Source organism: Mytilus edulis, chromosome 14 (genome assembly GCF_963676685.1).
Source record: "Mytilus edulis chromosome 14, xbMytEdul2.2, whole genome shotgun sequence".
NCBI classification, from domain to species: Eukaryota; Metazoa; Mollusca; class Bivalvia; order Mytilida; family Mytilidae; genus Mytilus; species Mytilus edulis.
In genome coordinates this window covers 19,898,878-20,043,056 of record NC_092357.1, presented here as the reverse complement: position 1 = coordinate 20,043,056, position 144,179 = coordinate 19,898,878, and the positions used below count along the sequence as shown (strand labels likewise).

At 31.8% G+C, this 144,179-nt stretch overlaps 2 protein-coding genes across 2 annotated transcripts; one reads left to right on the top strand and one right to left on the bottom strand.

Moving 5' to 3' along the window:
• Positions 1-47,902: 47,902 nt before the first annotated feature.
• On the top strand, positions 47,903-115,822 carry LOC139502938 (uncharacterized). Its single transcript, XM_071292612.1, has 4 exons — positions 47,903-47,961; positions 76,449-76,542; positions 113,633-113,935; positions 114,228-115,822. Exons 1-4 carry the CDS (start codon positions 47,956-47,958, stop codon positions 114,407-114,409), a joined length of 585 nt encoding a protein of 194 aa, XP_071148713.1. The 5' UTR covers positions 47,903-47,955; the 3' UTR covers positions 114,410-115,822.
• Positions 115,823-127,895: 12,073 nt separating this feature from the next.
• LOC139502937 (E3 ubiquitin-protein ligase NRDP1-like) lies at positions 127,896-143,544 on the bottom strand. Its single transcript, XM_071292610.1, has 8 exons — positions 143,429-143,544; positions 139,828-139,921; positions 135,912-136,211; positions 134,886-135,017; positions 134,214-134,293; positions 132,203-132,444; positions 131,341-131,455; positions 127,896-130,189 (listed from the first exon to the last, which is right to left on the bottom strand). Exons 2-7 carry the CDS (start codon positions 139,915-139,917, stop codon positions 131,352-131,354), a joined length of 948 nt encoding a protein of 315 aa, XP_071148711.1. The 5' UTR covers positions 139,918-139,921; positions 143,429-143,544; the 3' UTR covers positions 127,896-130,189; positions 131,341-131,351.
• Between the last annotated feature and the right edge of the window lie 635 nt (positions 143,545-144,179).

Sequence of the window (144,179 nt, the reverse complement as noted above, 5' to 3'; positions counted from 1 at the left end):
TGGCCGAACTATTAGCAGTGTAAAACAGCGAGACAATGTTAGCATTTAGAAAAAAGATCCGTATAAAATAAAAGATTTACAATATTGAATTCAAAGTGTTTTATTAAATCTTAATATATGTATAAAATGTGAAAAATATTCATTTTATTAATTTCAAATGCAACCCACCTCCGAGGGTCTGGATGGGGGGGGGGGGGGGGGGGGTCTGTTATTCTGTAAACATTTAATTTTCACCCCTTTTTTTTTATCTAATCTTCAAAAAATAAACCCCTTTGTTCTCTAGTCTTCAAAAAATTAACCCCTTTTTTCTCTAATCTTCATTTTTTTTGCCCATTATTCTCTAATCTTCATTTTTTAAGGGCATTATTCTTTAATCATTTGAACCCCATCCAACCCCTCACCTCCCGGCCAGCCGAATTATTTTTACTTAATTATATACCCCAAAAAGCACCATGATATTTGAGGTATAGCAGTTATGTCCAATTTCTACCGGTCAGGATAAAAGCAAAACTTAAAACAAAATAAAGTCAATATGATTAAATCTATTTTGGAAAGATGATTGATTGGTTGCATGCATTTTCAAGAAGGATAGTATATATATACAACTCCTTGGTTTAACGTCACAGTCATTTTTTATTTGGTCGGGTTGTTGTCTCTTTGACACATTCCCCATTTCCATTCTCAATTTTAAGTATACATATCTTGAAATTTGAAAGAAAGAAAATAAATAAATCAAAGGTAAAACATTATTTTTGATACCAATAATGACCAATCGGTATATATATGTTCCAGACCATATGAGTATTTGGACCGTACGCGTACGGTCCGGACCATATACGTATACTCGTACGGTCCGACCATACGCGTACGGTCGGACCGTATGAGTATACGCGTACGGTCCAGCTGATGTTTTGGGATCATATTGGTTAAATTTAAACAAATATTTATCAAAATCATTATTTTTAGTTATACAAATTGATTTTATTACATGTATATGGATGAAATGATTAAGCGAACAATTGAAATTAAATATGTGTTTATTTTTATATCCGTGATTCCTATTTTGGTACTCAAGGTGACACTGACTTCAACAAAGAACGGCATATATTTTTTACAGTAACATAATTTGTTCATGCACGTTGCTTTGCATTTTTTTTTTGTAAAGTTCCTTAATATTCTAAAACGAATGTCCTCCCACTCTAGTTTACTTCCGATAACTTCAATTTTAATTAGCATACTTGGCTTCAATATATGAATTACTGACATGCTAAATACAGGAGATTAAATAAACGTGATTTTTTAAAATAGTTATAACATTATTTTGTTTTATTTCAATTACTATTGAACTTTTTACATTAATTTGAGATGTAAGCTATGTTGATCTGTTATATACATTTATATCTGATAAACGTGACCAACTTCTTAATATTAGTCAGACCGTACGCGTACGGTCCGACCGTATGCGTATTTTGAAAATATACGCATACGGTCCAGACCGTACGCGTACGGTCCAAATACTCATACGGTCTGGAACATATATATAGCTGCTTGGCATATACATGCTGCTAGCATCCTCTGGAAAATGCATGCATGACCTATTTTCCTAACAACAAATCAATCATCTTTCCGAAATGGAAGGAGGGGAGTAAAAGCACTATCAGTTGTTGTCAAGATAAACACAATACATTCGCTATTGTATTGATACTGACAAATCAGTGATTTGTGTACCACCCCCACCGTGACTCCATTAAAACCCCGATTTTGTTGATATAATACTCAAAGCGTGTATGTCAATATACATGAAGTGGTCGTGAGTGGCGTATCTAGAAGTTTTCATTGACTGTCTCAGAGGGGCCGATGCAGTCTGCTGTGGTTATTCCCTATATAATCAGCCCATATATTTTTTCCGCATTAAACTGACGAGAGTGGTGCCACCAATAGGCTGAAATTAAAACTTGCTTTTTCAAATAAATGGTTCAATCATTCATCTTTTGATGAGGTGGAGAATTGGGTTCGAGATTTATAATGTTTCTTTTATACCAAAAAAAATATATAATATTTTTTAACCAAGGATTTATATGGAAATACTTATAGAATCCTTATTAAGATTCTTTTATATCTAAATACAGGAGTTTTACACATTCAATGACAATATTTTGTTCATCTCGCTTTTAACACAAATCATTCCTAAATGCATCTAAATAACATGAATAAAAGAAAAAACTCTCCTCTTTAAAATAAAACAGCACGATACACGTGCTCTTCGACCACGTTGTTGTTATTGAAGTAAGGGAGGAGTTTATTATCCAACATGTATATGTTACAGTGAATTTGTATAATCAGTGATTATGTAGAATCCCTGAAATTTTCAGGGATTATGTAGAATCACTGGCTAGTTTAGGGATTATATATAATCACTAAAATTTTCAGGGATTATGTATAATCACTAGAAAAAACGTCAGGGATTCTACATAATAACTGAAATGAAGAAATAGTTTTATTTATAAAGAAAATGAATAAAATTGAACCCAAATTTTTTAAAATGTTAGGCACACTACATGAAAATGTGAAACACAATATATCAAAATAATATGCTTCACATATGTTATTACCACAATATCCACATTTTAGAAAACCTTTTCCTGCATATATCGAATCAGATTTTAACGACACGCCTAAGTGAAATAAAGTGTTCAGTAAAACATCTGAATGTACCCCCCCCCCCCCCCCCCCCAACGAAAGATGGGAATTTGCAACCTTGAACCGGTTCGAGCAAGAAAGATACCATGTTTTGTAGTCAGGCGATATCCTTTTTCAGACTTTTTTAAAACAATTGTCATCATGTTTTTCGGGTTTCCCTTTCCTTTTTTACCATGTAGAATTGCTATGAGAATATTACACCAAATGCAAGCTTCATCTAAAATTTGTTTCTATGTGTCAATCCTAAGTTCTGCCTGTTTTTCCTACATTTAGATGCCTAAGTTCTCACAGTTTGAATGTCTTGGTCATTTTAACAAAACAAAAAACACAAAACAGATGTTCCATAATCTTCTTCGCCATTTGCTTTACATGTATCACAAATAACATGATTTGTGGATTTAAAAATAGAGCATAAATGAGGCCGTTAGTTTTCTCGTTTGAATTGTTTTACGTTGTCATTTCGGAGCCTTTTATAGCTGACTATGCGGTATGGGCTTTGCTCATTGTTGAAGGCCGTACGGTGACCTATAGATGTTAATTTCTGTTGCATTTTGGTCTCTTGTTGACAGTTGTCTCATTGGCAATAACACCACATCTTCTTTTTTACCTGAATATTCATTTGACGCTGGCTTTTAATAAACAAACAATACATGTAAAGCTATTGCTATAAAGGGAATGTTGATATTATTAATTCATCTTTATCTCGAAACCCTGTGTTGGTTATATCTTTAAGATCGTCCTCTGTGTTTAAAAGCAAAATTATTTCATCTGGCAAGGAATTAATGAATGAAAAAAATATAATAATTTGTCTAAATTATTTTTTTCATCAAACAAAGGATCATTAAATTATTCATAATCCCTGAAATCATATTAGGGAATTTGTAGAATAATTATTAAAATGTTCAGTGATTATGTAAAATCACTGGTCATTTTCAGGGATTATATATAATTACTAATGATTTTAGTGATTCTACATATTCCCTGAAAAACCAGGGATTCTACATAATCCCTGATTATACAAATTCACTGTAACATATATACCACCCAATCGCGTATTAGGAAAAAAATCCAAAAATTGGGCACGAGGCTCATGAATATAACATACATCTCTACAATTGACACCAGACGTTATTGTTGGCTGTAAGAACGATAACTCTGGTGCATCGAGACTAACTGTAGGCCTGTAACGTGGTATTTTCTGTTGTCTCCATTACATGTAAACTAATTATGTTTGAAGATTTAACCACGGGATACTGTGTATTTCATCATACTAGACTTACGGGAGATAACATTCTGGTTAAAATATTAATATTAGATCGGAAAACAGAGAGATAATATTAGATCGGAAAACGGAAAGATAATATTCTTATCAAAAGAATTTAATTCAATCGGAATCAAACAAATATATACAAAATAAATACTGTATTTATGTTTCTGGAGAAAATAAATAAAGGCAACAGTAGTATACCGCTGTTCAAACTCATAAATCCATGGACAAAAAACAAAATCTGATTGAAATCAGAATATTTTCAGAGTTGCAATTAAAGTATTTTATATGACAAGATACTCTGCTTTGGTATTTTTAAATATTCATTTGTAAAGAAAACATAAAAATTAAATCTAAATAAATTCTTGCATCCTACAATAAAAATGTGTATGAACAATAATCATTATATTTCTACATTGATTATTTCATACCATTTTAGTTTTTATGTTTTATGAGTAATTATCATTTATTTTTTTGTATTGTAATATATCCATAAAACGGAAAGTAAGATCAATTTATTAAATATCTAAATTTTAAACGGTCGTGAATAAAATACTTGTGTGTTTTCAATTCATAAAGCATCATTTTTAAATCTTTGCAGCTCACAACCGTGAACCGTACAAATAATTTACAATTATTACAACAAAATTTATTTAATTACAACTATCGGTAAATTCCGGATAAAATGTCAGTGAATCCGGAGTCAAAACATTTAATGTAGGCCGTTTGACATTCGATTTCAACTATTAGATTAAGATATGTGATGACGCAAATGCATCGATCTTCTTTTCCTGAGTATCAGTGAGATGCTTTCTATTTACTATTTCGTGCGCTAAAATACTACTTGCATGCAATACTATTAAATTCACTCGTGGAAGCTTATTTTCGTTTTTGTTATCTAAATTCAGGACACCGCAGAAAGAGCTTAAATATGGCAAGCCGTTCTCGTCAAAACTATGTTTAAACCATTTTTCGAAAAAATTACACACTGAGAATTACAACAAAGCACACTGAGATTTAAAAACTTCAAAACGCACAATGAGAACTGAAAATTACACACTGAGAATTGAAAATTACACACTGAGAATTAAAAATTACACACGGAGATTTCATAAAGACGCACTGAGATTACAAAAATGAAAAACGCACACTGAGAGTTGAAAATTACACACTGAGAATTGAAAATTACACACTGAGAATTGAAAATTACACACTGAGATTTCAAAAAGACACACTGAGAATAAATAAACTGAAAACACACACTGAGAATTGAAAATTACACACTGAGAATTGAAAATTACACACTGAGAATTGAACATTACACACTGAGATTTGTGCGCACTTTTTATGCGCACTTATCTAATTAGCATACTTAATCTGAATCTATTACAAGCTTAAAACACCAAGGGGACCGAACTCGTTAGTCCTTCGATTTGGTTCCAAATTATTAATAAAAAAAACTTTAGAAATACAAGAACAAGAAAAATACCCACTAACTCTCATTACAAAATATAACCAAATGGTGAAAAACTTAATTAAAATTATAAGAAAACATTGGAACAATCTGCAAAAGAGTGCAGTGAAATTTTTACTCAAGTGTCTATAATCGCATATAAACGTAACAAAAATATAAAATATTAACTAGCGAAATGAGGGAAACAGTTTGAAGACTTTTGAGGAGGGACCCACGGTTTTAAGTAAAAAAAATCATCCCGATACACTGGAAGTAATGATCTGAATTATAGGCAACAAACTTATGAATATGAGCGATGTTAAGTCTTGAAATTTATTACGAATGTTGGTTGAAGGAATCGCATTTCATTATAATGACAAGAGTTCTTAAGATCAAGATATTAATCTGTTGAATTATTCATCTCATGAATATTTTCATTAGTAATTTGCATATTAATCTCAGTGTGTATTTTTGAAATTTCAGTGTGTAATTAACAATTCTCAGTGTGTGTTTTTCAATTTATTTCATCTCAGTGTGTCTTTTTATAATCTCAGTGTGTAATTTTGGATTCTCAGTGTGTGTTTTTTATTTTTTTTAAATCTCAGTGTGCAATTTCGATTTCTCAGTGTGTTATTTTAGGTTTTAAATCTCAGTGTGTATTTTTTTCGAAAAAAGGGTTTAAACATAGTTTTGACGAGAACGGCTTGCCATAGCTTTACATGTGACTTTCAAGCACGGTCATCATTACTAACGGTATTCTGACCTCGAGTTGTTTCTTTTTTGAGTCACTGTCCTATTATAAACTTTGACCTTTTCAAAAAGCTGAGGATTGTCTACGCAAGGAATAGATTCCTTAACTTTGTAATGTATTTACCGTTAAATGTTTTCATTCGAGCGTGACTTATGCTGTTTTTTTGTAGACTTAACTCGTGTCTGGCGTTTTTTTATATCTACATACCTTTTTATATACATTGGTTATTTTGAAACATTATACAGATAAACTTAGTTTTGCCAAAGAATCTCTTAATTCAGAAGTTTATGAATACCTGTACACACTTTCAAAATAACCAATGTATATAAAAAGGTATGTAGATATAAAAAAACGCCAGACACAAGTTAAGTCTACAAAAAAAAAGCATAAGTCACGCTCGAATTTAACGGTAAATACATTACAAAGTTAAGGAATCTATTCTTTTCAATAGCTGACAGTGCTTAAGGTACACTTAAAATTAAAGGGTCATCTTATTAAAAGATTCACTTAAATGGTATTCCAAAACAAGTAAATATTCTTCTTTTTTTACCCTGCCTCTCAGCTCTTCCTTACTAGTATTTCCATTGAAAAGTTAGATCATTTTTACATTTCTGTTGGTTGGGTTGAAAAACTTCAGCTTCAGATAAAAGAATACTTCAAACAAATGCATAAAGATGTGTTTTCATATTTTAATAATTAGATCATATAGTGTTATACATTTATATCATATATTATTTATTCAGAGTCTGATATATCTCTTCTTCTTGAAGCTGGTTTCTGAAAAACACAATAAAAAATAAATAATAAAGGCAATAGTAATGCAAAATTTTAAAATGAATTTTATACATAAAGAAAATAAATGTAAGTTTATTGATTTAATTAAACGAACCAACTTTAAACATGTAGTTGTTATTGGTTTTGAACCAGCTGATGAGTTAGCCCTTTTCAACTGATTTTTATTGTTTGTTCTTATGTTCACTGTCCCCGGTGAGGGGGAGGGTTTGGCGACAACAAACTCAGTTTAAACCCGTCACATTCTGTATGTGCCTGTCCCAAGTCAGAAGTAATTTAGTGGTTGTTTTTTGTTGCTGTATATCATATTTGTTTTTCATTCATTGTGTTGTTCTTAAATCAAGCCATTAGTTTTTCGTGTTTGAATTGTTTAACATTTTGTCATTTCGGGGCTGACTATGCGGTATAGGTTTTGCTCATTGTTGAGAGTCACACAGTGACCTTTAGTTGTAAACTTCTATGTCATTTGGTCTCTGGTGGAGAGTTGTCTCATTGACAATCATACCACATCTTCTTATTTTAATATAAAAGCAGTTAACTTTATGAATAAAAATAAATTGTTTAAATTGAATATTAGGTCTTGGACAAACACTTTGCCTTCAAGTATCTTAAATAACTCCTCTCTACTTTCTGTACTGCAAGCAATAAAAAATGTCTACATTTGTAATAAAGTATGGCAAATCTCATTTTGAAGAGGTTCATTTAAACATAAAATAGAATACATGTAGAAGAAAATAGAAATCAAACTTGTAGGCAAAATGCGGAAACAGGATCTGTTTTCTTATCCATTAAAAATGAAAACTCTGTTTTAGGTTTTTTGTTGCAAACATCTTTCTTAGAGATAGTTTTAACATGCAAGCTCATAATGTCATGCAGAGACGCATTTTTCCATTATAATTCAGTAGATCTTAACCTGATTAACATTTCTACACATGTCAAATTTGCTCTAAATGCTTTAGTTTCAGAGATATAAGCCAAAAACCGCATTTTACCCCCTATGTTCTATTTTTAGCCATGTCAGCCATGTTGGTTGGCAGGCAGGGTCATCAGACACATTTTTTTAACTAGATACCCCAATGATGATCGTGGCCAAGTTTTCAGGAGAAGATTTTTGTAATAGTTAACGGACGACGGACGCCAAGTGATGAGAAAAGCTCACTTGGCTCTTTGGGCCAGATGAGTTAAAAATGTGGACAACTCTGTTATGTCTGAGCGTTGTACATATCAAGGTAAACGTTGACAACTCATATCAAGTTATTTTTTTGTTTTTTAAAACCATAAAAACACAGGATTGTTAGCTACAAAGAAGATGTTTCTGTTGATTGATGCACCACTAGTTATTCTTCCAAGATTTCTGTACGAGTGCAGTAATTATTTGATGCCACAAACAGTTTATAATAAAATATATAACAATTTACCTTGTATTTAGGTCCTCCCGGCATATGAGGAGCATGCTTTAACACCTCAATCATGCAATCTTCTATTTCCTGTCTTTTGCACTTGTGCAACTTTAAACATGCTCCTGAAATAAAAAATGATATTTTCATACAAGAACACACGCTAAAATGTCTCGCCTGCTTTACTGATCATACTTTATGACGAAAGTAAAAAAGACAACGGTTGTACGAGTATCACATAAACTTAACATTTTTAAAGATTCATGAAAATAAGGTCAAGGTCAGATTAATCCTGTCCGACAGACATGGTCACCTTACAATTATTCCATGCACCATATGTAGCTAACCTATTGCTTATAATTAAAAACAGACCAAAACACAAAAACTTAACATTTACCAATAAACTATAACTAGAGTCTCTAAAGAGCCTGTGTTGCTCACCTTGGTCTATGTGCATATTAAACAAAGGACACAAATGGATTCATGACAAAATTGTATTTTGGTGATAGTGATGTGTTTGAAGTTCTTACTTTACTGAACGATTTTACTTCTTACAATTATATCTATAATGAACTTTGCCCATTAGTAACAGAGAACTATATTTGGTAAAAATTTACATAAATTTACCAAATTAATGAAAATTGTTAAAAATAGACTATATAGGGCAATAACTCCTAAAGGGGTCAACTGACCATTTCGGTCATGTTGACTTATTTGTAAATCTAACTTTGCTGAACATTATTGATGTTTACAGTTTATCTCTATCTATAATAATATTCAAGATAATAACCAAAAACAGCAAAATTTCCTCAAAATTACCAATTCAGGGGCAGCAACCCAACAACCGATTGACCGATTCATCTGAAAATTTCAGGGCAGATAGATCTTGACCTGATAAACATTTTTACCCCATGTCAGATTTGCTCTAAATGCTTTGGATTTTGAGTTATAAGCCAAAAACTGCATTTTACCCCTATGTTCTATTTTTAGCCGTGGCGGCCATCTTGGTTGGTTGACCGGGTCACGCCACACATTTTTTAAACTAGATACCCCAATGAATAATTATGTTGGTCAAAGCCTTCGGACCACCAATTTTTGAGAACTCTGCCACAGGCGTCATGTCATTATCATCTTCACTAGTCTAGTCCAAATAATTATGATGTCTTAAAAGGCTAGTCCAAATAATTATGACGTCTGGCAAGGCTATTTTAATTTTTTTTTGGGAGGAAGGCGTCCCAGAAAAAAATTTAAAATAGCCTTGCCAGACGTCATAATTATTTGGACTATTGAAAGGCTATTTAACATTTTTTGCTGTGACGGGGTACGTCATAATTATTTGGACTACTTCACTAGGGTTGGGACCACCCCAAGTTAAAAGAACCGAAGGTCTTTTTTTCCTTAAGAAAAATTATGTATGGCACAGGAACTAGATCTGTATGAAATTGTTTGTACATTGTAGATCCCCCTCCGTCCCCCTGAAAATCTGACGTCAGAAATTTGCAAAAAAGTTTTCGTGGATACGGAAAAAGCACTTCCTTACCAAAAGTGATTAATTAAAACACACACAAACATCCGTCTTCCTGCTTACCTTGGTGTGTTATTTGATATGCTGAGGCTGTATTATATTTGTAGTGAGTCGTGTGAGATGTCGGCAGAAGATAGTTCTAAGGGAGCTACCATTTGATTTTTATGGGGGGGCTAGGATGAAAAATTTTGTCCTGCTTTTTTTTTTAGTTGTTATCTCTGTCCTGCCTTTTTATTTTTTACTCTATTCGGTCCTGCCTTTTTTTTTTACTAGTTATCCTGACTTTTTTTACACAAATTGTCATCCTGCCTTTTTTTTTACCAAGTTGCTCATCCTGCCTTTTTTTTTACTCAAAACTCCTGTCCTGCCTATTTTTTTCAAATTTCATCCTAGCCCCCCCATAAATATCAAATGGTAGCTCCCTAAGAGCGGGAAATATTGAAAGAAAGCAAAGCTAGTTCTGAAATAATTTTTTTTCAAAAACTAACACAATTTTTTATTTTTATTTTAATATATAGACGCTATTTGCTTTTATTTAAACATATCGTTATTAGTTGTTGAAAATAAGTTTTGAATCTAAAGTTCGAAACTAAAAACCGCGTAAAATCCGTCTTTACCCACGTGACTATATCACAGTTTACCATTAAATTTACAAAATTATATTTTCAAAGTACGTTTATGTTTCCCCTTCGACTTAGCTCGTTTTACAGAAGTTCAACTTAACTTTCCTTTTTATATTGCTCGTTATAGTAATGACGTTTAAATCATGGTAGATTTACGGTTTTAGAAGTAACGTCGACCTTTAACCTCATATTAACGTAAGAACAACGTATTTTAAAGAACGTTGTGATAATAACATTTTGATTATGCTTGTAAAATTAATAAATAAAAATAATCATAATAATAAATAATTTAAAGGATTATTATGTTAGTCATATTTATTCATAAGATTGGGTTGAAATTATATTTGAAAGTACATTTTCCATCGCCTCCTTAATTTATTGGCTCATTTTTAAAGAAATTTCACATGTTGAATTGTTGGTATGACGAAGAACGACTTTTTTAATGTTAAAACAACGTTCAAGTTAACGTTACAATATTACGTTATAACAAGGTCAATAATTGAACGTTTCTCATGTTATGTTATTAGAACGTTATGTAAATGTTGAAGATTGACGTATTCAAAAACGTTGTTCAAACATTGTATTGACGTTTAAATTAACGTATGTTTAGGGGTTTTAAAATAACGTCGACAATTAACGTCATATTTACGTAAGAACAACGCATTCAAAAACGTTATGGGAATAACGTTTGCATTATGCTATTAAAATAAATAAATAACTAAATATAATCAAAATAATTTAAAGGGTTAATATGTTGATAATGTTTAAAAACATAGATTTAACATTATATCTTAAAGTACATTTACCCTGCCTCCTAGGCTCAGTTTTTAAGAAATTTCACATGTTGAATTGTTGGTGTGAGGAAGAACGACCTTTTTTAATGTTAAAACAATGTTCAATAAACGTTACAATATAACGTTAGAACAAGGTCAGTAATGGAACGTTTCTCATGTTATGTTATTAGAACGTTATGTAAATGTTGAAGATTGACGTATCCAAAAACGTTGTTCAAACATTGTATTGACGTTTAAATTAACGTATGTTTAGGGGTTTTAAAAAAACGTCGACAATTAACGTCATATTTACGTAAGAACAACGCATTCAAAAACGTTATGGGAATAACGTTTGCATTATGCTATTAAAATAAATAAATAACTAAATATTATCAAAATAATTTAAAGGGTTAATATGTTGATAATGTTTAAAAACATAGATTTAACATTATATTTTAAAGTACATTTACCCTGCCTCCTAGGCTCAGTTTTTAAGAAATTTCACATGTTGAATTGTTGGTGTGAGGAAGAACGACCTTTTTTTAATGTTAAAACAATGTTCAATAAACGTTACAATATAGCGTTAGAACAAGGTCAGTAATGGAACGTTTCTCATGTTATGTTATTAGAACGTTATGTAAATGTTGAAGATTGACGTATTCAAAAACGTTGTTCAAACATTGTATTGACGTTTAAATTAACGTATGTTTAGGGTTTTTAAAATAACGTCGACAATTAACCTCATATTTACGTAAGAACAACGAATTTAATGAACGTTAAGAGAAAATCATTTGCATTATGCTTGTAAAAAAATGACAAATCAATATAATCAAAATGTTAAAAAGGTGTTGATATATTGATCATGTTTAACTAACATAGATTTAACATTATATTTTATTGTATATTTACCCTGCTTTCTAGGCTCAGTTTTTAAGAAATTTCACATGTTGAATTGTTGGTATGATGAAGAACGACTTTTTAAATGTTAAAACGACGTTCAATTAACATTACAATATTACGTTATAACAAGGTCAGTAATTGAACGTTTCTCACGTTATGTAATAAGAACGTTATGTAAATGTTACAAATTAATGTACTCGAAAAATGTTATTCAGACGTTTTACTGTGGTAATAATTTTACGTACTATTTTGGTTTTTAAAATAACGTTGATATTTTAACATTACGTGAACGTGAGTTCAACATTACAAATTAGACGTTAGGATTATAATGTTAATTTAACGTTATATAAACAAAACAAAATAACGTTACCAATTAGTTTCTATGTAACGTTTAGTTAGAACGTTTTAACAATGTTAATTTAACGTTACATCTTAACATTACGTAAATCTAACGAAAACATAACGTTATACAAACGTTACGTGTTTGCTGGGATGCATGTAGTATATGATGTTAAGATTTCTAATGATGTTAGAAATAATAATTAACCAGAGGAACAAATCTAGTACATTTCGTATATTCAAAACGTATTTTATGTTTGAACCCCAGTTGGAAAGCAAGTCCTTCGATACGGCCGTTGTCGTCAAGCTCTATCAGCAACAATAGCAGGGGGAATTAATTAGGTGGCGCTACAGTCGTCCGTAACGTCAAAAAGTCCGCAAAATCAATCGGCCAAAATGATTGACGTTTAAAGTATTTTTGCAACTTGTCATGCTTTTAATATGAGGAAGGCGCTACCTTAAATGCCAGCTTTATACCAAGACAATGTCCTATATAAATTGATTGGTTGTTGGTTGCTTAACGTCCAGTGGCAACTATTTCATGCATGTTCAGGACGAATGTCCTAGGCTACATTAACATATATTTTGTGTCTAAAATAAAATAAAGAGTTCAGATGGAAAATGTTTAGGGAAATGATTAATGTTTCAATGTTTCAATGAACTTCAAAAGGCAGGATGGGGTATGGTATTTTTTTTAACAAACAAAATATTCAATTTCCAAATTGATGAAAAAAATATCTGTTCAAGCAGAGGACAAACAAAATATTTTGAATCCAGATCTTCACCAAAAAAGTGTTTATATTTCAGATATGCAAAATAAATTTTACTTTTATATATCTAAAAACATTTAAAACTTCCCAAACTGCACAGGTAAGTCTGTACACAGTATTTTTTTAGGTGAAAATTCGGTCGTATTTGCCAATTTGTCATGATGAACCTAAATACTAGTGTTAAATTTTGACTAAACAATTTATATCAGATAGCGCTGTCAGAAGGGCTTTGGTGAAAAAAAATCTAGTTTACTTTTCAAGTTTTCATTATATGACAGCAAAATAAAATTGAGCATGGAAATGGGAAATACAAGCATGTCAAAAATTTGCTTTTCGAGTAATGCTTTATCATATCATAGTTGTTTTCAACAGACATATAATACAATCATATGTATCTGTTTTCAAGAAGACACATTTGGTTTCCAGACAATAACTTTAGTTTAAGTGGATGGATTTCTATGAAATTGTGCTAGAAGGTTCAGTACTCAAAAGGAAGATTAGAATTGATTTTGGGGTTATGGTACATTTTTTGGGGTGTTTTTTTACCAAAACTTTGGGTTTTTCTTCAAAAATTTACCAAATATTTACATTGATTGTTACTCATTTTAGTATATATAGATGCAACTAATACTGATTTTGCAGGAGATGCACACAAAATAGGGTGGTTTAATTATTTTATCTGTAATTTGTGCATTTTTTCCTACGATGTGTAATCCTTGATAGTAAATGTATCATGATAAAGAAAATATATTTGGTAAGTATATTCAGTGACAATTGACATGCGCCAGTGCAAGTCAAAAGGATCACTTTCCACTTTAATTCCAAAAATTGCACTTGATTTTTTTTCTCTCACAGAAACACATGAGTTATTTGGTAAATAAAACACTTGTCATTGTTTGAAACTTTCAGTAATCAAAATTTAGTTTAAAGCCTTTTTGAATGTTTCACTGATTGTGTGAAAATTTTATCAGAAAATGTAAAAAAACACTTGATATAAAAATTGCATTATCTGCAGAATTATTGATGACTTTCCTTACTATTCACAAGGACATATATATCTAACATATTGTCTATGCTATTCTGATCTCAGTTTTTATTCATACATATACTGGCATGGCTGGTGCTGTTCCAAGTTGTCTTCTTTTTCTGCTTCTTGAGAAGTATTTGTTTAACCTGTTCAGTCACTATAAAGTGTTACAATTCTTATTTAGACGCAACACATAAATAGTGACCAAAAAGGTACTGCTTTCACATGAGAGAAGCTAGAAAGAAAAAAATCTACACATTTTAAATATTTTTGTAGGACTATCATATAAAATTAAGGAGATATGTAGTTAGAGACTGCTGCTGAATAGAAATGTTTGGGTTCACCTGATACCTGTTTACAAATTACTTATAAGTCCATAAGGGTCCAAAATTAAAATATGCTTGATTTCAACTGACATAAAAAATTTGGTGTTTTTTATATGCTAAATATACATCTGTACCGTGGTCGTATCAGGCTGTGCATGGCGAAGCATTTTATTGCCTTTAGGTTTGTTCTTTTTTTTTTTTTGTCCTAAAAATAAATTTGTAGTTGTGAAGTTGCTAACATGAGACAAATTGCACCTATATTGTCAGTTTTTTCACCAACTTTTTTTTATGAACCATTCTGTGCTTATTTTGTAGACTATCCTTGTTTACAATATAGTTACACTAATTTAATTTTGAGTCCATGTATGTAGAGTCATAGAGAAATGGGTTTGAAGTAAACTTTGAACTGACCTCTAAACAATCCATGATCCTGTAATGAAGTCAGTACCAAAATTCCTTACATTATTACATGTTTAATTTCAAATCCTTAAAACTGGAATATAAACAGATGTTTTGTTTTATTTCTTCAAATATTTGAACAATTTGACATTATTCCATGCTTCAAATATTATTTTTGATCATTGTTGAAGGCTGTACGGTAACCTATAGTTGCTTATTTCTGTGTTATTTTGGTCTCTTGTGGACAGTTCTCATTGGCAATCATACCACATCTTCTTTTTTTCATAATTTATTTGCCCTTTTTAAAAATATGATAATTATATAACTTCACATGACATGCATGATGGTGAAAGAAAGCTTGAAAGATTTCTGCAGCTTTTTTTGTTGAATACATGTGGGTGCAATTTGGTTACTGAGTGCAATTTTGGTACTGTGATGTTATATAACCAAAGTGTGTATTGTTAAATAGGTTGAAATGTGAACCTGATAGTGATATAGTGATAAAGTACTTGGTAGATTGAAAATGTTATGATCAGGTTTAAACTGACGCAGCGGCATAAAATATACAGGCCACTGTTGCAGCTTGAATTTTAAAGGATGTAGCCCACATACTTCCAAGTAACATGCCCTGTATATATCTATCAAAGTCATGGTATTGTCATGAGTTATCATAATAACTCCATCTTCTTATAAAATCTAATTTTGGACAAAATGAGAGCATACAATATACATGTATACAGTCAGTACTAAATGTACTACTCAGACTCAAGTCTCATTTTTTTTTTATTAAACTTAGAGAGAGAAAACAAAACAGTCTCCATCTCCTGTGACTTATTAGATATCTGATATGTGACATAATCAATGAAAACATTTGTTGAGAGTTTAGTTTGTCAAAGGAAGTACAGAATTCAATTAGACTAAAGTGAATTATTTGAATATTTCTTTTTTGTTTTAAACTTTTGTTAAGTTTTGAATTAGTCTGTGGCTAGCTACCATAGGCAGATCCAGGGGTGACCCCCCCTTATGTGGGAAAAAAAATCTGTTGATTATTAAGGGCATGACTGGGACTCCCCCCCCCCTTTTTTTCAGGTCAGTCAGGGGGGCTCCCTTGAAAAGTTCTGTATTCGCCAATGGCAACATGAATTACCGTGGTCACATTCAACAGTATAACCAACGTCATTATCACTGTTCCTTGATGTGGGGAATTATGCGGCAGATGAACATAAGTAGTCATGGTCAACCAGTGCATCGGAGTTTACCCCGCATGCCGCATGGCCTTTTAAAAAAAATCGAAATGTATTGCTTGCGGAGGTTTTTTCTGTGTTCCCGTGGATGGACGGAACTTTTACGCTAAATATGTTATCGTTAATTATGATTTTGTGACTTTTAAATAAAGTACCTGTGATTATTTAAGTAATTTGTTTTGACCTCACTGATATTATGGAAAGTCGAAGCAGACGAAACATGGCGTCAAATGTTGTTGTCCTAACTTCGGTAATTTCCGTGGTCATTGTGGTACATTTAAAATTTAAATTTACTACACAAGTTACGAAAAATTTTGAATTATTGTTTTTGTAAACAAATAAAAATTCGTGTCTTATTTAAATTCGAAATTATTCCGATCTGTCCCGTTTTTTCAAGTTCGCGTTGAAACGTTAAATGTGGCCGCCATTAAAAAAAAATAATCGTACGAGATTTCACGAGAGTGACGAAACTTTTCAGATGGGTCGTGTAGAAAGAGTTATCGTTCTTTATTCCAAAACGATGCTTCTACCATAAGTGCCAGCTAAAGCTGGCATATTACAATTAAATTTTAAAATTTGTAGGTTTTGTGACCAATATAATTTCTTAACGACATACAAACATTACAAAAAATAGACTGCTTGTTATTGCTATTCCTTTATCCTGTCAGTTCAAAAAAAAATTAGCCATCTTTTTGTTCGCCAAAAAAAATGATTTTTCCTAATTTGACGTTTGCGTATCCAAATACAGAAAAGAACGGTTAATATGAGGCAGGCATTACCTGTAAATGGGGACGAAGTCTGTATGAATTATTTTTTTGTAACTTTTATTTGTCAAAAAAAAAAAGAAACGGAAATACCGTAACGTTTCCGAGTTTGGTTCTGTTGTTAGGGATTTTAGTTGTGACGTTATTTAAATTATGACGTCATATGCAATGTAAACAAAGAAACGCTATCATTAGGTAACGTTTTTTCATATCAAGGAATTATTAAAAATGAAATTGGTATTGCGCGTTTCTTCCTATTTTATACTAGACTGATAAATATATATTTTACTCAAAGTTTCATACAAACGAGACCGGAAAAAGGAAGTATATTGTACATTTCTGCGCAGGTCCGGGATTTCAAAACATGACATAAAAAAAATTGAACGATTTTGAGTTCATTAGTACAATGAAAAATTCGGGAAATTTTCCCGAATTTCTTTTTTTTATTGAATTTTCTACTGTTATTGGGGACTTCGTCCCCATATAATCTTAAATGAAACCGGGAAACCTATTTCAAATTTATACACTGTTTTGAAGCCATCATTTTTTACTTTTATACATCAATTTTAGTGACCACCAGCCATGTCAATTTTTATCTGGTTTTAGCTACGTTTCTACTTCAAAACAGTAAAGTTTAGCTTCTTTTCATTGTACCTGTTTCAAAGTGCTCTAAAATACTGATTTTATTAAAGACATGAATGAAATTTTGATTAAAAGTTGTGGATTTTCACAATTCATTACGATACTTGTATTTTAAAGTAACTAAAACCCCTTTTGATCCCCTACATAAATTGACGGTGACATTGTTTTCTTTTTTCAAATTCAAATTCAAATATTTTATTGGACAAAGCACATATGATACAATGCGTATTCCAAGATATAAACACATTAAACATGACAATTTATGCAAATACAACATAAAGAAAACATTTGAAGTACCCATTATATATATAATATCACAGTATTACATAGTATTATACTTATGGTAGACCAACTGACATTAGATTATTATTACGAGCTTCAAAAGCTTGACTTAAATAACTACATATTTGTCTGGTGTTAACTAGATTTACTGGGTTAAGTAAATAGATCGTTGATTTAATATCATCATCATTATTAAGGTTTTTGAAAATATCAAACTTCTCTCGAAGGTCTTTATATAGAGGACAATGTAAAAGAAAATGAACTTCATCTTCCACTTTATCTTTACAAAGTTTGCAGTATCTTTCACTTGCTAAAATTTTTGGTTTGCTATACCTCCCAGTTTCAATTGCAAGTGAATGTGCACTTATTCTAATTTTTGTAAGCAGTGACCTATCATATTTTTTAATATCAAATCTTAAGTAAGCTTTCAAGTCAAATGATGAGCACATTTTACTATAAAATCTTAGTTTACCTGTGTTATTAGATTTAATATTCTCAAGTTGGCCCAAAATCTTGCATTTATAAAAGTTTTTCAGTGAGTCCTCAAACATATTATGTGATATTTGAAGTGAATCAAAGTTGATTAACTTTTTTAGTTTATGTAAGGACTGTACCCAGCAAGCGCTCTTTTGTGTATACAGTTTTTTATCTTCAATGAATGCAGATTTTAATAGAACAAATTTTGGGTTGTTTCCAACTTCAATGTCAGTTAATCTAGCATAGTATTTAAACATTAGTTTATATGATATAAAACACACTGGATATAGCTCAAGTTCTGTACGTAAAGCTAAATTGGAAGCCTTACCATGAACACCAAGAACATTTTTCATAATCATATTCTGAACCTTTTCAAATGGTAGTTTATCAGCAGTGTCAAGATTTATATTAAAATCTGAGATCCAAATTTCAGATCCATAAGTCATAATTGGTGAAATTAATGAGTTGAAAAGTCTTACCCATTTTTCCACTGCAATACAATTAGAATATGGTAATTTTGATTTCAAGGCGAAATATGCCTTACGTGCTTTATCAGCAAGATTTTCAGCTGCTATATTAAGTTTACCTCTATTGTTGAAGACTATACCTAAGTATTTATATTCCGTAGCAGATTCTAATGGTTGGGGACCAAAATAAAAATAATGTTTATCTAATAAAGATCTATTTTTACTATTTGATAAAATCATAGTTTGTGTTTTCTTGGTGTTCACATTTAGGCCCCAATCAATACAAAAGGATTGTAAGGCATCCACACAGTGTTGCAAGCCATTAGGTGTTTCTGAAATTAAGATTAAATCATCTGCATAAAGAAGATGACTAAAGTTATTCTGATTTAAATTAACTGGATCAGACAAAACAGGGTTGAAATAGGAATCTATGTCATCGACAAAAATATTAAAAAGGGTGGGGCTAAGACTGTCCCCCTGTTTTACCCCTAAATTAGCATGGAATGATTCACTAATAAATCCATCTGTTTTACAACAATATAATGTATTACTATACATATGTTTTAACAAGTCATAAAATTTCCCACCTATTCCCTTTTTGAGCAATTTATGTAGTAATGCCTTTCTTACAACACTGTCGAACGCCTTTTTAAAGTCCACAAAACAAATGTAAAGATTTTTCTTACACTTATTTAGATATTTATTAATTAAAGTTTTCATTATGAATATATGGTCACTTGTTCTATATCCTTCACGAAAGCCACCCTGATTGGCACTCAACAAGTCTCTAGACTCTATGAACACGGTTAATCTGTTTTGCAGTAATGAAGTAAATAATTTACCTAAACAGCTAGAGACACATATACCTCTATAGTTATTGCAATCACTAGGATCACCTGATTTAAAAATTGAAGAAATATATGACAGATTCCATGATTTTGGAAATTTTCCACATTGAAGTATTTTATTAAAAAGTTTTACTATAACTAGTACCATGGATGAGGCACTACATTTAATAAACTCATTCAATATCAAATCAGGACCACCAGACTTACCAGATTTAAGTCTAGTGATACCCTTTTTAACTTCATTACAAGTAAATGGGTAATCCAGAGAGCAATGATTGTCCTTTGATGTCTCAAGATCATCAGGAAAATTAAGTTCTAAATCAGAGTTTAATAAGGATTTGTAATGTTCTACCCATTCCTGCTTTGATAATGGACTGGGTGCCTGTTGGTGGTTATTTTTTAGATCATTAATAGATTTCCAAAAGGACTTAGAATCTTTGTGTTCTAGGCTATTCAATTTACTAATAAATGTCCTATAAAACTCTGCTTTTAAGCTCTTTTTTTGTTTATTATAATGTTTTACACAATTAGAATATGTTTGGCGAAGGTTAGCATTATTTTTATCCTTTTGGAGTCTTTTACCAAGAGACCTTACTTCTTTCCTCAACAAAAGACAATCATTGGACATCCATGCTTTTTTTGGTTTAGCTCTTTTTCTCTTATTAGATGGACGAGAACTTTTCTTTTTTAATACTAAAGTTTGTGATGCTGCATTAACATAAATTTTATTAACTGATGAGACAAGAAAATCAATATCATCACAGTTTTCATCATCAATATTGTTCATTAGATCTAATATATCATTTACAGACTCTTTATGCAATAAAGCATCATGATAATTGTCTGACATGGAATGTTCCCATTGAAATTTACCAACATCTGAATGAGACTCAAGAGTTGTCTCTCTTTGAGTACATGATTTAAAGCATACAGATAATAAACAGTGGTCAGACAATTCCACTGGAGATCTAACAATAAAATGCTGTACACAATAGAATAAATTAGGTGTTGTCAACATATAATCAACTGTGCTTTGGCCATTAGAATTATAAAAAGTAAAAAATCCTAAGGAATCGCCTAGAAATCTCCCATTAAGAAGTCTCAACTGTAAATCTTTACAAAGGGACACAAGAAGAGTGCCATGTATATTTTTTTCTCTATCCATTTGACGTCTTACTAAGGGAATATCAGGGGAGTAATTAATAGGGACAGGACAATCAATGAAATTTTCATTTTCATCATCATTTTGAATGTAGTCCTGCAGTCCTCCTGTTCGGGCATTAAAATCACCACAGATTAGAATTTCTCCCTGATGTTTAAACTGCATGATTTCATTTTGAAGCTGTGTAAATATCAATTCTGAATCATCTTTATTCAGATATGGTTTTATATAACAAAAACACAAATAAACTGTATAAGATAGTCCAAGTATTTGCTTATCCAGCTTTAACCAAAGTGAAAATTTTGATCTTTTCATCTCTTTTACTCCCTTTCTGATATGCGGTTTGCAGTATACTGCTATACCACCTGATGCCCTTCCCTTTCTTTTGCGCTTAATAGGTTTTACAGTAAAAGGCATAGAAAAATCTGGGAGATTTCCAGGTGAGTCAGATACTAAAGTTTCAACAAAACCAACTATCTCAAAACTATTTACATAAGTAACAAAATCTACATCTTCAATTTTGTGACTATTTAAGCCATGAGTATTCCAAAAACCTATATTAAGCTTACTCATTTTTCAAAAAGATATATATATATATGTATGTGAGAATAAAACGGTTATCATATAATCAAAATTTGGATTGAAGCAATACGATAGACATGGTTGAACATCTTTGTTTACATGTCGATGTTATGTATACATACATTGTACATGTATGTGTGGAACAAAATTTTTTGTTTTTTTGTGGTTTTTTTCTTTTCAGTTTTAAGAACTGAACTAATAATTTTAACTTAAATTGAAAATGAAATAACCCTTACATTAAAATTGAAAAAGAAATCAATCTAAATCCTGCAACTAGTCCAAACTGAGGGGGCTATATTTCTGTAAGAGAAAAAAGGGGGGGCAAATTGAATTACAGTAAAATAAATTTAATATCAATTTTTGGATTTTTTTAATTTTTTTTTTTCATCAGGAAGAATTTTTTTTTGGTTAACATGGTTAACCATTAGCTACATTTTGTACATTAGTATTTCAAAAATAACATTTAAACATGAATACAAGCTGAAGTTGCTAGTTATCTTTTACTGAGTTTGTGGGCCATAACTTTTATTTTTTTTCAACAAAAAAAAAAAAAAAAAAAGGGGGGGGTTTAAATTACATAACAGTAATAAAAAGTCTTTATTTTCCAAAAAAAGACTTAAAATATGATCATTCTAAATAATAAAATAAATTTATGAAAATGAATGTTTATAATAAGGCTACAGCACATTTACATTTTGAAAATAACAGTTTAATTAGCAAGTTGTAACAACTGTTGGACTAGCTTGTTGATTTCAAATTCTTTGTTCTTATTTCCATGATTACCAGTGAATTTTCCCTTTCCTGGGTTTGGTTTTGCCACTTTTGATTGTTGAAAAGATCTGTTTTTCGGTGGACGGAAGTATTCCTCATATGGCTTAAGACCAATGTGTGGGTTAAGATGGGCCTTGATTATTCGCACTAAACTTTTTTTTCCAGAATTACTGAAGTGAATACCATCTGAGAACAGTGATGGATCTAGCGATGATATTAATTTGTTTTCAATGAATTCACACTTTTCATTTTGTGAGCAAAACCATTTCATTTCTGTATTAAAATCTGCACATTTAGAGTTGAAAGTCGCTTTGTTTACTCTTTCAAATGCAGGTAAAACATGGATGGTTGTATCCTCATTCTTTTCAAGAAATGCTGAAATAAAGTACTTTATGTCTGCAATACATGTACTAGTGGATTTCTTTTCCAAATCATTGTTTCCTACCCCTAAAACAAGATGTTTAGGGGAGCTGTGTGAGTCACAGTAGTTTTTTGCTCCATTTATGGATTTTTCTCCTTTTCCCAATATAATTAGTTCTGCGTCTTTGTTTTTATAAATTCTTTTCGGATCTATCCCATTACCATGGGAATCCATAACAAATCTAATTTCACAATGAGGTTGATTAGAGATTGGAGCTTTAAGCTCTGTTTCTTCTTCGTCATTGCTTATGTTGTTATTATGGTCCGCAAGTAAGGAGAATGAATTTGAGGTTGATACCTGTGGGATAACATCTTGTCTTTTGTGTTCCATTAAGGATTGAATTTTCTCCTCCAACATTTTCAAATTTGATTTCAAGGTCATATTCTCTGATCGCAGAAATTGATTTTCAGAAATCAGTTGAGAATAATTGTTTTGAGAAAATTGTGATTCTGGTTGTTTCTCTTTTGGTTGTACCAATGTTGCATGTTCGCACTTATCTTGAAATTTTTCAAACTTGTTTTCAAATTCCAATACTTTCTCTTCTATTTCAGAGTATGTCTTTGTTTCTTGTTTTATTTCTGTTACCTTTAAGTTGACATAGTCAACAATTTTGTTTTCTAAAACATTTAGCCTTTGTTCAAGAGCTGCTGATTGATTGTTTTCAAATTCAAATACTTTCTCTTCTATTTTAGGATATGTCTTTATTTCTTGTTTTATTTCTATTAACTTTGAGTTTATGTAATCAAAAATTTTGTTTTCTAAGACTTCTAGCCTTTGTTCGACATCTGCTGGTTGATTGTCACTTTTTGATGTCAAGTCTTGTATCAATTGTTCACATTTACTGAGTTTTTCAATTTTTGAATTCATATTGTCTAAATTGGAATCTAGACTTGTTGACATACTACAAATTTTTTCTTCCATTTTCTGAATGGAAAAACAAATGCTCTCATTGTCAGTATGTATCTTTGACTGCGATTTTGGTACAATAATTCGAGGCGAAGAGGCGACTTTGAGATTTGTTTGACTTACGTCATTCTTTGATTCAAGCATTGTAACAAATTGTAGGTAGTTATTATCACTGCTGTCAAGGTCATGTGTTAATAAGTTTTCTGACGGTACAATGCAGTTAGCATCTACTATAGATTTCATATATTTGAATTCATTTTCTGCCCAAACAGAGTGAAGGTTACCCTGCACAGTTATGACAAATGTTGTAGGATAAAGGTGGAATGTTAAAAGTTTATTGGATTCAATTTTTGTCTCTTGTTCTGTTCCTTGAAAAATCTGAATGAAAATTTCAACTATTGGACCAGTATCATTGTTTACTTTGTCTACCCAGATACAAGTGTGATCACTCAGTTCCCCTAGTTGTAAATGATATCGGTATGCAAATGTTTTAATCCAGGATAAAAATCTTTCGGTGGATCTCACTCTAAACGCTGTCATTTTTGCCCCTGGCATATATAGGTCACCACTATTGGCATCTTCATACTGTGCATGTAGGGCTTTGCCAGTAGGCTGTTTGGGTAGTCTGGGCAGTTTATATTTGGAGATATCATTATGTTTTTTCCAAAAAGGAGATGACAGAACTTTCTCTGGGTCTAGCTTCTCTAATTTTGTAAACACCGGATCCATATTTATCATGGCCACGTGGGTCTTCGAACAATGTTATTTATATAAATATCGATAATAGAACACCTTAATCTGATTTTTATGATTACAAATCAGTCATATTGTCTTTCTACAAATTCCATTTTTCTCTCACAAATCATTATTTAGCAATCTATGCTGTTGTTTTGACTGCTGTTTCAACATACGTCACATAACGTTTATAACAAAATATGTGTCAGGGTCATGTGCATAGTAAAAATTTACACATTGGAAAAGTGAAACAACAAACAAAGATCTTCTTTATTGCGTTTAAAGCTAAACGTCTTGGAAAATTCTGACAGATCTGACAAATTATTGATAGCCTACTCTATGGATGGACAAAAGCACAAAAATAGCAATAGAAAATGCATTGCAAAGAAAATTCTGTGGGAAAAAAACATATGAAAAAAGAAAATGAAGGTCAGTTAATAAAATCTTGCTTATATTATTATCTCTTTACTTAGTAAGCTATATTGTGACAATATGATGGCTTAAAATATATATAAATATATATAATATATATTTATATTTATGATTATATATTCTCAAAATGTTTATAAAATTTAATAAAATAAATACAGGAGAATATCTATTAAGAAAAACATGACCTTGTAAAAGGTTATTCAATTGACCGCTGGGTTTCATATACCATGTTTACATGCAGATCTAGACCAGGTGGTGACATGTAGCAATTAGTTAAAACACGGGAAATATGTGTATTCTTTGACCATTAATCTCCAGGTTGGTCAAAACATGTCAATTAAAGTCAACTTAATAGATATTCATCCCTGTATATTTTGATTTAGGACTATAATGGTCAAATTAATAGAAACCTTGACACTGTTTATTTTCTGTATTTATACTTGTGTATTTTACTGTATAGAGGAGACCGTCCGTTATGGACACTGGTCCAGACCGGCTTTAATAAAATGCTATTCCAAATAACCATGTGTTGTGTTACATATTTCCATTCTCAATTTTATAGTAATAAGAGCAAAAACTAGCTTATCAAGCCAAGTCAGCCAAACAAGAAGTTTATTCATAGAGATGTGTTCTTACAAAATTGAATTTATTCAAATGGCAAATTCTTGTCAAATTTAAGCATCTTTGATCATTATTGAAGTAAAATGCACAAAATTTGTCCCACCAGTTTCATTTCATTTCCTATTACTAGTATTCAGGTAAAGTATATATACAATACTTTGTTTATAAATATGTAATTATTTAAAGAAGCGGATACAGCAACCTGTTCAAGAGAAGAAGCCCTATTTTTTCCAAAAAGTTTACTTTCATAATCTATAAAATACCCTGAGAAATAAGACAAAGGGCTACTGTGCAAGCTAATCTAATAGTTTAATTTTACAATAATAATGATTCTGAAATTCAAAATTGTGTCACTTTCACTTACTGTATAATTTAAAGCATATATTTTTTTACAGAACTTCTGTCAATATTTTTGGTATAAAACTTATAAATCCCTTTTTTGTATTTTACTGTTCAACTAAGAAACATAGGCTTGAGTTTAAAGGCTCTCTTAATTTGAAGAAATTTGTTGAGACTCTTGGTCACACTTTATAGAATATAAAAAATATATGATCAATACTATTTATTTGATAATTATATCAATTTTCACAAAGATTATTGAAATTGTATAAACTATGTTTTATTGCATTAAATATAATCAAAAAATTCTGCATGTAGTATATATTTTCATCCGCCAGATCTAATTTCTTTCAGTATAGCTAGGTTTTTAATTTTACATGTAGGTGTCATTATCCACATTTCTGAATTGTTATTTTTTTTACTGCAGTAATATTTTGTCTTTTAATATAAATTTTACATTTAATTAGTCCTTCTCTGAAAAAAAGGGGGAAGTATCTCTTCTTTATATTATCATAACATAGTTATAAATCGAGTTTAGTTTATTTTCTTTCTAATTTTTGTAAAGTAAACTCCTTTTTTATTTTTTATGCATTTTGCTGGGTTTTTATTTTTGACTGGTGATATTAAGGGGAGATAACCACTTGCACAAATCGGCATAGAAACCACCGCTTCGGTTTGAAATCAATTTGACGTTTGCGTATCCAACATTCTATTGCCGAGATATTCATATCGAGTGTTTGTCTTAATGAGATGCTTTATTAAATTTAAATTCAGCCCATCATTTTTAGTTTCCTCGTAAATATTTAGATTTTTCGTTCAGGAGACTTGACAATTTTCACCCAAACTCCAAGTTTGCAGATAAAATAAAGAATAAAGGACTTTGATTTGATGTGTGAGCTTTAACGAGAATAAACTATGGATACTCAAGATTAGTTAGGTCAATAAGTTTTTATTACGACAATAGTATTCAGTGAGTTAAAATGAGGTTTGTCTCATCCGTTTTTTTACTGAATTTTCACGGTCACGTGACTCTATTGTTGCTGATAAACTTGGGGTCAAACCGTGACCTGCTTTCCAACTGAACCCTACTTAAGTTAAGGGCATCCGATACAGTTTCAAGGAAGTTAACTCTTGGCGCGACGTTAAGTGTTTGAATTCCCGCAAAACGTCACTTTTTGCGGGACGTAACGCGTGTAATTTTCCGTAATAAGAAGCGTTATGTGGAATTTCGATGGTCCAATTTCTGTTTCTCCTGCATGCTAACTTCTACGCCATTAATATAAGTGCATTTGATTCTAACAGGATAACAGTCTAATAACATAATAAGAAATAAAACACATTACTGTTCCTTTGAGATCTTCAACAAAATAACGTATAGTGAGTAATCTCAAGACGACTGACCCTTTTGGTGCATGTCTATTATCATTTTTATTATCATTCATCATCCATGACATTTCATTACAGCACAGGAAACCAATGATATTTTAAAACTAGTACACGCCGCTAATATAAACAATGATACAACTTTTATAAAAGAACAAAGTTCTTATTTCTTCCACGTTGCACGTATTTTATCTAACAAAAGGCAATAGCCAACAATATGTTTATACACCCGTAAAATTTTTGACGGGACGTATTATGGTATACAAATGCCCGCGTCCGTCTGTCCGCCGTAAACATGCTACAGCATATTATCCAAATTTCATTGAACTGAACATGGTTCTTTTTTTAGTCATGATGGTCAAACAATCTGTTTAATTTTGGTGAACCTTTTGAGTTACAGGACTTTGTAACTAAATCAGGTTTTTTCCACAGTTCGCGTTGTATCTCAAATACGATTTATGACTATTGCTTAAAAATTTACACACTTCTTAGTTATATTAATCTGAAGATCTGTATATACCTTTTGAGGATGTTTCAAAATTTGATTTTTAGAGTTATTGAGTTTATGACAAAAAGAGGGGGTTTTCACATGTCACGCCGTATCTCAGAAACTATTTATAATTATTGCATAAAATTCACATACTTTTTAGTTAAATTATTCTTAAGATCTGTATACTTTTGCGTGATGATTCTATAATTCATTTTTGAGTTCTTGAATTTTTATTGAGCTTCAATTTGGGGATCATATAAAACATGTTATGATATACAAACTTCCTATTGAGCAAGAATAATGAATGAGTCAAGATATACTTAGCATGACTTCCTGTACAACCCTCGTGTTATTTTAAAAATATGTATTATGTTTTTTCATAAGACGACGGGCGTATCATGCGCTCGTGGCGCAGCTGTTTATTTTGTTCTCTATATTTTTTATAAATATATTAGAGAAATGACGAAATGACAATAAATGCAATGCAATTTCCAATATAATCAATATTTCCAAATGGCATAACTCTTTTAAAGAATAGTTGATATGCACTGATTTTCGAACGTGTCCATACGATATCAGTTTTATAGAAAGTTGTCAAGAATTGTACACTTGAAAAATGTAATTAACCAGAAGGACCGGAAGGACAGACAGAGGAATGGACGTGCGATATTTTATGTACGCGCTATATGGTGAAAAAAATTATATATATAGTTATTGACCAATAAAATTACGCTATGAGAGAATGATTTTAATCGCAACTAATCCAATCGTTTTTGCCAAATCAAAAAAAGTTTAAGTTATAGTTTTATTGTTTGGACAAAAGCATTCTTTAGCAAATTGAAGACTTCTCCTTTATAAGATTTTGCTTTTGTTTTCTGACCACATAAAACAGAAGATGTGGTATAATTGCCAATGAGACAACTCTCAACAAGAGACAAACATGACACAGAAATTATTAACTATAGGTCACCGTACGGTCTTCAACAATGCAAAGCAAAGCCCATATCGCATAGTCAGCTATGAAAGGTCATGAAATGACAATGTAAAACAATTCAAACGAGAAAAGTAACGGCCTAATTTATGTGCTGCAATTTATGTGCAAAAAAAAAGAAGTTCCGTTTGCAGGATAATGCTGAGTTCACACGTAATTCGAATTCGATTCGCATTAACTAATTCGAATTACATGTAGTTTGATTCGCATTCGAAATGTTTTACGTTCTTACGTAAATTCTAATTTGAATTGCAATGCGCGTTAAATTTGATTTACTGTCCAAACTACGTTATTTTTTAATTGGTATCAACAAAACCGGATTTCTCAGTGATTAAAACGTGAATATTTTTAAGGATTTTAATGAATATTTGTAATGAAACAGCACCAAACAAAACAAAATAAATCTAGAGGTCAACATACGGTATGAAATAATATACGAGTGTGTACAGTAAATGTACCTGAAAGTCAAGTTCTAAATTGCGGCGAGTCTTTAATTTTAAAAGCCGTAAAAATTATCAACAGTCCGTAATAAGTTTTCTTGAGATGTTTCTTACTTAGACCACAAACAGAGAGAGGTATGTGTTATTCACATGATTTTATTTCCGGAAACAATATTACCAATTTATAGATAGTACTTTACAAGCAATATTTATACATCTGAAAAATGTCGCCGGTAATTTGCATAGATAACGTCGAAATTGTCTGCCAGCGACGTCGTGCACTTTAGTGCTAACGTTGAGGTTACAAAGGGGGGACGCAATTTTTAGGATAAATCGCGTTTATCATGGAATCAAGCACGGTGACCTATATTTTTTATTTGAGATTTGGAGAAAGCATGACAAAATGCAGTTTATGCAGAAAAATGATTAAAACGACATTTTCAGAAACAGTTTATTTCCATTTTTTTAAGGTTTAAAAAAATACCACTTTGAGCATCTGGTCTGCAATGTTAAGCAAGGCTTGAATAATTGTATAGTTATTCGTGTAGTGATTTCTTTTTTTCTTTTTTGCCACTTATCACAGCTTCAGATTGAACCCGATCTTAAAAATTTACGACAAAAAATATCTGCTCCAAAAAATTTATAACATTGTCTACTTTTTTTACAAAATTGCACAAATCCACAATTTTCAGCCTCAATTTTCTCGAAAACAAGCACGGTGACCTATGTTTTATTTTGTGTTTTATTTCATAACTCGCCAAGGCCTACAACATATTACAAAATTAGAAAAATGACATTTTATCGAGAAACTGTATCGGATCATGCCCTTAAATTTATTTCTATCAAAGATTTTTTTTTGCTTTATTTGTGTATAATTACATTAGATGTATGTTTCATTATAATATTTTATTCTGATTGGCTAACTGCACATCACGTGTTATTCCGTAAGCAGTTGCATTGCTCAATACAACTTTTCATTCACGATAACACGTGCTCCAACAATAAAGTGCACAGGTGAATTAAATAATAAAATATATAAAATTCGTGTTTTCATAATCATAGCTAAAAAATGTAATTATAAGTATTGTATGCTTCTTTTTGTAACTTTAAAGGGTTGTAAAAGCGTTGACCGTGCATACATTTTTGCTGAGACTACTATAAGTGGGTCTCATTGGGGTCTAAGCGTGACGCGGGATTGCCGATTTTTCGTAGGCGTGAAACGTGAAAGTCAAATTATTGTGTCGTGAAAACGGGAAATGAGGTCTAGCGGGACCCGGGAAATGACAAAAAAAATAGAATTGCTTACGTACATAGTGTAAGCGGGATACGGGAATCTGACAAAACAGTAAGCGGGATACGGGAATCTGACAAAACAGTAAGCGGGATCCGGGATCGGAACCCCTCCAATGAGACCCCCCTATAATAGTAGTCTCAGATTTTTGGAATGAAGCGCTTCCGCGCTTCATACAAAATGGTATCGGGTTCGTTCGCCCTGATTACATGTTCGCCCTAGGTTCGTTCGCACCGAGTTTGTTCGCCCTGGTAATCCGTTCGCCCTGGGTTCGTTCGCCCTATTTTCATTTATGCTATGTATATGTTACATTAATGAAAGAAATATATATTTATATATATATTAAAATGTATGTATATCTATTAACAGTTAAATACAGAATATTAATTAAATAAAATTCTTGGCTGCATTGTTACACTTTATTTTATAATTACTTTTAATTACTGTTGATTGAATTTGTATTGCTGATTAGGTATGATTTGAAATCTTTGATATCACTGATTGGTATATGAATTGCCTTTGATGGATTAATAATGAAAATAACATTTTTCTCAAATAAAATAGTCAGCTTGGATGGGTAAAAACACTGATGTACAAATTGTTAGGCATGAACTTATAACCTAGTAGCAGCTAGCTGTAGACAACATATTCTTTATTAACTTTGAGCTTTACGGCTCATCAGTATAATCATATACATGTACAGTGTATACATATGGCATATTACAAACAATATAAACAATATGTATAATAAACAATAGGTGACGTCAGAAGTTTCATCAATACAAAATATCTTTTATTACAATAAACTGTTTCTTAATTTAAAAGAGAAATGTAAAAACTTTCCCAAGTTACAAAGCTGTTTTGTGTTTTCACCTGACAATAATTCTATTAATTTAAAAGTTGATGGCCTAGACCAGTAATATTTTTTTATATATTTTTTTTCGCAAATCAGTATATCTACTACATTGAAGGATAAAATGAAATTCATCCTCTATTACTCCTTAATCACAAAAAATACAATTTCTTTCATTTCTATTAGTACCAACATAACGTCCAGTTTCAATACAAAGGTTATGTGAAGACAAACGAATCCTTGTTATACATTTACGAAAAAGTACAGGAATGCATTTCTGTAAATAAAATTGCAAAACTACATTTGTTACAACATACTTATATAATCTACACTTTGAAGAAGAATCTAATAAAAATTGTAACTCTTGGTTAGCTTGATCAAACAAACGCTGTCTTATCAAAGGTAAATATGAGCTGTCTACATTTAACAACCACTGATTATCCCACAAATTATTCATACCAAGACTATATATCAATCTTTTAACATATGTTGCCCAATTCATACATTTTGAACAATTTAACACAAGTTCTTTATAACAAGACCTTAATATACAATTGTCACTAATTAAAATTTTGAACCAAAATTTAAGTATTCTATAATTACGCTCATACTGCAGTGGAAATCTACCTAATTCAAAATAGACCATCACATTTGGGGTCGTTCTTTTGACACTTAATAACATTTTGCAGTAGTCCAAATGGACCTTTTCTATCATAGGAGATTTGTGTACTCCCCATATTTCACACCCATACATTAATATGCTACTAACATAAGTATCAAAAAGACTAAGCATTGTAAATACATTTAAACATAATGATGATGTAGTTCTTCTCATACTGAACATAGCTTTTCTACCTTGTTCTGCACAATGTTTCTGTGTTTTAAGAAATTTACAATTATACGGTATTAATACACCTAAATAACAAAATTGTTCCACAATATCCATTGTTTGACCGTTATAGACCCATGTCTCATTAGGCCGTACAATTCCACCCTTCCTGAAAACAACAATTTTTGTTTTTTTTTGTATTAACAGACAAGCCCCATTTTTCTGTGTAAATTGACAAAGTATTTAATATTTCCTGTAAACCTTCTACTGTTTCAGACATCAAAATCATGTCATCAGCATACATTAACAAAAATAATGTTATATCTTGAAACTCTAAGGCACAGTTGCCATTAGCAATAAATTCATTTTCAAAATCATTCACATAGAACGAAAATAAAATTGGAGAAAGAACTTCCCCTTGCATTAAACCAAGGTTGTTACAAAAGTAATCAGAGTTTAGCCCATTGAATCTAATACAGGTTCTAACATTATTATACATAGATTTTAAAACAGTTAATAGTCTTCCCCGAATACCTAATCTGGAAATTTTGTACCATAAACATAAGCGATCAATTGAGTCAAAAGCTTTCAAGTAGTCTACAAAGCCACAATATAATCTTTTATTTTTACAGAGTGTATTTTGAATAACAGAGTATAAACAAAAAACAGCATCAACTGTACTATAACCGTTTCGAAAACCAAACTGTGCATCAGATAATATATCATTGACAGTTGCCCAATTTAACAATCTTTTATTGAGTATTGTGGTGAAAAGTTTACCTAGATTGCTGACAAGGCTTATGCCACGATAGTTTGCTGCATCATTAGCATCACCAGATTTGAAAATTGGTACCAGGATGGCATCTGACCACGATGACGGGAAATATCCACTAATCAATACGGCGTTAAAAATAGTACATAAATGTGGTATAATAAAATCCTTGTATTCAATGAAAAATTCATTCAGCAAACAGTCTGGACCATGGCTTTTGTCCATTTTAAGTTCATAAATTGCCTTTATAATCTCATCCGCAGTAATATCTGCATCTAGTTCATCAAAAACACATTCATTATTAATCACTTCGGGTCTCTTATTGCTATTCGGCGCACTTGATACAAGTTCTTTGAAATATTCAAAAAAGTCAGTAATGTTTAAATCACATTTCCTCTGATTATTTTTCCTAAATAATGAATAAAATTTTCTTGGATTGTCTTTCTTTAGTTTACACAACATATAGCCTTCCTGTCGTTTGTAACTACGTTTGAGCTTGCATTCATACTTCTTGTAAGCTTTTTTGGCACTGTTCAAATCTATATGACTATTAAATGTTTTTTTACCATTAAAAGTATGTAATTTTTTACAATAATTGGCATATAGCTCTTTACACTTCTGGTCAAACCATGGTTTATCAGTATTTACTCTCTGATTTTGGGAATTTCGCTTTCATTTCGCTTTTACTTTTGGCATTTGTTTGAAAAAAGGAGGTGTCACATTTGTTAAGCACTGAGTGAAGTTATTTATGCACAAGTCCATACCATCCTGAGACGCTATGTCCATGTTAGTTATCGTTAAACTTAAATCATCAGCATTAACTAGTAGGGCATTATAGCATAAGTCTCTAAATTCTTTATTCCATTTGAAAAATTGAGATTCTTCACCATCCATTAAATTTGAATTTATATCATTGCACTGCATAGTAAAGTCAGTTTTAAATTGAACATGTATGGGAGCATGGTCACTGTATGTTGTAAAATTACTTGTAATAAATTTTAAAACTTTTTCAATATTAATTGGCTTAGCTAACAAGTAGTCGATCACACTCATACCTCTTGGACCACTATATGTAAAATCATTTGAAAGTCCATCAGGGTGGCGCCCATTTATAATTCTAAGTCCACTGATCTTACACAAATTAAGTAGTTTTGTTCCATAGTCGTTGGTTCCTGCATCCGGGTTATTACGGCAAGACAAAGCCTCATCAGCAACATATGTAAACAGATCACCAACCCTATCTAAAATACTATCATGTAATTTATCATTTTGTACATAATCATTCATATTAGCTGTTCTAGCATTTAAATCACCAATAACAAAAATATTTGGACATTCAGCTGAGTAATGTATCATTTGAGACTCAAGCTCATAAAATAAATCACAATTATGAATCCTATAAAAGGATGAGTTCTGTGGTGGAATATACAGATTTGCAATTAAATAGTCACTTTCACATCCAGTCAGTTCTTTAGCTATCCTTATCCAAATCAATGTCTCATATGAAATGTCAATTATTTTAACATAGGGTGATAATATTTTTCTTATCATTACATACATACCACACCCTTGTTTATACTTTTTTCTAGATAAAGGGATAGATTTACACACAAAATCATCAATTTCAATATTACATGTATTATTGATCCAACATTCTGATAAAAACACAATATCATAAGTACAAATAAAATTCTTAAATTTCTCATCTTTAATTTTTTCTTCAAAACCACCATTTATATTCCAAGATAAACACTTTAAATTTTTAATTAAAACTTCCGACGATTTCTATGATACTTGCATACCATTTTCATTCATGACATCAGCACCATCATGATTTTGACTTTTATGTAAAACATTTTCTGAATCACTAAATTTAATTTTTTCCTTTTTTGCGTTTGCAATAGCAACATCAAGTGGGCCACCTGAATATAAAACACCTCCAATAAACAATTTATCCTTAATAAGCACTGCTTTCACATCTGCATCACGAGCTTTTTTAAGATAGGGAATTAATGATTTCCTCTTTTCCACAACAGATTTCGGATATTGATCAGTAATAGAAATTGACGAACTTTTCAACTTGTAACTCCTTTTACGAACACTGTCACGTTTTTGCCTGTCACTAAATTTCACCAATATAGGCCGTCTACGTTCCTGACCCTCATTTTGACTCGATAATGCTACCTCATTTTTTTTACCAAGACGAAAGGCAGATTTTATGTTTAATTCATCCTCAATTTCAAGGTTGTTTTCGCACATACTTTTAATAATAAGAGCACACTCTTCCCCTTCACTTTCCTTTATTCCATGAAAAAGCAAATTATCGCGCATGGATTCACACTTGATAGATTCAAGATCATTGTTGAGCTTTTCATTTGCTTTGAAAATTTTCTGAAGGTTGACTTTTGAATCGGACAAGTTTTTAGAGTCCCGCTTAATAAATGACATATCATTGCGCAATGCTTCACACTCTGTTGCAAGTTTTTTAATATCAGATTCTATCTTTTTGTTTGTTTTTTCATGCACTTTAATATTTTCATCGAATGATTTGGATATGAAGTTTTAGCTTGTTTCTACATCAAGTACACGTTTTGGATAGTTTTTTCATATCACCTTTCATTTCACTCAATTTAAAATCAACACTGCTAACTGCACTTTTTATTTCATCAATACTGTTCATTTTAACTGACATAGCTTCAAATTTCGATAACAGTTCGGTTGCCCATTGAGGTGGGCTCGCTTGCGTTGGTGTGGGGCAGGGCATATACGGAGCCCCCATTTGGAATTGCTGCGTAGGCGAAGTTACAAAAGGTGATGACATCATGGGCATGGACATGTTGTGGAAATTTGTGTTATTGTTCATGTAAGGTTGCCCATTCATATTATTGCTTAATGGAAATGTTTGTTGTGAGTTTAAAATGGCGGACAAATCAAACGCACCCGGAATTGGCTCGTCTTTGTTTTTACTTCTAATCCGTTTTTTCTTTTTCTTTGGTTGTTCAGGCTCTTGATTTGATGCCATTTAAGTTTATTAAACCACTTTACCATAATTTTACCGCTCAAAAACAGTTGCAAACATTTGCAAATCACATTTTACTGGAGCCGATGTAAACATGCTGCCATACTAGTACATCGTAAATATTCGGCGAAATTGTAGACCGACTTCAACATATTTAATTAAGGGACCGTTCAATATTTATCAGATGGATGGGCCGGTGCAAAATGGGGCGGGGCAAGCACTTTTTTTGTGGAATATTTGGATGGGCAAGAACTTTTTTTAAAATATTTAGTGGATGGGCCAGAACATATTTTATAGGAAAATTTTGTTATCAATTTTATTGGTTAGTAGGATATTTCTTTTGCGGGCACTCAAAAAAAAACATGTCTCAACAAACTGGTAGCTTGGCTCATTTCTGTCAATTTTAATAAATTTCTTTTTTGAAAAGTAGAATAGATAAAGGGACATTGATATTTGAACTATAACCATGTTCTGTTTTTAGGACAATAATTAGTAATTCTATCTGATAATATGTTTACTAGTCCAAGAGTTATTGTCCCTTAATTTGAATTATTTCCTTTATTTTAAATCAATATTGTATTTGAGGCTGCACATATAAAATCAAATCTGTACATGTATATTCATACTGGTTTTAAAAATCAATATAATGTATGGTTCTGATACACACATAGATATATACATATATAATTAACTAGCACATTTTAAATTTTGTATAAAGTCTATTCTTTGATTTCAAGACATAAAAATTTAAAAACTTTAAAATAGAAAAAGAACCTAAATCATTTTTGATTGTCTTAGAGATTTAGAGGGGCAAGGACTTTTTTTGTAGATTTTTTTAGATGGGCAAGGACTTTTTTTCACAATTTAAAAGGATGGGCAATAACTTTTTTAATATGCCAGCTTTAGCTGGCACTTATGGTAGAAGCATCGTTTTGGAATAAAGAACGATAACTCTTTCTACACGACCCATCTGAAAAGTTTCGTCACTCTCGTGAAATCTCGTACGATTATTTTTTTTTAATGGCGGCCACATTTAACGTTTCAACGCGAACTTGAAAAAACGGGACAGATCGGAATAATTTCGAATTTAAATAAGACACGAATTTTTATTTGTTTACAAAAACAATAATTCAAAATTTTTCGTAACTTGTGTAGTAAATTTAAATTTTAAATGTACCACAATGACCACGGAAATTACCGAAGTTAGGACAACAACATTTGACGCCATGTTTCGTCTGCTTCGACTTTCCATAATATCAGTGAGGTCAAAACAAATTACTTAAATAATCACAGGTACTTTATTTAAAAGTCACAAAATCATAATTAACGATAACATATTTAGCGTAAAAGTTCCGTCCATCCACGGGAACACAGAAAAAACCTCCGCAAGCAATACATTTCGATTTTTTTTAAAAGGCCATGCGGCATGCGGGGTAAACTCCGATGCACTGGTTGACCATGACTACTTATGTTCATCTGCCGCATAATTCCCCACATCAAGGAACAGTGATAATGACGTTGGTTATACTGTTGAATGTGACCACGGTAATTCATGTTGCCATTGGCGAATACAGAACTTTTCAAGGGAGCCCCCCTGACTGACCTGAAAAAAAGGGGGGGGGGGGGGGGGGGGGGGGGGGGAGTCCCAGTCATGCCCTTAATAATCAACAGATTTTTTTTCCCACAAAAGGGGGGGTCACCCCTGGATCTGCCTATGGTAGCTAGCCACAGACTAATTCAAAACTTAACAAAAGTTTAAAACAAAAAAGAAATATTCAAATAATTCACTTTAGTCTAATTGAATTCTGTACTTCCTTTGACAAACTAAACTCTCAACAAATGTTTTCATTGATTATGTCACATATCAGATATCTAATAAGTCACAGGAGATGGAGACTGTTTTGTTTTCTCTCTCTAAGTTTAATAAAAAAAAAATGAGACTTGAGTCTGAGTAGTACATTTAGTACTGACTGTATACATGTATATTGTATGCTCTCATTTTGTCCAAAATTAGATTTTATAAGAAGATGGAGTTATTATGATAACTCATGACAATACCATGACTTTGACAGATATATACAGGGCATGTTACTTGGAAGTATGTGGGCTACATCCTTTAAAATTCAAGCTGCAACAGTGGCCTGTATATTTTATGCCGCTGCGTCAGTTTAAACCTGATCATAACATTTTCAATCTACCAAGTACTTTATCACTATATCACTATCAGGTTCACATTTCAACCTATTTAACAATACACACTTTGGTTATATAACATCACAGTACCAAAATTGCACTCAGTAACCAAATTGCACCCACATGTATTCAACAAAAAAAGCTGCAGAAATCTTTCAAGCTTTCTTTCACCATCATGCATGTCATGTGAAGTTATATAATTATCATATTTTTAAAAAGGGCAAATAAATTATGAAAAAAAGAAGATGTGGTATGATTGCCAATGAGAACTGTCCACAAGAGACCAAAATAACACAGAAATAAGCAACTATAGGTTACCGTACAGCCTTCAACAATGATCAAAAATAATATTTGAAGCATGGAATAATGTCAAATTGTTCAAATATTTGAAGAAATAAAACAAAACATCTGTTTATATTCCAGTTTTAAGGATTTGAAATTAAACATGTAATAATGTAAGGAATTTTGGTACTGACTTCATTACAGGATCATGGATTGTTTAGAGGTCAGTTCAAAGTTTACTTCAAACCCATTTCTCTATGACTCTACATACATGGACTCAAAATTAAATTAGTGTAACTATATTGTAAACAAGGATAGTCTACAAAATAAGCACAGAATGGTTCATAAAAAAAAGTTGGTGAAAAAACTGACAATATAGGTGCAATTTGTCTCATGTTAGCAACTTCACAACTACAAATTTATTTTTAGGACAAAAAAAAAAAAAAAAGAACAAACCTAAAGGCAATAAAATGCTTCGCCATGCACAGCCTGATACGACCACGGTACAGATGTATATTTAGCATATAAAAAACACCAAATTTTTTATGTCAGTTGAAATCAAGCATATTTTAATTTTGGACCCTTATGGACTTATAAGTAATTTGAAAACAGGTATCAGGTGAACCCAAACATTTCTATTCAGCAGCAGTCTCTAACTACATATCTCCTTAATTTTATATGATAGTCCTACAAAAATATTTAAAATGTGTAGATTTTTTTCTTTCTAGCTTCTCTCATGTGAAAGCAGTACCTTTTTGGTCACTATTTATGTGTTGCGTCTAAATAAGAATTGTAACACTTTATAGTGACTGAACAGGTTAAACAAATACTTCTCAAGAAGCAGAAAAAGAAGACAACTTGGAACAGCACCAGCCATGCCAGTATATGTATGAATAAAAACTGAGATCAGAATAGCATAGACAATATGTTAGATATATATGTCCTTGTGAATAGTAAGGAAAGTCATCAATAATTCTGCAGATAATGCAATTTTTATATCAAGTGTTTTTTTACATTTTCTGATAAAATTTTCACACAATCAGTGAAACATTCAAAAAGGCTTTAAACTAAATTTTGATTACTGAAAGTTTCAAACAATGACAAGTGTTTTATTTACCAAATAACTCATGTGTTTCTGTGAGAGAAAAAAAATCAAGTGCAATTTTTGGAATTAAAGTGGAAAATGATCCTTTTGACTTGCACTGGCGCATGTCAATTGTCACTGAATATACTTACCAAATATATTTTCTTTATCATGATACATTTACTATCAAGGATTACACATCGTAGGAAAAAATGCACAAATTACAGATAAAATAATTAAACCACCCTATTTTGTGTGCATCTCCTGCAAAATCAGTATTAGTTGCATCTATATATACTAAAATGAGTAACAATCAATGTAAATATTTGGTAAATTTTTGAAGAAAAACCCAAAGTTTTGGTAAAAAAACACCCCAAAAAATGTACCATAACCCCAAAATCAATTCTAATCTTCCTTTTGAGTACTGAACCTTCTAGCACAATTTCATAGAAATCCATCCACTTAAACTAAAGTTATTGTCTGGAAACCAAATGTGTCTTCTTGAAAACAGATACATATGATTGTATTATATGTCTGTTGAAAACAACTATGATATGATAAAGCATTACTCGAAAAGCAAATTTTTGACATGCTTGTATTTCCCATTTCCATGCTCAATTTTATTTTGCTGTCATATAATGAAAACTTGAAAAGTAAACTAGATTTTTTTTCACCAAAGCCCTTCTGACAGCGCTATCTGATATAAATTGTTTAGTCAAAATTTAACACTAGTATTTAGGTTCATCATGACAAATTGGCAAATACGACCGAATTTTCACCTAAAAAAATACTGTGTACAGACTTACCTGTGCAGTTTGGGAAGTTTTAAATGTTTTTAGATATATAAAAGTAAAATTTATTTTGCATATCTGAAATATAAACACTTTTTTGGTGAAGATCTGGATTCAAAATATTTTGTTTGTCCTCTGCTTGAACAGATATTTTTTTCATCAATTTGGAAATTGAATATTTTGTTTGTTAAAAAAAATACCATACCCCATCCTGCCTTTTGAAGTTCATTGAAACATTGAAACATTAATCATTTCCCTAAACATTTTCCATCTGAACTCTTTATTTTATTTTAGACACAAAATATATGTTAATGTAGCCTAGGACATTCGTCCTGAACATGCATGAAATAGTTGCCACTGGACGTTAAGCAACCAACAACCAATCAATTTATATAGGACATTGTCTTGGTATAAAGCTGGCATTTAAGGTAGCGCCTTCCTCATATTATGCCAGCTATGCTGGCACTTATGGTAGAAGCATCGTTTTGGGACAAAGAACGATAACTCTTTCTAGACGACCCATCTGAAAAGTTTCGTCACTCTCGTTAAATCTCGTACGATTTTTTTTTTTAATGGCGGCCAAATTTAACGTTTCAACGCGATCTTGTAAAAACGGGGCAGATCGGAAAAATTACAATGTTTAATACGACATGAATTTCTATTTGTTTGCAAAAACAAGAATTCAGAAATTTTTGTAACTTGTGAAGCTTATTTAAATTTAATTGTACCACGGAAATTACCGAAGTGAGGACAACAACATCTGACGCCATGTTTCGTCTGCTTCAACATTCCATTATCAGTGAAGTCAAAACAAATTACCTAAAAATCACAGGTACTTCATTTAAAAGTCACACAATCTCAGTTAACGATAACATATTTAGTGTAAAAGTTCCGTCCAGGCATGGGAACACAGAAAAGAACTCCGCAAGCAATACATTTCGGATTTTTTTTTATAATGGCCATGCGGCATGCGGGGTAAACTACGGTGCACTGGTTGACCACGACTACTTATGTTCATCTGCCACATTATTCCCCAAATCAAGGAACAGTGATAATTATACTGTTGACTGGTTGTCACGGTTATTCATGGAGTCAATGGCGAATCCAGCATTTTTCATAAAAAAGGGGGGGGGGGCGCTGACGGGGTGCTCCAGTCATGCTTCAGGCTTCAGTAATTACCTATATAATCAACATTTTTTCCCCACGGACCGCCCCCTCTGGATCCTATGGTAGCCCACAGACTAATTCAAAACTTAACAAAAGTTTAGAACACAAACAAATATTCAAATAATTCACAATCTTCTAATTTTGTACTTCTTTGGCAAAATCTCAACAAATCTTTTCTATGATTATGTCACACCATATACAGTATGTACAGTCCCAGGAGATGGAAACTGTTTTGTTTTCTCCCTCTTAGTTTATTCATAAAAGGAGACTTGAGTCTGAGTAGTACATTTAGAACTGCATGACTACTGTATATATTGTATGCTCCCATATTGTCCAAAATTGGATTTTATTGGAAGATGGATTTATTTTAACCCATGAGAATGAGAACTTTGATAGGTATATACAGGGCATGTTACTTGGAAGTATGTGGGCTACATCCTTTAAAATTCAAGCTGCAACAGTGGCCTGCATATTTTATGCATCAGTTTAAACCTGATCAAAACATTTTCACTCTACCAAAATGCAAGTACTTTATCGCTATATCACTATCAGGTTCACATTTCAACCTATTTAGCAATACACACTTATGGTTATATAACCTCACAGTACCAAAATTATACTCAGTAACCAAATTGCACCTATTCAGCAAAAAAAACCTTCAAAAATTTTACTAAGTTTGCTTTCACCATGTGAAGTTATCTTATTATCATCTTTTTAAAATGAGTAAATTAAATTTGTTACCAGCATCCTTTTCTTAAAAAAAATTAGTTTAAAGTATTAAATAATGTCAAATTGTTTGAAATATTTGAAGAAATAAAACAAAATTTATGTTTATATCCCAGTTTTAAGGATTTGAAAGTAACCATACATGTAATGATGTATGGAATTTGGGTACTCACCTCATTACAGTATCATGGATTGTTTAGATGTAATTTCAAACCCATTTTTCAATGACTCTACATGGACTCAAAATTAAAATGGTGTATCTATATTGTAAACAAGGATAGTCTACAAAATTAGCATAGAATAAACTTTTGTCTGGTACATAAAAAAAGTTGGTAAAAAACTGACACTTTAGGTGCAATTTGGGTATTTTCATGTTAGCAACTTCACAACAGAACTACAAATTTGTTTTCATGACCAAAACAAAAAAAAGTACAAACCTAAAGGCAATAAAATGCTTCGCCATGCACAGCCTGATACAACCTCAGATGTATGTTTAGCATATAAAATATATTTATGTCAGTTAGAATCAAACATGTTTTAATTTTGGATCCTTTAAACTTCAATATATGGACTAATTTAAAAACAGGTATCAGGTGAACCCACATATTTCTATTCAGCAGCAGTCTCTAACTACATATCTCCTTAATTTCATATGATAGTAAGTCCTAAAAAAATATTGAAAATGTGTACATTTAATTTTTTTTCTAGCTTCTCTCATGTGAAAGCAGTACCTTTTTGGTCACTATTTATGTGTTGCGTCTAAATAAGAATTGTAACACTTTATAGTGACTGAACAGGTTAAACAAATACTTCTCAAGAAACAGAAAAAGAAGAGAACTTAAAACAGCACCAGCCATGCCAGTATATGTATGAATAAAAACTCAGATCAGAATAGCATGGACAATACATGTATGTTAGTTCTAATGTACTTGTGAATATATTGTGAGGAAAGATATCAATAATTCTGCAGATAATGCAATTTTATCAAGTGTTTTGTACATTTTCTGTTAAAAATGTTCATAATCAGTGAAACTTTCAAACAGGCTAAACTAAATTTTTATTATTGAAAGTTTCAAACAATGACAAGTGTTTTATTTACCAAATAACTCATGTGTTTCTGTGAGAACAAACAATCATGTGTAATTTTTGGAATTGAAGGGAAAGAAGATCCTTTTGCAGTGCACTTGAGCAGGTCAATTGTGAATATATACTTACTAAATATATTTTCTTCATCATGATACTCACATAGACATTATCAAGAAGTACATATCATTAGAAAAGTGCACAAATTACAGATAAAATATTAAATAAAAAATACCCTATTTTGAGTGCATCTCCTGCCAAATCACTATTTGTTGCATCTATATATAATACTAGACGAGTATAATCAATGTAAATAAGGTAATTTTTGGAAGAAAACCCCAAAATTTGGAAAAGAACCCTCCCCAATAATGTTGTACCAAAATCAATTCTAATCTTCCTTTTGTGTATTAAAGTTTCATAGAGATCCATTCACTTATACTCAAGTTATTGTCTAGAAACCAAATGTGTCTTCTTGAAAACAACTATGACACAAAAATATGACATGATTACTTTTGTATGCTTGTATTATAAAAAAAGAAGATGTGGTATGTTTGCCAATGAGACAACTATCCACAGAAGACAAAAATGACACGGCCTTCAACAATGAGCAAAGCCCAAACCACATTGTCAGCTATAAAAGGTCCCGATAAGACAATGTAAAACAATTCAAACAAGAAAACTAACAGCCTTATTTATGTAAAAAAATGAAAGAAAAACAAATATGTAACACATAAACAAACGACAACCACTGAATTACAGGCTCCTGACTTGGGACAGGCACATACAAAAATAATTGTATTTCCCATTTCCATTCTCAATTTTATTTTGCTGCCATTTAAAAACTTGAAAAGTAAGCTACATCCTGTACATGTAACAAAAAAAAAATATATATGCAAAAAATAACATAAAACCGACTCTTAATTAGTACAAAAAATTGATGTAGAACTCACAAACTGACGATGATCAGAATTACAAATGTTTGTTTATTAGAGTCTGATTTTTTTTTACGAAAGCCCTTCAGCGCTATCAATTAAACTTATTTAGTCAAAATTTAATTGGCAAATACAGCCTTATTATCACCTTAAAAACTACTGTGTACGGAGTTACATGTGCGGTTTGGGAATTAAGTTTTATGTTTTTAGATATATAAAAGTTCAATTTATTTTGCATTTCTGAAAGATAAAATCATTTTTGGTCAATATCAAAATATTTTTTTTGTCGTATGCTTGAATAGATTTTTTATTCATCAATTTGGGAATCAGAATATTTTTTTCAGGAAAAATACCATTACCCCTCATGCCTTTTCAAGTTCAATGTTCGTTCCCTACACATTTTCCATCTGAACTTATAATTTTATTTTAGACATAAACAATATATTAATGTAGGGGGTCTCATTGGGGGTTCCGATCCCGGATCCCGCTTACTGTTTTGTCAGATTCCCGTATCCCGCTTACACTATGTACGTAAGCAATTCTCATTATTTTTGTCATTTCCCGGGTCCCGCTAGACCTCATTTCCCGTTTTCACGACACAATTATTTGACTTTCACGTGTCACGCTTACAAAAATCGTCAATCCCGCGTCACGCTTAGACCCCAATGAGACCCACAATGTAGCCTAGGACATTCGTTCTGAACATGCATGAAATATTTGCCACTGGACGTTAAACAACCAACAACCTAATCTATATTTAGGACATTGTCTTAGTACAAAGCTGGCATTTAAGGTAGCGCCTTCCTCATATTAAAACAATATTAAGAATGCACCGGCCCATCCATCTGATAAATATTGAACGGTCCCTAAATACACACAACACAACACTATACTAAAAAATAAAAATCGTAAATATTCGGCGAAATTGTAGACTGACTTCAACATATTCAATTAAATACACACGACACAACACTATAATAAAAAATAAAGATCAGGGCGAACATACCCAGGGTGAACAGGTATCAGGGCGAACGGTCTCAGGGCGAAACGGAACTAGGGCGAACAGTAACTAGGGCGAACCGAAATCAGGGCGGACAGACCCGGATTCATACAAAATGTACTTCGGTCAACGCTTTTTCACCCCAATAAATTTACAAAAAGAAGCATTCAATTCTTAAAATGTAACATAAATTCTTGAGGTGGCGGAAATTTTTATATTTTAATATATAAAGTGATGCGCGTTGTATTGTGATATATTGTGTATTGACATTTTCCTCTATGTGAATGGAGGTGTGCCTTGATTGGCAGAATTACGTTAACAGATTACAGGTTCGGGTCTCACTAATTAGCGACAACAAGCGTCAAGAAGCGTCAACAAGCGACAAGAAGCGACAACAAGAATTATTTTAGCGACAACAAGCGACAAGAAGACTATTTAGCGACAAGAAAACATTTTTTTTTTATTAGATATAAAGAAATTTGTATTTAATGTTGTTTTTTTTTAAATATACATAAAATTGAAACAAAAACAAAAAAAGGTCAACTTTCCTTTGAAGGATTTATTGAAACGAAAACATGAAATATAATTTCCCTTCTAACAGTATAATTCATTGTTCTTGATAGGAACAACATTAGATGTGGCTTCACTCCAAGGTAGTAACAGTACACACAATGTGGAACATCAAATGAGATTAACGAGGCGTGTGTCTCCTGTTTTATTGCTACAATAACATCCAATTAACACCTTCAACTTTGTACACGCGTCAGACTATACAATTACACGCGTCAGAATATACAATCATTGTAAATAGTGAACACCTGTTGAAAACTCAAGATTGTCATTAATTTCCTTTCATCTTCAATCAATATGCATAAACATGATAAATATCGTTTAATGAGGCAATAAGCAAATAAAAAAATTAAAACGTTCACATTTCAATTTTCTTTTCCTCTTGTTTGATTTCAGTTCTTTGTATTTCACAATTTGTGTCAATATTTTCAGGACAATGATGCACAAATAATTCATTTTGCGAGCTTAATATATATTGCACGAAAAGAGTTTAAAAAAAACAAATTATAAGATAAATAATATGTTCTAAAACACAAGGAAAAATAATCTCATAACACAATAATTAAACGTAATACTGGCTGTTATACATAATAGATGATAAAATATTATGTAAATAATGTTTCATTTTTTTCTATCAATTTTAACTTTCTTGTCGCTAAAATTATTTTCTTTTGCATATTCTTTCAATATTTATTGCAATAATTAATTTTAATTAAAAAAAATATGTTTTTTTGTCGCTAAATAGTTTCTTGTCGCTTGTTGTCGCTAAAATATTTTTTGTTGTCGCTTCTTGTCGCTTGTTGACGCTTGTTGTCGCTAAAATTCTTGTTGTCGCTAATTAGTGAGACCGACAGGTTCAGATAGGTGGAGCCTCGATCGCACGAGAGGCATAAAACTAATCTCCGGCGCAGACATGACATCCGTGCGGGTGTGACTTTTTACCCCAATATACCCCAACATACCCCAATATACCCCAATACACCTCAAAAAACAGTTTAAACACATTTGGATTGAATTATAATGTTCTCTCATGAATTATAACGTTATTGTAATGATAATAAATCTTACTTCAATAAAATCTATTCGTTTAAACCATTTATAATCTACGTATAATGTGACTTTTCTTTTATATGTATGTAGTTTTTGTTTGTCTTGTTTGCATGCTAATGAATGGTGAAGCTATGGATATTTTTTCTAAAATGAAGATTAAATTAATTTAAATACTCCCACATTGCTCATAGCCTTGACGTGGCGTGGGGGCTCTATTGATTATTTTATCGATAGTACAATATGAGCGAATTAAAAAAAAATGAAAAAAATGCCGTTTGTTCATAGTATTGTGACTATTTTTTCTGGATTCCTTTTAACCAGTTATATTTTAATTCCTTATGATATTAAAGATAAATTCATTGACATATGACATCATACTGTCATACTTTGTAATAGAAAATCATTGACTAAGGTTCGGAAACTGAAATTGCCTTCGACTAAATTCGGGAATTTTGGATAATATTAACATATCATTTTTCTGTTGTCCCGTCAATTTCAGGGCGTGAAAGATACATACATTTTATTAGCATAAAAAGAAAACTTTCAATGTTAAGCATATAAGGATTATTACTTATAAAAGTATTTGAGATTTTTTTTTCAAAATTTAAGGAGAAAAAAAATCGAGTTTCAATGAAAAAAAAATGTATCATATCTTACTATTGAGAAAGTTAAACATAAAATGCGTTTTCAATCTCCACATTTTAAGGGAGAAAACAAAAATAAATTGCAAAAATTAACCGGTATATTTTTAGGTTCGTTCTTTCTGGGTTTTAGTGAAACCTTCGTCAATACATGAATAAAGAACGTTTGAAAAGCCTCTAATGCACGCAAAATGTAAACGGTTGTGTTAATTTTTAATATATCTAAATGTTATATCATTCCTTATCATTGAAATTGTATTGAAACGTTTTATTGGAGTATATTTGGGTATATTGGGGTACAAAGTCATTTTGAGATCGTAAGCGGCTGACAAGAACGGAACAAGTTTCAAAGAAAAAAGTGATTTAAAATTAAATATATTTAAAAAATAAAGTTTAATTGGTGTTTAAATAACATGAAAATGCCTTAAATGATAGTATTATTCAATAATATCATGTTAAACATGTTTTTTGAGGTGTATTGGGGTATATTGGGGTATGTTGGGGTATATTGGGGTAAAAAGTCACGCCGCATCCGGGCGCCGCATCCGTGCTGCAAAAAAGAAAACAAGAAGCGACAAATAAGTAGAAATTTAAAGTTTGAACGCGTTGAAAAGGCCAGACAATAATGTGTAAATGAAGGTTTGCATCAATCATGATTTTTAAGTTTAGCTTTTCACATAGTATTATTAGTGACATTAGTAATTTCAAAATAATTTTCTTTTTATATCTGATTCTCTCTCTGGGCTTGTTACTAGCAGCAGAACCATAGATCGTAGATCCTTTTGAGATATTTTTTTTACTATCTGCGGACAATGGTCCACAAATTAAGAGAAAACATAAGGACCACAAGAGTTGCTGTTCTGCAGTTCGGCTCTAAAAGGACTCCGGACCTTCGATTTTGGCGCCCGAATCATTTCACACTCCTATTTATTCCCAGACATGGATACAAAGAAGGATTGAAGATGCAGCCATTTTAATAAGAGGGGGTCAAAAGCCCCTGTCAGAACACCATTAAACGTTTACTTACATTACTGTTAAAAAAAATTAAACATTCAAAAAAAGGGGGAGGGTGGAGTTCCATCTCTCACCATTATTTTTCTATAGCTTGGCTTAGGGGGAAGGGCCCATGCAGTAACAATAAATGGCTTTCTGGAAAAAATATTAGTCCAATTTTACAGAGGGCACACCACCATCTAAGTCTAAGACAAAAAAGTGTGTGGGGGTGGACATGTCGCCTAAGAAATGAAGAATATTTTGAAAATTAGGTACAATAGAATAAGAATATTTTATTTACAATAAGAAGGGATAACTGCATGAATTCCAAAACAAGAATCAAGAGATTTGTAAACAAAAAACCACGATACGACACCACTAAATATCTGCAGTATTTAATATAGGATTCTTTAGTTGGGATTATTTTGGGGAAAAAGCATATTCCCCTTTTGAATTGGGGCCCACTTTTGATTCCAAAATGTGTTGAAATTCACTGTTTCTGAACACACCCATCAATACTTTAATGCTACAAATGGAGCTACAATGTATCTAGGTAAAGGGTGGTATCGAAAAACTACTCTTTGAGTACAGAAAAAGCTGTACAGTTAAAAAATTGTATTGCCTGGCATCCACTAGATATATAAAACAAGTTGCTTTCTTTAAAAAAAGAAATGCAATCGTAAACCCAAATGCTTGTTTGGCATTATATATATATTAGATAATTGTTTAATAAAGATGTATTGTCTTATATTACTTTTGTTGTGCATAAGAATTAGAAACTGACATTGCCTGTTTAGTGGTTTAAATAATGTAATACCGGCTTCACACATCAACGTATAGATCCGACGTACGTCGGCCGAGGTAAAAAAAATCATGCACGCTACCAAAACGCTAGTAATTTTGATGCATTCAACCTGTCAATCATATCTGTATCGTGTGCACAACGAGCTTAAAGCGTGTATTGGGTGTGCGTAAAGCGTACCTTAGCGTTTCTCCTGGTCTTCCTACATTCCCAACTGCAGGTCTGTCTATATGTGAATGTTTGTCAATAAGTCTGTCACATTCACCCGTCTGTTTACATGTTTACCAGTCCGTCTATGTCCACTGGTTCGTCTACATGTTCACTAGCTTTGAAATAGCTTTCAGTAAGTGCGATTATTTCAGTGATTTGTGTCTATTGTTTTTATGTAAGTGATTATTGTGCACCGTACCCATAATTTTAGGGACGCGAATTGCAACTGATATTTTACAGTTTTTTCTTGCGATGTGTTGTCCTTAAGGTTTGGTTCATTTGGGAGGGTTGGGTTTATGGCCACCACATTGTTTATGTGCCAATGTCCATTCTAAAGCCAGAAACATGTAGTACAGTGGTTGTTGTTCATAATTCATGTCGGTCAAGTTGTTTTCGTAAATTATTTTGTTATCAATAAGGCTGTTTAGTTTTGTTTGATTTTTGATTTTAAATCTTAATGGTCGGGGCATTTAATAGCCGACTAAATAGTAGTTTTTTTCTCATTTTTGGAGGCCGCTCGGTGGCCTTTAAAGACTTACTATCACGTCATTGTAACTCTGGTTGGTATTTGTATCATTAGTGCTGGACCATGGTCGATCCTATATGCACCTTTGAGGCAGGCTGGATATTTTTGTAGATCTTGTACAGCTCAAACTAATGTGAGTAGTTCCTGTACTTCTATGTCTAGTCCCATGTTGCATGGTTAGAGAGGGTGTAATATCTTCTGTAGGTTTGATGAAGTTTCACCCGTATCGGACTTCTTTTCCTAAATGAAAGCTTTAAGGCGACGAGTATTTTTGTATGCAATGTGCCCTTAACGTGTCTAAAACTTATCTGTAGCGTTTTCAACGCTCGTGTAGCGTGTATATTATGTGCGTGCAGTTTACAGGTACATGTATATACGTTTGACAAACGCTTGAGCTGAATGATTTTTTTTATGTTCCATTAAAATTTTCCTGAAGTAAAAGCGTTCACCAAGCGTATACCTTTGCATTTCGACGTACTTCAAACTTATGGAACGCGTGTTAAAACGCTTGCGTAAAGTTCCTCTGGTGAGCAACTAAGTTACGCATACGATGATACGGACTTTGTTAATTTTCTTTTTTGACTGATTGTTTTACATTGTCATTTCGGGGCCTTTTATAGCCGACTATGCGGTACGTGCTTTGCCTGTTGTTGAAGGCCGTACGGTGAACCATAGTTTGTATTTCTGTGTTATTTTGGTTTCTTGCAGATAGTTGTCTCATTGACACCAAACCCGATATCTTCTTTTTTTATATTCGATATCTTATCGCCGACCTGGTTAAGTCTGCTAAAAATGCATGCATGATTCATTTTTAGGTTATCAGTCGTAATTAAAGTGGCACATTTAATTCGTTGTTTCATTGCTTGAAGTATCATTTCTTACATCTGCATGGTCAAATGTGTATTTTTTTAAAATAAATTTTAGATTTAGATTTCAGTCACGGTTATTTTTCCCCCTTCATATTGAATATCTATACTTATCAGTCGCATTTTAATGACGAAAAGGATTCAGAGGTTATTGAAAAAAAGTAAATAATGTTGCAATATTTAAACAAAGAAAATAACTTTAAATTTGCAATATTAATGAAAATGAATACGGACATAACTTTCATAATTAATTTTAACGTTATTTTCAATTAACGATTTTTTTTTAAATCCTCGTTTTTACACCTATTTGAGGCACGTATTTATGATTATATTTCCATGTCCTTGGTCTATCCTAGACGTAAAATTTCAAAAAGTGCTAATACTTTTTTTAAAGATATTATTTTTAATTGTTCTCGTTCAAAATATTTTATTTTTTCATATTCAATATCTATTTAATTTTATTTTTAATAACCATTTTTTTTTTTATTAAAGTTGCAATATTTAACCAAAAAAAATAACTGTAATTTAATCATATGCAAGAAAGACTTCCCTTTAATTTCAGTATAAAAAAATATATAGCTTGCTTTTTACAACATGTACATCTTCACTAAACGTAAAATCTAAAATAAAATGCTGCTAAAACTCTTTCTAAAGATTTTATTTTTAATTATTCTCGTTCAGAATATAAAGCGCATTGTTTACATGAAATCTTATCTCATATCTAAACACAGCTGGTTACATCGTTTGACTAATTAAAATACTACGCATGTAGGTTAATATTAGCAGCTTGTAATCGTGTGCAAGAAAATATTATATCATAATAAATTTCAGATCATACGTAAAATATCTCTATAGCAACTTAAGATGCTAATGCATATTCAACAGATTTGTAAGCTATTGCGCATGCATTTGAAAGGTGGTCATAGCTATTGCGCATGTATTTGAAAGGTGGTCATAGAAAGACCAGAAGTGTTCCGACTAACATCCGGTGTTCCGAAAGACTACATCCCTCGTCCAATATATACTGCGTAAACCCTCAGGGGTTTACGCAATTAAAAGTTGAAAGCAATGAGTGTCTATTAAAGAGAGAATTTTTTTTAATTATTTTGATGGGTATTTGTGACTGTTCAGACAGATGATGCAAGTAAACTTAGTTGGGTTAAATCTATGCGAAGTCTTTAGGAACCAAGACTATTGACGTATTAATTGGCGTAGACAATACAATCAATAGATATTTACACAGAAATTGGCCCCAAAGTTTTTTGAACTGGCTAATAGTAATATTATATGGGCACTTTGCCTACTTCAGACTGTCAGTAAAACACTTGCATAAGATGGGTGTCTGTTTGGTTAGGCAGGATGAACCTGTTTGCATCCACGTCGGGTCAAAATGTAGACTTTAAATCTGATACCTCTTTAAAGATCCATGCTCTTTGCACATAAAAAACCCTTTCAACAACTCTTCAAGGGGTCAGCAGGGCTCACGCTACCAGGCGACTAGGGCGAAGAAGTCGCTTTCCTGACCGTCACTTCGCTTTCCCAGACCCCCAAAAGTGAAAAGAAGTCGCCCTATTGTTTACGATAGTCGCTTTCGTCATCAGACATTTTCAATTTTTTACAAGGTGATGAAACATCAATTTTTTATTAATAAATAAAGAAATTCAGACATAAACGATTCATTTTCTTAATAGGAGAGGTTGAATCATTGTCTTTACAGTGTGTAGCAGGTTATTTAATAAAAAGATAACTTTCTATCATTTCATGCACTTCTGGTGCTTGTTACTCGAGAGCGTACATTAACCTATCTTTAGGAGGTAAAATTAGTTTGTTACCTTATTTAAATGTGATAATAGTTGCCTCCAGTTAATATTTTATCCCTTTATTGCATTAAAACGTCATGTTCCTTTCCAAATATATGTAGTTTTATCGTTTATTTTTGTAAATTTTCTTGTTTCTCCACCATTGACGGTTTTATAACTATCAGTTTCACCAAGAGAAGTCACTTCTCCCTATGATTCTGAACTTCTGAAGTAGTGTGAGCCCTGGGTCCTAGATGGCAAAATTTCTGTCCCTATCCATTTTACCCTCATTTTCCAAACGAAATATTTAACACTGGACGTTAAGCAACCATCAATCTATCACAGAAATTGGTCAGTTAAAAGGTGAAACTGAGTGGACAGTAATAAGCGTAATTCAGTCAGTTTGTTTATTTTAACACCAACACTGAGCAGATCTAAAAAAAAGAAGTTAAACTTTTCGTATTTTAAGAACTTTAAAAAGGTGAAATTATTCTTTCATCTTTTCCCTTAACAGCTAAAAAAAAAACTTGTCCAAGACTGAGGGACAGTCCCTCATTTGGAAGGGGGGGAGAGCTTGTTCAAAAACTCATGTATGCCTAAAAGACCTTAGATATTGCTATTTGGGAATCTGCTAATTTTATGTGGAATCTCTGTAGTATCCATTAATGGCTAACAAGATAATAGCAGTAAGGTGTACAGTGTATCCATAACTGTTGCAGTGTCAGACCTACGTATTGTCAAACAAAAAATCATACAGTCAGACAGAAATTTTCAGATTTAGTTAAACACATCTATTTAGTAGGAAATGTCTAATTTTTTGGGGTCAGACAAACACTTAAACAGTTTGGCACAATCTGCGTGTACATGTAAGCGGTGGTATTACATGTACATGGTCTGTAATGAGTGATTAATAACCATCTCTGTTCTTCCCTGGATTTTTTTATAGCGCTGTGGTAAGCATGCAATATAAGATTGATTAACCATTTTTACATTTTACATGATGTTCAATGATGTTGGTTATATAATATCAAAAGATGAAGACCTGCACCAAAGGGCCAAGTGAGCTTTTCTCATCACTTGGCGTCCGGCGTTCATCGTCTGTCGTCGTTTACTTTTACAAAAATCTTCTCCTCAGAAGCTACTCTACCAAATTTAAATAAACTTTATTAGCCACAATCATTATTATGGTATCTAGTTTAAAAAATGTGTGGGGTGACCAAGCCAACAAACCAAGATGGCCGCCATGGCAAAAAATAGAACATATGGGTGAAATGTAGATTTTGGCTTATAACTCTGAAACCAAAGAATTTAGAGCAAATCTTACATGGGTAAAATTGTTTATAAAGTCAAGATCTATCTGTATGTAAATTTTCAGATGAATCGGACAACCGGCTGTTGAGTTGCTGCCCCTGAATTGGTAATTTTAAGGATATTTTGTCGTTTTTGGTTTATATACTTGAATACTATTATAGATAGAAATAAACTGTAAACAGCAATAATGTTCATCAAAGTTAGATCTACAAATAAGTCATCATGAACAAAATGGTCAGTTGACCCCTTGAGGAGTTATTGCCCTTTATAGTCCATTTTCTGACAATTTTCATCAATTTTGTAAATTTTTGTAAATTTTTACAAAATATTTTCCACTGTCACTTCTTTACCAATTTCATTATATATAGAGATAATTGTAAGCATCAAGATTGTTCAGTAAGGCCACAATTAAACATATTTTGGTTTGCCCAAACCCTACCCAAAGGTTGAGACAGTGGGTAGGTAGGTAGGCATTTTCTTTTTTTTTTTTCGGGTGTTTATTAGTCCTCATGCCTATCTGATTAAAAAAAAACTTTTTCAAATCAGGACAATAAAAGAATTTGAGTATGCAGCTTTTTTCTGGGTAGGTAGGGTTGGCGCAAACAAACCTATTCTTTTTTATGGTCTAAAGTAGGATCTACAAACACATCACCATCACGACAACACAATTTTGTCATGAAATGAATCCATCTGTGTCCTTTGTTTAATATGCACATAGACCAAGGTGAGGGACACAGGCTCTTTAGAGCCTGCCTCTAGTTAGCTCACCTGGCCCAAAGGGCCAAGTGAGCTTTTCTCATCACTTGGCGTCCGGCGTCCATCGTCGTCCTGCGTTAACTTTTACAAAAATCTTCTCCTCTGAAACTACTGGGCCACAATCATCATTGGGGTATCTAGTTTAAAAAATGTGTCCGGTGACCCGGCCAACCAACCAAGATGGCCGCCATGGCTAAAAATAGAACATAGGGGTAAAATGCAGTTTTTGGCTTATAACTCAAAAACCAAAGCATTTAGAGCAAATCTGACATGGGGTAATATTGTTCAACAGGTCAAGATCTATCTGCCCTGAAATTTTCAGATGAATCGGACATTTCGTTGTTGGGTTGCTGCCCCTGAAATGGTAATTTTAAGGAAATTTTGCTGTTTTTGGTTATTATCTTGAATATTATTATAGATAGAGATAAACTGTAAACAGCAATAATGTTCAGCAAAGTAAGATCTACAAATAAGTCAACATGACCAAAATGGTCAGTTGACCACTTTAGGAGTTATTGCCCTTTATAGTCAATTTTTAACCATTTTTCGTAAATCTTAGTAATCTTTTAGAAAAATCTTCTCCTCTGAAACTACTGGGCCAAATTTAACCAAACTTGGCCATAATCATCATTGGGGTATCTAGTTTAAAAAATGTGTCCGGTGCGCTGCCCAACCAACCAAGATGGCCGCCATGGCTAAAAATAGAACATAGGGGTAAAATGCAGTTTTTGGCTTATAACTCAAAAACCAAAGCATTTAGATCTAGAGCAAATCTGACAACGGGTAAAATTGTTCATCAGGTCAAGATCTATCTGCCCTGAAATTTTCAGATGAATCGGACATTCCTATGTTGGGTTGCTGCCCCTGAAATGGTAATTTTAAGGAAATTTAGCTCTTTTTGGTTATTATCTTGAATATTATTATAGATAGAGATAAACTGTAAACAGCAATAATGTTCAGCAAAGTAAGATCTACAAATAAGTTAACATGACCAAAATGGTCAGTTGACCACTTTAGGAGTTATTGCCCTTTATAGTCGATTTTTAACCATTTTTCGTAAATCTTAGTAATCTTTTAGAAAAATCTTCTCCTCTGAAACTACTGGGCCAAATTTAACCAAACTTGGCCATAATCATCATTGGGGTATCTAGTTAAAAAAATGTGTCCGGTAACTCGGCCAACAAACCAAGATGGCCGCCATGGCTAAAAATAGAACATGGGGGTAAAATGCAGTTTTTGGCTTATAACTCAAAAACCAAAGCATTAAGAGCAAATCTGACAGGAAGTAAAATTGTTGATCAGGTCACGATCTATCTGCCCTGGAATTTTCAGATGAATCGGATAATCGGTTGTTAGGTTGCTGCCCCTGAATTGGTAATTTTGAGGAAATTTTGCTGTTTTTTTGTTATTATCTTGAATATTATTATAGATAGAGATAAACTGTAAACAGCAATAATGTACAGCAAAGTAAGAACTAAAAATAAGTCAGGATGACCAAAATAGTCAATTGACCCCCTAAGGAGTTATTGCCCTTCATAGTCAATTTTTAACAATTTTCTTAAAATTTGAAGATTTTCAATAACATTTTCCACAGAAAGTACTGTTATAGATAGAGATAATTGTAAGCAGCAAGAATGTTTAGTAAAGTAAGATCTACAAACACATCACCATCACCAAAACACAATTTTGTCATGAATCCATCTGTGTCCATTGTTTAATATTCACATAGACCAAGGTGAGCAACACAGGCTCTTTAGAGCCTCTAGTTATTCATATCGTCGCTGGGCTTCTAAAATGTTGTAAATTACAAATTTTGCAAGAAAAAAATATCTCACAAACAGGCTTTGAAAAATTTGGCAAAATGCATGGTTCCAAAATGTCATATGTGAACTTGAACATTTTTGTAAATAGCAGTGAAATAAATTATTTTTTTCCCAAAGCCATTCTACAACGATTTTCAAGTTTTCATACAACATTTAATTTTGGAAGCAAACTTTACAAACAACTAACATTGGCAATTTTTTAATATGTCTTATTTCACACATTTTTGATTGATCTAACTGTATGCTATTTTGTAATACCAAAGATTTCCTCCCATCCAGACCATTAATGGTGTCAAAAAGTATTTTTCGCCAAAAAAGTCATATACGACATTTAAGAAGCCCAGCGACGATATGCTTTTACAGACATCGTCACATGGAAATAAGTTACATTTTAATTATTGAGTTTTAAAAATTCAAATGTGTAGATATAAATTTATGTAATTTGATTTGAGTACAACCCCTCCCAACCTTTTTTGTAAGAGACTAGAGTACAAACGTAATTTTGTACTTTAAGTTGTTTGACTTAAAAACTTGTTATATATTCTTTTTCAACTTCATAATTGAATTTACTGACACATATATTTTAATTTACAAAAGTTTTCATTGACCAGATTGGAATTTTTTCATTAACATCAATCAAATTACAATTTTGCAATCAATATCAGTACATTTGTATATTATTTTATATCAAAGAAAGAAATGGAATAACCCTTTCCATATACTTTAATGTTATTAAAAACATGCTATAAACATATCCAAGATTTATATTATCTACCGGAAGCAGGACAAATCGCCCCATTTTCATGGATTCTGATCTACCCTTGAAATACTGGCAAATTAGTTACTCTACCATAAACATAAACAAGTTCGGCTACATGTAGTTGTGTAAACTTGTCAAATTAAGTTAATTTGATGGGTGGCTTCACTTGACAGCTTTGGTGTCAACCACACTGTTAATTAACACCACTTCCCTTAGCTTTATGTCATAAAAAATTTGTATTTCAAAAATGTTTGCCAAAAAAATTGAGTTACTTTCCTTTTTATCACCTTTCACTATAATAATCCTGAAACTTATGTTCTTTATCCTTAAAAAAATTAAATCTTAAAAAAAATTGAATGCAATGTTCATTCAATAGATCAGTATTGTATATATTCTTTTTATACGACCGCAAAAATTGAAAATTTTTTGGTCGTATATTGGTATCACGTCATCGTCCGTAGTCGTCGGCGTCAAAGACTTTTGGTTTTCGCACTATAATTTATAGTATAAGTGAATAGAAATCTATGAAATTTAAACACAAGGTTTATGACCATAAAAGGAAGGTTCAGGGATTGATTTTGGAAGTTTTGGTCCCAACAGTTTGGGAATTAGGGGCCAAAAAGGGCCCAAATAAGCATTTTCTTGGTTTTCACACTATAACTTTAGTTTAAGTGAATAGAAATCTATCAAATTTTGACATAAGGTTTATGACCACTAAAGGAAGGTTGGGATTGATTTTGGGAGTTTTGGTCCCAACAGTTTAGGAATTAGGGGCTAAAAAAGGGCCCAAATAAGCATTATTCCTGGTTTTCGCACCATAACTTTAGTATAAGTAAATAGAAATCAATGAAATTTAAACACAAGGTTTATGACCATAAAAGGAAGGTTGGGATTGATTTTGGGAGTTTTGGTCCCAACAGTTTAGGAATAAAGGGCCCAAAGGGTCCAAAATTAAACTTTGTTTGAATATACAAAAATTGAATCCTTGGTGTTCTTTGATATGCTGAATCTAAACATGTACTTATAATTTTTATTATGGGCCCAGTTTTCAAGTTGGTCCAAATTGTGGTCCAAAATTAAACTTTGTTTGATATCAACAAAAATTGAATCCTTGGGGTTCTTTGATATATGCTAAATCTTAACCAGTATTTAGATTTTTGATTATAGGCCCAGTTTTCAAGTTGGTCCAAATTGCTGTCCAAAATTAAACTTTGTTTGATTTGAACAAAAATTGTATATGGGGTTCTTTGATATATGTATATGCTTAATCTAACCATGTATTTAGATTTTTTATGTTTGGGCCTGGTTATCAGATTGTTCCACAAAATCCGACTCCACATTGAGGTCTAGAGAGTCAAAAATTGAACTTTATTTGAATTCATTAAAAATTTAATTCTTGGGGTTCTTTGATATGCTGAATCTTACCATGTATTTAGATTTTGGATATTGGACCATAATAGGTAATGTCCAATTTAAAATTTAAAGTTTTTATACGACCGCAAAATTTGAAAAAATTTTCGTCGTATATTGCTATCACGTTGGCGTCGTCGGCGTCGTCGTCCGAATACTTTTAGTTTTCGCACTATAACTTGAGTAAAAGTGAATAGAAATCTATGAAATTTTAACACAAGGTTTATGACCACAAAAGGAAGGTTGGGATTGATTTTGGGAGTTTTGGTCCCAACATTTTAGGAATTAGGGGCCAAAAAGGGCCCAAATAAGCATTTTCTTGGTTTTCGCACTATAACTTTAGTTTAAGTAAATAGAAATCTATGAAATTTTGACACAAGGTTTATGACCACAAAAGAAAGGTTTGTATTGATTTTGGGAGTTTTGGTCCCAACAGTTTAGGAATAAAGGGCCCACAGGGTCCAAAATTAAACTTTGTTTGATTTCATCAAAAATTGAATAATTGTTATACGACCGCAAAATTTGAAACAGTTTAGGAATTAGGGGCCAAAAAAGGGCCCAAATAAGCATTATTTTTGGTTTTCGCACAATAACTTTAGTTTAAGTGAATAGAAATCAATGAAATTTAAACACAATGTTTATGACCACAAAAGGAAGGTTGGTATTGATTTTGGGAGTTTAGGTCCCAACAGTTTAGGAATTTGGGGCCAAAAAGGGACCCAAATAAGCATTTTTCTTGGTTTTCGCACCATAACTTTAGTATAAGTAAATAGAAATCTATGAAATTTAAACACAAGGTTTATGACCATAAAAGGAAGGTTGGTATTGATTTTGGGAGTTTTGGTCCCAACAGTTTAGGAATAAAGGGCCCACAGGGTCCAAAATTAAACTTTGTTTGATTTCATCAAAAATTGAATAATTGTTATACGACCGCAAAATTTGAAAATTTTTTCGTCGTATATTGCTATCACGTTGGCGTCGTCGTCGTCGTCCGAATACTTTTAGTTTTCGCACTCTAACTTTAGTAAAAGTGAATAGAAATCTATGAAATTTTAACACAAGGTTTATGACCACAAAAGGAAGGTTGGGATTGATTTTGGGAGTTTTAGTCCCAACATTTTAGGAATAAGGGGCCAAAAAGGGCCAAAATAAGCATTTTCTTGGTTTTCGCACTATAACTTTAGTTTAAGTAAATAGAAATCTATGAAATTTTGACATAAGGTTTATGACCACAAAAGAAAGGTTGGGATTGATTTTGGGAGTTTTGGTGCCAACAGTTTAGGAATTAGGGGCCAAAAAAGGGCCCAAATAAGCATTATTCTTGGTTTTCGCACAATAACTTTAGTATAAGTAAATAGAAATCAATGAAATTTAAACACAATGTTTATGACCACAAAAGGAAGGTTGGTATTGATTTTGGGAGTTTAGGTCCCAATAGTTTAGGAATTAGGGGCCAAAAAGGGACCCAAATAAGCATTTTTTTAGGTTTTCGCACCATAACTTTAGTATAAGTAAATAGAAATCTATGAAATTTAAACACAAGGTTTATGACCATAAAAGGAAGGTTGGTATTGATTTTGGGAGTTTTGGTCCCAACAGTTTAGGAATAAAGGGCCCAAAGGGTCCAGATTTAAACTTTGTTTGATTTTATCAAAAATTGAATAATTGGGGTTCTTTGATATGCCGAATCTAACTGTGTATGTAGATTCTTAATTTTTGGTCCCGTTTTCAAATTGGTCTACATTAAGGTCCAAAGGGTCCAAAATTAAACTTAGTTTGATTTTAATAAAAAATGAATCCTTGGGGTTCTTTGATATGCTGAATCTAAAAATGTACTTAGATTTTTTATTATTGGCCCAGTTTTCAAGTTGGTCCAAATCGGGGTCCAAAATTAAACTTTGTTTGATTTCATCAAAAATTGAATAATTGGGGTTCTTTGATATGCCAAATCTAACTGTGTATGTAGATTCTTAATTTTTGGTCCCGTTTTAAAATTGGTTTACATTAACGTCCAAAGGGTCCAAAATTAAACTAAGTTTGATTTTAACAAAAATTGAATTATTGGGCCTCTGTGATATGCTGAATCTAAACATGTACTTAGATTTTTGATTATGGGCCCAGTTTTCAAGTTGGTCCAAATCAGGATCCAAAATTATTATATTAAGTATTGTGCAATAGCAAGAAATTTTCAATTGCACAGTATTCAGCAATAGCAAGAAATCTTCAATTGCACAGTATTGTGCAATAGCAAGAAATCTTCAATTGCACAGTATTGTGCAATAGCAAATATTTTCAATTGCACAGTATTCCACAATAGCAAGAAATATCTAATTGCACAATATTGTGCAATAGCAAGAAATTCCAATTGGATTTCAATTGGAGTTATCTTTCTTTGTCCAGAATAGTAGTTGAATCAACTTAAATCATTGTTTTATACAATATACAATGTATATTCACTTTTACTACCAACTGATAGATTAAAACAATCTTTACCATTCAGTGATAACAAGCACTTTTTTACATTTTAATATTTTATGATGTATTTAAATGAGTAGTTATTGTTGCAAACTTCATTAGAAATTTGAATTGAGATCAGTTTTGAAATAAGGGAAAGGGGGATGTGAAAAAAAAAATTGGAGGGTCAATTTTTTTTCATTTCAGATTTCATAAATAAAAAGAAAATTTCTTCAAACATTTTTTTGAGAGGATTAATATTCAACAGCATAGTGAATTGCTCAAAGGCAAACATTTTTTTTTAAGTTCATTAGACCACATTCATTCTGTGTCAGAAACCTATGCTGTGTCAACTATTTAATCACAGTCCTAATTTAGAGCTGAATCCAGCTTGAATGTTGTGTCCATACTTGCCCCAACCGTTCAGGGTTCAACCTCTGCGGTCGTATAAAGCTGCGCCCTGCGGAGCATCTGGTTGTTCTATGATATGCCGAATCTGACTGTGTATGTAGATTCTTAATTTTTGGTCCTGTTTTCAAATTGGTCTACATTAAGGTCCAAAGGGTCCAAAATTAAACTTAGTTTGATTTTAACAAAAATTGAATCCTTGGGGTTCTTTGATATGCTGAATCTAAAAATGTACTTAGATTTTTTATTATGGGCCCAGTTTTCAAGTTGGTCCAAATCGGGGTCCAAAATTAAACTTTGTTTGATTTCATCAAAAATTGAATAATTGGGGTTCTTTGATATGCCAAATCTAACTGTGTATGTAGATTCTTAATTTTTGGTCCGGTTTTAAAATTGGTCTACATTAAAGTCCAAAGGGTCCAATATTAAACTAAGTATGATTTTTAACAAAAATTGAATTCTTGGGCCTCTTTGATATGCTGAATCTAAACATGTACTAAGATTTTTTATTATGGGCCCAGTTTTCAAGTTGGTCCAAATCAGGATCCAAAATTATTATATTAAGTATTGTGCAATAGCAAGAAATTTTCAATTGCACAGTATTCAGCAATAGCAAGAAATCTTCAATTGCACAGTATTGTGCAATAGCAAGAAATCTTCAATTGCACAGTATTGTGCAATAGCAAATATTTTCAATTGCACAGTATTGCACAATAGCAAGAAATATCTAATTGCACAATATTGTGCAATAGCAAGAAATTCCAATTGGATTTCAATTGGAGTTATCTTTCTTTGTCCAGAATAGTAGTTGAATCAACTTAAATCATTGTTTTATACAATATACAATGTATATTCACTTTTACTACCAACTGATAGATTAAAACAATCTTTACCATTCAGTGATAGCAAGCACTTTTTTAGCTCACCTGGCCCGAAGGGCCAAGTGAGCTTTTCCCATCACTTTGCGTCCGTCGTCCGTCGTCGTCCTGCGTCCGTCGTCGTTAACTTTTACAAAAATCTTCTCCTCTGAAACTACTGGGCCAAATTAATCCAAACTTGGCCACAATCATCATTGGGGAATCTAGTTTAAAAAATGTGTGGCTTGACCCGGCCAACCAACCAAGATGGCCGCCATGGCTAAAAATAGAACATAGGGGTAAAATGCAGTTTTTGGCTTATAACTCAAAAACCAAAGCATTTAGAGCAAATCTGACATGTAGTAAAATTGTTTATCAGGTCAAGATCTATCTGCCCTGAAATTATCAGATGAATCGGACAACCCCTTGTTGGGTTGCTGCCCCTGAATTGGTAATTTTAAGGAAATTTTGCTGTTTTTGGTTATTACCTTGAATATTATTATAGATAGAGATAAACTGTAAACTGCAATAATGTTCAGCATAGTAAGATTTACAAATAAGTCAACATGACCGAAATGGTCAGTTGACCCCTTTAGGAGTTATTGCCCTTTATAGTCAATTTTTAACAATTTTCATAAAACTTCTAAATTTTTACTAACATTTTCCACTGAAACTTCTGGGCCAAGTTCAATATAGATAGAAATAATTATTAGCCGCAAGAATGTTCAGTAAAGTAAGATGAATATACACATCACCATCACCAAAACACAATTTTGTCATGAATCCATCTGTGTCCATTGTTTAATATTCACATAGACCAAGGTGAGCGACACAGGCTCTTTAGAGCCTCTAGTTTACATTTTAATATTTTATGATGTATTTAAATGAGTAGTTATTGTTGCAAACTTCATTAGAAATTTGAATTGAGATCAGGTTTGAAATAAGGGAAAGGGGGATGTGAAAATAAAATTGGGGGGTCAATTTTTTTCATTTCAGATTTCATAAATAAAAAGAAAATTTCTTCAAACATTTTTTTGAGAGGATTAATATTCAACAGCATAGTGAATTGCTCAAAGGCAAAAAAAAATTTTTAAGTTCATTAGACCACATTCATTCTGTGTCAGAAACCTATGCTGTGTCAACTATTTAATCACAGTCCAAATTTAGAGCTGAATCCAGCTTGAATGTTGTGTCCATACTTGCCCCAACCGTTCAGGGTTCAACCTCTGCGTTCGTATAAAGCTGTGCCCTGCGGAGCATCTGGTTAAGTTTAAGTTCCTAGACCACATTCATTATGTGTCAAGAAACCTGTGTTGTGTCAACTATTTAATCACAATCCAAATTCAGAGCTGTATCAAGCTTAAATGTTGTGTCCATACTTGCCCCTATGTTCAGGGTTCGAACTCTGCGGTTGTATAAAGCTCCCCCCTGCGGATCATCTGGTTTAGAATTCTGTATCTTTTTTATGCCCCTGCCGTAGCGTACATGTAGGTGGCATTGAGTTTTAATCTTGTACGTCCTAAGATTAGTTTCCAGTCTCTAACTTGAGTTTGCCTCAACCAAATATTATGAAACTTATACACATTTGCTTATAAAAACAAAACAGATCAAGTGTGAATTTTTGGTAGTATCACTTTAATGTTCTAGAGTTATGCCCCTTTATAAATGGAAAAATTGTTAAAAAAATTAGTTTCTGTTATCTAACATAAGTTTGCCTCAACCAAATGTTTTGAAACTTTAATAGCACAATATTTATGATATTAAAATACAGAACAAGTTTGAATTTTTATTGGGTCACTTTAACCATTCTCGAATTATGGCCCTTAATATATTGAAAAATTGCAACATATTTAGTTTCTGTTCTTTTACATCAATACATGTACATGTATAATCAAGTTGCCTCAACCAAATTTTATGAAACTTGTACACAATGCTTATAACCACAAAACACAGATGAAGTTGAATTTTGGGGGTACCACGATTTCCCGAGATACACAAGAACAACGTAATATCCCAAAAACAAACTGATATATATCCCGATAACAAGATTTTTTTATGGTGTTTTACTTTGAAAAATAAGTGTAACACAGAGCTCCAGATAAGCTGCGTATTTGCCTGATCAGGCAATACAAATAATTTAAAACCCCATGCGATCGCCCATTGCAGGGTTTCTAAAACACAATTCATCCAAAGGAAAAACCAATTATATGCAAAAACCATGAGTTCTTAACGCTTTTATTCGCTATGGTAAGCGTTGTTTACCCTAAGCTAATTACAGTCATCGCGTAAATCTATTTTTGTCGAGCCTGCAACTTTTGTTGCAGAAAGCTCGACATAGGGATAGTGATCTGGCGGCGGCGTTAGCTTACTTCTTTAAAGCTTTATATTTTAGAAGGTGGAAGACCTGGATGCTTCATACTTTGTATATAGATGCCTCATGTTACGAAGTTTCCGTCAGTCACATGTCCAATGTCCTTGACCTCATTTTCATGGTTCAGTGACCACTTGAAAAAAAAGTTCAGATTTTTTGTAATGTTGAATTCTCTCTTATTATAAGTAAGAGGATAACTATATTTAGTATGTGCGTACCTTGCAAGGTCCTCATGCCCGTCAGACAGTTTTCACTTGACCTCGACCTCATTTCATGGATCAGTGAACAAGGTTAAGTTTTGGTGGTCAAGTCCATATCTCAGATACTATAAGCAATAGGTCTAGTATATTCGGTGTATGGAAGGACTGTAACGTGTACATGTCCAACTGGCAGGTGTCATCTGACCTTGACATCATTTTCATGGTTCAGTGGTTATAGTTAAATTTTTGTGTTTTGGTCTGTTGTTCTCATACTATATGCAATAGGTTTACTATATTTGTTGTATGGAATGATTGTAAGGTGTACATGTCTAGCGGGCAGATGTCATCTGACCTTGACCTCATTTTCATGGTTCAGTGGTTATAGTTAAGTTTTTGTGTTTTGGTCTGTTTTTCTCATACTTTATGCAATAGGTTTACTATATTTGTTGTATGGAATGATTGTAAGGTGAACATGTCTAGCGGGCTGATGTCATCTGACCTTGACCTCATTTTCATGGTTGAGTGGTCAAAGTTAAGTTTTTGAGTTTTTGTCTTTTTATCTAATACTATATGTCATAGGTCAACTATATTTGGTGTATGGAAATATTTTATGATCTATATGTCAGTCGTGCAGGTTTTATTTAACCTTGACCTGGTTTTCACGGTTCATTGCTCAGTGTTAAGTTTTTGTGTTTTGGTCTATTTTCTTAAACTATAAGCAATCTAGGTCAACTATATTTGTTGTATGGAAGCATTGTTAGCTGTACATGTTTGCCTGGCATATGGTTCAACTGACCTTGACCTCATTTTCATGGTTCATGTTAAGTTAATGTGACAGTCGTAATAAAGCTTTATTTTTAGGAGTATCAACATAATATCAATGATTAGTAAAGAAGGCGAGACATTTCAGTGTGTGCACTCTTGTTATAATATTTATAATTGGAAATGTCCTTTCGTTCTTAAAATAGAACGTTGCACATCAAGTAGCTAAAATGGGTCCCTGTTGGAATTTTTCATTGCTCAAAAGGTACACGTAACATGCCTAAATATTCAATATTGTGTTGATGGAAAAAAACAATACATTAAGGAGCTTGTTGGTGAAAAACCCAATTTGATATTTGCTTGAGGGGTGAATTGGAATTGATAATGCAATTAAATAACTTATCACCCAATTACTTTAAACCCCAATTTGTGAATTCTTATCTGGAGCTCTGTTTAATTAACAGCATACAATTAGAAGGTTTAAGGGCATTCATAATTAAAAAAAATTACACGCAATCTTCAGAAAACAGATTTGTATATCTTATATGCAAACTCCTTGTTTAAAAAAAAATATGGCTTGAGTTAAATTTTGTATACAAGACGTACAAAACAAATTATTGAAGTGAGATTACACTTTTATTGAGTAAAAACAAGTAATACCTTTAATTAATATTCTTTAATATTGTTTAAAGTATAGTATAACACCTTAAAAAAGTATCATAACACTATAAAAAATCTTATTATCGGGACATACCAGTATGTTTTGGGATATTATAAAGGTTCTTGTATTTCTCGTGAAATCGTGATACCAGAATTTTGGTGGTGTCACAGGCAGGGATGGGCACGATTACTGACAGATGTAATAATCGATTACATGAAGGATTTTTCTGCAATCGATTAATAATCGATTACTCAAATTTTAGTATGTAATCGATTACAATCGATTACTTTTCGATTACTGTCAATTACATTACTTTTCGATTACTGTCAATTACATACTTCAACATTTCAACAAAAAATAACATGAGTAAAACACAATTATATTGCTCAACATTTGTATAGTGGAAATTAGGATCTTTACAAAATGCATCATTCAAAGTATTGTTTCTAAATTATAAGTGAATAGCTGTTTTTTTTAGATCAAATCTCTTGATGAAGATTAGAAATATTTAAGAAATCTTAAAATTTTGACTTTCAACATAAATGAAAGATGTCATCGCATTGCAATAATCACTTATTCATAACTTATTATTTTTCAAAAATTTAGCTTTCTTACCGAATTACGTTTGCTTTTTTGTTTTTTAATCTTTAAAAAAAAAATTTAGCATAGTTAATTATAATTTTAAGGAAATATTTAAAAAGTAGAATAATTAATTAGTTCAGCTAATTTTTAAGATCAAAATTTATTTTTATAATGACATGCATGATTTAAACATTTTGTTTGGATAACCACCCTAATTACAGATTATTTAACTGCCACTGGAGTACAATTTATAACCTGGGGCTAAATATTGTAAATTTCCTTCTTAATTAGACGTAAGATAATTGAAATAAAAACAAAGTATTTTTGTTATTGATTAGAAGACTTTGATCATCTCATTCGTAAAGGCAAGAATGCTGTTAAGATTTGTTAACTTCTTCGATCAAATTATATACAAAATATATTTATAGTGTCAAAGGGATACATGTATCTATTTCTAAAAAGAATAGCTATGCATTGCCATTGGTTCATTGTTAAAAGGATTTTGAGTTCTTTTTTAATTCAATTTATATACATGTATATCATAACATTTAAGAAATCAACTGTTTATCTATTCTAAGCTTTTATTTCAACTCTGATTGAAAATGATGTTTTCAGGAAATTTAATACAAATAAGCTTACTACTTTTAAAAAATGTAGTACAGAACTTAGCGAAAGACAGACACATTTTTTATTTAAGATTTATTTTATTATTTCAAATCTATTTTCTTATTTAAATATTAAAGCTCTTGAATTATTGACAAGCACATACATTTGTACATCCATTTGTTTCAAAAGCTAGATATAAAGTAAATTTAGGTAGGGGATCTGGTTGCTCATACTGCAGCTTGAGACAATAGATAGAAATAAGGCAGTTGCTTAACTCTCAAGTATTGTTGATGCCTAATTTTTTATCTGTACTACAAAGTGATAACATACATATTTTCCTCTGAAATAGATTATTTTTCATCAAACTATTTTACTAAAGTAATCGAAAAGTAATCGATGATTACATCCACATTTTTGCTGTAATCGATTAAATTACGATTACATGTAATCGAAAATGTCTGCGATTACAGATTACTGTCGATTACTTGAAAAAATGTAATCAATTACAATCAATTACGATTACAGATTACGATTACCCCATCCCTGGTCACAGGTAAATTTTGTAAAAAAAAAAGTATCCATTTTTCCATATTTTACAAGTAAATGGACGTAGTTTTTTCTACCAGGAAACATTACATTTACATTAACTCTGTCCATGAATCTACCAAACTCTGAAAAAAGCTTGTTTATGATCATAAAATAGTATCCAGAAGTCGATTTGTAAAAAATAAAAAAAAGAATTCGTATTTTACTTATAAATGGACTTAGTTTTTCTGCCAAGAAAAATTGAATTCACTCTGGTTAAGGTTTATGCCCCTCCGATATTTGACTTCATTAGGTGAATAAACAATCTCTCAGATCAACCAACCAGTCTACCACATGACCGGAATTGTACAGAATAATACCGTTAGTTTGAAATTTCAAAATGATAGCTCTGATATTTGATTGGATACTGCTGTCAGACTTGGGGTAATTGTAATTGTAATCGTTAATCAGCTGTAATTGATTACAATTTTTCAAGTAATCATTGTTATCATTAATCAGCCAAAAATCTGATTACATGTAATTTAATTTAATCAATTACTTTTCAAAATACCCTGTAATCCTGATTACTTTTTGGTTACATTCTGATTACAATGATTTTTTTTAACTGTGTTTATGGTCAAGAAATTAACCTTTTTGTTATTCTTATTTAATAAATATTTAACATGTTAATAAGATAGTTTGGTTTACTTTATAAATCATCTTAATTGATTTGTATACTTCAGTAAAAAATAAACTGTTACAGTAATGAAAAGATATTGTGCATATATTGACAATTCAAAGATGTACATATATATATATATTTGATAATATACTGTTATATTCTAGTAAAACTTTTCTTTAACCCTGAATTTTTATCTTTTGTTAATAATGTGATTTTTGTCAACTTTGAATTGACAGGTAGATAACAAATTAGGTTTGTTTTTATTGCAATTACCAATTGAGTATAGCTCTAGGACAATAGGTTCTAAGTATGATAGTGCTAAGCAGGCATTGTTTGACTTACACTGGCTTCCGATCAAAGCCAGAATTACATTCAAAATCTTAACATATATGTACAACTGTCATGTAGGTAATGCACCGTCATATTTGATCAATTTGTTAAATCCTCAAGTGTCGAAACGTTCATTAAGGTCGTCAGAGTCATCTATTGGTTGTTATGCAGTCCCATATAACAAAAAGAAAACTTTTTCAGATAGAAGCTTTAGTACTATTGGGCCAAAATTGTGGAATGAACTAGGTACAAATGTAAAAAATTCTGAATCTTTGGATACTTTTAAATGTCGGTTGAAAACATTGTATTTCGAAAATTATTTTGAACTTTTCTGACTTTTTTCTTGTGTATCACAGTGTATATTTTCAATTTTTGGTATAGTACATACATATTGTATTTTTGTATAGTATTTTTGTATTTTATATGTCATTTATGTACAACGCCATTGAATACATATTGTATATGTAGAAATAGGCGATTAATTAAGTTTTCATGTTTCATGTTTCAATATATATATGATAAAAGATTAATCAGACATTCAAAATTTTTCTAATTAACACAAACTAAATTAAAAGTTGGAAAAATCTTGCTTGAAATAAGCAAAATGTTGTATGTATTTGGACAAAAAGGGCCCAAATAAGCATTTTCTTGGTTTTCGCACAATAACTTTAGTTTAAGTAAATAGAAATCAATGAAATTTAAACACAATGTTATTGACTACAAAATGAAGGTTGGTATTGATTTTGGGAGTTTAGGTCCCAACAGTTTAGGAATTAGGGGCCAAAAAGGGACCCAAATAAGCATTTTTCTTGGTTTTCGCACCATAACGTTAGTATAAGTAAATAGAAATCTATGAAATTTTGACACAAGGTTTATGACCATAAAAGGAAGGTTGGTATTGATTTTGGGAGTTTTATTCCCAACATAATAAGGGGCCCAAAGGGTCCAAAATTAAACTTTGTTTGATTTCATCAAAATTGAATAATTTGGGGTTCTTTGATATGACGAATCTAACTGTCATGACTGTGTATGTAGATTCTTAACTTTTGGTCCCGTTTTCAAATTGGTCTACATTAAGGTCCAAAGGGTCCAAAATTAAACTTAGTTTGATTTTGACAAAAAATGAATCAGTTAGGTTCTTTGATATGCTGAATCTAAAAATGTACTTAGATTCTTGATTATTGGCCCAGTTTCAAGTTGGTCCAAATCGGGGTCCAAAATTAAACTTTGTTTGATTTCATCAAAAATTGAATAAATGGGGTTCTTTGATATACCAAATCTAACTGTGTATGTAGATTCTTCATTTTTGGTCCTGTTTTCAAATTGGTCTACACTAAAGTCCAAAGGGTCCATAATTAAACTTAGTCTGATTTTAACAAAAATTGAAATCTTGGGGTTCTTTGATATGCTGAATCCAAAAATGTACTTAGATTTTTATACGACCTCAAAATTTGAAAAATTTTTCGTCGTATATTGCTATCACGTTGGCGTCGTCGGCGTCGTCGTCGTCCGAATACTTTTAGTTTTCGCACTCTAACTTTAGTAAAAGTGAATGGAAATCTATGAAATTTTAACACAAGGTTTATGACCACAAAAGGAAGGTTGGTATTGATTTTGGGAGTTTTGGTCCCAACATTTTAGGAATTAGGGGCCAAAAAGGGCCCAAATAAGCATTTTCTTGGTTTTCGCACTATAACTTTAGTTTAAGTTAATAGAAATCTATGAAATTTTGACACAAGGTTTATGACCACAAAAGAACAGTTGGGATTGATTTTGGGAGTTTTGGTTTCAACAGTTTAGGAATTAGGGGCCAAAAAAGGGCCCAAATAAGCATTATTCTTGGTTTTCGCACAATAACTTTAGTTTAAGTAAATAGAAATCAATGAAATTTAAACACAATGTTAATGACTACAAAAGGAAGGTTGGTATTGATTTTGGGAGTTTAGGTCCCAACAGTTTAGGAATTAGGGGCCAAAAAGGGACCCAAATAAGCATTTTTCTTGGTTTTCGCACCATAACGTTAGTATAAGTAAATAGAAATCTATGAAATTTAAATACAAGGTTTATGACCATAAAAGGAAGGTTGGTATTGATTTTGGGAGTTTTGGTCCCAACAGAATAAGGGGCCCAAAGGGTCCAAAATTAAACTTTGTTTGATTTCATCAAAATTGAATAATTGGGGTTCTTTGATATGCCGAATCTAACTGTCATGACTGTGTATGTAGATTCTTAACTTTTGGTCCCGTTTTTAAATTGGTCTACATTAAGGTCCAAAGGGTCCAAAATTAAACTTAGTTTGATTTTGACAAAAAATGAATCAGGTAGGTTCTTTGATATGCTGAATCTAAAAATGTACTTAGATTCTTCATTATTGGCCCAGTTTTCAAGTTGGTCCAAATCGGGGTCCAAAATTAAACTTTGTTTGATTTCGTCAAAAATTGAATAAATGGGGTTCTTTGATATACCAAATCCAACTGTGTTTGTAGATTCTTCATTTTTGGTCCTGTTTTCAAATTGGTCTACACTAAAGTCCAAAGGGTCCAAAATTAAACTTAGTCTGATTTTAACAAAAATTGAAATCTTGGGGTTCTTTGATATGCTGAATCCAAAAATGTACTTAGATTTTTTATTATTGGCCCAGTTTTCAAGTTGGTCCAAATCAGGATCTAAAATTATTATATTAAGTATTGTGCAATAGCAAGTCTTTTCAATTGCACAGTATTGCGCAATGGCAAGAAATATCTAATTGCACAATATTGTGAAATAGCAAATTTTTTTTTAATTAGAGTTATCTTTCTTTGTCCAGAATAGTAAGCAAGAAATATCTAATTGCAAAATATTGTGCAATAGCAAGATTTTCTTTTAATTGGAGTTATCTTTCTTTGTCCAGAATCAACTTAAATCTTTGTTATATACAATATACAATGTATATTCACTTTTTACTACCAACTGAAAAATTAAAATAATCTTTACCATTCAGTGATAACAAGCAGTTTTTTTTACATCTTATTTCCTTATCTTATCTAAAATGTTTTTTAGATAATGTATGTTGGACATTTGCCAGACATGACTATGATGTCATTTTCTATTTTTATTTGCCAATAACTTTATGTAAATAACTTCATTGGAAATTTGCCAATATAAAATGTTGCTGATGAAGTTTTTTTTATTGTTTTATACAATAAACAATGTATATTCACTTTTACTACCAACCAATCTTTACCATTCAGTGATAACAAGCACTTTATTTTACATTTTAATATTTTATGATGTATTTAAAAGAGTAGTTATTGTTGCAAACTCCATTAGAAATTTGAATTGATATCAGTTTTGGAAAAAGGGAAACGGGGATGGGAAAAAAGGGGGGGGATTAAATTTTTCTCATTTCAGATTTCATAAATAAAAAGAAAATTTCTTCAAACATTTTTTTGAGAGGATTAATATTCAACAGCATAGTGAATTGCTAAAAGGCAAAAACAAACTTTTAAGTTCATTAGACCACATTCATTCTGTGTCAGAAACCTATGCTGTGTCAACTATTTAATTTTAGATTTAAAAAGTTTGAAGAAGAAATCTTTAATTGTAAAATTTGTAAAATCTTGACATTTGTTTTGTGTAAAAAAAAAACATGTAATGTCAAAATTTTGATCACAATCCAAATTCAGAGCTGTATCACGCTAGAATGTTTTGTCCATACTTGCCACAACTGTTCAGGGTTCGACCTCTGCGGTCGTATAAAGCTGCGCCCTGCGGAGCACCTGGTTTATTATGGGCCCAGTTTTCAAGTTGGTCCAAATCAGGATCTAAAATTATTATATTAAGTATTGTGCAATAGCAAGTCTTTTCAATTGCACAGTATTGCGCAATGGCAAGAAATATCTAATTGCACAATATTGTGAAATAGCAAATTTTTTTTTAATTAGAGTTATCTTTCTTTGTCCAGAATTGTAAGCAAGAAATATCTAATTGCAAAATATTGTGCAATAGCAAGATTTTTTTTTTAATTTGAGTTATCTTTCTTTGTCCAGAATCAACTTAAATCTTTGTTATATACAATATACAATGTATATTCACTTTTTACTACCAACTGATAAATTAAAATAATCTTTACCATTCAGTGATAACAAGCAGTTTTTTTACATCTTAATATTTTAATGTATTAGTATTTAAATGAGTAGTTATTGTTGCAAACTCCATTAGAAATTTGAATGGAGATTAGTTTTGGAATAAGGGAAAGGGGTATGTGATTAAAAAAATTGGGTTCAATTTTTCTCATTTGAAATTTTATAAATAAAAAAGAAAATTTCTTCAAACATTTTTTTGAGAGGATTAATATTCAACAGCATAGTGAATTGCTCTAAGAGAACAAAAATTTGAAGTTCATTAGAACACATTCATTCTGTGTCAGAAACCTATGCTGTGTCAACTATCACAATCCAAATTTAGAGCTGAATCCAGCTTGAATGTTGTGTCCATACTTGCCCCAACCGTTCAGGGTTCAACCTCTGCGGTCGTATAAAGCTACGCCCTGCGGAGCATCTGGTTAGTACTTGCATTTTGTATACAATTATATCATCCATATTTTAACTCCCATAAACTGCACCTTGAAATACACATAAAGTCTGGAAGAGGTTAGGAGACAAACAGCAAACTCTTTATAAAGCTTTATTCAATTGAAGTTAAAATAATTCAGAGATCAATGATGATAAAGTGTAATGGGTCAAGCCAGTGACACAATGCTCATGTATGTATGTAGTGAACTTTCATGGTTTATTAAACAGATGAAGTTTAAAGTTATCATTTTATAATGAACATAATCCTTCCCAAAAATGCTATGGTTGTATTAAACTTTTATTCATTCACATTCAAAATGGTTTTATTTTTACTCATTGTAATCAGATGTAATCATGATTACTTTGCCAATGTAATCATTAATTTAATCAGACACTTTGATAAATGATGTAATCGTTAATTTAATTTAATCATACAAATGACAAAGTAATTGTAATTTAATCAATTACATTGAAAGAAATCAGACCCATCTCTGACTGCTGTGGTGTGCCAAAAAGCTCAGCACAGCAGTGCTAAAACAACCTGGGTAGAACACTATCTATAGAGGCCCATTAAAGGGACAAAAGCAGAACATGTCAAATTCACCAAAAAAAAACTGCAACGGCAAACTGTACTTTTAAGGGCTTCTGATACAGTTTCAATTAAGTTAACACAAATGCGGCTAGACATAAAGCATTCTAATTCCCCAAAAATTTCACTTTCTGTAGGATGCCTGTCGTCATGTACATGTATATAATTTTGCATGTTAAAAAGGACTTTAAATTTATATAAACAATGCTCTAAATTTTGATAAAATATGTCAACTTCTATGCCTTAAGATGATGAATTTGATTCAAAAATGTTGGGTACCAATATATTATAATATATTTACACGAGTTAAATGTCTCGTGAAATCATAAGAAATTTAACTTGTTTTACGGTTTCTCTTGTTTCTTGTCTTGAAGCTTCTGTGAGGTCTTTAACAGTGCAGTCAATAGAGTATCTTACAGTGTGGAATCTCAACATTACTCATCCTGTTGGTGTTAACATAATGCATACTTATCCCAGACTTCAGGAAAGCTCGTCATTTAGGAAGATTTTCAAAAAGTTGAAATTTTGCATATCAATTTAGTCACATAGTCACAAATTTTTGCATTAAATTGCTATAATTTACATGTCTCAGACAAGTTTATGACCCTCATCTAATTAACGTTTAGAACAGGTGTTCAAAGTTTTGAATACAGGTTATCTGCTTATTGTCATCAGATGGGTCACTTATTTGTTAATTATTTAAAATAAAACCTCATAATTGACTATCATCATTATTTCTCAAATGACCACAATTTGCAAAGATCTATGTTTTCCCCCAGAAAGTTCTTATTTAAATTTCAATATTTTTTAAACGATCACAATTTGCTGTTTGTTAATGTTAGTTGAGTTTCTTCATGGGAAAACATATTTTCGTCATACATGTATAAAATAACGCATGGTTACCAAAAAAAAAAAAAAGCCTGCCTGCCGGGTCTTTATACATTTCCAATGTTAGGGGAAACCAACAATTAATTTTCCATGGAAAAATAATTGATGGTTTCCCCTAACCGGACCGGGTCATTCTTTAACCGCCGGGTCATTTAATTTTTCTGTAAAAAAAAATAAAAAATTGGTGTTTTTTTTTTTAAATGATTAATGAATGTATCCTTAAAAATATACAATACAGTTTAACACTAATGCAGTCAATGAAAATATATGAATTCTACAAGAAATCCTTAAAAGCAGTTTGAAATAAGTGAGTCTTGAGTTGCAACCATTCCAAGTTGAAGGAGGGATGTTTGTCGGAGATGTTGTTAATTTTGGGAACAAGTTCATTGAATTCCAATGCACAGATAATGAGGTTGAAACATGCATTGAAAAAGCATGTAGGGCTGCTAATACCCATGCAGTCAGCGCCTTCCAGCTGTTAATGGGCATGGCTGGTGGGAGGTGATTCCTTTTAAGACAAAACATAGTGCACTTTACTATGAATGTTATATAAGATTCATCAGTGATGATGGAGATCAAAACATTTTTAAATCTCCCCCAAATAAATGTGAAGTGCCGAGACGACTAAAAGTGTTGGAAATATGCTAGATTATAGTTCCCTAATAGAAACAAAACATATAGATATAGATATAAAACAATGCATGGTTACAAAAAAAAATAGCATGCCTGCTTTTCCCATGTTAGGGGAAACCAACAATTAATTTTCCAAGGCCTAGGAAAAAAAAGAGATAGAAAAAAACCAAAGAGACTTAATTGTCATGTTGAAGGGAGATAGAAAAGGGTCATGTAGAAAAAGAATTTGGGAGAGAAAGACACCTGAAATACTTGCAGTCAACCAAAAACATTGAACAAAAAAACTAAATAATGAGCAAGACTAACCCAATCAAGGGCCAGGGTGATCTTGTGTTCTCCAGAAGGGTAAGCATGATCACATACTACAATATTATTTCTATTACAAAAAAATGATATGTGTGTTTCCTATTACCCTACACTGTATATCCTCCCTTACTTTAAAAGCTAAAAAGTAGCCTACCCTTAAAACAAATTTGGTTATTTTTCTATAAGCGAGTTTCAATGTCAGAAAGTCCCTCCCATAGAATCAATTAAAAAAAAATGGTAAAATGAAAAAAAATCCCAACACTGCATGTAACTACTCTTTTTTTTTCAAAAATGTAATAGGAAAGAGACACATATTTTATTTTTTTGGCTTGATGTGGCATTTAAATTTGATTTTCATATTTTTAACCCATGTCATACAATGTACATGTATATAATGAATGCTGTTAATTAGTGAGTTAACATCATGAACATTGCAGAGTAAATATTTAGTTTCTTTTAATAGAATGACCAATTACAGAAATCTTCAAAAATGCTGTTCAGTTTAGTTGTACATTTTGGAGTATGGATGATTGTGTGTAATGGTGCCTTTTTTCAAGGTAAGGCTAAGGCATAAAAAGAATTTGTTTGTTTCTTCAATCCTAAATGTCTCTGTCTCAGACCCTCCAATCTTAAATTTTAAGGATGACTTACAAGTTATCTGAATCCTTTTCACAGAAATAAAAAATAAACACCCACAAAGTGAAACATTTGATTTAACTCTGGCATGTTTTATTTTCAACAGTTATTCTTGTTCAACTACGTACATGTATACCAGAATAAAGACACATAAGATTATTCTTGTTTTCATTCTGTTTATACATGTACCATTTCACTATACAAAAATATATTATAACTGGATTAATTTATATACATGGGTACCAATTTTTATACGTCTGCTAAAATTAAAAACAAAATTGGTTGTATATATTGGTATCACATCGTCATCTGAACACGGATGATTTCCGGATAATAACTTTAGTATAAGTGAATAGAAATCAATAAAATTTTAACAAAAGGTTTAAAACCACTAAAGGAAGGTTGGAATTGGGGGTTTTGGTCTCAACAGTTTAGGAATTATGGACCAAAAGGGTCCAAAATTAAACTTTGTTTGATTTCATAAAGAAATGAATTATTGGGGTTCTTCAATAAGCTGAATCTAACCGTGTATTTAATTTAGATTCTTAATATGTTAATTTTTGGTCCTGTTTCCAAATTAATCTACATTTAGGTCCAAAGAGTCCAAAATTAAACTTAGTTTGATTTCAACAAAAATTGAATTCTTGGGGTTCTTTGATATGCTGAATCTGAACATGTACTTTTTGATTATGTGGCCAGTTTTCAAGTTGGTCTAAATAGGGATCCAAAATTATGCTGTAGGGTGTTTATATATCAATATGATTGCATAGCAATACGAATTTACAATTCTGTTAAATATTGCATCCAATTCTTAAAGTTTGGATTATTGAAACAATGCTTGGAACATTACAAGGTATCCTAAAATTTACAAATCTTGTATTCTGCCTACATATGATTTATTAAATTAGTTGAGAAGAAAAATGAAATTGAAATTTCAATCTTTTAGAAATGATTCAATTGTTGTCTCTATAACATATATATATTAAATTAAAATACTATGAAACTAAAACAAGTCTTGAAATCAGCTTAAAAAATCATTTTGCACAGAATTACCCATCGAGTCTTTGACTTTGGTAGAAAAAGCAAGACATACGATCCTACATTTCGTCGGCAGCTGCGTCCACAAATATTGACTGTGGTTAAAGTTTATGAAACTTTAATAACTTTCTTGAACTCTTCTGGATTTCTACCAAACCTGGACAGAAGCTTGTTAATGTTACCTTATCCAAGCATCATTTATGATGTGAAGGATAAGGTGCATTATATGAAGAAGCCAAAGGGCTTCAAGGGTTAATAAGTAAACCTTTACTTTATGTCAAGGCTGTACGCCTTTTTTCACAGCTGAGTGATTTTTTGTCTGACCACTACTATATAATATAAAAAAAGAAGATGTGGTATGATTGCCAATGAGACAACTATCCACAAAAGACCAAAATGACACAGACATTAACAACTATAGGTCACCGTACGGCCTTCAACAATGAGCAAAGCCCATACCGCATAGTCAGCTATAATAGGCCCCGATAAGACAATGTAAAACAATTCAAACGAGAAAACTAACAGCCTTCTTTATGTAAAAAAATGAACGAAAAACAAATATGTAACACATAAACAAACGACAACCACTGAATTACAGGCTCCTGACTTGGGACAGGCACATACATAAATAGTGTGGCGGTTTAAACATGTTAGCGGGATCCCAACCCTCCCCCTAACCTGGGACAGTGGTATAACAGTACAACATAAGAACGAACTATAAAAATCGGTTGAAAAAAAAGCCCGTGCAGAGTAGTGACCAGCCTCTTTTTAAAAAAACCAAACCGCTTTGGGCATTTATTGGTCTTAATATTTATTTTTGGGACGGGAGTATTTCTGATTATATAATTTGGGAGGGTACATATTAACCCTCGAAGCCTTTTGGCTTCTTCATATAATGCACCTTATCCTTCACATCATAAATGATGCTTGGATAAGGTAACATTATATATCATAATCCTGGGCTTGCTCAGGTTAATAGTGAACTCTTTGTAGCTCCAATAAATGCAACTTCCAAAATAGAATAAGAAATAAATGGAAATTAATAACCAACTGATCTCATGAACATTACCAGTAAAAAATTTGAACAGAGATATAAACAAAGAAATTCACCAAATATAAATATCCAACACAAAACTACATTTTTGTAATTTGAAAATCAGATCATTCTGACAATTTTTTGTTTAAGACGGACAAGTCTTTGCTCTCAAGTCTTTGTTCCACATACTTTTAAATTTCATCAAATACCAAAATTAAGTCTAATTAGACCCAGTATAAAGCAAATCTTTCACCTAAAAATTCTTGTAACAACGCAGAAAAATTAAAATATATGATTAATTCTTTTAATCTTGTTGTCTATTAATATGCATCACACAATATAATTGGAAAACTATAATTATGTCCATCACTAAATCTTTATATGTCCATACACGCAACGCGATATCATCGCAAATGTCCAGTCACTATTCACTATTAAGAATTAACATCTGGAATAATGGTTCCTTCATCTCCAAACCAGACACAAGTTGGTTCCTTTTTCCTTTTTCCTTTTTCGATATTCAAATTTTGAAAAATATTACAAGTCCAAACTAAAAATTTGTTTTCCTTCAAAAAAAATTTTCCTCAGAATTTTTTTTTCCTCAAATTTTTTTTTCCTCAAATTTTTTTTTTTCCTCAAATTTTTTTTTCCTCAAATTTTTTTTTTTCTCAAAATTTTTTTTCCTCAAATTTTTTTTTCTCAAATTTTTTTTCCTCAAAATTTTTTTTCCTCAAATTCTTTTTTCCTCAAAAAGTTTTTCAAATTTTTTTTTCGTTTCCTTATTCGGTTTCTTTTTCCTTATTCGGTTTTCATTTCCTTATACAGTTTATATTTCCTTATTCGATTTCCATTTCCTTATTCGATTTTCATTTCCTTATTCGTTTTTTTTTTCCTTTTTCAATGTTTATTTCCTTTTTCAATGTTTATTTCCTTTTTCAGTTTCTATTTCCTTATTCGGTTTCTATTTCCTAATTGGATTTTCATTTCCTTATTCGATTTCCATTTCCTTATTCGATTTCCATTTCCTTATTCGGTTTCTATTTCCTTATTGGGTTTCTATTTCCTTATTGGGTTTCTATTTCCTTATTGGATTTTCGTTTCCTTATTCGATTTCCATTTCCTTATTCGATTTCCATTTCCTAATTTGGTTACTTTTTCCTTTTTCAATCTTCATTTCCTTTTTCGGTTTCGATTTCCTTATTCGGTTTCTATTTCCTTATTCAGTTTCCATTTCCTTATTGGATTTTTATTTCCTTATTGGATTTTCATTTCCTTATTCGGTTTCTTTTTCCTTATTCGGTTTCTATTTCCTTATTCAGTTTCCATTTCCTTATTGGATTTTCATTTCCTTATTCGGTTTCCATTTCCTTTTTCGATATTCAAATTTTGAAAAATATTACAAGTCCAAACTGATTTTTTTTTTTCCTTCAAAATTTTTTTCCTCAAATTTTTTTTTCCTCAAAATTTTTTTTCCCTCAAAATTTTTTTTCCTCAAAATTTTTTTTTTCCTCAAATTTTTTTTTCCTCAAAAAGTTTTTCAAATTTTTTTTTTCGTTTCCTTATTCGCTTTCTCTTTCCTTATTCGTTTTCATTTCCTTATACAGGTTCTATTTCCTTATTCGATTTCCATTTCCTTCTTCAATTTTCATTTCCTTATTCGGTTTCTTTTTCCTTTTTCAATGTTCATTTCCTTTTTCGGTTTCTATTTCCTTATTCGGTTTCTATTTCCTTATTGGATTTTCATTTCCTTATTCGATTTCCATTTCCTTATTCAATTTCCATTTCCTTATTCGGTTTCTTTTTCCTTTTTCAATGTTCATTTCCTTTTTCGGTTTCTATTTCCTTATTGGGTTTCTGTTTTCTTATTGGGTTTCTATTTCCTCATTGGGTTTCTATTTCCTTATTGGATTTTCGTTTCCTTATTCGATTTCCATTTCCTTATTCGATTTCCATTTCCTAATTCGGTTTCTTTTTCCTTTTTCAATATTCATTTCCTTTTTCGGTTTCTATTTCCTTATTTGGTTTCTATTTCCTTATTCAGTTTCCATTTCCTTATTGGATTTTCATTTCCTTATTGGATTTTCATTTCCTTATTCGGTTTCTTTTTCCTTATTCGGTTTCTATTTCCTTATTCAGTTTCCATTTCCTTATTGGATTTTCATTTCCTTATTGGATTTTCATTTCCTTATTCGATTTCCTTTTTCGATATTCAAATTTTGAAAAATATTACAAGTCCAAACTGAATTTTTTTTTTCTCAAAATTTTTTTTTCCTCAAAATTTTTTTTCCTCAAAATTTTTTTTTACCTCAAATTTTTTTTGTCGTTTCCTTATTCGCTTTCTCTTTCCTTATTCGATTTTCATCTCCTCATACAGTTTCTATTTCCTTATTCGATTTCCATTTCCTTATTCGATTTCCATTTCCTTATTCGCTTTCCATTTCCTAATTCGGTTTCTTTTTCCTTTTTCAATATTCATTTCCTTTTTCGGTTTCTATTTCCTTATTCGGTTTCTATTTCCTTATTCAGTTTCTATTTCCTTATTGGATTTTCATTTCCTTATTGGATTTCCATTTCCTTATTCGGTTTCTTTTTTCTTATTCAGTTTCTATTTCCTTATTCAGTTTCCATTTCCTTATTGGATTTTCATTTCCTTATTGGATTTTCGTTTCCTTATTCGGTTTCCATTTCCTTTTTCTATATTCAAATTTTGAAAAATATTACAAGTCCAAACTGATTTTTTTTTTCCTCAAAAAGTTTTTCAAATTTTTTTTTTCGTTTCCTTATTCGGTTTCTTTTTCCTTATTCGATTTTCATTTCCTTATTCGGTGTCTATTTCCTTATTCGATTTCCATTTCCTGATTCGATTTTCATTTCCTTATTCGGTTTCTTTTTCCTTTTTCAATATTCATTTTCTTTTTCGGTTTCTATTTCCTTATTGGATTTTCATTTGCTTATTCGATTTCCATTTCCTTATTCGATTTCTGTTTCCTTATTCGGTTTCTATTTCCATATTCGGTTTCTATTTCCTTAGGTAGCACTCCACAGTTAAAAAATAAAATGAAAAATGAGCCACAAAATATTTTATCATCTCCTATTCCTGGATTTCTAATACATTAACCTAACTGTTTGTGTTGTACATGTGCATATGTATGTAATCAGTATCTTCCATAGATTTGATTTTCAAAAGTGAAAAGGGTGAAAATTAATTCCTTTTATGTGTATCCATGGCAACATTCTGCATTTATTTCCCATAAAATATTGCAAAAAGGGGGGTGAACATATCACATTTCAACCAAAAATTTGGATCAAACTAGAATTTCAATGCCTTTGAGTGATACCTTTTCAGAAACTGTTTCCCTAAATCTTCCTAATGATCAAATAAAAAATGGGTGTCTTTCGCCTCATTTTTTCGTAAAATCCAATCACAAAGTTCGTGCGATAAAAAGTTGGAAAAAAAACATTGCAATAATTGCCGGACCAGTGTATGGTAGGGACATGCAAATACGGACTGTCATACAGAAAACAGCCTATATTACATACATTACATAACCTTGATGTTCATATAAACCCAATACAAAGATTATTTTAATACTCAGCTATCCAAAAATGAATTTTATTGCACACTAGCTCTCATATTTGAAAAATTCACAGGGGCCAAAATGCGAAACTACACATCTAACTGTGGAGTGCTACCTTATTCGGTTTCTATTTCCTTATTCGGTTTCTTTTTCCTTATTCGGTTTCTATTTCCTTATTCGGTTTCTTTTTCCTTATTAGGTTTCTGTTTCCTTATTTGATTTCTTTTTCCTTATTAAATTTTCATTTCCTTATTCGGTTACTATTTCCTTATATTTACAACTATCAAACATCAACACACACCAAACTGGATGTAATTGAAAGATATCTAGAGGTCAATATACAGGCTCGAACAAAAGACAAAAAAGGAAAAATATAGCGAGCTTTTTTGGGATGAAGATGTAGTAAAGACCGAACGTCAGTTTTAGTCGGATATACTTTAATGTTAGTCTTACATGTTGTTCTGGAACTCATTCCTCATTTATTCGTCAAGTGATCATCATTTTATATTGTTAACGTTTCATTGCGTACATCGCTTAATGTGCGCCAGTTTTAGGAGTTTTATACAGGACAGTGTAGGAATCCATGTTACTTTCCCCTTTCTCTGAATAACGAAAACTGCTCAGCGGGTCATGTGCACAACTACAAGGAACATTCAGCGGACACGTTCTTCTTCTTCTTCCGGTAAGCGGCCACCGTCAACTGGTTGTCCAAAGGAACAATTCATGGCTAACCACAGCGTGAGTTACATTTAAAACATTACAAATTTTGTATTTACATCAGCCAAAAAAGGAAAAAAGAAACCAAATAAGGAAATGGAAATCAAATAAGGAAATGGAAATTGAATAAGGAAATGAAAATCCAATAAGGAAATAGAAACCGAAAAAGGAAATAAACATTGAAAAAGGAAAAAGAAACCGAATAACGAAATGAAAATCAAATAAGGAAATGGAAATCGAATAAGGAAATAGGAACTGTATAAGGAAATGAAATCGAATAAGGAAAAATCAACCGAATAAGGAAACGAAAAAAAAAAATTGAAAAACTTTTTGAGGAAAAAAAATTTGAGGAAAAAAAAATTTTTGAGGAAAAAAAAATTTGAGGAAAAAAAATTTGAGGAAAAAAATTTTGAAGGAAAAAAAAAATTCAGTTCGAACTTGTAATATTTTTCAAAATTTGAATATCGAAAAAGGAAATGGAAACCGAATAAGGAAATGAAAATCCATAAGGAAATGAAAATCCAATAAGGAAATGGAAACTGAATAAGGAAATGAAAATCCAATAAGGAAATGAAAATCCAATAAGGAAATGAAAATCCAATAAGGAAATGGAAACTGAATAAGGAAATAGAAACCAAATAAGGAAATAGAAACCGAAAAAGGAAATGAATATTGAAAAAGGAAAAAGAAACCGAATAAGAAATGGAAATCGAATAAGGAAATGGAAATCGAATAAGGAAACGAAAATCCAATAAGGAAATAGAAACCCAATAAGGAAATAGAAACCCAATAAGGAAATAGAAACCCAATAAGGAAATAGAAACCGAAAAAGGAAATGAACATTGAAAAAGGAAAAAGAAACCGAATAAGGAAATGGAAATTAAATAAGGAAATGGAAATCGAATAAGGAAATGAAAATCCAATAAGAAAATAGAAACCGAATAAGGAAATAGAAACCGAAAAAGGAAATGAACATTGAAAAAGGAAAAAGAAACCAAATAAGGAAATGGAAATCGAATAAGCAAATGGAAATCGAATAAGGAAATAGAAACTGTATAAGGAAATGAAAATCGAATAAGGAAAAAGAAACCGAATAAGAAAATGAAAAAAAAATTTGAAAAACTTTTTGAGGAAAAACAAAATTTGATGAAAAAATATTTTTAGGAAAAATATTTGAGAAAAAAAAATTTTGAGGAAAAAAAAAATTTGAAGAAAAAAAATTTGGAGGAAAAAAAATTTTTGAGGAAAAAAAATTTGAGGAAAAAAATTTTGAAGGAAAAAAAAAATTCAGTTTGGACTTGTAATATTTTTCAAAATTTGAATATCGAAAAAGGAAATGGAAACCGAATAAGGAAATGAAAATCCAATAAGGAAATGAAAATCCAATAAGGAAATGAAAATCCAATAAGGAAATGAAAATCCAATAAGGAAATGAAAATCCAATAAGGAAATGAAAATCCAATAAGGAAATGGAAACTGAATAAGGAAATAGAAACCGAATAAGGAAAAAGTAGCCGAATAAGGAAATGAAAATCCAATAAGGAAATGAAAATCCAATAAGGAAATGGAAACTGAATAAGGAAATGAACATTGAATAAGGAAATAGAAACCGAAAAAGGAAATGAATATTGAAAAAGGAAAAAGAAACCAAATTAGGAAATGGAAATCGAATAAGGAAATGGAAATCGAATAAGGAAACGAAAATCCAATAAGAAAATAGAAACCCAATAAGGAAATAGAAACCCAATAAGGAAATAGAAACCCAATAAGGAAATAGAAACCGAAAAAGGAAATGAACATTGAAAAAGGAAAAAGAAACCGAATAAGGAAATGGAAATTGAATAAGGAAATAGAAACCCAACAAGGAAATAGAAACCCAATAAGGAAATAGAAACCGAAAAAGGAAATGAACATTGAAAAAGGAAAAAGAAACCGAATAAGGAAATGGAAATTAAATAAGGAAATGGAAATCGAATAAGGAAATGAAAATCCAATAAGGAAAAAGAAACCGAGTAAGGAAATAGAAACCGAAAAAGGAAATGAACATTGAAAAAGGAAAAAGAAACCAAATAAGGAAATGAAAATCGAATAAGGAAATGGAAATCGAATAAGGAAATAGAAACTGTATAAGGAAATGAAAATCGAATAAGGAAAAAGAAACCGAATAAGGAAACGAAAAAAAAAATTTAAAAACTTTTTGAGGAAAAAAAAAATTTGATGAAATAAAAATTTGAGGAAAAAATATTTTTAGGAAAAAAAATTTGAGAAAAAAAAAATTTTGAGGAAAAAAACATTTTTGAGGAAAAAAAAATTTTTGAGGAAAAAAAAAAATTTGAGGAAAAAAAATTTGGAGGAAAAAAAATTTTTGAGGAAAAAAAAATTTGAGGAAAAAATTTTGAAGGAAAAAAAAATTCAGTTTGGACTTGTAATATTTTTTAAAATTTGAATATCGAAAAAGGAAATGGAAACCGAATAAGGAAATGAAAATCCAATAAGGAAATGAAAATCCAATAAGGAAATGAAAATCCAATAAGGAAATGGAAACTGAATAAGGAAATAGAAACCGAATAAGGAAAAAGTAGCCGAATAAGGAAATGAAAATCCAATAAGGAAATGAAAATCCAATAAGGAAATGGAAACTGAATAAGGAAATAGAAACCAAATAAGGAAATAGAAACCGAAAAAGGAAATGAATATTGAAAAAGAAAAAAGAAACCGAATTAGGAAATGGAAATCAAATAAGGAAATGGAAATCGAATAAGGAAACGAAAATCCAATAAGGAAATAGAAACCCAATAAGGAAATAGAAACCCAATAAGGAAATAGAAACCGAAAAAGGAAATGAACATTGAAAAAGGAAAATAAACCGAATAAGGAAATGGAAATTGAATAAGGAAATGGAAATCGAATAAGGAAAAGAAAATCCAATAAGGAAATAGAAACTGAAAAAGGTAATGAACATTGAAAAAGGAAAAAGAAACCAAATAAGGAAATGAAAATCGAATAAGGAAATAGAAATTGTATGAGGAAATGAAAATCGAATTAGGAAAAAGAAACCGAATAAGGAAACGAAAAAAAAATTTGATGGAAAAAAAATTTGAGGAAAAAATATTTTTAGGAAAAAAAATTTGAGAAAAAAAAATTTTGAGGAAAAAAAATTTTTGAGGAAAAAAAATTTTGAGGAAAAAAAAAATTTGAGGAAAAAAAATTTTTGAAGGAATTTTTTTTTTTAGTTTGGACTAATATATTTCAAAATTTGAATATCGAAAAAGGAAATGGAAACCCAATAAGGAATTGAAAGTCCAATAAGGAAATGAAAATCCAATAAGGAAATGAAAATCCAATAAGGAAATGGAAACTGAATAAGGAAATAGAAACCAAATAAGGAAAAAGTAGCCGAATAAGGAAATGAAAATCCAATAAGGAAATGAAAATCCAATAAGGAAATGGAAACTGAATAAGGAAATAGAAACCGAATAAGGAAATAGAAACCGAAAAAGGAAATGAATATTGAAAAAGAAAAAAGAAACCGAATTAGGAAATGGAAATCGAATAAGGAAATGGAAATCGAATAAGGAAACGAAAATCCAATAAGGAAATAGAAACCCAATAAGGAAATAGAAACCCAATAAGGAAATAGAAACCGAAAAAGGAAATGAACATTGAAAAAGGAAAAAGAAACCGAATAAGGAAATGGAAATTGAATAAGGAAATAGAAATAGAATAAGGAAAAGAAAATAGAATAAGGAAAAGAAAATCCAATAAGGAAATAGAAACCGAAAAAGGAAATGAACATTGAAAAAGAAAAAAGAAACCGAATAAGGAAATGAAAATCGAATAAGGAAATGGAAATCGAATAAGGAAATAGAAACTGTATAAGGAAATGAAAATTGAATAAGGAAACGAAAAAAAAATTTGAAAAAACTTTTTGAGGAAAAAAAAAATTTGATGAAAAAAAAATTTTATGAAAAAATATTTTTAGGAAAAAAAATTTGAGAAAATTTTTTTTTGAGGAAAACAAATTTTGAGGAAAAAAAAATTTGATTTTGAGGAAAAAAAATTTTGAGGAAAAAAAAAATTTGAGGAAAAAAAATTTTGAGGAAAAAAACATTCTGAGGAAAAAAAATTTTGAAGGAAAAAAATTTTTCAGTTTGGACTTGTAATATTTTTTAAAATTTGAATATCGAAAAAGGAAAAAGGAAAAAGGAACCAACTTGTGTCTGGTCATCTCCAATCTGTTAGTTCCTGAGACAGTACATCTCCTGATGCAGAAAAAACCCGGAACTGTATCTCTAAGTCATTATCAGCATCAACATGATCAGGCTGTAAAGTATGATTAAACACTGAATGAACATAATTTGAATTTGTATTGTCTACCTCAATATCCTTACAGTAAAACTTTTTAAAGGTCTGAGCTGATGCCCAATTTGCTGTTTTCAGGATATCATTTAATGATATACCTGCTCTTTGAGCTGCAGGAGAGGATGCAGATCTGTATGAATGAGCTTTAAATTTCAACACATTTATGCCTGCATTAGACAGTACCAATTTTAACCATCTGGCAATTGAACAGCTTGTTACAGCTTTTAAAGTTCTGAATGAAATAAACAATTTACTACTTTTTCTCAAGTCTTTAGTTCGGTGAATATAATGTTTTAAAGTTTCAACAGGACAAATTTCTTTTTTTCTGAAAGACAGGAATAATAACATCTTGTCCTATGTTTTAGGTCGTGTCGTCTTTAATAAATTTGTGACACGAAAAATAAATGATGTGCCTGTACTGAGAACAGAGTTTAAATTAAGACTTGCAAGTGTTTGTGATCTTTGAGCAGATGCTAGAGCAATTAAAGCATCACATTTTAGAGTTAACATTTTTAAATCCAAATCCTGTAACGGGTACAGAGATTCTAAATAGCTCAATACTTTGCCAACATCCCAAGTAAACAAATATCTTGGTCTTGGTGGTCTAAGATTAAACACACCTTTCAAAAATCTTTGAATATAACTGTTATTTTCAAAAGATAAGTTACACAATAAAGTCAGTGTCTGACATATTGCTGATTTATGACTATTTATACAGCTATAAGATCGTCCTTTTTGAAACAACATGGACAGATAATCTAAGAGTAACTTTACAGATGGAGAAGTGGAACTAGTTTGTCTTGAATTACACCACAAAACCCAGCTTCTCCAAGAGTATTCATACTGAACATTGGTTGACTTTCTCCAAGATTTAAGAAAGATTTTTGTAGTTTTGTCTGAAAAACCTTGATTAAGGAGATGTTTCCTGAAACAAGACAGGCGATAAGAAACATTTTTCTTGTGTTCATTGTATGACTTTGATTGTTGTGTGCTAGAGTTAGCAAGTTTGACAACTGAGGCAATTTTACAGGAAAATCTATTAATGCTTTCAATAGCATTAGATACAATAACTGAGTTGTTCATACAGGGACGATTAAAATTGCCCTGCATACCTGATCGTCTTCTATCTTTTTAAGTACTCTGCTGATTTGACTGAAAGGAGGAAATATATAAGGATATAATTTATGCCATGAAAATGAAAAAGCATCAGTTGCATAAGCATCAGGATCTGGAAACCAGCTTACAAAATTATTCAATTGTTTATTTAGCCTTGAGGCAAACAAATCTATATCTGGGATGAAAAAATGTTTGGTTACTTCATTAATCAAAGAGCAGATTGCTCTGAGGGATACGATTGCCGTTGTTTCATTGACACATGTATACATGTAGCTGGATAATATTATTTTCAAAACTAATTCAACTGCACATTTAAAATAGTTACAAAATAGCCAATCACGGATAAAAGTGTATGAACAATGTAATCAGGCCTATGTTCTATTTTTGTACTATCAATTCCAAGTTTACTTTCCACAGCAGTCACTGAGACTCAGACTGAGAGAAGGTATTTCACTTCGTATCTTATCACCTATTTTCCTACGTTAATTCTAGGAGGAACCCCATTCCTAACTCTTTAAATATTTAATTTCCTTTGGGTCAGTGATCATGACTCCTTTCCGTACACATTTATCGGTTTAAAATGCGATAGTTTTTAATATAATACGACGTTTATTGACCGTTCGTCCGTCCGTTCGTTCGTCCGTTCGTTCGTCCGTTCGTCCGTCTGTCCCGCTTCAGGTTAAAGTTATTGGTCGAGGTAGTTTTTGATGAAGTTGAAGTCCAGTCGACTTCAAACTTGGTACACATGTTCACTATGATATGATCTTTCTAATTTTAATGCCAAATTAGAGATTTTACCCCAATTTCACGGTCCACTGAACATAGAAAATGATAGTGCGAGTGGGGCATTCGTGTACTGAGGACACATTCTTGTTTTAGGTTACCTGACCTGAAAGGTCAAGTGAGCTTTTCTCATCACTTGGCGTCCGTCGTCCGTAAACTTTTACAAAAATCTCCTCCTCTGAAACTACTGGGCTAAATTTAACCAAACTTGGCCACAATCATCCTTGGGGTATGTAGTTTAAAAATGTGTCCGATGACCTGGCCATCCAATCAAGATGGCCGCCATGGCTAAAAATAGAACACAGGGGTAAAATGTATATTTTGGCTTATATCTTTGAAACCAAAGCATTTAGAGCAAATCTGACAGGGGTAAAATTGTTGGTCAGGTCAAGATCTATCTGCCCTGAAATTTTCAGACGAATCAGACAACCTGTTGTTGGGTTGCTGCACCTGAATTGGTTATTTTATGGAATTTTTGCAGTTTTTGGTTATTATCTTGAATACTATTATAGATAGATATAAACTGTAAACAGCAATAATGTTCAGCAAAGTAAGACCTACAAATAAGTCAGCATGACCAAAATTGTCAGTCAACCCCTTAAGGAGTAATTGCCCTTTATAGTCAATTTTAACAACTTTTCGTCATTTTTGTAACTTGTACAAAAATCTTCTCTGAAACTACTGGGCCAAATTAAACCAAACTTAGCCACAATTATCATTGTGGTATTTAGTTTAAAAAATGTGTCCGATGACCCCGCCTACAAAAAAAAAATGGCCGACATGGCTAAAATTAGAACATAGTGGTAAAATGCAGTTTTGGGAAAATGACGCAGTCATTGTTCCATTACTGGCGACCTGAACTTCATTACATTTCTCTGCCTACCGCGCTTGGTTTCGTATTTACTATTTTCTATACAAACTGGAATTTGCTTGTGTTATCATTATGCATGAGAGGTCATTGTGTAGCAGCCAGGAACCAGTTTACAAACTAACTGGTTTCTGCTTGTATTCCACTACACTCGAACAAAGTGTTGTAGTTTGACGGGAACCAGTTTAGAATTTGTAAACTACAAAACGTAATCGGTTATTGTTCATTCCGTTTTGGTGTTTCATACCGACTTTAATGGTTTGAATAAGCTTAAGACCCTTCAAACATTAATGTGATAGGTATATTAAAGACTGTTTTACAAAAGGATGGAACTGTTTTGCTTTCAAAGTCGTACTATAGTGATATCTGTTATGCACGGATTTCCATTTTCACCGGTTAATTTCTTCTTTTACACGTGCTTTTGAAACTTCCTGTTTAAACATCGCAAGTTTTAAAATTGTTTTTTGAGTGAATTTAACTTATTTTAACAATCATGAAGCGTTCCAGAATCATTTTCAAGCAGTTTCTTCTTTTCTTTGATGATGGAAAATAGGTTTTTCTCAAGAAAATACCGCAAACGATCGCAGAGGAATTGAAACGTACAAGTCAAGTCGGCACCTGGTTAAATAGGCATCTAGTCAAATCGGCACCTATTTGACGTCAATTCGGCATCCAATAATATTTGTTATAATATTTTCTATTCAATTAATTAATAACTGTTACCAAGTACATAGTGAATATGTTGTTGTGTATAAAGGTAAACAACGAAGCCCTTACCCAAGTTGTTGTTTTAACAATTAGACAATTATTAAAATAAAATGGAAAACTATGAGTCCCTTTCAATAAATCAAACTTTCATGCCAAATAATAAGCAAATTTAAGGTGGTTTTTTTTCCAGTAAAGTTTAAAAAGCATTAAACAAACAATCCTGTAAAATGCTCAACTGGTTTAAATAATGCATAAACATATCCAATATCTCATGTATTAGTCCAAATAATTATGACGTCTGGCAAGGCTATTTAATTTTTTTTCTGTGATGTCTTCCTATGAAGTTCGTAGGAAGGCTTCCCAGAAAAAAATTAATATAGCCTTGCGGTCATAGAAAGGTGTCCCAAAATAAAATTTAAAAAGCCTTGCCAGACGTAATAATTATTTTGATTACTCATATATATATCATTAAAAATACACCAAAAAAGTCATTAAGTTGAGAAAAATAAATATATACAAAATGTACATGAACACCCAAAAATGTGAAAGTTAGTATTTAACTCTTTTTGCTTAAATACTGAAAAAAATTCTGGCAACCCCTTACTTATTTTTTACTCTTTTTGCTTAAAATACTGTTAAAATTTATATTTAACATGGGTGACGAATTGACTAAATCAGGTGTCGATTTAACCAGGTGCTGATTTGTCCAGGTGCCAATTTAACCAGGTGCCGGTTTGACTAGAATTCTTTGACAAATGTTTGAAATTACCTGAGTTTCATTAGACCTTTGATAACAGTAACAAAAAGATTATTTACTTAATATTTTGTGGGAGAAGGGGGTTCAGACTATGTGGTATCAGGTCTGTTCGCGCCCAATACACTTTCGCACCCTACACGTTCGCACCTCGCACGTTCGCACCCAAGGTCCGTTTGCACTCTACTCATTCGCGCCCAATTTTAATTCAAATTCAAGTTGAATAATTGGAAAATCATGATTGTTGTTTTAAATTGCTTTGGTGTAAATACTGAATGTATTTATAGCTTGGTATGAGTAAAACATTGAAGATTTTTAAGGAAAAACACAAAAGATAATTGTTTTTAACAGCTTGGTCCCTTTGATCTGAAACAACGAATCAATAAAATATAGGAACCAAAATATAGCAATCCACTATTATAACCAAAACATGATAAAATCTATTCAACACACAGAAAAAACATAGTCAGAATCTCACTTCATTTTGAAAGAAGTCAATGAAACAAAGTTATAGCAATACACTAACCAAAACATGATTAAGAGTTATTCAACACAAAATAAAACATTGACAAAATACCTCTTTATTTAGAAAGGATTATTATAATTTTTAACAATACGCTATCTAAAACATGATTAAGATTTATTCAACACAAAAAAAAATGCTGTCTCACTCTATTTTGAGACAATGACAACAATTATACTTATAAGAAAACACTTGCTTACAGAGTTATTAAATACAAAACCAATTAAGATTGGGTGCGAACATGTAGGGTGTGAAAGTGAAAGGGGCGAACATGAGTGGGCGCGAACGGACCCGGATTCAGACTATGTACCAGTGAGAAATATACAAGCCTTTCTACGGTATTTATTTGTACAATTCAGGTAGTCTTGACCTATTCATTTGTCTTAAAAAACAGCCAGTTGTCACCTTCACTTCACACACACACACATATACGAATATCAATTATATGCTTACGAGACATGTTGCATTGTTAAACTAATTACGGTATGTGAAAATCAAGACTTGCATAAAAACTATCCCAATATTAGAGACAGTGGTGTCATTTTTCTTCAGAGCTTTCGGCTCTTTGATTGCTTTATATCTTTGAAACTAAGACATTTAGGGCAAATCTTTCAAGATTTAAATGTCCATCAGAATAAGATCTATCCCCTCTCAAAATTTCAAATGAATCTGACAACCCGTTGTTGGGTTGCTCATGCTGCCCTAAAATTGGTAATTTTGAGGAAATTTTGCAGTTTTTGGTTATTATCTTGAATACTATTATAGATAGAGATAAACTGTAAACAGCAATAATGTTCAGCAAAGTAAGATCTACAAATAAGTCAACATGATCAAAATTATTAGAGGACCCCTTAAGGAGTTATTGCCCTTTATAGTCAATATTGAACAACTTTTGTCATTTTTGTAACTTGTACAAAAATCTTCTTTTCTATAACTATGGGCCAAATTTATCCAAACTTGGCCACAATCATTACTAGGGTATCTATTTAAAAAAAGTGTCTAATGACCCCGCCTACCACCCAAGATGGCCGACATCAGTAAATACAGTAACAGGTGAGCGACACAGGCACTTGAGAGCCTCTAGTTTAAATTTAAATGATGCATATGATTTAAAATTATGCAACAACAATAACCTTCAATAGCAGACATACATAGAAAAAATCCCATGAGTTATAAATTAATAAACTGAGTGGAGAAACCAGAGCAACCATTCAATCTAAAACCCCTTGAAGTCAAGAAAACTATACGCATGCGCATAATTTCCAAAACAAACCCTGGAGCAAGAACGTATATTAAATGTTTATTAAACGACGTAGATGGTTCTCTATTTCTTTATGGAAGTACAATCTCAAATATCAGTTTCATAACGGTAACCTAAGAAAAACTCCACTTCATTTCTTAAATGACAGAAATAAGTTTATCGTAATTCAGAGAACTCTCGCATTTTATCAAAACTGGGAATTCCCTCTGACGTGTTTCTAAATTTATAAAAATACTAAATATAAATACTGCTTAATTCTGATTTTCCGTGTTGTTTAAAACACGCATATAAGTCAAGGGAACTATCAAACATGAAGATTATGAAAAGAACATTATAGGAAAGTTGTTTAAGTTCAATCCTTTTGTTTGTTTTTACCTTTTAAATTAAAACAATCATAAGAATCTGAGATGTTTCTTAATGTTTAGAATAAAACGATTGACAAACGAGGGCAATGCTCTGAGCCACCGGTATAAGTCTACAGATTGCTTGAAAGCAATCGTATCCCAAAAACTGATTCATTGAGTTTCCACTCTGAAGTGTCATTAAAATTTCTTGATAAATTATCTGGTATAATATTTTCTTTCCCTGGAATATGAACAGCAGATAGTAAAACTTTGTTTTTTTATACACCAATGCCATATTTGTTTTGTTATTTCTAATAAAGGTAAAACTGATCCTCCATGATTATTTATATAGTTTACAGCAGTGGAACTATCAGATTTTACACAAATATGTGTTCTTTCTACATGACAGCAAAGTGATATTATGCTAAAATAGATAGCTTTTAATTCTAGAATATTAATGTGTAATGTTCTTGTTTATTTTGTTAATTTCATTAATATTGATATCTTTCAATCGCTTGCCAACTTCATCTCCAAAAAGGTTAGAACCTACATCTTCATGGCGATTGCAAAGTTGTTGATATTTCTTATCTATGTGTGGCTTTAAAGACATCCGTCTTTTAATTGATAGCTCAAAGTGAGTATTGCTTAAGATTGCCAAAGCTTTAGAAATGTTTTCTCTCATTAGTTTTATATCTGGAGTTTTGGATTTCAAAATTTCAGCCACTCTTATCAATGGTACCATACCACAACCCAGCGATTTTTGTAAAGTTTGTAGATTCAAATCAGCAGTTTTAGCTTTTCTTTCAAGAAATTGCCATATCTCAGCATTAACTGCGGGTGCTACCAGACTTTTACAATTTACCGGTATCTTCATTTCTCTCGTCATTACTGACACATCGGATTTCTTCTTACAAATATTGTCAAAAACTTTTGCCAATGATGGGCTTACCTCTTCATCATATTTTTTATCGTCTTCAAATATTTTAGGTAATTCATAGTCAAATTCGTCATCAGACGCTACAACCTGAGGTTCATTCTCTTCGTCGGAAAAGATATTGTAGTGGGTGTCAATCACCTGCTCATCAGACTCATTCTCAGAAAATTCCATGTTATTGTCAATATTACTACTTGACTGTTCATTATTGTGACTCAGTGTGGATACTTGAGTATCCGACAAACCTTTTAATAGAGTTTTAAGCAACTCTGACTGGTCAAGCTGATTCTTTGCAGCATTTTTCTTTACTGTGCCTGTGGTTGTGCGAGGTTTCGTAGCCTTCGTACCTTTACCACGTTTTTTGACCGGACTTACTGTTATTCCGCTGCCTGATGGTAACTCATTGTTCATCTCAGTCACCTGCCTTTTAGGTGTCTTTTGCTTACTGGCTAAAGCCTTGCCTTTTGTAGAGCTTGTACTCTTACCTTTTTCAGTCTCTTGTTTTTGTTTTTGTGTTACTGCCATTCGGGTGTCCTCGGCAATTAATAATTGCGGTCTCACTAATTAACGACGACAAGAATTTTAGCGACAAGAAGCGACAACAAGAATTATTTTAGCGACAAGAAAACATTTTTTTTTAATTAAAATTAATTATTGCAATAAATATTAAAAGAATATGCAAAAGAAAATAATTTTAGCGTCAAGAAAGTTAAAATTGATAGAAAAAAATGAAACATTATTTACATAATATTTTATCATCTATTATGAATAACAGCCTGTTTTACGTTTAATTATTGTATTATGAGATTACTTTTCCTTGTGTTTTGAACATATTATTTATCTTATAATTTGTTTTTTAAAACTCTTTTCGTGCAATATATATTAAGCTCGCAAAATGAATTATTTGTGCATCATTGTCCTGAAAATATTGACACAAATTGTGAAATACAAAGAACTGAAATCAAACAGGAGGAAAAGAAAATTGAAATGTGAATGTTTTCATCTTTTTATTTGTTTATTGCCTCATTAAACGATATTTATCATGTTTATGCATATTGATTGAAGATGAAAGGAAATTAATGGCAATCTTGAGTTTTCAACAAGTGTTCACTATTTACAATGATTGTATATTCTGGCGCATGTAATTGTATAGTCTGACGCATGTACAAAGTTGAAGGTGTTAATTGGATGTTATTGTAGCAATAAAACAGGGGACACGCGACTCGTTAAAGGGAAACTTCGCAAAAAAATCAAAAATTGATATTATGTCCATTCTGTATAAAAATGCTCAAATTTATAGATATTAAAGTTTTATTCCGCTAAATAAGAGATCACCATCGATTTTAAATTTTGAGTATCAGTTCTCTACTCTCCGCCATCTTGTCACCTTCTCCGATGAAAAATCCCGATATGTCAATAAACCACAAAGGAACAAAACTACAGTAAACGATGTAGTCGTAATTGCGTGTCGATATCTTGTCAATCGTACGGTTGTTTTATCTGACTGACTAACTTGATACGGAAAATGGTCTTATATTTTTAAATAACCATACAGTCTGTTATTTTTAAACTGATAATATTGTAATTAGTTAAAAAGTCAAAGTTCGAATCATAAAATGATAAATAAGTGTTCCGTGGAAATTGTTTTCGAAAATCTAATTCGTTCATAATTCTTTCAAGTAATAAACTTTATTTAAATAAATTCGGATCTTCCCTTATCTGATCACCAGCATGGCTAAAGGTATTACTCCCAAAGGTATTGGAAGGGGTGTAAGGTGACACGTCCAGGTATTCAATCGATTTCCTGTCCGGCGGGCTTGCAAGTTCATGCATCGTTTCACTTCTGTAGGTATTGATCAGTGTACACGACCGTTACTTATAACTTTCCATTTTGAACTATCAGGTGCATGTATAATATACATTTTTGTCTTGCGTGTCCGAAAGTGAGTCATTACTGAACTCATACGCTTGTTTATAAATAACATTTCTGGTGTAAAGAATATTATTTATAAAAAAAAAAATAATACAAAAAAAAATAATTGAAGAAATACAAATCTATTTACATATTTTTCCAAGGGTTAATTTGGGAAAATGTAATATTTACTCGTTGTCAATAGTTTAGGACAGATTGGAACATACCAGAATTATTGATCTAGAAAAATGTGCGCACTTGTCGACGATTCGTGTATACATACGCCTGGTAGAAAGTTACGGAACTATAGTCAGTAGCGCAATTTAAAATATGTATACATGTATACATTGAACATAAGAAAGAAACATACATTTTGTGTAAATTGTGGTAAAAGTTTTGTAAATAGACTAGTCCATGTATGCCAACAGTATGTAATCAACGAATTCGATAGACTATTGTATACCAAAAGAAGAAGAAGAAAAAAAAGAAACAATTTGATTTAAATACAGGTCAATTTATAACTTGCTTTGGTTCATCGAAGTTAAGAACATAGTAAACTCACAGATTTATATATCAATTAAATTGTTCTCGAATAAAGGACGAAATTCGTCATCATCACAATTGTTCCAACATTCATGTAAAATATATGCAACTGGACGTACACTAATAATCCCCAAGGAATGTGAATATTTTCTAGGAAAACTATTGAGTATCAATTTCGGGATTTATTTTCTTTCTTGATATTCAATGACAGCAATTTAAAGAATAAACTGCTTGTCGGATATTTGTCCGCTTTAGGGGTATTCTTGCAAGTTGAACAGACTTATAATAACATTCAAAAATAGGGAAAGATAACATTAAATTCGTTGTCTTTTAATTTTAAACATCGTTGATCAAATAGTTATTTAAGTATATATATACGTTGGGAGACGACGATTATTATAGTTGTCTCAGATTTTAATAAGGACGTTCCCCATTATGAATAAATTTGGTTGACGTTTATCACACTTGAAAAGAATATCTATTCGTAATTTTTCGATTCCATTACAAAAATATTTTTTTCTTTATTCGTACATATTATATTCCGCTTCGGTAGAGTTATCTTCAGATAGTTTCATATATTAATTAATACATGGCTTTCAAAAGTCTAAATGTAAGTGTTCTCGTACATTTTTTCGCCTAATAAAGACAAATAAAAATGATTTAGTAAAGCTATTTCTAATTTCTAAGTCCCCCTTTTTTATGAGACATAAATCAAGGACAAGACTTGTATATCATTTCATTCTGACATATGAATTAAGTTTCCCGTCTTTAACCGAAAATTGTGTATTTCTTAGTAAATTAACTTATTTGAATTCAAATAAATAATAGCACCAAATATAATTAAATAATTCCACGGCGACCAATTTTTATTTGTCACCAACTTGAATATGTATTTTTAATGTGTGTATTAAATGCTACCACTGATCCGAATAGACAGTCACACCTGGCAAGGTGTGCCCTAGAGGCGAGGTTAAATACCGAAGTGCAAATAACAATTTACCTTTCAACAAGCCATCTACGAGTATTGCCACAGAACCGTGAATACACACATCGTATAAACCTAGCCATAGCAGAGATAGTAAAAGGTCAATAATAGTACACCAACATATTGTCTTTACAGATTATTGTACTTTAATTTGTTCACCTTATCAGTCCGAAAATGCATTTATTAAAAATAAATTTATAACTTTTTTGTGTTGTCTACAAAAATAATTCGAATATATACGTTTAACATAGATAATTTATCTCACGAATGAGTACAATTGAACGTCTGTGCGTTTTATCTTCTTATTATCGGATGGTTATTAGATAAAGCATAAGTCATCGGCGCGCTTACGATTACGTTAAAATATGATTAAAAACCAAGACTTTTAATGATTGTATTTTAAATCCCGGCATGCAAAAATCAGGAGAAAACGTCACGACCTACAGGAAGTAGTTGATATTTTTTCATTAATTATTGAATTTCTCCTTTATTACTGCACATATAGCGATAAAACTTTGTGAATATATATATTATGTCATAATGAACATATTTAAACCATAAGTAAAAAATCGTGAATTTTCCCTTTAATCTCATTTGATGTTCCGCATTGTGTGTACTGTTATTACCTTAGGGTGAAGCCACATCTAATGTTGTTCCTATCAAGAACAATGAATTATAGTATAATACTGTTAGAAAGGAAATAATATTTCATGTTTTTGTTTCAATAAATCCTTCAAAGGAAAGTTGACATTTTTTTGTTTTTGTTTCAATTTTATAGCGTGTGCATTTCCTTTGCTCTACCAAGCTGACTGAAGCCATTCAACTTTTATGTATAGTATAAAGTAAATTTCAGTATTATTCTCGCAAAAGTACGTGCTCTGTGCAATTGCTAGAATCTAAAACGCAACTCGGTATACCTTTGATTAATAAATCAGTTACTTTGTACGTCTTTGATACTGCGCGGTATCAAACGAACCCTTTGGTACAGGGTTTCAATTTTCTTTTGGGCAAGGGAAAAAAAGGTTACGACTCGACAGTTTTCCAACATCTGAACTCACATTGGGCCATTCCAGTTAATATCTGCTAAAGGGGGATGGATGGTCATTTCTGAGGGGTGTAAAATTTTTACATCTAAGATCTTAGGGGTGAAATTTTGGGTTTTTTCATCTGACACGTACACTTATACGCAAAAATTTCTGAGGGTCTTGCAGCAGTAAATTATAAAAAATAATTACATCTTAGGGGTTACAAAAAATACCTATTCCAGATCTTAGGGGTGCTTTGGAATGTAGACAGTTTCGTATCATGCATTATCTGGTATTGTATTTAAAATTCTGATGGGTACAATCCTTGCAGTAAAACATTCTGATAGGTCATTTTTTCCCCATGAAAGCCCATCCACCCAATTTGAACAGAAACTCTACATCTGATAGGTCTTAATTTATAGATCTGATAGGCAGTTTTTCATGATGTTTTTTCTGATAGGTATGAAAAAAAATCTCCCCATCCATCCCCACCTGTCAGAAATTAACTGGAATGGTCCATTGTGCACAAGGCACTTGAGTGAAAATGTTACAAGGCATTTGAGAACAAAGGTTGGCGTAAATGACAAGAACGCAAAACAAATTTTATCAGACTTATTTGGGGATAACGGTCTGATAGAAGCAGATACGACGGTAGATTTTTCCACTAAGTTTACTGATATTGAAAGAAAATATGAAGACCTCGTTGGTCCATATCTTACGCAAAAAGTTATTCCTACTATAAGGGATTACGGGTACAATGCTCGAAAAACAGAGTCCAGAATTACATTGCAATGGAAAAACAATAATTGTGAATCAATCAATCACATCTTGAATGGAAGCCTGAGAAACTTCCAGAGTTAATTTAAAAAATTCACAAAGAAATAAAGTTGCAAGAAAGTCTTGTCAATGGCGCACTTCATGGACATGGAGACTTTGAGCTAAGCTCCTCAGTAAGCCATTTTCAATGCACAAAAGCTCTATGGCAGATTAAATCGGAGAAAGAAAAGGCTTTTGCATTGCAAAAATTCTTGACTCATGGGAGAAAGTAAAACGCAATCCCAGAGTCCACCACTTCAACAGATGGTGGGCTGACAATCCCCAAAACAAGTGCATGTGCACGTAAACCTTGCCAACGGAAACATATTAAAAATGCTAAAACTACAACTTCAAAAAGGGCAAAAATACAGTGAACCTTATAGTGGTAAAAATCTACGGCTTATCAAAATGGGACCACCGTGTACAAAATGTATAAATATTATGTTAGATAGGAATGTACATATTATTATATAATGACTAAAAATAATAAAAAAATTGACATAACAATAGTACACTTAGAGCATAGTATGAAGCAAATGAATCAAAATATTATATTCCATTATGCCCGCTCCATATATATCTCCATTCGTTTATTCATACTTTGACTTTGATGAAAACAGATACATACATTATCTTATACATATTCTTCATATTTAAAAATAAAAAAAGAAGCTCAATCTCTTTCTTCTTCACAAATGTTAAATTTCTTCATCTACCAATATACTATTATAAACTTCACAATCTCTTTCTTCCTCACAAATGTTTCATTTCTTCGTCTATCTATATAATAAAACATTTTAATTAGACATATCTGCTCTATATTTAAAAAAAAACATTAAATACAAATTTCTTTATATCTAATAAAAAAAAAATGTTTTCTTGTCGCTAAATAGTCTTCTTGTCGCTTGTTGTCGCTAAAATAATTCTTCTTGTCGCTTCTTGGCGCTTGTTGTCGCTAATTAGTGAGACCTAATAATTGTGCTTCCGGGTTATCGAACTCCGGGTCATTAATGTTCTCAACTTGAGAAAAAAACAGAAGATGAAGCATCAACTTCTTCGTCTGACGCAACTAATTTTAATATTTCATCGTCATTGTCACTTTCACTGTCGCTTAAACGCGATGTACAGTGCGACATAACTTCTATATATAAACAGCTGACAGATTCTGCCAAGTTTTGAAATTTGTTTTCAAATATTTCCGATTCGGATAAGTTATTTTCTGTTGCAAAACTTTTATTTCGTGTACTAAATCGAGTCGACTTTACCATTTTTTTTTATTTTTATTTTTATTTTTTTTTTTTTTTTTTTTTTTTCCTGGTGGGGTAGGCATTTGTTGCCCCCTTAACAAAAAAAAAATGTATAACAATTTAATAGGGCCTGGGCTTATCTCGCCCTTTATTTAAATATTTTCAAATACAAATTATTCAGTTCAGCTAGCTTTTCAATGTCTTTCACTCGCTGTTCTGAGTAGAGAAAGTTCCTCTTATCCCTGATATCTAACCAATGGTCATGGCTTCTCTTGACATCCTTATAAAAGGCCTCATTGACTTCTTTCTCTATCAGTCCTTGTTCTTTTAAGGTATCACAATTTGCTATCAGTATTGTTGTTTTTCCTTCCACTTCAAGTAGGTAGGTCTTTTGTGGAAGGTCTAGAGTGATTTTTTCTATTATTATCTCCCCCTTTTTGTGTTTGCGGCGTTCCTTTCTTACTCTACCAGTTGTCGATGTACCATCGGCATTAATAAAGGAAGCGGGACCTTTAGGCGATGATGTGGCTGTTGGTAGTGGAGGAGCTTCATCTTTCTTCGAGATTGGCTCAGCCGGTGTATCCATTGCCGAATCTGTCTCTATTGGTTGAGCGGTATTGCCTAGCTCATCAGATTTTGAGGAGTCATTTTCTAACATTTGAGCTGGAGTTCCAATCTCTGCAGTTGACAAAAATGCCCTCAGCCTGCGGTTATTCTTTTCAGAACGGGACTTTGATGACTTCTTTTTAGGTGGTAATGTGGACCTCTCTCTTTCCGCCATCTTTCCTGGTGTCCATTTTACTATAAGTTTGTAACGTCCATTCCGAGCTGATAAAACCCAGTCGGCGGCTTGGTGTTCTAACAAATGCAAAATGGTAAAAATATCACCAGATAATACGGGCTGTTGTTGGTGTGTTTCACTGCCATCATCAGACATTATGAGAGTTTCCAGGACATAATATAAACACGTCTGTCCAGGTGAAAAACTACTACTCTGCACGGGCTTATATAGTAGTGGTCAGACAAAAAATCACTCAGCTGTGAAAAAGGCGTCTGGCCTTGGCATAAAGTAAAGGTTCACTTATTAACCTGAGCAAGCCCAGGATTATGATATATAATGATCATAAGATTATATCCAGAAGTAAATTTTGTTAAAAAGAAATCCTGTTTTTCCATATTTTACTTATAAATGGACTTAATTTTTCTGCCTGGACACATTACATTCACTCTAGATCTGTGGGTTTAGTTTTTGCAATTTTAATTATTTTCTTAAACTATCCTGGATTTGTACTAAACTTGGACAGTAGCTTGTTTATGATCATACGATAGTATCCAGAAGTAAATTTTGTAAAAAAAATAATCTTTTTTTTCCGTATTTTACTTATAAATGGACTTAGTTTTTCTGCTAGGATACAATACATTCACTCTGCTTAAAGTTTTTAAAATTTTTAATAACTTTTATTATACTACCCTGGATTTGTACCAAACTTGGACTGAAGGTAGTATCTAGAAGGAAATTTTGTTAAAATTTTGTACCTGTTTATCCGTATTTTACTTATAAATTTTCTTCCGGTTTATATTAAATGCAGGCTGCAGTTAAAACAATTATTAAGTTCATAAACTATCATAAATTTTTACCAAACATGGACAAAAGCTTTTACAATCTAAAGATAGTATCAAGAAGAATATTTTTATTGATTTTTTTCCCTCATTTTTGTAGAGCCTGCAATTATCAGCAAAAGTAGGTGAGACACTGGCTTCTGCAGAAACCTTATGAACTTTTGGGAGTATTGCCCGGCCTGACATTCCCAGATTTTCCCGGGCAGATAATACTTTGCCAACCCTGTCTTACAGGCATATTACTTTATTGTATGCTTTGCAATATTAGGTTATTTGATATACATGATTGGGGATTGGGTTTTAAGCTGATAGATTCTTGTAAGCTGTCACACCCAGAATACATCCTGATACTCTTGGCATTGACAATAACTTGTATTGCATTTGTGCTATAAAGTAACATGTTAAATCTTCGCACTAATTTTTGTTATTCTTGTTTGCTGCATGTATGACCAACACCCTAGCCGTCACTAGAAAATATACTGTTTACCAGTTGAAAGAATGGACATCACCTAAACTCCACAAATTGTGGCTAAAACTGTGACACTTTTACTATGAAGTTTTATGAAAAATTATATTCTAGAATAGAAAGATGATATGCACTACTATTTTATTTGAGGTTAAAACGTAGGACTGTGCAGCATATTATCAACATTTATATGCCCTGAACTTGTTAGAGTTTTAACTTATATGAATTACTATAATTTTATATTACCCCTAAATGGACCTTTACTGTTTGCCTAATTCAGAATTCATTTTTCACCAGAATATAGATATAGGAAGATGTGGTGTGAGTGCCAATGAGACAACTCTCCATCCAAATAACAATTTAAAAAAAGTAAACCATTATAGGTCAATGTACGGCCTTCAACACGGAGCCTTGGCTAGTATGTTTTTATACTCACGGTAACAGTCCCAAGTTATGTCTCTATTGGATGAAACATACAGATCATATCTGGGAACCAGTATGTGAACAAATCAAATTATCTGTGAATTTTACATATCTCCCAATAAGAGGTGTGGTTTGAGAAACAGCTGTATTAACAAAGTGCAACCTATACAAACATTTATTCAAATAGAAAACTCTCTAAAACATTTTTTCTCACAACAATACTTATGTTTCAGAATTATAACCTTAAACGGATAGTAGCTACGATTTTCATTAAAATTACTTTTTTAAACTATATGCCGAATTTTGTACAAAAAGTGAAATAATTATGATTAAAACAATTACTGGTTACGTCCCATTAAGTATTTAGAAGCTTTTTAACGTTTAACACCTACATTTATTTATTATCTATAGATAATAATTCGATGTTAAGCCCAACCCTTATTCATATGACCTTTACCCTTCAGTTCCCAATGCGCAATCGCACATTGTGCCTCGAAGGGAAAATGGTCGAACAGGGGAATGTTATCGCGGAAATGGTACGCGAATTTACAGTTTCAGCGAGAAAAGAAACAAAAAAGAGGTGCAGACAAGTTATTGTAAATTAAAAATTAAAAACGTCGATGAGATCGGTCATTAAAATCACTCAAAACACCTGCGACGCAGGCAAAGTCGAACAGAAGTAGCCGACGGTTTGCGTAATGTTTACATTTCTTAAATTTTCCAGATCACATGAAAAAAAATCTCAACGTGTTCATAATTGTCAAAAATATGTTTATAAATTTACGGGCAGTAATCTCCCACCTTAGAAGAAATTAGAAATCAACTTCCTAAACTTTAGTATTATTCTTCAAGTGTATCCTTCATGGAGGCCCCGATTTAACACACAAACACGTGTATACATTATCGGCATGGTTTGGCCATACAAATGTAATAACAAGTATATAATATCGCCGTTGTTGGAGAATCTTGAGTTGGAATAATATGTCGGTATTTGTTATATTTTTTATTTACATAATTTGATAAATGGCGTCAAATATGTACGTTTAATAAAGAGTAATTATCAAATGTGTAAGAAAACAAAAAGCACGTGTTCGTATCTATATATATCTTGGTTAGCTCACTCGCTATGTCGGCAAAGTTCGGGAAGTAAACCCGATGCATAATTAATGAGATGAATAGGCACACAACGCGATATGAATTATCAATTATTAACACTTCTGTAGTTTATGAAAACATTCTAGCGATCTTATTGCTTATATTTAGTACATATCTTTGATTTTAGCAGCTTTAAAACTTGTTCATAATTTTGTCAAAATCGTAGCTACTATCCCTTTAAAGAAATCACTGCATATACTCTTTTTAATAAGTTTCCTTTTACAGTACATTTTATACCCCTATTCCTGTTTCAATTTTTTTTAAGAATGAAATATCACAATTTCTGCCTCAAGTGGTCTTCTTGTCACAACAGTATTATCCCTAACCATATATATCTAACTTAATTTAGCTCATATATCAACTAGAAGTGTGTAAACAAAACCGTATTTGCAAAAGTTGTATGTATGAGATGCCAGTCAGAGTCTGGTGTAGGAATTCACTAAAAGTTTGAGAGAAATAACTGCTAACATCTGACTTTTGCATATAACTTCCAAGTAAAGTTATTTTTGTCTGTACGAAAGACCTTATTTATTAATAAAATCATAGCATTTACAAGTTAATCTTGACGTACATCTAGAAATTGACAATGAGGGTCAGTTGAAAACAAAACTTCACGACAAACGAGATGATTTCACCTTCCCAATTGTGAACTTTCCATTTCTATGTAGCAACATTCCAGCAGCGCCTGCATATGGAATATATATATCTCAATTGATATGATATTCTCGCGCCTGTATTTCCTATCATGATTTCCTTGATGGAGGGTTGCTGTTTTTTTTTTTACAAGGAAGCTATTAAACCAAGAGTTCCAAGTTTTTGAGGACGCCATCAGGAGTTGGTTGAATGTTATTGAATAAACGTTTCACAGATGATATGGGATATGTTTCTTATGTCATTACCAAAATCCCCTTTTCTTTTCATGAATGTGACTTACTGAATTAGACTATTTAGCGGGTTTGTTATAACATGAGCAACATGACAGGTGCCACAATAAGAGCAAGATTCGCTTACCCTTCCAGAGCACCTGAGATCAACCTCAGTTTTTGGTGGGGTTCGTTTTACTCAGTCTTTAGTTTTCTGTGTTGTTTCTTGTGTACTATTATTTATAAAAAAGAAGATGTGGTATGATTGCCAATGAGACAACTGTCCACAAGAGACCAAAATGACACAGACATTAACAACTATAGGTCACCGTATGGCCTTCAACAATGAGCAAAGCCCATACTGCATAGTCAGCTATAAAACTAAAAGCCCCGATATGACAATGTAAAACAATTCAAATGAGAAAACTAACGGCATTATTTATGTCTGTTTATACGATCGCAAAAATTAAAAAAATTGGTCGTATATTGGTATCACATCATCGTCATCAGCGTCGTCCAAAGACAGATGATTTCCGGATAATAACTTTAGTATAAGTAAATAGAAAACTATAAAATTTAAACACAAGGCTAATAACCACAAAAGGAAGGTTGGGATTGTTTTTTTGGGGTTTTGGTCCAGACAGTTCAGGAAAAAGGGGAACAAATAATCATTTTTTCTTGTTTTTTTCACAGGAACTTTAGAATAAGTAAATAGAAATCTTTGAAATTTAAACACAAGGTTTATAACCACAAAAGGATGGTTGGGATTGGGGGTTTTGGTCCAAACAGTTTAAGAAAAAGGGGCACAAATAAGCATTTTTCTTAGTTTTTTTCACAATAACTTAAGTATAAGTAAATTGAAATCTATGGAATTTAAACACAAGGTTTATGACCACAAAAGGAAGGTTGGGATTGATTTTGAGGGTTTTGGTCCAAACAGTTAAAGAAAATGGGTTCAAAAAGGGTCCAAAATAAAACTTTGTTTGATTTCATCAAAAATTGAATTATTGGGGTTATTTGATAGGCTGAATCTAAACATGTACTTACATTTTTAACCGGATTTTTGTGACAAAAATGTCGGTTATTGAATCGGGGATGTACGGCGGTCGGGCGGCAATCAAATGTTGTCCGTGCATTAACTCATGAACCGTTCAACCAAAGCTTTTAAAATTTTAATATGTTGTTACTGACAACTAAATGAAGGTCAAGTTCAATAATGGCGATTTTGACTTTTACCGTTCAGGAGTTATGGTTCTTGAAAGATTGAAAAATGGAGTTTCCAGTCGTGTCCGTGCATTTACGTATGAACTGTTCTACCAAAGCTTCCCAAATTTTAATATGTTCTTACTGATGACAAAATGGAGGTCAAGTTCAATAATGACAATTTTGACTTTTACCATTCAGGAGTTATGGTTCTTGAAAGATTGAAAAATGGAGTTTCCTGTCGTGTCCGTGAATTTACGCATGAACTGTTCTACCAAAGCTTCCCTAATTTTAATATGTTGTTACTGATGACAAAATAGAGGTCAAGTTCAATAATGACGATTTTGACTTTTACCGTTCAGGAGTTATGGTTCTTGAAAGATTGAAAAATGGTGTTTCCAGTCGTGTCCGTGCATTTTCTCATGAACTATTCAACCAAAGCTTTAAAAAAATTTACATGTTGTTACTGATGACAAAATAGAGGTCAAGTTCAATAATGACAATTTTGACTTTTACCGTTCAGGAGTTATGGTTCTTGAAAGATTGTAAAATGGCGTTTCCATTCACGTTGTTGCATTTACTCATGAACCATTCAATCTAAGCTTTTCAAATTTTGATATGTTGATACTGATGACAAAATGGAGGTCAAATTTGATATTGACGATTTTCACTTTCACCATTCATCAGTAATGGTTCTTGTGATATTGCCAGGACACAAATAAATGTTAATAAATCCGGTTTGCTGTCGTTGTGACAGCCTCTTGTTGATTATGGGTCCAGTTTTCAAGTTGGTCCCAATCAGTGTCCAAAATTAAAATTTGTTTGATTTCAACAAAAAATGAATATACATGTATGGGGTTCTTTGATATGCTGAATCTAACCATGTATTTAGATTTTTGATATTTAGGCCCCTTTATCAAATTTTTATACGAAGTAAAAAATTAAAACATTTTGGTCGTATATTGGTACCACATCAGGGTCATCTAAAGACGAATGGTTTCCAGATATTAACTTTAGTATAAGTAAATAGAAATCAATAAAATGTTAACACAAGGTTCAAAATCACTAAATTTATAAAGGTTGATTTTGGGGATTATGGACCCAACTGTTTATAAATAATGGGTAAAAAAGGGGCCATATAAGCATTTTTGTAGTTTTCAGACAATAACTTGTGTTTAAGTGTATGAATCTCTCTGAAATTTTACCACAAGTTTCCTTACAACAGAGGGATGGTTAAGAGTTACTATGGGGGTTACGGCTTAAACTATTTAGGAATTAGTGGCAAACAACGGGGCAAACAAGTTTTTTTTCTGGTTAAAGGACAATTAAGACAATTTAAAAGCAGTCTAAAGGCATAATAAAATCTAGAATACTGACTGGGACGTATAAACTTCAAAGTGTAAACAACCGCTTTGATTCAACAAAATCAGCTGAGCTATGTATGGAAGAAGCAGAAGATTATACACATTTTCTTATTAAATCCAAAATCCTGTTAACTGAATTCACCATATCAGACTCAAATATTTGATGATTAAAAGAATCCGACCAACAACTACATCATTGTTAACTTTTTGTCATCACTGACATAAATAAATCACATATTTTTTATCTTTTAACCAGTGAACATTTTATAATATTTTTTGTTCAATCATTAATGAAAGTGAAATAGTGAAATAATAATTCGCTTTTAGCAACCAGTATGGGTTAATTTTGTCAAAATAGAGAATTCATTGTCTTGCGGATGAGTTGTTCAATGGATTCTGCCCAAAGCAATTTATATACTGCAGCGTCTGCAGTTCGTTGAGGTAGAGATAGCAGATGTTTAAATGTCTTTTTCTGGAAATTTTCCAATTTTAAAATGTCTGTCTTAGTAAAATAAGAATTTCAAAGCCGTATAGCATTCTTGGTATGACATATGTTCTCTACAGTTTATATGAAATCAATAGATTTACTCCATCTATTCCATGTAGGTCTGCTCCTATGAGAGAATACATGGTAGCTCTAGCAGTAGAGATTCTATTGACTACATTTGGGGTATTTCGGTCTTGTCTTTCAATACACAGAAGCTTTATGGTCTGTTATTCGCTAATCTTCTCGTTGAAGAGATCAAGGTTTGATTCTTCGTTCTTTTTATTGATCAATAATATTTCGGTCTTTTTACTATTGATTTTAACTCTGTACAGCTTTCAATGATACGGAGTTGAGTTGATTCATCCTGTTCAGAAGATGCACATAGCATAATATCATCTGCGCAAGTTAGACAACCTAAGTAACTGGTTCCGATCTTAAATCCAACATTTGTTGCTTCAAGTATATCTAGGATAATCTTATTGTATGCTTTGTCGAAGATGGCATATAAAATACCCACTGCTTTACTCCTTGCTCATTTGTGAAAGCTTGCGAGATACATCCTTGAGATTTAACTTGAGTCGATGTATTTTTATATAGCTCTCTGATCAGTAACCAGGCTGGGCCTGTAATTCCTTGGTGATATAGTTTCCAAAATAGATGTGTGTGATCTACGACATCGAATGCTTTTTCTGCATCGAGGGTGATTAAGATTGATTTTTCATTTTTATCCTTTGCTTCGTTTATTGCTTCAGTGAATAAAAGAGCAATGTTTATTGAGGAAGCACATTTAGTGAAACCTTTCTGTTGTCTATTTTGTTGCTTATTCAAGGTATCTTCAATTCTAGCTCGTAAGCAGAGTTCTAAATAAACTCATCATAGATACCAGGACTAAATTTTGTATATATGCAAGACGTGCGTTTCGTCTACAAATGACACATCAGTGACGCTCGAATCCACCAAAAAGTTAAAAAGGCCAAATAAAGTACAAAGTTGAAGAGTATAAAGGACCAAGATTCCTAAAATTTTTGCCAAATACAGCTAAGGTAATCTATGCCTTAGACTTTGCAAATGATAGAGATGAAAGTTATTCCTCTATAATTTGATGGAATTGTTGGATCCTTGTCTTTTTTTTTTGGACTGGAGTAAGAAGTCCCTTTTGTATAGCAGCAGGTACATGTTTTGTATATAATATGTTATTGATCAGAGGGGTCAAATAGTCAATTAGAGCTATACCTCCGTATATAAGATGTTCTAATGTTAGACCGTCTACCAGGAGGTAACAGGTTGAACAGTAATGTCTTCAATTTCACATAAATTTATTATTGTTTCTGCATCTAATTTGACCAAACTGTCATGTTCTTTATCAAAAAAAAAGATTCGCCTTTGTTTTTGCCAAGTTTGCAAAATTTTCTTGAAAGAGTTCATTCATATCATCCGACATGGAAGCTTCTTTATCTGGTGTCTGCAGAGTATGAGTTAAGTAGGATTTTTTGGTTTTCAATAATTTAAAGAATAGTTTCTTGTCTCTATCAGATGCTTTCATAATTTCTTCATGTAGCTGATTTCTTTTGTCAGCACTTTGGTCTTTAGAGTCAAGCCTATGTATGTTATATATGTTATCTTTAGAAGGAGGAGATCCTGCGTTTTTCCAGAGGAAGAATGCCTTTTTTGATTTACTGACGGCATTTGACAGGTTTGGTGACCAGCTTATCTTTGTCCTTCTAATAAATTTAGATTTTTCTTCGAGGATAGCATGTAAGTAATTAATTTGTAGCTTGATCAATTCCATATGGTGTTTTAATGTTAAGGTATTTTCTATTCTTTAGTATTTCATGTACTTTTGGAGCATAGTTAACCTATCCTTATTAACTTTTCCCCGGATAATTTTGGTACTGATATTTTCTCTGTACTGTTTCTGACTAGCCCTTAGTTCTATGCATAGATATCGGCAGACACAGGATACTGGTCAGAGGTGTTGCGACCTTCATGTAGGAATTTAACCTGAATATAAGTTCTTTTAATCTTATATTGTTCTCAACAAATTTGACGAATATGTAGTCAATCTGTGATCTAGGTGTTCCTTGAAAATATGTGTAATCAGTTGGGTATTTAACTGGAAGATCCAATTAGGGGCCAAAAGGGTCCTAAATTAAACTTTGTTTCATTTCATCAAAAAATGAATTATTGGGGTTCTTTGACATGCCAAATCTAACCGTGTATTCAGATTCTTAATTTTATGTCCCGTTTTCAAATGGGTCTACATTAAGGTCCAAAGAGTCCAAAATTAAACTTCGCTTGATTTTAACAAAAATTGAATTCTGGGGGTTCTTTGATATGCTGAATCTAAACATGTATTTAGATTTTTTTATTTTGGGCCCATTTTTCAAGTTGGTCCAAATCAGTGTCCAAAATTATTATATTAAGTATTGTGCAATAGCAAGACATTTTCAATAGCACACACAGTATTGCGCAATAGCAAGAAATATTCAATTGCACAGTATTGTACAATCGCAAGAAATTTTCAATTACACAGTATTGCGCAATAGCAAAAAATCTTCAATTGCACAGTATTATGCAATAGCAAGAAATATTCAATTGCACAGTATTGTCCCGTTTCCAAATTGGTCTACATTACGGTCCAAAGGGTCAAAAATTAAACTTTGTTTGATTTCAACAAAAATTGAATGTATGGGGTTCTTCAATACGCTGAATCTAACCATGTTTTTAGATTTTTAATATTTGGTCCCGGTTATCAAATTGATCCACATTGAGGTCTAAAGGGTCTAAAATTGAACGTTATTTGATTTCATCAAAAATTGAATTCTTGGGGTTCTATGATAGGCTGATTCTAACCATGTATTTAGATTTTGGATATTGGACCATAATAGGTAAATGTCCAATTACAATTTTTAAAGCTTTTAAGTTTAAGTCCTAGACCACATTCATTCTGTGTCAGAAACCTATGTTGTGTCAACTTTTTAATCACATTCCAAATTCAGAGCTGTATCAAGCTTAAATGTTGTGTCCATATTTGCCCCAACTGTTCATGGTTCGACCTCTGCGGTCGTATAAAGCTGCGCTCTGTGGAGCATCTGATTGGCTTATATCACTGAAAATAAAGCATTCTATCAGGTTGAAATTGTTTATCAGGTCAATATCTATCAGCTCGGAAATTTTCAAACAAATCAAACTTTCCATTGTCGGGTTGCTGCGCCTAAATTGGTAATATTAGGACAATTTTGCAGTATTTAGTTATTATTTTGCATACTATTATTAATAGAGATAAACTGTAAACAGTAATACTGTTTATCAAATTACGATCTACAAATAAGACAATCTGACCAACATTGTTAATTGACCCCTAAAGGACTTATTATACGACCGCAAAATTTGAAAAAAAATTTCGTCGTATATTGCTATCACGTTGGCGTCGTCGTCGTCGTCGTCGTCGTCCGAATACTTTTAGTTTTCGCACTATAACTTTAGTATAAGTTAATAGAAATCTATGAAATTTAAGCACAAGGTATAGGACCACAAAAGGAAGATGGGGATTGATTTTGGAAGTTGAGGTCCCAACAGTTTAGGAATTAGGGGCCAAAAAGGGCCCAAATAAGCATTTTTCTTGGTTTTCGCACCATAACTTAAGTATAAGTAAATAGAAATCTATGAAATTTTAACACAAGGTTTATGACCATAAAAGGAAGGTTAAGATTGATTTTGGGTGTTTTGGTCTTAACAGTTTAGGAATAAGGGGCCCAAAGGGTCCAAAAATTATACTTTGTTTGAATTCATCAAAAATTGAATTATTGGGGTTCTTTGATATGCCGAATCTAACTTTGTATGTAGATTCTTAATTTTATGTCCCATTTTCAAATTGGTCTACATTAGGGTCCAAAGGATCCAAAATTAAACTAAGTTTGATTTATCAAAAATTGAATACTTGGGGTTCTTTGATATGCTGAATCTATACATGTACTTATATTTTTGATTATTGGCCCAGTTTTTAAGTTGGTCCAAATTGGGGTCCAAAATTAAACTCTGTTTGATATCAACAAAAGTTGAATCATTGGGGTTCTTTGATATGCTGAATCTAAACCTGTATTTAGATTTTTGATTTTAGGCCCAGTTTTCAAGTTGGTCCAAATTGCGGTCTAAAGGGTCCAAAATTGAACTTTATTTTTTTTAATCAAAAATTTAATTCTTGGGGTTCTTTGATATGCTGAATCTAACCATGTATTTAGATTTTGGATATTGGATCATAATAGGTAATGTCTAATTTAAAATTTAAAGTTTTTTAAGTTGAAGTTCTTAGACCACATTCATTATGTGTCAGAAACCTGTGTTGTGTCAACTATTTAATCACAATCCAAATTCAGAACTGTATCAAGCTTGAATGTTGTGTCCATACTTGCCCTTAATGTTCAGGGTTCGAACTCTGTGGTCGTATAAAGCTGTGCCCTGTGGAGCATCTGGTTGACTTATATCTCTGAAACTTAAGCAAAAGTATAACGGTTGCGTTATTTCATGCATCAATTGTAAACAAAATTATCAGGTGATCAACACAGGCTTCTTGGAGCATCTAGTTATAGATAAAGATATACTGTGAACAGCATAAATGTTCAACAAAGGAAGATCTACAAATAAGTTTTATATGACCAATTTCGAAATTTCCCTATACGTTAAGTTCTTTTTGTGTGTGTTATCAGCAGCTCTTCGTCGTCTGTATTGGATTTTTGAAATTTCAAATATATATGTTGACCTAGGGCATCAGTAATGATATATGAATTGTAGAAATGCATATCTGGTGAAGTAACATTGGTACCGTTAATTTTATTACTCTATTGTATGAAACTAACAGAGAAAAAATGTTGTATTTTCAGAACAACTAAATCTCACAATTGAAAAAGACGTTATTTTGAATTGCTCACTATCGCTAATGTGTTCTGGGAATACATTGAATGCACCGTGGTATCTCCGAAAAGGAAGCAATCTAGATGTTCTAATTTCAAATAAAGCCATAGATCATGGATACAGTCAAGAGGATTTCCGTGTAAATTTTACCGATAACCATTTTACAGTTGAGTTCATCACACTCACAGAGCAATACGTGGACACGTATATATGTGTACATGGAAAACAATGGTCCGAAACTCTAGACCTGAGTTTGTCCATAATGACAAATAGTAAGTAAAAGTTTATTTCTCACGTAAATGACAACTTGAAAACTGCAAAAGCCCATTTAAATACCATTTTTTTCCTGAACGTTGGGATTGTTGTCTATAAGGTATATATTTAAGCCTGTAAAATGGAAAGGGTTAGTTAATCAAATTTAGAAATCAGGTCATGTGTTTCCCGGATTTAACCTTTTTAGAATATAATTTCTGAACATCATGATTGACTTAAAGTGCAAATTGTAAATGCTGTTCAATTAATTTTTTACAACTGAAATTTGATAAATGCATTTATATCTTTTAGAAAAAAGCTGCAGTCAACCATATGATGATGGTAAAAAACAAGAACCACTTCAAACTATTATTATTCTAGTTACTGTGTGTATTATTATATTCATAACTGTTACAGTATGTATATGTTATGCTTGCAAAAATAGCTGTAAAAACAGTTACAGTCCAGTATTGCCCAGAGTTAATTCAAGTTAACTTAAAATAGAACCTATTTCCCATTTTAGTTACTATGCGTTTTAATGACTTATAATACTACATTAATTCTGTCTACAGTATGCCCATGCGTCCCATTCAATCCCATCACATTTTTCACATAGACTACAAAGATTCCAGAAATATACGTGTTATCAGTCTTAATGATAACATCTAATTCCATATGATGCGGTTTCAGACTTATTGTTCCTCTGTTAACCGAAAACTTATACATGCTAACACACTATAATGGTCTTTCATGACATGTACGTCACATTTTTCTAGGGAACTGCAAATACGTGCTTTCTGAGTGTCTGTGTCAGGCATCATGTAAACATTCGGAAAGTTTAATATGTTCAGATTTATCATTATTCAACTGACTGCGAACAAATTTCAGAAACAGGTATGATTAGTGAGCAGTAGCTCTCATATTAACCTGATTGTTATCACAAAATAAAAATGTAATACTAATTAAGCTGATGATAAATTGTTATGCAATCTTGTATATGCTACTAGTGTGTCAAATGAAAATAATATCTAACAAATTTCATGCTTTCAAAACGCGTTTTTTATCCATACTTTGCGTCTTGTCTTAAACATGGGGGTAAAAGTGTTCATTAGGTAAAGTTCTATAAGCTCTGAAAATTTCAGATAAATCTGATAACCTATTGTTGGGTTGCTGCCACTCAATTGGTAATTTTAAGGAAATTTTGCAGTTTTTCGGTTATTATTTTGAATATTAATGAAAAAGATAAACTGTTAACAGCATAGTAAAATGATTTTTTTTTTTCGCTTTTAAAGAAAATACAACAGATACAAAGAACATTTAAATTTTTAAGACACTCATTAATATATATATTGAAAAGCAAAATAATCATTGTGGAAAGATTTTAAGCAAAAAAATAACAGGTGGGCGATTCAGGCTCATGACAGCATCTTGTTCTAGTTTCCAAACAATAACTTGTGGAACGTTGTACGGATCTCTCTGAAAGTATACCACAAGTTTCCATACCACAAAGGGATGGTTAGGATTGGCGTTTGGTGGTTACAGCATATACACCGTTTGGGAATTACTCCCCTTATACTGCTTTTATATTATGTATTAAGAAATGTTTTATTGTCTTGAGGGGATAAGCTGTCAATTTTTTTTAGAATTTACTGTTTTGAAAATGCTGAACAAGGTATATTAATTTTATACTTAATAATGTTGTCATTTTCTATTTTGAGACTTTTATGATGTATTTACATGTGTAATTTGAATTGAGATTTTGACCAAATCTTGAAAGTATGAATCTTTTTTTTTTTTAAAGGAGGGGAATGTAAAAGAAACTGGGTTGTGGGGGGGGGGGGGGGGGGGTAAACAATAAATTGTGGACGAACAATTTTTTCTCATGAATGCAGTAATTTAAAAAAAAATCTTCAAATATGTTTTAGGGCAATTAAAGTGGACGTAATGAAAATAATTTTGGGAAGTGAACATTTTTTTTTTTGGGGGGGGGGGGGGCGGGGGGAATTCGCAACAGCATAGTGTATAGAACGAAAGCATAAAAAGGGAGATTATTTTTTGGGGGGAGGGGATCAATTCGTAACAGCATATTGTATTGCACAAAAGCAAAAAACAAGAGGGGTAATACAAAAATGGGGGTGGGGGGGTTCACTTTGAAACAGTATGTTGTATTACATGAAAGCAAAAAAAATTAATATAAATTCAAATTAACTTACCAATTCTTAGTTCTTTGACTACAGTTAAGATGTGTCAAAAACCTATTATGTGTCAAATATTAAAGTACAATCCAAATTCAGACCTGTCTCAAGCGCGAATATTGTGTCCATTTTTGCACAAACTGTGCAGGGTTGAACCTCTGCGGTCGTATTAAGCTGCGCTCATCGAAGCAATTAATTCTTAACGAACTATAGACTCAGATATTCAATTGATGTATATGTGTATACTTTTACTTTTATTATTCATCCCTTATTTTAATAATTTTGTATTTGCATTGTATAATAGTTCAAATTAATTCGTTCTGTGTATGCTTATTTATTGTGTTACTACGTCTTTTGATTGAGTTAAGCCATTTCAACTGATATTTATAGTGTGTGTTTCTATTAATGTTTCGATGTTACACTATTGGTTCAGATATCGATATAGTGAATGTTTTACCATTAAACGTGTAAACCCGCTGCAATTGTTTGCACTCGTCCTAAGTCAGGAATCTGATGTTCAGTAGTTGTCGTTTGTTGATGTGGATCGTAAACGTTTGTCGTTTCTCGTCTTTTTGTATAGATTAGAGCGTTGGTTTTCCCGTTAGAATGGTTTAACACTAGTATTTATGGGGCCCTTTATTGCTTGCTATTCGGTTTGAGCCATGGCTCCGTGTTGAAAACCGTACTTTGACCTAGAATGGATTACTTGCATAAATTGTGACTTGGGTTGAGAGTTATCTCATTTGTTACCATACCTCATCTTCTTATATCTAATAACTATATTTTATAGAAAAATGAACTAATTGAAAAGTACATATGAATTGAATCTTTACGTTCTAAAAACAGACATTTAATTTAATATCAAATTTGCTGTTGAATTATATACAGTGATAGACAATGTAAGAATACTAGTTTGCAACATTTTACCTTTCATTTCTGATACACTGTAATGTTAAACTTTTAGTTCCAAATGCAAAATGATCGCAATGATCGGTGTTCATAATCAGGTTGTGCTTAATTCGACTATGGTGCCGTTTGAACAATATGAGTTCTGATCGTTTAAACAGAAAAATGGGCAGACATTATGAGTAAAAAACATAAGTGTATAAAAAAATTGGAATTTTTATGTAAGGAAAACGTTTTCTGAGTATAATGCAGAACATTTGTGTATCATTACAGATTATGTTGATAGTACCTCAGTTGTCAATACTGTTATGTCTAAAATGTTTAGTAAATATGTCGAACAGTGGAAAGGCAATTTACAATCAGAGAAAGCTTTATCTGGTAAAGGTGGTAACAAACTTCGTACATATAATCTATTTAAGAACAGTTTTGAAACGGAAACTTATTGTAAAATTCCAATGCCATTTTCGCAAAGGAGTTCTTTTGCCAAATTTCGATGTGGTGTAGCACCACTAAGAATAGAAACGGGAAGATTTGAAAAATTAATTTTAAAAGATCGAGTCTCTGATAATTGTATGAATATTTTAGAAGATGAAGCCCATGTTATTTTATCGTGTCCTTTGTATGATGATTTTAGAAAAAAATTATTTGATGAAGCAACATATTTTAATAGTGATTTTATGTCTTATGATGATAAACAAAAATTAGTGTTTTTATTTACAGATAATAATATGATTCGTAGCTGTGCCAAAGCCTGTAATCTTATTTTAAATAGACGTAGAAATGTTTTATACTGTAAATAATTTCAATGGCAATATTTTTTATAATAGAAGCATTCTTTATATAATTTTTAATTTTATAGTCTCTTGTAATTCTGTACAGAATGGCTCTCTTTTTATATTTATATATTTTTACATTTAATGTAATGTTGTATTATATATTATTGAGAGATGAGACTTAAATAAAATATTGAATTGAATTGAATTGAATTGTGATATTTATGTATAAAATGTTATAATGTTATAATGTATATAGTGTCTAAAAATAGCAACAATCAACATTCATTCTATCTAGGCGTTGATTTCATAACTTATATATACATAATATATATAAGGTTGTATTTATAATTAAAATAATAAAAGAAGATTCCGAGTTAATTGTTTATTTGAATATACAAAAAGAAAGGATATGAAGTATATGTTTATTGGACACAACCGTAAATCATATAAAAAGTAATTTCATTGGTCTTTGTAATATCGACTGAAAAATTTAAATTTTAAAATGTTCCACACTTCACAACACTTACAAGCTTGAAAAAATGCCAGGCGGCCTAATAGGGGACTTATTGCCCTAAAATTATGATTTTACTATTTTTAGCAATTCTTGATAATGTAATAGCTGCCTTGAAGATTTCAACTGTATTTGCGCATTCAATACTATCTTCCAGTATCCCAATGTAATATATATTAATATGCTCTTGACAATGAAGGAATTTTTATATAGATAGTGTCTATAGTGTCTTCCTATTGTTTTGACTGAATTTGGCACTTTCAAACTTATCAAATGTTTTCGATATGATTTTTATACCACCGCTTAAAAAAAAGTGGGGGTTTACTGTTACATGTGTTATAACTCTGTCTATCCGTAAGTCGTTCCATCCGTCCGTCCATCTCATTTATCAGGGAAACTACAGTTCACATGAGTTAGGTATACCATACCGTGTGTTGCGTTTTTAGATTAGTCTTTCACCAAATACTTGTATACCAAACACTTGCAACAGTTTACATATGACATCCAAGTTGAAAATTTTCGTTAAATTTTTAGATTCATCATTCAACAACTTATTGTTTACCATAATGAATTTGGGTGGGGGTAACATCCGTGAGCAGTAGCTCAAAGTGTCACTTGTTCTCTTTGGTTTACTTTTAACCAGAAAATCGTTAGTATTAATAGATGGGATCAAACCCTCAACCACTTTATACATAACGTCAAATCGCTGACTTGTTCTTTTTGCCTAGATTGTTCTGTTCTAACTCAGATAGCATCTTGGTGAACAACTCCTCTTCCCTAGATCTGTATTGGCCTGTTATAAATCTGTTTGCCCTACGTTGAATCTTTTCCAGTTGTTTTATATCGTATTATGTATATGGGTCCTATATTACGGCTCCATAATTCATAGTCGATCTCACTTATAATATATTAGCGGTCGTTTTGGGATCCTTTGGGCAGAGTATAAGATTTCTTCTCAGAAAATCATGCGCTTCCGAGGCTGCATTTGAGAATTATGTGTAGTTTATTTCATGACTTCAGGTATGTATTTGCAAGCGTAGATATGAATTGTGTTGGACCTGTTATAGTACTTGTCTGTCAATACTGTACATTTTCTGGCTTTTGTTCCCTGTATTGAAGCGTATGCCCTAGTGTTTGTCTCGTACTTCTAAGTTTTGGAGGTCCTTTTGTATTGATGGTTCTGTATAGAAGGCAATCATATTCAAAAAGCCGGACCGATGATTTACTTACATCTGACAGATCATTAATGTGGCAGAGGAAGATAAGAGGTCATATTCAATTTTCTTGTGGAATATCGGATTCATCTAACGTTTCTTCAAATTCGTCACTATCTACAACGGCTTTCATATTCCTTTGAGTAAGGAGGATTTCGAAACCATTTGTTGAGTTGTCCTATCACAACATGTTTGTTCATTCTCTTTTAAAAGTAGTTTATGTGACATGGTATTGAATTCTTTGAAGAAATTCATGATAGCTAAATCGATTTTATTTCTTGCGTCAAAGGACTTCATGAAGTCGTGTCGTGTGACTAGCTGTTAAGCTTCACATGAATAGCCCGACCTTAGTCCATGGTTTAGGTCGGGCTTTATTGGCCCTTTCATAAGTAAATGTCTATAAGTAACTTTACTTGGCAGTAGAAAAACTACTCTAGTAAAAAGCAAAAATAAACAATTGATAGAAGCGTGAAACAAGTTATAAAATTCAATATGTAGCAACTGCAGCATAACAACAAACCAAAATTGTACTGTTGGTGGTCCACACAGGTAAACAGTTCCTACCTTACTCATAGGACCTGTTACAAATTGAAATGGTAAGGTAGTTTTAGGGCATACGTTATGAACCAGGATAGTTTTATATATATGCATTCTTTCCATTCTTATCTTTCAGCCAAACTGTTGACTTGGACGTATAGTTGACCTGAATTTTAGATGAAATGACCAACAAATGTCATGATCATAACAACTAATTACATGTATACCTGAATTTTACTTAAACCTATATAATTGAAAATTGATTACTGTTTGCTTAACCTCAAATTCAATTACTAGTATTCAATTCAGATTCAATACGAGATAACATTAAAAATCAACGCAACAGGTAGGTTTTATGAGATTCGATGACATGAGAGATTGCTAAAAATTCGGACAATCACTGTAATATTACATGTATAAGTAAATGTTTTATTGGGGCAGAAATGTTGCCTTGCAAGCGTGGTTCCTCCAACATCTTTTCAATGGGCTTTTTTGCATGCAGAGGGGTATGCCCTCATCCTACAATCGGCAACAATATTACCGTCCCCCATTTATGTAGGTGCTGGACGTTATTGAATTCAAACAACTCATACAGTCAAACGGAACAATCTACAGTAAGAATTTTTACTATCTTCCTGGAAAATTGTAGTGGTTACCATATTTCTGCACCCTATTCATAACTCGAGGTTTGCTGGTGTGAAAGAAAATAGGCTGCAGTTAGAAAAAAGGGTCTAGAACTTCTAATCTTATTCAAAACAATTTCTCTAAAAAAAAACATTTATTCCAAAATTTAATTTTGACTAAACAAACCATGTACAAACCTTTATATTGGCACCATTCAATGAGTGCGTACAACCTAGTTGACTTGCTATTAGAGATTCTACCTTAAGTAGACGGTCTACTCTATTTGTACTTTTTCTCGATATTAACACAAATAGACGACTTCAAACTAAATCTATGACAAAAGCGCTCTTTCCAAAATTCCAATTTTCAACTTTCCCTTTCTGGTTAGTTACATACCCTCTGCTCCATCGTTTAACGTTTACATATCTCAGAATGACGTTACGCTCGTGCATTGTGACTCTTTCGGACTTTAATAATTAGCAGGGTTTACTTCCTCACACAAAATCTGTTCTAACATAGCGGAAATTCGACTGAAAAAAATCGAGACTTCATAAGTTTTATTGTCAGCATCCAGTATCAATTCACCAAAACGATATTTTGGAGTCTAAAATACTTGAGACAAGATTTCGCGGTCTTGTATTTTGTTATTCCAGTGCAGTTATCGGTGATTGTTTCGAATGCGTCCTATTTTTATGTAAGTGTGAATTCGCATAGCCGTTCATGCATGCATAACAGTTGACGCATACACATTCAATGGACCATGTCTCGCTCCGTATATGGTGTTCGCTTCGTATATGGTGTTCATGCGATTCTGTTAATGCTTGTTTGTTACCTTGATTTTTTTTCTACATTGATTTATGAGATTTGAACATCGGTGAACTATTGTTGCCTTAGTAAATTATTGGAACAAAGATAAAGACGTTGAGGATGAATATATGGGGTTGTCAAAACAGACAATATCATGGCCAAAGTAAAAACATCAAAAAGCGAACAACAATAGAAACATCTTATAGTATCACAGTTTCTACCATTATTCATATGTCAAACTACCAGCAAAAAAATTGACGAATTGTGAACAAAGTTTAAAGTACATACATAAGGTTCTTTTAAGTCATCAAAAATATAATTATGTAATGGTAATATTAACTCATACACAATCATCCAAATTAACCACACAATCTTAATATTTCTTTGTGAATTAATCATCTCATTTCAGGATAAATATCTTATATAAAATAAAGTAAGAGGCAAAGGATACCAAAGGGACATTCAAACTCAGAAGTCTAAAATAAATTGACAATGCCATGACCAAAAACGAAAAAGACAAAAAGACGAACAAGAAACATCTAAACTTTAAAATAAAAAAGGCAAGTTCAGATCTAAAATTTATATTACCATTGATTCATGTGCACGGCAGTTGAACCCTGTCAGACTGGCAAGTACAATGTATAATTCCAAATATAGTTGACCTTTGACTTATTGTATCTGAAAAGAAGACTTAACCACAAATATCAATAAACACTAAAAAAAAGTCAAGATCAGATGAATCCTATCAAATGCAATCTGACATGAAAACATTAAACACAATCCATATGCCAAACTTGCCTACATCTTCGACCAAGGGTTGCGATCCAGTTCCCTTCTCACCACCCTTGATGGATTAAGATAGATTTTTGAGGTTTTGTATTCTACTGGTCGCGGTTTTAAACAGCTGCTTCCTATCAACAACAGTGCTCACACTGCAATGGCTCGCCTTCTTCACTAGCCATTGATAGTATGTTGATAGTCCTAAATATGAAGCTTTCCTACAACTATCACATAAACTTAACATGGTCCAAAAAAATGAGGTCACAGTCATATAAACAAAACGAGAAATACATAAACACCTTACAATCATTTAATACACTTAATATAGTTGACTTATTGCTTATAGTTTCTAAGAAACAGACTTAACCAAGAAAACTAAACATTGACCAATGAACCATGAAAATTAGTTCAAGGTCAGATGAACCATGCCAGGCAGACATGTACAGCTTACAATCCTTCCCTACAATAAATATAGTTGACGTTTAACTTAAAGTTGAAGACAAACAGACCAAAGCACAAAAACTAAACACTGAGCAATATACTTTTAAAATGAGGATAAGGTGAAATTAAACCTACGAAAATCACATGTACATCATAAAATATTTGCATACAACAAATACTTGACTTACTGCTTATAGTATCCAAGATATGGACTTTTCTACCAAACCTAACCTTGTTCAATGATCCATGAAATTAGGTCGATGTCTAGCGAAAACTGTCTGACAGGCATGAGGACTTTGTAAGGTACGTGCATATCAATAACTATGAAAATGAGGTCAATGACAATGAACATGTGACAGACGGAAACTTCGTTATATAAGGCATATATATACAAAGTATGAAGCAAGCAGGTCTTTCACCGTCTAAAATATAAAGATTTTAAGAAAGTGGTGAACGCCACCGTTAGATCACTATCCCTAAGTCAAGCTTTCAGCAACATAAGTTGCAGGCTCGACAAAAACCATCTCTTAGACGATCATGTGTAAATATAGAAAAATGTAAATAAACAATTGCAACTTACTGATAGTGCAACAAGGCTTTACCCCTAAAACGTAGAAGATATTTGGTGACAGTTTTAAAGTTCTTAATTAACTAACTGCCTGGGTATGTTTCTTGCAGGGATGGGGTAATCGTAATCTGTAATCGTAATCGATTGTAATTGATTACATTTTTTCAAGTAATCGACAGTAATCTGTAATCAAAAACATTTTCGATTACATGTAATCGTAATTTAGTCGATTACAGCAAAAATTTGGATGTAATCATCGTTTACTTTTCGATTACTTTAGTAAAATAGTTTGATGAAAAATAACCTATTTCAGAGGGAAATATGCATGTTATCACTTTGTAGTACAAATAAAATATTATGCATCAACAATACTTGAGAGTTAAGCAACTGCCTTATTTCTATCTATTGTCTCAAGCTGCAGTATGAGCAACCAGATCCCCTACCTAAATTTACTTTATATCTAGCTTTTAAAACAAATGAATGTATGTGCTTGTCAATAATTCAAGAGCTTTAATATTAAAACAAGAAAATAGATTTGAAATAATAAAATAGATCTTAAACATTTGTTAAATAAGAAATGAGTCTGTCTTTCGTTAAGTCATGTACTACATTTTTCTAAAGTAGGAAGCTTATTTGTATTAAATTTCCTGAAAACATCATTTTCAATCAGAGTTGAAATTAAAGCTTAGAATAGATAAACAGTTGATTTCTTAAATGTTATGATATACATGTATATAAATTAAATTAAAAAAGAACACAAAATCCTTTTAACAATGAACCAATGGCAATGCATAGCAATTCTTTTTAGAAATAGGTACATGTATCCCTTTGACACTATAAATATATTTTGTATATAATTTGATTGAAGAAGTCAACAAATCTAAGCAACATTCTTGCCTTTACGAATGAGATGATCAAAGTCTTCTAATCAATAACAAACATACTTTGTTTTTATTTCAATTATCTTATGTCTAATTAAGAAGAAAATTTACAATATTTAGCCCCAGGTTATAAATTGTACTCCAGTGGCAGTTAAATAATCTGTAATAAGGGTGGTTATCCAAACAAAAGGTTTAAATCATGCATGTCATTATAAAAATAAATTTTGATCTTAAAAATTAGCTGAACTAATTAATTATTCTACTTTTTTTATATTTCCTTAAACATTATAATTAACTATGCTAAAAGAAAAAATTCTGTAAAGAGTAACCAGGTGCTCTGCAGGGCGCAGCTTTATACGACCCCAGAGGTCTAACCCTGAACAGTTGGGGCAAGTATGGACAAAACATTCAAGCGTGATACAGCTCTGAATTTGGATTGTGATCAAATTTTTGACAATACATGGGTTTTTTTTACACAAAACAAATGTCAAGATTTTACAAATCAATTAAAGATTTCTTCTTCAAACTTTTCAAATCTAAAATTAAATAGTTGACACAGCATAGGTTTCTGACACAGAACGTGGTCTAATGAATTTTTTTTTGCCTTTGAGCAATTCACTATGCTGTTGAATATTAATCCTCTCAAAAAAATGTTTGAAGTAATTTTCTTTTTATTTATGAAATCTGAAATGAGAAAAATTTAAACCCCCCCCCTTTTTTTTCACATCCCCGTTTCTCTTTTTCCAAAACTGATATCAATTCAAATTTCTAATGGAGTTTGCAACAATAACTACTCTTTTAAATACATCATAAACTATTAAAATGTAAAATAAAGTGCTTGTTATCACTGAATGGTAAAGATTGGTTGGTAGTAAAAGTGAATATACATTGTTTATTGTATAAAACAATAAAAAAAACTTCATCAGAAACATTTTATATTGGCAAATTTCCAATGAAGTTATTTACATAAAGTTATTGGCAAATAAAAATAGAAAATGACATCATAGTCATGTCTGGCAAATGTCCAACATACACTATCTAAAAACATTTTAGATAAGATAAGGAAAAAAAGCTTCATCAGCAACATTTTATATTGGCAAATTTCCAATGAAGTTATTTACATAAAGTTATTGGCAAATAAAAATGGAAAATGACATCATAGTCATGTCTGGCAAATTTCCAACATATATTATCAACTACTATTCTATACAAAGAAAGATAACTCCAATTGAAAATTAATTGCTATTGCACAATATTGTGCAATTATATATTTCTTGCTATTGTGAAATACTGTGCAATTGAAAATTTCTTGCTGTTGCACAATACTTGATATGGAATCCTGATTTGGACCAACTTGAAAACTGGGCCCATAATCAAAAATCAAAGTACATATTTAGATAAAGCATATCAAATAAGCCCAAGAATTTAATTTTTGTTAAAATCAAACTTAGTTTAATTTTGGACCCTTTAGACCTTAATGTAGACCAATTTGAAAACTGGACCAAAAATTAAGAATCTACATACACAGTTAGATTTGGCATATCAAAGAACCCATTTATTCAATTTTTGATGAAATCAAACAAAGTTTAATTTTGGACCCCCATTTGGACCAACTTGAAAACTAGGCCAATAATTAAAAATCTAAGTACATTTTTAAATTCAGCATATCAAAGAACCCCAATGATTCAATTTTTGTTAAAATCAAACTAAGTTTAATTTTGGACCCTTTGGACCTTAATGTAGACCAATTTGAAAACGGGACCAAAAATTAAGAATCTACATATATAGTTAGATTCGGCATATCAAAGAACCCAAATTATTCAATTTTTGATGAAATCACACAAAGTTCAATTTTGGACCCTTTGGGCCCCTTATTCCTAAACTGTTAGGACTAAAACTCCCAAAATCAAACCCAACCTTCTTTTTATGGTCATAAACCTTGTGTTTAAATTTCATAGATTTCTATTTACTTATACTAAAGTTATTGTGCCAAAACCAAGAATAATGCTTATTTGGGCCCCTTTTTGGCCCCTAATTCATAAACTGTTGTGACCTCAACTCCATAAATCAATCCCAACCTTCCTTTTGTGGTCATAAACCTTGTGTTAAAATTTCATTGATTTCTATTTACTTATACTAAAGTTATTGTGCGAAAACCAAGAATAATGCTTATTTGGGCCCTTTTTTGGCCCTTAATTCCTAAACTGTTGGAACCAAAACTCCCAAAATCAATCCCAACCTTTCTTTTGTGGTCATAAACCTTGTGTCAAAATTTCATAGATTTCTATTTACTTAAACTAAAGTTATAGTGCGAAAAACCAAGAAAATGCTTATTTGGGCCCTTTTTGGCCCCTAATTCCTAAAATGTTGGGACCAAAACTCCCAAAATCAATCCCAACCTTCCTTTTGTGGTCATAAACCTTGTGTTAAAATTTCATTGATTTCTATTCATTTTTACTAAAGTTAGAGTGCGAAAACTAAAAGTATTTGGACAACGACGACGCAGACGACGACGCCAACGTGATAGCAATATACGACCAAAAAATTAAAATTTTTGCGGTCGTATAAAAACAAAAATGCTAACCGAAGTCAGTAAGAAAGCTAAATTTTTGAAAAACAATTAGTTATGAATAAGTGATTATTGCAATGTGATGACATCTTTCATTTATGTTGAAAGTCAAAATTTCAAGATTTTTTAAATATTTCTTATCTTCATCAAGAGATTTGATCTAAAAAAAAAAGCTATTAATTTATAATTTAGAAACAACGCTTTGAATGATGCATTTGGTAAAGATCTTAATTTCCACTATACAAATATTGAGCAATATAATTGTGTTTTACTCATTCTATTTTTTGTTGAAATGTTGAAGTATGTAATTGACAGTAATCGAAAAGTAATGTAATTACTTTTGATAAAGTAATCAATTTTAATCGATTACATACTAAAATTTGATTAATCAATTGCACAAAAATCCTTCATGTAATCGATTATTAATCGATTACATGGTCAGTAATCGTGCCCATCCCTGGTTTCTTGCGCAAATATTGGGATGCCAACATTCATTTTCCAGTTCACAAAACTTGTAAAAACTAGACACTTCCATTCATCTCTACACTAAAGAGAGTTCAAGTACTGCCATTGGCCAAGAATGATGACTTCAGAATGGGCGTGACTTTTATCTGAGTAGAGAGCGCAGCATTGTAATCACAATTATTGGCTTAATCTGTCAAGGGTGGAGAAGAGTGGATGATTTGCCTATTGCTTATAGTATCGGAGACATGACCACCAAGCCCTATCCAACAGACATGAAGACATTTTCAAGTATGCACTGTACCATGTAAACTATACCAAATTCAGTTGTATAACTCAATGAGAAACTCATGGACAGAAACTTCTTAGACATAAGGAATCTCTAAATAAAGTATGAAGCATCCTGGTCTTCTGCCTTATGAAAATAAAGCTTTTAAGCAAAAAACAAACCCATTTGTCACCACCAGGTTAGCATCCTTATGTATTAATTGATAAATTTGTGTTAAACACCACTTTTAGTACTATTGTGCTAACTGGTGGCAGTCAGTTTTTATTGTTGGAAGGAACTTGGTAGCCACAGTGTCAATAGAGAACCACCAACCAATGTAGTTAAAGTTGCAGAAGGGACAGAAATCTAAATTGTCCAGCTACCTACAGGCTTGCTATGCAAATAGCTACACATGCAGATAAACATTGAATCAACACACTGTTTCCACCTTTCCATTATACATTATTTATTGCATTAATTTTATCTAAGGATCATCATCAGCATAAAAATAAAACAATAGAAATCAATTACTAAAAGATGAAAATCAGTTTATGACAGAATTGTAGATATTATACAAAACAAATGCTTTCAACATAGCAGCTCTACATTATACTGTAAATTCAGAAATTATTATTGCAATATTTTTATTATTGCAAAAAATGCAACAGGGTTATCATAGCAATAATTAAAACTCGCATTATGAAATTTTTTGTATGAATTCAACAGGATTTTTCTGAATATCTCAAAAATTAAATCGCATTTTAGTTTAACAATTTCTGAATTTACAGTAATCAAAGGAGGTGAGAATCAGTTAATGACAGAAGTGGGGTTGTTAAACAAAAACAAATGCTTTTAACATAGCAGCTCTACGATATAATGATATGTTTTTAAAATGCTTATCATTATCAAATATTCAATCTGTATAAATACACTCTCTGTATCCACACTTTGCTAACACTTCTTTCTACTTTCATCAGCAAATAAAATGGCAGTGGTGTGTATCATTAATATACAACCAGAGGATCCTGAAATGTCTTTAAAAACAGAAAGTAGAAGGAAGGTTGTCAGATCTTTGTAAAGGAAGAGTAGATGCAGCATCTATATTTCAATTGGACTGCATGTATTGAAGGATATAGTTACTATTCAGTTTGTGATTTTCTAATACTTCTGTCTATAGTTTACAAGTGTGTTTATATATAATAAAATAAATAAAAAAAACATATAAACAAAAATCACTGCATTGTACAAAGTACATATATATATTAATTATATTACATGGTCAAGTTTTTTTTTATTTATACTACATATATTCTGCAATTGGTCATCTTCTTTAAGGAATAAAGACAAAAAAAATGCAACTTAAAATATAAAAACAAAAACTGTTCAATGTTATGTAAAATCCCACTTGATATTTGCCAACAATTTAATAAAAATCAAACAAATTATAAGACTGAGTTTGTGAAATAAATCAAATTAGTGTTTTTCATTTTTTTTTTTCAACTTTAAAATAAAAAAGATAAAATACCTATTATGCACCTTTACTCTAGCCTCCTAATCAAAATAAAATTACAAACTTTCTTGATTGTGAATATAATTTTTAAGCTGTCACAAAATTTCCCCAGGAAACCTAAAATTTTATTTGGCGAGAAGATCATCTTTTATGTCAATTTTTTCCCAATAACATGATTTTATACTGGGAATCTCCACAACATAGAATTAAGGTTTTGCAGACATCAGACTGCAAATTTTTAAATAAAAGCTTTGGCTTGAAATCTACTGAGAAGAGGCCTCTTAAATCAAAAATAAATTATTTGCTCTGGTGCGCTTGTTTTTCCTCAACTTGAATAAAAAAGTCAAGTTCTCAAATTTTTCATACATACAGTTAGTGTGAGCTACGACAATCTACACTACTTACTTTTTGTCATGTCTAAGAAATATACAAATTATGACAACCTTTGATGAAAGAAGCAGACTCCATAGTCCTGAATCAATGTGTAATTTTAATAAGATTTGTCAAAATAATGATATCCATCAAAGGAACATGTATCACTTCTAACTTTTCAAGAGTTCAAATTAATGACCAGGGTTGATCTTGATTTCTACAGGTGGACGTGGTCCTGAACCTTCCATTCTTGCGTTATTTTAAACATGTGACTTTTTTTTATCAAAAATCAGACCTGGGATTTTAAAATTAAATAAAATTCTAGGCCGTCCTACTCTATAATTCATTTAATTTAAGCTCCTGTTTCTGACATACTTCATGTCAATCAATGCACATAGTACTATTCAAAACAATCACCCTAAAACAAGGCAGTTATCTCTATATGGAAATCATGGAATTTCATGTTATATAAATGTACATTTTTTGTTTTTATAAGAAGATACGGTACTAAATTAGTCATAATTCTGAAACCCCCTATTAACAAGCTGACAAGCTAATTTTCCAAAATTGTCGCCAAAACTGGCTTACTTATATATATTGACATATAAGAGAGATATAGGGCAAACATAAAAATAAATACAGTTGATTATTTATACACACAAATATATATGCATCTTATGAACATCATTATGTACAATCCCCCCCTCAAAATTAACAATAAAATTGGTTAAATTCACATTTTATGTGTAAACAGCAAGAAAATCAAGCAGCTAAAAAGCTACATTATTGATTACAATAACATTATAAATATTGTCTGTCATGGTTTAATCAGATCGTAGCTATCACAAAACATCTGAAAATTAAAAAAAATAATGGTCAGGTACTTGATGTTCAGCAGCAAGTATTACATGCACATAGAAGATAATCACATTTTGATATCAAACATAAAAATATGCTGAATTGTCGAATGCAACACGGTTGTCTACAATTGTTTACATCTGATTTCACATGAGAGTTGTCTCATTAGTAATCATACCATATCTCCTCATTATCATAAAGATAAATATTCAAGGTGATTAAGACCCTTTCAACACTTTTGTACTATTTCATGGCTGTTAGCTTTTATTGGTGGAGAAAGCCAGGGTAACCGAAGAGAACTACCAACCATCAGTATCAAAAATGACAATTCTGGTCAATAAAGATTATAGTTATGTGCACGCACGATAAACTGCAGTTAAAACAAACTTTTTCTCTCAACTCATTGACTAGATTAGCAGTTTACTACAGTAAGTTTATCTCTTAAGGAGGCTCCAGGGTATAAAAATTTCAGAAAAAATTAAAAAATGTTTTTTTTAATTTAAAAATTTATTTATTACTTTACAATTCGTTTTGGCCCTAGATGACTTTTAGAATGTATGTATCATTGAAAAAGCTCCAAATTATCTCCCTTTAGTGCAAAAATGCCATTTCTTGGCATTAAAATTGAAATATCTTTTTTAACTCATCGGTGACCTATTTTTTTTATTATTATTTTCAAATAAGCTGTACTTAAACTAAACTTTTGTAAAATTTTAGCGATTTCTGTCATTTAGTTCTTTTCTTATTTCAATATTACCTCTTTTTCTCCTATTAGTTCAACAGAAAAAAGAATTTTTACACAAATGAATGCTTCTTTCGAAGGCAAATTGTGAGCGTAAATGAATGGTGACCCCATTTTTTTATTTTATTTTTCTATTAAGTATAAGATAAAGTTCATTTATAGAAAAATATAGCGCATTCCTACATTAAAAAGAAAAATATTTATTTAGACCCGTGAACCCCCTTAAAGGCAGACTTTTGCTTGATATTTTTTAATATTGATTAAAATTGATACAGACCTTTTCCTATCAAAATATAAAGACATTTTTTTTCTCTTGATATACTTATTAACCTACATGTATATGACACATATTTAATGATCTAATTTTAATTTTGTACAATTAGTAATTGCTTGTATGAACTTACTTTAACAATGATTATTCTACTCCATGAGCAAATATCATGACAATTCCAGGTTCCATTATTAAATCTTCAGGCATATGTTGATTTTCACAAGATATCATCACAACTGCTTGTTTACCTATAAAAGCAAAGACTTGTTTGTGTATGTAATTGGTGGGTGGTATTGTAAACTATAGTAATTTTCCCAAATAAATGAAATAAATGGCAATTTTAAATTACGATGTTTTTTATAGTAGATGGCAAGTTCTAACAGATCTACACTATACATAGTTTCTAAAGATATCCAAAACCATGTTGACAAATAATAACATGATTGTTTTCACTTTTCGACCTTAATTTAGAATTTATCATGATTATCTCCATGTCAAATTTTTGATTAAATGAACACAATTTTTTCTAATTGTAAATTTTTCCTTTTTCATAATGTCAATGGTGATGTTCTGTTGGTTCCTTCTATTTGAGCATAAATTTCTCAGTCTGTTCCATATGTTCACAGAGATGTCTCATATGTCAATAAAAGTAAAAAAAATCATTACCAAAACAATATATGGTGACAAAAATCAACATCTCTTTGTTATGTTTGTATTAAAAATTATATACAGTGACTGTTAGTATTAATGCAGTGTAAAACAAATAATTGTTTTGATTTGCCTACCTTTTGCTATCATTTTGAGACCATTTTAAGAAAGAATGGATTTCCAAGATGGATGCTGTGAGACAGCCATTTTAAATTTTTAAGAAAAAATAATTTGTCATTTGAAAGCTTATGCACCACCAACATACTGTCCAAATTATATAAAATTTGGACAACATTGCTGTAGAACTATTTTGCATGGTTTTCTTTGAGATCAGCTCTCAATCTTACCTGGAATCCTTTTAGTCACATAATTTTCATACTGTCGTCTATTTAGCTGTCTTGTCTCTAACGTACTAAGTCCAGTCGGCCAACGTCTTTCATGGGCATTCTCCATCAACTCATTCACAATATGCGATGGACAACCGCTGTCTATCAATGCCCGTTTAATCACAGCTTGTAATACGGCGTCTGGTGTAGATATCATTCCACCCCAACGTGTCACTCTGGCAGCCTGTAAACTATTACTCCATCTGTCAAATACAATAATAATTACTTGTATGCACACACTATGAATAAACTATTTAATTTTGACATGCTAATTGGGGCTGTTCCAGAATTGAAAATATAAGAGATCATTAGGCATTTCTATTTAAATTTGATCAGTGTTGGTTAACTTTTAGAATAAGCCATAACAATTCAAATCTAGACAGACCTATCTTCTTGTAAAATGGCTCTCACAGGCCTTTATTCAGATGGTTAAAAATTGTGAAATGTTAATCTATAAAAAAGATTGTAAATTTTTTCATGACCTTTCAGAAGGTAGTAAGGTTTAGTATTACTTCACAGAAAAAAGATGTACAGTATGTAAATACATCTTTTTTCTGTGAAGTAATACTAAACCTTACTACCTTCTGAAAGGTCATGAAAAAATTTACAATCCTTTCTGTCTCAACGAAATACTATTCAACTTGCAAGCTGAAAATCAGTCAGTCAAAAATGCAGGGCTCACGCTACTAGGCGACTTGGGCGAAGAAGTCGCCCTCCCGACCGTCACTTCGCTTTCCCCGACCCCCAAAAGCGAAAACAAGTCGCCCTGTTCTTGACGATAGTCGCTTTCAGTCGCTTCCGTCATCGGACATTTTCAATTTTTACCAAGTTGATGAAACATCAATTTTTTACTGATAATTAAAGACATTTAGACATAAACTATTCATTATCTTTAGAAAAGAGGTTGAAGCATTGTCTTCGCAGTGTGTATCAGGTTATTTGATAAAAATACAACTTTTTATCACTTCGTGCATTTTCGCAAGTTCCGGTGCTTGTTACTCGAAAACGTACATCAACCTAAATTTCGGCGGCAAAATAAGTTTGTTACTTCATTTAAACGTGATAAAAGTTGCCTCCAGTAAATGTTTAATCCATTTATTGCATTAAAACCGTCATGTTCCTTTCCAAATAACTTGTCAAACATCGTTTATTTTTGTAAATTTTCTTGCATTCGTCCGCCATTGACCGATTTCTAAACTACGGATCTGAACCGGACCAGCTATGACCGAAATCCGTACTTTTACAATAATTACTACGGACGCACGGATGGAACAGCTGACAAAAGAATATTGATCCCAAAGGGAAAAATTACGCATCCCACACGCATTAAGAGACTTTTGGTTACATCTAATTGATTGGTGTATATAATTCCCTATATTTTTTATGAATGTTTCAAACTATTGATTAAAGTTGCTTAACTCTGAGACTATTTATATACTAATATCAATATATTATGGCCCAGCTTAATAACTTTTATATTTTTTTATGAGAAACACTGAATTTCATACACAAGATAATTTTTAATTAAATTGTAATTGATATAATTTCTTTACATTTTTTAAAATAAAATTTTTTTTTTTAGTGCTAGATATTTAGTTGGTAGTTTCTCACAAGAACCTTAGTAAAACTTAAACAACTTTTAATTTCAAATGTTACTTTAATTGTAATTTTTTACTCATATGAATTGAACAACATAAAAAGAACATTATTTACATATGGCCCTTTATACTATTGTAAAATCCAAACATTGTAGCGCACCCACGCAAGTGAGCACTTCTCTTTCAAATCTTACCACTTCTCCCTATCAGTTTCAAAAAGAGAAGTCACTTCTCCCTATAATTCTGATGTAGTGTGAGCCCTGCAAAAATGTCAATAAATTTTTAATGGCTTGTGAGGGGTCTTTTCAGGAACATTTTACCTTGTTTACTGGCCTGGACCTAGGGCTTGTGGTTAATCATGAAGACTATATTACCTGATAACATCAGCATGTTCCATTTCTGTTTGTATTTCTCTCATTCTTGGATTGGATACTCGCATAGATCTCATGTACTCCTGTAAAAAGTAGAACAAGTTAACAAAAGTACTGAACTCTGACATGTCTGAGGATATTTTAAACAGTCTTTAATTAAATGGCAACATCAAACGTTGAAACACATCAAACAAATGGATAAAATATTCATAAACAACCATGATGTGAAGGTCATATGGTAACAACAAGATACTTTGTTAATTAGTGGTGTTGGGTTTGGGTTTTCTTGGTGTGTATATATCGCACACCCCTTTACTTAAGCTTATAACACATAGTTTATACAAAGTTGAGCAGTGAAATCCCCATATTCTTTTAAATGTATCTGTCCTTAGTCAGGAACCTGCAATCCTGTAGATGTTGTTTGTAACTTTTTGCCATAATTTTATTTGGTATATATCAGGCCTTTTGTTTTCCCTTTTTATTTTTTTTACACATTGTCATACCTGACCCTCTTAAAGCTTATAGTTCTTTATGGGATTTGCTATTTGCTGAAGTCAACATAATGACCTGCAGTTGTTTTATCACCAATCATACCACATCACCTTATTTTTATAAAGACATGTAAATCTAAGACAAATATAATTGATATACGATAATAGCATTTATAATAGTTACCTTTAAAAGCTGTAATTCTCGTTTTTGTTCATTTATTTGTAATTTGTGTTCTGTCAATTCTGTTGACATCTCTGCCATTTTGTGTTGCTGCTGTTGTACAAGGTTCCGTAACTCTCTCACACAATTATGTTCCTGTTCAAAATATTCATAACATTTATAAAAAAAAAAATGAAGTCAGTACTTGTGGTGCATGCAGCCTGTCTGTTATTGAAATGTTTAATAATCATAATCATAAAATTTACTATCAGGAAAATAAAGCTATTCAATTCTTGGAAAATAAAAAACAGCTTTAATGGTTCTGAGTTATAAATACAATTAATGATGACACAAATGTATCAAGGGGCCAACTGCATGTTCATTTTCTGAAGTTGTAGAAAAGTCTATCAGCAAAGTTTTGCTGGGGTTTAAAATTATGCTCTGTCAAACAAAAGAATAAAACATTAAAACTATTTATTCATCTAAGGACCAAAAAATATACTTTTCTTATCTTTTCTTCTATTCATCATCTAAAACTTAAAATTTGCAACACATCATAAATTTGTTTTAGTTTGTTCAAACTGTTTTTATTTTGAATTCTTTTAAAATTGTTATCTTTGTTTATAATTTGTTTCTTACTAAAATAACAAATGTTAGCTAACATGTTTAATTTTCCCATTTCAAGTCTTAGAAAAACATACAAAATGTCTAATACATTGTAAATAACAATTAAACATCAAACTTTTCAGCCTTAATTATAAACCCAAAATAGATGGCTTTGAGTTGTTTGTCTATTGTCTCATATTTAATTTATGTTACTGTCATACAAGTGAGAGGTTTAGCTATCTATAAAACCAAGTTTAATCTACCATTTTCTACATAAGAAAATGTGTGTACCAATTACCAAGTCAGGAATATGACACTTGTTGTCCATTAGTTTAATGTGTTTGAGCTTTTGATTTTACATTTTGATTGGGGACTTTCCATTTTAAATTTTATTCGGTGTTCAGTATTTTTGTCATTTTACTTTTTATATCATAATTACTGTACCTTCAGTTCATCTTTTGGCACAACAAGACCACATCCAAGTTCACAGTGGACTGGTTTCTTTGGGTTATGTTCACATTCTTGTAGATGTGCTGCTAACATGTCCAATTTGACCACAGCTGTACAGCCGTAACCGACATTGTCACATGTGATTTGGAGACGAGACAGTAGATTACGTAGGATACGAGGGACGGGTTTAAGTTGGTTGGGTGTGATAGGGTTTCTATCAACAGGGCAGGTAGGTTGACGTGTTAGCCATTCCTGTATACATGCTGCACAAAAGGCATGTTCACATGCTGGAGCCTAAAAATAGCAAATAATTACATATTAGGAATTTACATTTGTGAGATACAATGTACCATAATTTGTGGATTTCAATCTGTTCATGGTTATAGATGAAACAAAAAACTTAAATGTTCACAAGAAGAACAAATTTACTATACATGCTATAGGCTGGTATATATTCTTATATGCAGTGACACTGGCAATGGCTGGTAATTTTCAACTTTTAGTGATTGATTGGTTGGTTGGTTTTCGCAAAATTTATAGTGTGTTAATCATACAGAGAGCAATGAATTGTTGGATATTTTTCAGCAATTATAGCAGGAGCTGAGTTATTTAGGTCCCTTACAATTTTTATTAATGTTTTTATATAATTCTTTTCAAGTCTTTGGTACAATGCATAGTTGTCTTCAATTTTAATTATGTTACATAGTGTACAGTGTGCATGTGATAATGATTGACTGTTTTATGTCCAGTGGTAATTCAAATGCATATATAATATTCATGACAAAAACATGTTACCATGGATTGGTTACTGAGATATGAATATGAGTCCTAATTTTTACTACATGTACAATGTATATCTTTATATACAGTACGCCCAAGGAGTTTGTAATCCCAAACTCCATACTCCGATATTTTTCCTGGTGTAACACCAGGAAACTCCGACATCCCTCCCAAAATTCTCGGAGAAATTTGGGAGTATTCCCTCCGACTTCCGCGTAAATCCGCAACCTTTTATTTATTGTATTAGCGACATCTCTCCCAGTCTGGTGTGACGCGGTGTGACACCAGGTAATTAATTGCCCTAATCCGTCTGATCTATGCCGGCACGCGACAGTCAAGGTATGTGAGATTTCTAATGTAATTAAACAATTGTATTTCCTGTCTATTGATTATCAGGTTATATCTGATTGCTTGAAACAAATGAAAGATTAAAATAAAAAGCAAAACGTTGTTGTTAATTCTTTCAATCTTTCAATTACACTGTACATTTTAATCAAGTTTTTAAACAACTATATTTGATTTTGACTTCCGTTTTTTTATCAGTAAATAAATATTTAATTTACTAAAAGAGATATAATTGTGCAACAATAAACGGAGAATAAATGAGGGCAGTTTAAAGAAAAATTACACGTCTCAAAGTTTTTTATACTACAAGTAAAAAAGAAAATATTATTCACTATCTGTTATGCTAATAATTCTACGCCATTTCCATTTTACGATTACAAAATAAAAGTTTTAAAATCCAAAACGTTGTTGTTAATGCTTTCAATTGCATTAAAGTTTTATAAAAAAAAATCTATACTTGATTATGACCTCGTTTTTTATTTATCGGTAATTTATATAACTTACGAAAAGAGACATACTTGCGTGAAAATAAACGGAAACTAACGCTGAAGGTATAAAATGTGAGCAGTGAGTTTAAAGAAAATTACGTGTCTTAAAACTTGTATATGCAAGTAAAAAAGAAAATACTATTCACCATTCGTTATGCTTAATAAGTCTACGGCATTTTCTCTTCACGATTAGCATTACTTTAGGATATAATACATTTCGGCTACAACAGGAATACTGCTATAGCTGCATCAACTCGTCGTTGCATAATATTCATTTACGCACAATGAATGTAAACTTTTGTGTTGTATTTAGAACAGTGATCTTTAAATATTTTTAAAACAATTAATTGCCGTGGGAAGACGACACGCATCTCAGTGATCAACAGTGCGTGGTTGAACTTGAACTTGACTTCGCTCACAATATTGAATGCTAAAAATAGTGACATCAATTTTGTCCACGAGATTTTTATTTGGCGGGAAATAGTATCATGTAACAGTAAACTCAGGTGACCTTTCTGGATAACCGTGGGAAAATTCATTGAAGATTTAAACTTGCTTTGTAATGATTGACATTTGTGTGCGTTAAGATTGAGGCTCTAGAAGGTCCTTTTACAATTGATTAACCGGATTCTAAATTTTATTCCTTTTCTGAATAAACGAACATCAGCCTTTTATTTATACGTTTCTCAGTCAACAGAGGACATAAACCTGGACATTATTTATACTTCCATAGTCAACACTATACATTAATGGTAGATGAAAACAGGATGCATGTCGTTCAGTTCCTGATGGGCGTTGGTGAGATCCTCTGTGAAAATGTGTCGATCGTAAAAATCTGATCCACATTTTTTTTTTACATATTTCTTTCTTGTACGATATAATTTCATTTTAATATTCTATAGTATAAATTGTTGAAATACTTCTTTTTATATTTCGCCGAGGACTTTTAACGAGCAGTAAAATACGGATTGCGCCAATCCAATTTTATTTTAAAAAATAAAAGATCAATAACAGATCATAACAGATAAAAAAACACATGATTTTATTTCTTCATATAATTAAATAAGGTTGTGATTATTGTGTTGTGTCTGGGCGGGGAATTATCTCAGTATTTATGAATATAGGGCTGCCACATTGCATACAAAACTATTTGTTTCTTTTTTAAATTCAAATATTTCAAGTCGGTAATCTACCGAGGTAGTGAAACATAATATTTTACATTTCAAAATAAATTGAAAGTAACAGAGTTCACTTGTTGGTCCGATAAATTAACTCTAGGGTTTGATTTAGATTGGACACATTACCGTAAAAACATCATTTTGTTTTAAGCCAGTTGATATTAATTATATAATATTAAACTATTAATGAACCGGATATTGCTCACTGAGTAGGTCATAAAAGGTTCTAATTGTGGTAAAATCATCTTTGTTGAAACTTTGTTGAAAAAACAAAAATTATGACCTGATCGGACTATAATGAAAATACTAAATAAGTGTTTTATTCGTATTTTTATACGTTTTTACGTTTTATTTCATATGATAATGACATGGGCATATACATACAAGAATAATTATCTTATTTTAAATAAAAATGTCACACTTTTATCTGACAATGAATGGACATTTAAATAACGTATTTTAAAGCACACAGGTGCAATCAAGATCGATTAAATGTACAAAGGTAATAAATCTGGCTAATCCGATTATGTTGTCACGCGTCATTAATTTTCAGTTCATCCGATGGGCAATAAACCAATTAACAGCCACGCGGTGTTGGGAGAGAATCTTTGGAGGAAATTGGGAGTAGAATCCGTGATTCGCGGTGTCACACCGCTACACTCGGAAATCGGTGATAAAAGTTCGCGATTACAAACTCTCTGGGCGTACTGTAAATAAATAAAAAAAGTTTTGCCTTATCTCTGGAGTAGCATCTCTTTTAAAAATACTTTTTTATTTAGCAAATAATACCTGTATGACTTTATTTCAATAGTTTATTTTACAATGTTATGTAAAATACTGTGTTGTATCAATTATATATATGCTATGTGTACATGTATATGCCCCCCTGGGAACCTAACTTGAAAAATAAAATTAATCTTATCTAACAATGTACCTTGGCTATTAACCAGGTTTTTGACTTTCTAGTTCAAGAGATACATTTGCAACAGTCAGCAGGAAGACAAGTCACAATACCAGGACACATAAATACACAGAAATACATTTTTTGGCAGCATTCATTTAATTTTAATATAAAGAATATTTCTAACTGAATCACATATTCTTTATTTTGACACATACCTGTAGGGGTTCTTCTAAAACACTGCTACAGATAGGACATATCAGCTCCTCGTCAACATCGCCCTGAAATCTGTTTACTTCATATCCCATCTTCCTGTAATTGAAATATTTCATATTATTAGCATTGCTCAATTTACACAATTCATTATATGTATAATAAATGTACACAAGGTAGTTCCAGAATTCCAAAAAAGGATTTTCCAATGTCAGTCTGACATTTATTATCAACTCTTTTTCTTCTTGTGTTTACAATAAAAAACAGTATCTCAAAACTTACATTTGTGTACTGATTTATGTGGATCTTCTTCCTTATTGACAGTACTTAGCTATATCTTCCCAATATGACCATGATGACAGTAAACAAACATTGTCATCGAGTCATAAATTGAAAAACATGATAAAGATTAATATCATGATAATTCTTGAAAACCAGTGATCTTTTTAAAAAAAATGATTTTAAGTACATGTGCATTGTCATTAATAAAATAGATGCAAGACAAATATGATCTAGTCAAATATAATGTAAGTACTACTTTATTTAAAAGATATGGAGCTCCAGATCTGGACCCTACATGTATAACATAAATTACATAAATAAACTTAACAATGAGTAATTTTGCATAGGAACCATTACAAAGGATCTTGGTGCAGCAACATCATAACTGCAAAAAATATGTGCTTACTCTGAACATGCTGAAGTTGAACAGCAGAGAGCGCAATTTAAAAAATCCTGACATTGCCTAGGGTCTGGGAATAACCCTAAATATTTTTAGAACAAATCTTGCAAGAGGAAGGTGATTTCAAGAACTGGCGAGCCCTAGCCTGAATCCTGCATTTAAACAAATATAAATTTAAGTACCTTAATAAATTACCATGAGCAACAGTGTACCATACAATTGTAAGAGGAAAAGCGTAGAATATATAAGAGACAAGTTGTGTCAATTATGACCCTAGGATCAGGATCAAAACTTTTCAAGTTACATGCTGTAAGTGTGTAACAGGAGTGAAAGTTGTGATGTTTAGTTTGTATATAAAACTATATAATTCCTAGCATTTCCCATCTTGTTTCCTATTTTCCCTGGTTCTGAGATATTAGTCCTATAATAATTAATTCCTTAGAAATTCTGATGGTTTATTAAACTATTGATTACATCAATATTGTCCATACATGCCATACACTTTAGATACAATTCAGTGGTTGACGTTCTTACCATAAATATTATTGTTTCCCCAAGGGTTTTCTAGCAGCTGTCAGTATGAAGTATTAAATCGGGGTTCTCTTGGGACTAGGCACTACCCACTAAAACACCTGACCGGGCTCGGGACCAAAGAAAGTGTCCCGACTGGAAGTACAATATAATAGTTAGAACGTCAATCACTACAAGTCAAGTGTCATAGACTCCTAATAAGCAATTCAATATATATCAAACGTCAATGAAATTAAATTTTAAAAATCTAAGCTTGTTTTTAGTATCCCATTTGTTTGAGGGTGGTAATCACTAATGGGGGTGCCTTCATGACGAAATTGTTTTTAGGCAAATGACGTAAACAGTAATATTTGGTGCATGACGATTAAATTTACATTTTCTTCAGACGATAAAAATTATCAATTGATATTGATGATTCACGTTTAATTTGTCCAACAATTGACGCTAACGATAATTATACATTTGTTATGTGAGACCTCTGACAAATCACAATCAGAATTTTTGACAAATCACAGTAAAAATTTTACCAATTTGACAGTAACGGTACATGAAAAAGACCGTTTTACGCCTGACAGTAAATTAAAGGGCATATAATTACTACCCCTAGTATTCGATCCAGTACAGTGCCAGAAGATTGGAAACAAGCAAACGTAACAGCAATATTTAAGAAAGGAAGCAGATATGATGCTAGTAACTATAGACCCGTCTCACTCACCTGTCTATGTTGTAAATTCCTGGAACACATCATTGTCAGTAACACCTTGAAACATCTAGACAATCACAAAATACTTACCAACTGTTAACATGGTTTTAGAGCAAGACGAAGCTGTGAAACTCAACTCATCACGTTTGGCATGAGCTTGCATCAGCTCTAGACAGAGGAGAGCAGATTAATATGGTTATCCTTGATTTCTCTAAGCATTTGCTAAGGCCTTTGATCGTGTCTCACATACATGTAGACGGCTGCTCAACAAACTACAGCATTATGGAGTTACAGGACAAACACATAAGTGGATTTAATCGTTCTTAGCCAAACGTACCCAACAAGTCATGGTTGAGGGAGAATCTTCAGAGAAAGTTCCTGTGGTCAGCGGAGTCCCCCAATGGACTGTACTTGGACCGTTACTATTCCTCCTATTCATTAATGACTTAACTGACAACATAACATCCAACACACGACTATTTGCAGACGATTGTATAGTATACAGAACGATAACATCTACTGTTGATACTAATGTAGTTACAAGAAGATCTTAACAAACTTGCAGAATGGGAAAAAACCTGGGGCATGGACTTTCACCCACAGAAATGTAGTGTACAATCTACCACTAGATCACGTTCACCAATAATACACTCATACACGCTTAAGGGACAAGTGCTAGAAAGATCAAAAAGTACCAAATACCTTGGAGTCGACATTGAATCAGACCTCTCCTGGAAACAACACATCAATAGCGAAACCAAGACAAATGCATATGTTGCAATGGTCAGATCCAACTTAGACTACTGCGCAACAGTATGGAATCCACATTAAAAAGAGCAAGTAAAAAAGGTTGAAATGGTCAAGCAGCCGCTATAGGAACACCAGTAGTGTGGGCAGCATGTTAGAAGAACTAGACTGGGATTCATTGGAAAACAGAAGAGTCAAATTACAGCTTACATTACTCTACAAAGTTGTTAATGATCTTGTGGACATACCATGCGACACGTACTTAACACCAATGTCATCGAGAACAAGATCATCACATACAAAGAAGTTCCGGCAATATTCAACCAAGACTAATGGCTACAAATACAGTTTTTTCCCCAAGAACAGTGACAGTTAGGAACACACTACCAGCAACTGTAGCTGAGGATCCCTCCTTGGTATCTTTCAAGAGGGAGCTTTCAACACTTTCTATCTAATCTGTGCATTCCCCCATTTGCCAAGTAAGTCAAAATGATGGACTGGAGCTGTGCCGGCTGGGATTATTTTCCCTGGTACCCCCACGGAAGATATTCTTTGGTTATCTTACAAAATTACTCTTTTTCTTGCGCCCACCAGAAGCGTTGACTATTGGTCAAGTTTGACAGATCAACTTGGAATGTAGATGTACCCTCATTTGTTTGTATTGGGAATATTACTTGCACATAGATTTTTTCGAAAGTCATTCACTGTCAAAACAATCCATGTATGCTTTGAGGGAAATATTAGGATATTGTAGTTCCGATATTGAGACACTTTCCGATACAGGTAGTTATTCTTTGAGGACTTTGTGTCTGTGATTTAGGGTTTGGGAAACCACCGTCTCCTGGTTCGGCCTACTTCGACAAAGGAGTCAGGCAGTATAATTGGGAAATTTATAATTAAAATAATAAGTGATGTGTTTATTTTTGCTTGAAACCAATTTTACCAGTTCAAATGAAGGCAAACTTCTGTAATAGTGGATAATCAGTGTCTGTTTTTCTTTTCATGATGTCGCCATATTTTCATCAACTTCCTGCAAGAACAATAACTCTGCTAAATCAGTAAGTTTTTTTTAGCGGGAACTTCAAACTCGGGTCGTATTATTTTTTACCCAAAACTAACTTATGTTTTAACTTAGTTTCATTTATGTATTAAATGCATTTGTAAGTCGTTGGACAAAAGTGAGTACCCACTCAAAAAATGTCCTATCATTTCAACTAAAATCGCACCACCAAACGGTGTATTTAGGATTTTGCTATATACACGGGTCATAGTCACAGGGTTGACACTGACTACTAAATTCAATCATTGTCAAATTGTTCCCTATTGTAGTATTTTAATTAGTAAGATAATAATACGAATACTAAAAATATGGACCTAAAATGATAAGGCGTTTATGTACAGTTTCGGTTAATTTGGTAGCGGGCATGACGTAAAACAGCGAATCAAAGAATTCAACTTTATTTATAACTAATGTAGGACAATGCTGTTGATTAAAAAATACTCCATTCCAAGACCTTTTATTTTCCAAATAATTAATATTACAAATAATTGATAAGTTCCAGGTCGACGGGTTCAAACAGAAAGTAGAGGAAACTGTGTATCTTATAATCGGCAGTACTTTATATATCATATGACAATACTAATACTAAAATAAGGCTAACGCATAGTTATATACTTCAATTCAGTCAAGGACC

What these genes read in the sequence shown, in the direction of transcription:
- LOC139502938 (XM_071292612.1), top strand. An exon ending in TAATGGTGCCTTTTTTCAAG is followed by an intron (nt 76,543 to 113,632) that starts GTAAGGCTAAGG and finishes TTGTATTTTCAG; the next exon opens with AACAACTAAATCTCACAATT. An exon ending in TTTGTCCATAATGACAAATA is followed by an intron (nt 113,936 to 114,227) that starts GTAAGTAAAAGT and finishes TATATCTTTTAG; the next exon opens with AAAAAAGCTGCAGTCAACCA.
- LOC139502937 (XM_071292610.1), bottom strand. Translation starts at nt 139,917, where the DNA reads ATGGGATATGAAGTAAACAGATTTCAGGGCGATGTTGACGAGGAGCTG. An exon ending in GAGAATTACAGCTTTTAAAG is followed by an intron (nt 134,294 to 134,885) that starts GTAACTATTATA and finishes TACTTTTTACAG; the next exon opens with GAGTACATGAGATCTATGCG. An exon ending in TGTGACTAAAAGGATTCCAG is followed by an intron (nt 131,456 to 132,202) that starts GTAAGATTGAGA and finishes TTGCTTTTATAG; the next exon opens with GTAAACAAGCAGTTGTGATG.